Genomic DNA, 144,179 nt, shown 5'->3' on the forward strand with positions numbered 1-144,179 from the left:
GACGTGGTGGTTGTGCTCTTTCTGTTACTGCTGCCACTATTTCTTCCGAGCCGTCTATTAGTGATTTTGCATCTATTGTTTCTGCTGAAGGTTTTTCATCTCCGTTGACTTCTTTGATGCTCCAGCAAATCGTTCAGGCCCTTTCTGCAGCCGGTATGTCAGGTATATTCCCATCTTCTACATGGTTCTTCGATTCAGGTGCTTCCAATCATATGACCGGTGTTGTGTCCCATCTTTGTGACATTTGTCCCTATACCGGCAATCAGGCTATTTCTACTGCGGATGACACTAGACTACCTATTCAATCCGTTGGATTATTGACTTTCTCTCCTTCTGCTCATCGCCAGTTCACCATTCATGATGTGTTTCATGTCCCTAACTTCTCTTTCGATTTAATTTAAGTTGGTCAACTCACATCCAATAACTACTTAGTCATATTTCTTACCAACTGTTGTTTTGTACAGGATCTGGTATCGGGGAAGGTACTTAGGATGGATAGGCGGCATGGTCGTCTGTACGTGTTGGACTTTGATCCATTTGTCACTCCGGCTTGTTGTTTCTTTTTTCCATCTTCATCAGATATTTGTTCGACAAATAAATTGTGGAAATTGTGGTACTTTCGCCTAGGTCATCCACATTCCGATCGGTTACTTCAATTAATTTCTTCTGGCATGGTAGGGAATATTTCTTTTAATAAAAATGATTTGGATTATTTTTGTTCTTTTTATTGTCTCTCAAAAAGTAAGTGTATTCCCTTTTCTCTAAGTACTACAAAATCATCTTTTATGTTTGAACTTGTGCATACGGATGTCTGGGGTCCATCACCAATTATGTATTTCTCTGGGTTACGATACTATGTTATATTCATTGATGATTTCATACGTTACACTTGGATTTACTTTCTGCAGTTGAAGTCGCAGATTTTTGAAAAATTCAAGTTATTTCACTCTGTGGTGGAGACTCAATTTCGGGTTCCAGTTCAAACTCTCCACTCTGACTCAAGGGGGAATATCTCTCAACCGATTTTTGTACATTTCTTCAAGGTCATGGGATTATTCATCAGACCACCTGTTTTAATACTCTACAACAGAACAGGGTGGATGAACGAAAAAATTATCATATTGTTGAAACTGTCAACACCCTAATAACAGCTTTGAGTGTTCTTCGTTCTTTCTGGGCGGAAGCAATGTTACATTCAGTCTACTTGATTAACCGGATGCCAACCAAAGTTCTGAATAATAAATCTCCATACTTTGTTCTCACTGGCTTACCTCCTACATATTTCATATTTCGTATTTTTGGTTGTATCTGTTATGTTTACCTGACTTCACGTGAACGTAACAAACTATCTCTAAAATCGGTCAAATATATGTACTTGGGATTTGGAGAAACTTAGAAGGGTTTTCGATTTTATGATCCCGTTTCTTGTCGTGTTCGGGTTTCACGACATGTTGTTTTTCTTGAACACATTTCCTTTTGTTCATCTCTTCCTCCTCCACACACTTCAAACTCTCCTGGTCTAACCGCCTTTCTTGAAATTCTGTTTACTCAAGTACTCTCCCTCGTCCGTTACAGGTTTACTTATGTCGACCACGTACAGATCCACTACCTATTACTCAACCCAAACCTACTGTACTTGTTGCAGATCTCGAACCTACCTCGATACGTTTCCGCTCGTGAACATCGAGTGCTTGATCGCTTGATATATTTTATGTCTGCCATGAATGCTACTTTGGATACTGTTTCTATTCCTACTTCATACTCCCAGGCAACCACTCATGATTGTTGGAAGAAGGCTATGACAGAAGAACTTGCGGCATTAGATGATAATCATACATGAGACATTGTCACTCGACCCGCTGACCAACAACTAATTGGTAGCAAATGGATTTATTCTGTCAAGCTCAAGTCTGATGGATCATTGGATCGATATAAGGCTCGACTTATCGCTTAGGGATACAAATAAGAATACAGAATTAATTATAATAAGACATTCGCTCTCATGTCCAAGATGAAAGCTGTTCGTACTCTTTTGGCTATATCTTTTGTTCGCTCATGGCCACTCATTCAGATGGATGTGAAAAATGCCTTTCTTCATGGAAACCTCCAAGAAACTGTATATTTGAAACCTCCTCCTGGCTCTTTTATCCCTAACAATAAGGTATGTCGCCTAAAGAAAGCCTTGTACGGCCTCAAACAAGCACCTCCGCATGGTTTCAACGCTTTCATGATGTTGTTACGGGTGCTGGCTTTACTGAAAGTAGTCATGATCCATCATTATTCTTGCGCACCACTGCTCACGGAATTGTTATTGTTCTGGTCTATGTTGACGACCTCCTCCTGATTGGTAGCGATATTACTGGCATTTCGGGTTTAAAGGAAGTTCTGCAATCATCCTTCAAAATGAAAGACCTCGGTCATATAATATACTTTTTTTGACTTGAATTTTCATGTTCCAACCGTGGGATCCTGGTCAGCCAGCATAAATATACCAAGGATCTTCTCGCCTTGGCATCATTGACGGATCAGAAGACAGTTCAGACTTCCTTAGAACTCAATGTTCACTATGGCCTGGACGATAGTGATCTACTTACATAGTCCGATTTATACCGTCATTTGGTTGGGAGTCTGGTTTACTTAACTATGACTCGCCCTGATATTGCCTACGCTATCCAAGTCGTCAATCAGTTTGTTTCTGCTCCTCGGACTCTTCATATGACTGTAGTGTTGGTCATCCTATGATACATTCGTGGAACTCTAGATCGATCCCTGTTCTTCTCCTCCACGGTGACTCTGGACCTTCGTGCTTATTCGGATGCTGATTGGGCTGGTTGCACTCTCACACGAAGATCTACCACTGACTACTGTATTTTTCTCGGCACTTCTCTCATCTCTTGAAAGTGTAAGAAGCAGGCCACTGTTTCCAAATCGAGCACAGAAGCCGAGTATCGGGCGATGTCCGCTGTGTGTAGTAAGCTCGTCTGGTTACGTGGACTTTTTTCAGACTTGGGCATTCCTCTTTAGAATCCTACTCCACTCCATGTCGATAATCTTAGTGCAATTCAGATTGCCTCTAGCTCAGTTTTTCATGAACGGACAAAGCATATTGAAGTTGACTGCCACTTTATCCACGAGAAATTTCAGTTTGGGCTCATTTCTCTTCCACATGTTGCATCCCATGATCAGATTGCCGACATTCTCACCAAGTCCCTCACTTCTGTACGTCACTCTTTTCTAATTAGCAAACTATTACTTATCGATGACCAGCATTAGTTTGAGGGGGGATGTTAGACAGCTCACACACCTTGTATAACTAGTATACCTTGTTTTCATAGGTAGAAGATTATGAGTTTATTATTTTCCTTATATAGATGGTTGTAAAATCTATACATTCAACCCCATTAGGTTGTCTCAAATACAAAAAACCTTTTGGCTTCACTGTTTACACCCAATACTCTGATAAGTTCTTTTTTTCTTTTTCTTTTTTACACACCCCACACACTCATGCTAGTGGAATTTCACCACCTATGGATACTCGAACCCTTGACCGGGTGTTGAAACTCCTGAGAGTCTACCACCCGAGCAAGAGTAAGGATCCACTCTCATAAGTTGATTCATAACAGGATGTTTGTGAAGACAGACATGGATCAGATCCAAAAATTTGTGTAGCCCATGAAGGATGAAGGTTTCACTGTGGGTGGCCCATCTCTACTGTTTCCAGTGATAATTAGTTTAGTTTGAAATCCACCTGATTTTTAGCTCACGTCCTAACACAAGCAGTCATACACCGGTGGACGGGGTAGAACGTTACGCAGAAATCTATTTGGGCTCTAAGAACCTTTTTTTTTTTACCTTCCACCGGCTGGTTAACATTCGAGCCATGAGAAAGGTGGGTCCCGTAAAATGAGTATCACTTGCCTGAAAAACGTGGCGAATCCAGTTATCAGATGTGGTAAACCTGTATGTTAGTGCAGATCCGCTGTAGTCCTTTGATTGCTATGGTTTGCACACAAAGAACAAGCTCGCTCGCCACACGTGCATCTGATCAATCTCTCACACGTGCACCTCGTTTCCACGCCTGTGGCGAGTACACTTACGAAAATACACACAAAGTTCAAAGAACAAGCTGGCTTGCCATTTGTGCAGACATTTAGGGGCATTTTCGTACTTCCAAAGTCTCAAATTTCTGAAAAGATCTCTCAAGCGCGGGAACATTAAAAACTGGAGGGTAATCGACTTCGCGGGTGCTGATAAAACAGCTAGAACTTCAAATTCCTGTCTCTCTTTCTTTCAAAAAACCATGGCCCCAAACATCATACCACAGGATTCAAACCCCCTCAATTCCCAGGTAAATATCAATCAAGAGAATTTCACCTTTATTTTTTTTTCCTTTTTTTTTTTTTTTTTCAAAGAGCCTCAAAAAAAGGTTTTTTTAAAAAAAGAATCCATTTCTCAGAGAATTAATTGTCTTAAAGATTTAATATCTCCTCAATCTTTTCTTTGTTTTCTTATCTTTGTAGATGATGGCGGATTCTTCTCCATTGCTTTCATTACCTTCCCGTGAGTATTCCAACAATCCAAATTCTTTTCTTTTTTTCCTTTATGTGGATTGATTTGCTTTTTGTTTTTGTTTTTTTAAAATTCTATCAGAGCCTCCTGATATTAGGAACTGGTTTTCAAGTTATGAATACGAATCCCCAGCGTCAGATGTTGAGGACGATGATTTCAAAGGTTTTGCATCCGAAAATCTTGACCGTGGGGAATTGGAGAATGTTGAAAGATTTGAAAATAGGAAAGACCCAAATCCTCCTTATTCTGTGGAGAGGATCTTTGGTGAATTCACGACAAGTCAGAGGTCTATGCAGGTTTTGGAGCAAAAGAGCCATTTTATAAACAAGGTACTCTTCTTTGTCGTGATTCCTAAATTGCCTCAAATGAAATTTGTGCTATTCCATTTATATTAACTCTTGTTCTGGAAATGCCACCATCTGTTTGTTTGCAAATTTGGAAATTTTGGCGTGTTTGGAAGTACCCCTAAGTAGAAATTTCATCGAATGTGTCAGCTTGGCGACTCTGTTTTGGACTTACTAACTCACCGACATTTGGCAGACAAAAGCCAACGGGGTGGGTTATCAATTGTTTACATTTCCTCTCCGAATTAACGATTTTGCCTGTTTCAGTTGGGATTTCATGTTCTCGCAATGTTCTCATTTATTAGATTTCAATTTCACAGAACTTGTTTATCTATGCCATTTAGTCCCCAAATGCCCCTTCTTGCAGCCCTGTAAATGGGGCTTACTGTAAATGAGGCTAACTGTAAATGGGGCTAACTGTAATGGGGCGTTTGGATCTTAAGTTGCTTACAATAAGCTACTTATGCCACAAGTAGCTTATCTTAGTCTCTACTTATGAAGAAGGTATGTTTGAAATACAACATACTTCTCAGCTTCTCTCTTTCATCTCTCCTGATGCTTCTCTTCCGGAACTAATGAAAAGTAGAAAAGCTAAAAAATATATCTGAAGTGATTAAGTACTTTTAAGTGAAAAAAAAGTTACTTATAACTAATCATAAACCATACTTATCTGAAATAAGTTACTTATCTACTGCTGTAAGGGGCCCTAAATGATTTACAGGCAAAAGGTTTACAGTTTATGTTTGGATGCTGAAAAATGGCTGTAAATCATTTACAGCTTTCAGCCCCATTTGATTTACAGGCCAAAGGCTGTGATTTCATTTACAGGCTCTCCATTTACTGCGTAAGGCCTATAAATGGAAAGATGGGCTCTCCATTTATGGGACTTAGACAATTTACAGGCTATCCAAACATAAACAATCATTTACCTGTAAATCATTTACATGTTAAGCCAAACAATACAGGCTGTACATGATTTACACCTGTAAATCATTTTCCACTTAAACCATTCACATGCATCCAAACAGAACCTCATAGTTCATAAACAATCATTTACCACTTAAACCATTTACATGCATCCAAACAGAACCTCATAGTTCATAAACAATCATTTACCTGTAAATCATTTACATGTTAAGCCGAACGATACCGGCTGTACATGATTTACACCTGTAAATCATTTACCACTTAAACCATTTACACGCATCGAAACAACCCCTAAGTATATGAATATTTTCTATTTCAAAAAAGGAAAGGAAAAAAATTCCATGGCAAATACAGAACCAATTCATATACCATTAATTCCCCAATGTGACTCTGTAACCCTTGCAAACCTAAGCTCTGTGGAGCCCATCGTGATGTCTGTGTTATATCATCTATTTTGCCAGAAAATTTTAGGACATGAGCCAGAAAAAAAATTAAAATTAAAATGCATTATTCAAGCAACAGTGGGGATTGAATGCCCACCATTAAAACCTTCTTGGGGTCTATGGAAGTTTTGGATGAGGCTGATATTTGTTTTTTTCCTTTCACCCTGGTGAGAATCACCTTATGAACAGGTTGGATGGCATATACAGGCCCAAGAAGGTTTCAATGATGGGTGTGTTCATCCCACTGTTCCTGTGGTGTGACCTACTTGAGTTTTGGATCTGCCTCATTTTTGGGCTCATGTCCTAAAACAATTGGGCGAACAGGAGGATGGAGTGATACAAAACAGACATCGTGGTGCAGCCCACAATACTTAAGGTTACAGGGGATTCCTGTGACACTGGATTACAGGGAAGCCCCATCCTTAATTCCTGAAGTACCTCCATTCATTAGATTACAAAATGGGAATTCAAGAAGGACAAATTGGGAAAGATTATATATGGGTTTTCTTTGAAAATTTTAGTCATTTTCTTAGAACCTTAAATTTTACAGATTTTCAGATGGGTTTTATGGTGACATTTTCCCAACTATAATGCTTCGTTTTTCCTGCATTGAAATTACAGGATACCCATTTACCTGAAATAAGAGAAGTCCCTCCTCGCCCAAAGAGCTTGCTTTCAAGAAGACTTGGTGAAGATGACCACTGTCAGGATCAGTCTTTGCGCAAATTCAATCTTATTCCAGTGGCTGTTAATGAAAATTCAAGTATAAATAACAAAGTTTCTCCAGAAAAGTTGGATGGCAAATACTTCAGGAAAGAAGATCGGATAGTCTCGAAAACTAATAGAAGTTCAAGCAAGGATAATGGATACTTTCCAAAAGATTTTATTGCGGGAAAGGATCTCAAAGAAGTAAAAGATTTGCAAACTAACCTCAATTTGAAAGTTGCAAATGGAAGCAATGTCAAAGAGGAAGGAAGAGTAGTTGCAAATGATGGTTTCATATCAACAAAAAGTAGCAGAACTGCAACAGCAAATGGTGGCAGTTTTGCAACCACGTTGATTCCAATGCAGCCATTGGCAGGAAAATGTCTGACTTCCCAAGAAGCTGTTTTCTCAGAAAATGATGGGAAGTTGAGACAAGATCATGTGGGTGGATCCTGTCAAAAGGAATTTAGAGAAAATTCAGGTTTAATTTTGAGCCAGAATGACAAGGCATCAATTTGCGAACGCCAGGTTCGAGTGGGGAGAGCTGTGTTATCGGATCGAACCAACTTTCATGCTGAAGAAACAATGCTAGAGATACCAGGAAAATGGAAATGTCCCCAGAAAGGTAAGCCATACATTGGACCTCCATTAAAGCAGCTTCGCCTTGAACGTTGGGTTCGTCGAGCACAGTAGGCATGATCTCGTCTGAGAATTACCCTATCTTGCTAGCTCCATGGGAGAATCTTTAACAGTTTTCAACCCTCTTCAATTAGATTATTACAGATGTGGCCTGCATCTTCACACACTATCTACAGTGGTGCCAACAAGGCCAAGGTTTGGTGATCCAGGCCTTTAGGTGCCTGATTCGGCAAGTAGAATAAATAACTAAATAAAACATTATGTGACAGGGATTCTAGCAGCTGTGATTTTTATTTTACTGCTTTATTTTAGTAAGCTAGAATTATGAGAATCTTGCAGGGATTTGACAGAGTAATAGAAAAACTATAAAAGGGAATGTAATCGGGAAGGAGAAAATTCATAAAAACAATTTCTTCTTAGGCATTTAATCGCAGAGGGGCATCCCTCCTAGAAGAGGGAATCATTTGGGCTTTTTTTTTTTTACTTCTTCTACCAACATGACTATTACCATTTGGTATAAGGGTGGTTGGCCTTATACCTGTGGGAGGATCCATAGCGGGAGGAATTAGATTGCAGGAAACCAAGCAGCTGAAGTCAGAGATCAAACAAATCAGGGAAAGCAGTGAGAAGCAATCTGAAGTCTTCTAAGATATTTGACAGTTGGTGTCCGCCATCAACCTTAAATATGACACGTTATCTACCTCATTTACCAACCACCAGCTGGAGATCGTGGCATCGATAACAGCAACACCATCTCGCACAACGACGGGAGTGGGAGTAGCTCCTACAAGGTATGCAAAGGTTAAGTTTCTAGATTTTACGGTGAGGATCCTTTGGAGTGGGTGGACTGTGTTGAACATTTTTTTGTACTATAATAACACCCTGAAGATCAAAACGCACCTTTAGCTTCCATCTATTTGAAAAGGAAAGCAACCATGGTATGCTATAATGGCCATTACGGGGCCGTAAAGGCTGTTATGTAAAGGTAACGGGTGGCAACCATTGTGTTATGGGGTTGTAAAGGTTGTAACGGCCATTATGGAAAAAATGACCCATAAAGGCCATTATAGCCCCTGTAACGGTCTGTTATGCCACCCATAAAGGCCGTAACGGTTCATGATAGGGCTGATACAGGTTTTTCAGGATTATTTTTTTTTCAAGAAAAAAAAGAAAAAGAGAGCCCATAACAGCCGTCACAGCTGTTATCAGCCGTTACGAGGATGAAGGTAACGGTGGTGGCCGTTATGACCACTGTTACTGTTATGAAACACCTTGAAAGCAACTCAGTGGTTTCAATGGTTTAAAAAAAAAAAAAAAATACCATGGGACAAGTATCATGGAGGGAGTTTGTTCCGACCCTATGCACCAGATTTAAGCCCACTGCCTATGAGGATTTTATCGCACCAGATTCGAGCCCAGTGCCTATTAGGATTTTATTGGTGCATTGAGCAAACTCAAGCAAAATTCCATTGTTAGTGATTATAAAGAAAAAATTGAGCATTTGGCAACCCAAATGGTGGGGCTACCAATAGATTTCTACATGTGCTGTTTTATCAGTGACCTTCGGGAGAATCTGCAGTCCGGAGTATAAATATTCCGGTCAAGAACTCTCATGCAGGCTGTTAGTCTTGTGAGAAGTAAATGTTGATATCTGGAATCGTCGACAGTGGACTGGTGTGGCCAAGTCCAATAAATCATCAAACAGTGTTAACCTCCAAAAGACACTTATTGGTGCATTAAAGCCCAATGCCATACTTGGACTGGCCTCAGTAAAAAGGTTTACCCTAAGCAAAATGAAAGAGGAGATCAGGAGCTCATGTTAAATTTTGCTGGTCACTGTTGCTAGTAATAGATTTATTTGCTAGATGTCAGTGCACCACCCAAAGAAACTCTTACAGATGAGAAAGAAGCTGACTTCGAGGATGAAGAAAACTCCTCAAACACAGAAAAAGACCCGGTTCTCTTTGCACACCCCCTATTTGGATATGCTTTAAACCAAACTATGAAAGTTAAAAAGGGTTCACTAAATGGCAACAGATGATGAGTACCCATAATTTCTTAGACCCGAATGTCGCTAAGAGAATTAGATGTAAGGTATAGATTACTTCACCACTAGAAGTAACTGTGGCCAATGGTGGTAAATTGGTCAGCAATGCTACATGCAAGGATTTTTGTTGGGTGATGTAGGGCACCACTTTCCAAATGGATGTGTGGTTGTTATCACTTGGCTCTAGGAATACAGTGATTGATAACACTCGGACCCATATTATAGGATTTCTCATGCCTTTGCATGGAGTTTACTTTTAATGGGCAAAATTCTAAGTAAATGAGGTACAGGCGTAGTGGCACAATTATTCTTATTAGCTGTAGAACATGTTGAAGAGTCTCCCAATTTGAAAATGACAGCTCTTTTGTCCAAGTATGATTAGGATTGCCCCCTAAACAGTCCTGTGACCATCGAAAGCCGCTGTTGCCCGACAGCCAATTGGGCGAGGTACATCCATACCTGCATGTTCAAATGAATGAGATCGAACTGCTTGTGCACGAGATGTTAGAGGTTGGTATTGTTCAGCCTAGTGTGAGTTCTTTCTCTTGATTGGTCCTCTTTAGTCTGAAAAAAGGATGGAACTTGGCGTATGTGTGTCGATTACTACACCATGAACTGACCTACAGTTAAGGATTGGTACTCTATTCCGATGGAAGATGAGCTCCTTGACGAGCTACATGGTGCTCACTTCTTCTCCAAGCTTGATCTTCAATCAGGTTATCATCAAATTATCTGGGTGCACACTGATTATATTCACAAAACAACTTTTCAGACGCATGAAGGTCACTTCGAATTTTTAGTTATGCTGTTCAGTTTAACAAACGTTCCGTCAACTTTCTAGAGTCCCATGAATGAGTGCTTTTTGGGTGTTGTGAGCTCGTTTACCTTGGCGATATCTTTCAAGCTATGGGATGGTTGTTGACCCCTCAAAAATTGCTAGCATGACTCAAATGACCTAAGCCAAAGGCAGCTTTACGCAGTTTTCTCGGCTTAACTGGCTACTACCAGAGATTTTAAGGACAACAGTGAAGTTAGCAAACCATTGATAGACATGCTAAAAAAGATTGCTTCCAGCGGTCCAAGGAAGCAGAGCAAGCTTTTGAAGTGCTCAAGATAGCCATGACCATCACACCTGTCCTCATACTATCAAACCTTCTAAAGTAAAACCTTCATCTGTGGCTCTAGGTTATCAAATGTGGTTGGGCTGAAGACTCGGACCTACAGTGACCTCATGACGCAGAACGTGTCATAGATACATTCTTAGCATGGTTGGGCCAAAAGAGAGTGGACCGTAAATTGATCATAACTTTTTTGATTTGGGTATTGTTACGGGACGCACAGCTTATCAATCTTTATTGAAACGGGCCATCCAAGGTGAACTGACCCACAAAGTGGGTCACATCTGTCCGTTTTGTTAGAAAATGCACGCTTTCAGCTCAAAAACGAATTTTTAAGGAAAAATTGTTATTTTTAGTAATTCCGAATTTTAGTTTTTTTTTTTTCTCTATTAATGGTGTAATAGGGACACATCAAGATTAGACAATTATCAATAAGTTTATTAAGAAGTTCTAGAAATTATTCTATTTTTCTTATTTTCCTCATGGATTCGAGGTATCTCTGTGAGGAGTCCAAAGAAGTTTCACGGATTCGGAATAGTTATCCCCTAAAGAAGACGGTGCTCGACCTCAACACGTCCTTACCTGGACCACCTCACATGGGACCCGTCCACTCATTCAGGCTTCACGTGGGCTCAAAAGGCCCTAAGGTATAAGGGGTAGCTCATTGTAGCTCCTAGGTCACCACTAGGAATAGTTATATTATGATAATTTCATGGTAGCCCAGAAGGTGAATTCTCAAAGGGTGGCATAAGACCCAAAAATGAGTGGTCGATCATTTTATTGGCAAGGCATGCAGAAGGATGTACATAAGTTCGTCGCTGAATGTGATGTTTGCCAAATATATAAATGAGCAGCCCCTGCTTATCCCAGATCGTGTTTGGACAGAAATTTCAATAGATTTCATTTAAGGTTACTGAGGGTTGTTTGAAAAAAAATGTTATCTTTGTGGTGGTCGACTGATTGAGCAAATATGGACATTCCGTTGCCTTGTCTCATCCACATACAACCCTCATTGTAGCTCAAGCCATCTTTTGTAATATATTCAAGCTGCACTTAATGCCTCGGTCTATTGTTAGTGATTGAGATCTGATATAGTCATCAGCCAGTTTGGAAGGAAGCTTTTCTGTCTACAAGGGATGCAATTGTAGATGAGTTCGTCACACTACCTGCAAAACCGATGTCCAAACAGAGGTCATTAACCGTTGTTTGGAGACACATTTGTGGTGTGTTGTAGGAAATCTGCCCAAGCTTTGGATCAAATGGTTGCAGCTAGCCAACTGCGGGAATTTGAAGTGGGTGATTTGGTGTAACTTCTTTTACAACCATACAGACAGACTACTGTTGCTATCTGCCATGTTATGATATTAGTCTCATATAACACTCGGTATTCCACGTTTCTTGCTTGAATAAGAAACTTGGGGAGCATGTCGTGCTGCAAGAAGCTTTGCCCGAAATTGACAATGAAGGTATGATCAAGGTAGAACCCATGGCTATTTTGGACCGAAGAATGATTAAAAGACACAATCGCGTGTCACTAAAGTCTTTAGTGCAATGGATGCATATGGATTTGACACGTGACACATGTGCGTGCACCTAACTAGGAGTAGTCATCATTCTTATTTACTTTAGAGGTCATTATTTTTTAGGTTACATAATATTAATGGGTTTGATAAACTACTGACAAAACCCAAGTAACGTTGTGGGGCCCAATGTAATCCATGAGAAATTCACTCCGTACATCAGTTTCACCTGCCTGTGTTAGGACATGATTCTAAAACAGAGGCTGATTCAAAACTCAAGTGGGACGCACAACAAGAAACAGTGGGGCGGTAGGTGCCTTCCCCTGAACCTTTGAGGCTCACCGTAATGTTTATATGCCATCCAAAAATTTCATAAGGTAATTTCTATTGGGATGAACTAAAAACACATATATTAGCCTGATCCAAAACTCGTGGTCCCATGAAGGTTTCAATCGTGGACATTCAATCCTTATTGTTTCTGTGTTGTGCCTTGGGGGACATCATGGTGGTACCCAAATAGCTTCTGCCTACAGGAACTGTGTGGATGTGGGAGGCACAGGTAATTTGGGTCTGACCCTGAGCTTGTGCTCACACAACTTTTTCTTTTTTCTTTTTTTCTTTTTTACACACGCACACACACACCCCACACACATGCTTACACATGCACACACACCCCCACACACGCACGCCATGGGATTTCACCACTGGTGGGTACTCGAACCCTTGACCCAGTGTTGAAACTCCTGGGAGTCTACCACCCCGGTAAGAGTAAGGACCCCACACAACTTTTTCTTGAATATGAAACAGTGGCCCTTGTTCCGCTGGTCCCAAAAGCCATTCAACTGTAATTCAAAAATTATTCAACTGCATGTAGAAATTGTTTGGATTGCTAGTGAGCCCCACCATTATGATAGGATGCCCTAGCAGGCCTGTCCAATCATCAGGTGGGCTCCTCAAAACAATAGATAACTACCCAAAAACCTCCAAATTCACGGAGCAGCTTGATGGTTGGATCAGCCTGAATGTTTGAAGCACCCCCACTTTCATTATTGGGAAATCCTGCTGGACAGGCTAGATGCCCAACACATACACGGGCTCCACAGGCAAAGTGTTGTACAAACAGCTTAACGTGCAATGTCCTGGAGGTCTTGCAGATACAATCTTCTTTCCACTTCAGATAATTCAGTAATATAATCGCATAGTTTTCTGCTGCCTCATCATCCATCGTGAATAATGGGTGCTTTTGCCATGCTTCATGGAGTTCAGTGATTGATCTTATCCAAGTAGCGGCCTGGTAGAGGATGGTAAAAACATAACATGGTTTCAAGAAAAATAAATTGCATTGAACCACATTCAACAGGTTGAAAATCATACCAATCAGATGAGCAGTCCGATGCTTTATATTTTTATCTCTGCCCCATTTTTGTCATGGGTCACCTGATCAACTGTTGCATTATGTATATATACGTGTCACTTGAACAAATGGTGGGAAAGAAGGCAACCATATAATTTTATTTTATTTTGCAACCCCGTAGTTCCCTCTTCGTAAGGGCTGGAAAATCAGATCCTCCAGGAAAACACATACACCAACATTCTATATTCTTGCTATTTTGTATTCTTGTAAAATCAGGGCACTCATGGAAATTTTGACTACGGCGGGCCTCATTCTTGCCAATTTCCGCAAAAGAATCACTCGTATCACCGCACTGCAATATCTGAAAGAAGCAAAGGGATAACATAAGCTGTTAAGAGGAAACTTGTGGATATTTTATCTAGTTGTATTGTATTAGCATTTTTGGTAGCCCTACTTCAAATTTATAGCATGAGATATCAAAAGAATTTACCTGAGGTTACATGTTCTTGTCATGAAAGGTTTTTATGCCAGTCATGATTTTGGCTTGAAATTTTCAAGGCTCTGTAGATACGTCTTTAACAATATGTATTCATGGCGCATATTTTCCAGCCGAGTTTCAACCATCAACATTTCGTCCTTGAGGTGGTGAACACGTCTCTCCAACCATGCTACAGTCTCTGTCCTGTCGGGAGCTAGACTGCCCATGATATTCTCTTGAGAAATTAAGTGGACTTCTGGGGTTCTTGTCAGTAGAACAATGATGCTCAGCTGCAAGCAACAAAATTAGGAAGTGAAACTTACAGCATATTTCAGATGGAAAACGAAATTTGAGCAATGCTACAGAGATTTGCATGACAAAAAGGTCTGTGGGGCCAACCATGATGTGTGTTAGGCATCCACTACATCCATCAGTTACATCAGATCATTTTTGGACATAATCTCAAAACTTTTTGAATTCATATAAAACTCAAGCAGGCCACACCACAGGGAACAGTAGGAATGAGAAAGCCCACCAACAAAACCATTCTGGGGTTCACAGTGATATTTTGTGTCATTCAACCTGCTTGTAAAGTGAGTACAAACAATATGGAAAAAAACAAAAAAACAAAAAAACAAAAAACAAAACAAAACAAACATCAGCCTGATCCAAAACTTTGGTGGGACCCAGGAAGGTTTCAATCCATTCTCATTCTTCACTGTGGTCTGTCTACTAAAGTTTTTGATCAGTCTGGTTATGGGCACACATCATAACATGCTGTCTCAAATGATGGACAGAGTGGATGTCACAAGAACATTACAGCAGGCCCCTAGCTTTTTGTTTAGCACCCTCGTAATCCAGGAGAAATGCTAGATTGTTCTTTTTATTTGATCAGCAATAGTTTGAATGTGGTGCCAAAGATGCGAAAGGCAAATTCCTTGTAATTATGGAATACAATGAAACTATAATAAAGGTTCATCCAAATTAAAGAGCTTAAATAATTCAGTGAACAATGAGTTTGCCACTGGAATCTAAAACCAACAAAGAATCAAAATACCCACTTATCAAGAAGAATGCCAGAAGACCACATAGGTAATGATCCACATGAGATCCATTCAATGAATCTTATCACATACATTACAAGCAAAACAATGAGCATCCTAAGATGATAAAAAGATGGTATGCACCTTCGGAAAGTGAGTATTTACCTGCATTAGGATGAAGATGGAAACAAATGCGATCACTACCATTACGGGGAAGTGGCTTTGATTTTTCAGATACAAACAAAAGGATGCCCATGATTCTCTGAATAAAGATACCATTGAGGTGAAATCGCTCAGGCCTCCTTTAACAGGATTTTCAGTCTGTGGGATAACATCCTCAGTATCAGATGCTCTATGTGGAAGAGCTCTTGTACTTGCTGAAGGTCTCTCAAGTGTTGTGGAACTTTCCAGCCCATCATCATTATTTTGCACTGCATTGGCAGCATCACTTGCAGCCCCTGCAATTACCACATAAAAGGGAATAAACAAACAAAAGATAATCCCAGAAACCTTCCTTGACTAAGGAAATTATTCGCTATAATCTACATCGTTGAAAAGTCTTCCAGGCAGGATGGGCTTGCATTTTAACAGTTAAAGAGTTCAAACCTTCAGATATTGCAATGGTCTGCTTCTTCTTCAGTAATTCATATGCCTGAAACAGATTTAGCACACCATAAAAGCTTTAACTGAAATGGTATGTGTGTCATGGAAGAGAAACTGAAGAAAATAACTATGTGAATCCCATGGAGAGGAAGAGAGTACGATGCTGATCCAAACTGCATAGGCTTCCCGGCACTCGTCCACTGTCGATTGCTCTATTTTCCCTGTGTTTGACATAGTATCCCATTAGATTATTTTCTTTATATTCTCTTTTTCTTCTTTGTTTCCTTCTTATTCTCAGTCTCTTTTTCATTGCTAGAAAAAGAATAGGCAACACAAGGGATCCTATGGTGACTTTGATCTGCAGTAAGGACTAAGAATAACTTCTTGCAAAAAATTGACACTAAAATCGAATAAATGAAGAAATATTTGCAAAATTCTGAAACAGTTGGTATTATATCCAGTATGCAACAGCATTGCCTGAATTTAATATGATACTTTAGCATTCCCTTGCTCTAAAGCTGAGTGAACTAGGGTGTTCACTAACCTTATAAAATCCCCATTGGTGATTGATGTATTGGTCCCGACCCCTTAGAAAAACTATGGGTCCTAGTTTGGTTGGCAAGCCGAACCTTCCTGTGAAAGCACCAGAGAGAATTCTAGTTTTTCACTGTTAGGGTGTCTCAACCAAAGGTTGCACCGTGCCTTGTGCCTTAAGACATGGTCAGTATTTTAATCAATATGGAGACCCATCAACTGTTAGGGATTGAAGGCAACAACAAAATGCCATCCGTTCATCAAATCCATTGTTGCCCTGCCATTGGCATATAAACCATGAAGTTCTAAAACTCCAGACAACATCCCCAACATATAGATATACATGATATCTCACATACACAGGGAAGCTGAATCAGATGCCACTATATTAAGGGGTTCAGATGGTATACTTTTTGAGAAGCATACCCCACTGCGAGAATAAATAGGGTAAAAAGGGAAAATTTTGCGTGTATTTTGAGATTTGCCTTTTACATGTTGTCAGGCTCCAGATAAATCTCATTGCATTGATGCAATCTACTATGGTTCATAAAATTCAAAACTAATTTTGCTGTAACATTTGTCTTTGGCAATGCCACAGATTTACCTTTCCACATGGTTTTCTTTGAAAATGCCACATTTACATACACTCGTAGAATACAAGAGCCACTTCCATTGTCATCTTCCTCGACATCCCAAAGCCCCTGAGACACCCAAAAAGAAAAAAAAAGATAATGCATACAGGAAGGGCTTCTGCAAATATAGCAGAAAAACATACAGACCTTGACAAGAAGCATTCATATACTACATACCGGATGGGATCTCATATTGAAGCAAAACTGATTATATGATACAAATAACTAAGTTGCCCAGATGGTAAAGAGTAAAAGTGATTACTAATCTGAAAACATAATTGAACAGTACAATTGATTTAAAATATTCCACTGCAAGATAATTTAACAATGAAAAACTCAAACTTCGCCCACAGTTTCATTAGATGAGGCGATTTGTAGGGAGTTAGAACTTACAGATAACTCATCATAAAAATTATCCAACTGACAGTCGTTGAAGATTAAAAAAAATTCAAGATTACTTTAGTACGGAACGCAACCAGACAGTAACAAAACTGATTCTATAATGCAGGCAATCAATCAACAAGGATAGAAACTAAGTTATTCAAAATAATTATATATAAAAGAATAATAGTAATTAGTAATGACTAAAAGTCAATGCTAAAAATGATCAATCCATGATGAATTACAAAAAGAGAACAAAACAGACCTTTGTAGATAGATGTGACGGTTCAGCGAACCTAGTTGCGATTCAAGCTCAAATATGCTGCTACTTATGGTGGCTTCCCGCAAGTGCAAAGAAAAGCATATGAAATAGTTGCAATATTTATCCATCATTCCATATGAAAAAGTGAATTTGGAATCCTATTGGAAGCGATTTTATCTATCTATCTATCTATCTATCTATCTATCTATCTATATATATATATATATATATATATATATATATATATATAAGTTTCTATTTCAAGAAAAGTTTATATTTTGGCAAATACGAAATATTTGGTGATTCAGACCGTTGATCTATGGACCCTACAATGATCTAATATCTGAAACACATTCCAATCATTTTCATTTTACAGAAAGGAATCCACTGTCTCAAATGTTTATCCATATTTTTTAAGGTAACTCAATTTTTTGAGTTAATTAAAATGATTGGAACAAAGTAGGGGCAGATAATGAAGATGTTATCAGTCCCAATCCCCCTAGCTGCCTTCAAAGCACTGAACGGCAAATAGAAGAAGTATTGTGGTAATCAACCCAACCAACAACCTTCCACATGGCTTTCAAAAACACCTGTTCTGGACACATGATTTATCACAAAACGTGTTGTTGTAGTGCCTGGACCAAGTAGACCAAAGCACTGCAAGCATAGTCAATCTCCACAAATTTTTTCTTTTCAGACCATTGCAGCCAGTGTGCCACATCTGCAAGAAGAGCCCAATCAACTGAGGCATCCAACTCCACATAATAAAGGCACAGGATACACACATGAGAAATGATCATTTGTCTGTTCCCGAAGTGATCAATAGTAAGCGCTTTATTCTTACCAACCAGCCAAATGGAAGCTGCTATCCTAGGACTGGTCCGGTCCATCTCCCTTTATGCGGAATCTCCAAAGGTAGAGGAATAAAAAGATTTTAAGGACAATTAACCCAACCTCTCAGACCTCGAAACTTGCCTGTCCCTCTCCTCAGTTGGTATCTGCTTGTGCAACTGACCCGTGAGGTTCACAAATTCTTCAAATTCTTGTCGCAAAGATCTCCCTGCAAATTTGGAGTACAATCAACCTAATCAGGAAAGATATAACATTGGAAAATGATTTTATTTTTTTTTAATGGGCAACATTGGGAAATGATCACATCCTTCTCGGCCACCACCCTATATTATCAAAGGGTACACAAGGTTGAGAGGTATGTGTTTGTATTACACATCCTCCCAAAACCAGATTTGCGCTCAATCCCATAGGCAAAAAGTAATCTCCTTTTCACAAAACTTCCCATCTTGAAAAATACTTCACAAAACCCCAATGCTCTATGCTAAGACAAAGGTTTAATGAACCAAGCCACCAAGCTCTAACTGTATTTTCACTATTATACTTGCTGTCATCATCCACTCCCAAATACTACAAACATTTACCCATCAACAAGGTGTTCACAATTTTCATCAATCTTACTCCCCGCCCTCCATGTTCTTTGAGCTTGCTAGCATACTTACCAAATCCACAAGACCCATCTTCCCCCCACCCCCACAGAAAATAAGACAGATGATGACCTTAGTCTGAGACAGGTGAGTTTTAGTCTGAGACAGGTGAGTTTGAATGTCCAAGAGGTTGGCTTGATTCTCCTTAGAATCTTTCCTCTTCCCCTGGACCTTCCATGAAAAGAGGCATGTCATTTGCCAGACAAGTCTGGTCTTATATAGAGGAGATGTGATGTAGGGTGGATGAGAAAGAAAATAAGAAGAGAACCACAGATTTTTCTACACACCATGCAATTCACATGGGTTAATTTTTTATAGGGTTTGCCCCCTTTGCAAGAGATGTTTTCTTCCTAAACTCATACTTCTTCTTCTTCTTCTTTTTTTTCCCAATCTTCATCACCATATGGCATCTACAAAGACACACAAACTGAATTATTCTAAATTAAGAAAAAAAATCCAAAAAATATCAAACATGCATGGACCAAAATCTCCTTGCGCTCGTTTCTTTCTTATCTTATTAAGATCTTCTAATATTAATATATAGTATTAAAATGCCCTAGTATTGATATATCCCATTAAGATCTTCTAAGACACAATTTCTCAAAATAAAAAACCATTAATAATGTAACATCCCTTTAAAGATCCTTCAAAATCTTTACTAAAGAAAGATACCAAAGAATCAACGTAGAACCACACAAAGCATTTCTATCTCTTAAAATTCTCTAAGCAAAACTCAACATTCAGGGGCCATCAGATAGGTTGTAGGACCTGCTTGGGATTTGGGGCCCACATCTTCATCACATGCTTCTTGTGATTGTTCATACTTGCATTAAAAGGTCCCCCAAGGGGAGCGGCTTTCGGTTGTTTGGTCAGTAAAAATAAATTGGCTCGCTATTGATCACTTGACCAAACAAATGATCGCTCTCAATGCCCATCTTCCACAAGACCACATGTGGAAATTTGTTGTAGCTTCTGAAAATAGAGACAGGTGGTGATTGAAGTGGGAAAAATCAGGCTTATTCTCCACCAAATTCTTCTATTGAACAAACAAAATGGTGGGAGGATGGATCAATTCAGATCCGTTAGCTTTCTATGGCACTTTCCATCTCCTCGAGTGTAGTCCCTTTTTGATGGTTAGTTGCAAAGGGTAAAGTCTTGACCATTGATCACTCTTGGAGTAGAACAGTCATGGACAGTTGTTCCTTGACTCAAAGATGTGGAATCAGTGAATCATCTCTTCATTCATACTGAGTTTGCTTCAGATCTTCAGAGGAGATTTCTAGCTCATTTTGAAATGCAATGGGCCAGGCCTGTTGCTATTGAAACTATTATTGAAGCTTGGAATTGGGGGATTTGAGGAAATAGATTTTTTTTTTTTAATCACATGGCTCATGAATAATAAATCCACCAATTATCACAAAAATGCTCAAGTTCATGATGAAAGTTGTGGCATAAATTTGACGCCGACTACAAACCTAACGCAACCCTCCTTTATCTAGGCTGTGGAGTAGCAATGAGAGCACAAAACTCCCACAGGCACAATGCAAGAGACTAGTACATAGGTTGGTTACAATCAATCGCTATCTAATAGTCTATTACATAGGTTGATTACAATCAGCAAGTTGATAGTGGAATGGTGGAACAAGATTCATGTAGCCAACCTAATTAATTGTCATAAGGCTTAGATGATGATGAATTATCATAAAAATGTGACAAGAATAATAAAAAGAGAAATAGACAAAGAATTCATAAACATTAAAAAAAAAAAGCTTCCACAACCATGATTGCATGGGAAAACATCAATAAAGAAAGGTATAAACCTGATAGTTTCTTAAAGAAAACCAAAGCAAGGACCTTCCAGTTTGGGTCTGTTTGGATTGTGGGAAAAGAAAAGAACACTCAAGTGTTTTGCATTGTTTGGATCTTTTGAGTAGTTGGGGTAGTGAAGAATATTGTGAGATTGGAAGGATCGATCGTTAGCCTTTTCCATAATCAAATTTTCGTGCGCAAGATACGAGGTGAAAATTGTTAGAAGAATACGAGATTTCCACTGGTCATCCAAACGAGATACCTGAAAATGGAACACATGGAAAACCATGTTTCAATAGTGCTAATGGAATCCATGGGAATCCATCATTGGATAGTAATTACACTTTTCTTTTCTTTTTCTTTTTCTTTTTCTTTTTACTTCTCCCATGATCCAAACAGGCCCTTTGTTTTCTTTTTTCTTTTCTTTTTGACAAGTAATGATTTTCTTAAAGAGGCCAAAACAACCTCGCACAACTACAAAGCAGCCCAAGAGAATGATGAAAGAGGACATGAAGAGCCTTTATATTTGAGGCCCACTCCATTGCATCTGATTTGGCCCTCCCGAAGACCTCCAAGACCCAATCACACCAATTATGGAAAAATCAGTTGTTCCTCTCTCCCCACACTTTTCTCACGATCCAAACAGGCTCTTAGTTGTTGTTCTTTTTTTACTTTTTTTCCTTGACAAGTAATGATTTTATTAAAGAGACCAAAACAGCCTCACACAACTACAAAGCAGCCCAAGAGAATGACAAAAGAGGACATGAACACCCTCTATATTTGAGGCCCACTTCATTACATCTGATTTGGACCTCCTGAAGACATATGAGACCCGGTCACACTGATAATGGAAACACTTGTCGTTCCACTCTCCCATAAAGCCCAAAGGTTGGCCAATAAAGCTAGTCTCCAAAGCATCCTTCCTCTCTTACCAGTCCCACCCCCCCTGCTAGGCAAGCAAAAGCCCCTCAATGGAGCTCGGCATGATCCAAGATATACCGAAACCGCCAAGAACCCCTCCCACAACTCAGTAGCAAAAGGACAATGAACAAAGAGGTGGTCAACCAACTTCTCACTCTGCATATACAAAATTCAGACATTGGTAATCACCATCTTCCTCTTTTGTAGGTTATCGATCATGAACACCTTATTCCTACCCACCAACCAAGCCAACACTGCAACCTTAGGGGGAGCCCTGTAGTATCAGATGAATGAAGTGTGAGATCTACCTGGAGACATACCAAGGATAAACCTGTAAAAAGAACTAATCGAGAATTAGCCAGACTTTTCTTTATTCCACACCATCAAATCCTTTTCACTGGGAGAAGGGCTAATACCTTGAAGCCGCTCCAATAGCCTAATGAGCTCTCCCACTTCTACTTCCGATAAATTCCCCCTACATAGAGGAGATGATGTAAGACAATTAACCACTTGCTCCAAAAGCTCGAACTAATAGAGTATGGTGAATTAATCCCTTTATCTCATAGCCCAGGCACCATATCCATGGGTTAGGTCCTCGGCCGAACTCTCCTCGTGGGCCCCAAATCACATGGGTTCCGCCTCACACGGGCCGCCCACCCCGAGCGTACCCCCGCATCCCACAGGCCACCCCATTCGAGCTCGGCGTGAAAATGTCTCTGCATTAATCGCCCCCGGTGAGGAGTCTCGAACACGAGACCTCCCGCTCTGATACAAATTTGATGTAAGACAATTAACCACTTACTCTAAAAGCCAGAATTGATAGAGCATGGCGAATTAAACCCTTTATCTCATAGTCCAAGCACCTCATCCATAGGTCAGGTCCTCGGATGAACCCTCCTCGTGGGCCCTAAATCACATGGGTTCCACTTCACACGAGCCACCCGCCTCACACGGGCTGCCCACCCCGAGTGTGCCCCCGCATCCCACAAGCCATCCCACTCGAGCCTGGTGTGGAAATGCCCCTGCATTAGGAGACCATGCCACCTCTTTACCTAAGACTAAGTAAAGCACTGGGCAATTGTGATGTTTGCTTTTGGGCATAAATCGGCAACCCTTAGGAACTCTTCTCGGAGCGTCCACTTGCCCAACCAAATGTCATCCCAAAATTGGATCCCCATCCCGTATCTTAAAGAGAATACAATTCTTTCCTTGAACTTGTTCCCCAATCTGACAATAGCCTTGCACAACGCTGAAGCACTATAAAGAGGTGTCTTTTGTCCACCACCCACCCTCCTTCACACCATATTTTCAAACTGTCATTGCTCTCCACAAACAACCCTCTTCCTTATCAACCATAAGGAAATCCTGCCTTAGCTTCTCCAACCCAACCAACACATCCTAATAATCTCACACACGCGCGTCCACACATTGTGTAATTAAACTTCTACCAGCTATGTAATAACACAGCGGATTGAGATAAATTCATTTAGAACAAAACAACACAAATTAATGCAACAATTGAAACATAGGACACCCATCAGAACTGAAGGAGACTATTTGGCTCTCTTTATCCAGGGTATGCAGGATGTTCTGCTAACGTTTCATTCCAGCCAAAAATAATATTAATTACCACTAATGCAGATCTAGGCATCCTGATGTAGCTTGCAATCCATTGAATTACCACATTTCAATGCAAATGGTATCTCTTCCCTTTGAATTCTCTTTAAGATAACAGAAGATACATGACTGAAACTCAACTTGTTGTCTCTAGAGTGCGGAAAAGACTAAATACATACTCCTATTCTAACAACTAATTCAAGATAACAGCACAGCTAGGGTTTTCACGACAAGGAAATACCTACAATTCATCCACAATATTTTATACAACGAAAAAGAAAAGAAAAAAAAAAAATCCAATCAATGGCCAAATAAAGATTTGATAGTACCTAAGATTTTTTATACAAGTTAAACAATTAAATGAATGTTTCTGCTTAGGTAGGATACCTCTACACGGAAGTAGTCCCCATATGGCACGTCATTAACTTCTTGTGATGTCTCAATAATTAAATGGCTGACAGACAATAAAAGGTTAAAAAATGTCAAAGTGCAAATCATCACATCTCCAGCAATTTTGGAGAAACTTCAGCACAAAAGCCTCATGAAATATAAAATTTCAAAGCTAAATGATTAACTTATGAGGATCTGCATTCATGTATTTAGGAAATATGCAATAAATGCTTATGAAAAATTGAGATAAGGAATATCAAAGTATTAAAGAAGCTGCAGAAACCATCAGCTTCAAAATCCTATGATTACAATTCAAATCAAGGGATCCAATTGAAATCCCATGATAAACAGTTCAGCAGTCAACTTGGATCTATGTTGCCATCATTAAGTGAGCATCTGCTAAAAAAATCAAGGTGTAAGTTTCCAAACGGTTGTTATGATCTCAAAGGGTGCTCTATATGAACCCAAAGGTGACAAAATGGAACTGGAATTGAGGAGCACAATCAACTTCTCTCTCATGTCTTGAGGGATCGAGATATTACTGGTTCATCACTACATGCCATGAAATGTTACAGAATTGACTAGAATGTCATGTGAGCTGTCAGAATATGGTTGATTTGATAATCTCTTATTTTTCCATATTTTTATTAATTTACTTTTTATTGATAGTAAACATTTTACTAAAAGAAACCAGAGGGAAAGCTAATACAGTGATCCATAAAGGCAATGGATAAGATTCCCTGAAGCAGAGAGGAGACATCGGAACACTTTCCTGTGCAAGACAATAATCTAACAAGTTTGTTTCTAGGAACCTGGTGAATAGAGATGGTGAAAGACTGAGAATGAGATCTAATACCCATTAACCGTATCTGTTAAGTTATCTTCTAATAGATACTATCCTTGTGAGTTAGTTTTTACAGTTAATATTTCAATCAATTTATAGAGAAGTTAAAAATAGTTTGAAATGAATGATTGGGTTCAGTCTGGTCCTCATGTGGTCTTACAACCCAATCCAAGTAAAAACTATGTAGTAAAGAATAAAACTCCCTAGTCATTTAACAGAACATCACAGGAGTATGATAAACTACAGTAAAAGTAAAGTTAAAAAGTATAAGAAACCTCACCATAACCTGAGTTATATTTTTCTCGTACTTCAGACCTTAGGCACATAGAACTCAAAGTGTTCGAAATATCGGTATCGCACAATGTATCACACCCTTGGGATACAGATACGTATCGGTTATCGCACGGGATATATCATTTGTATCACATAGTTTATCGCACTTTTTGGGAAACATGGGGAAACATTGGGAAAATGGTTGAATTTTTTAATGAAACTTTGGGGATTGTTAAAAAGCCCGTAATACACACTTTTAAATCATAATATCTCAAAAAAAAGATGCACATAATAAATTTCCTTTGTATAGGGTCCTAAGTTATGCGATGTTTAATTGAACTAATGCAACTATTTTTAAATTGAATGCATGATATTTATAAATATATCATAGTCATGTATGAAAACACAACCAATTCATTGAAAAACAAAAGAAGAACTGAAGAAGTAAAATTTAAGAAATATACATATCAAGGATGGGGACTAGTTGTGGTCTAGACCCACATAGAGTTGCGTGGTGGCTTGTAATCATCATCTCTATCTCGACGGGGCTGGGCATAGTATTGCTGCTCCACAAATTGACAATATTGTGCCCAGTCATAGTAGAGTGGTACCAGTTAAGATACTCCTTGACATAACGCTGGTACTCATCCTCTCCGAATTGAATCAATACGCCCATCCGTGGGTACTGCGTAATCATCACAGTCTGTAACTGATATGGATCTGGGAAGGGCGCATATGAAGCTCCTTGGTATCCATATTGTTGGCCATATCCATACTGCTGCTCATATCCTTGCACATATGCAGAAATGAACTCCTAACTAGGGTTGAAAAACGATGTGCCGTAACTGCTGGAGTCACTCATCGCATATCCACTAGGTCCATATCCATGCCCATATTGTGGCACAGAACTCGGGCTACTTTCCTGTGTTTGTGATCCAGATTCATGTTGTGGCCTGTAACTTGAGCTCCCCTCCCTCGTTCGTGATCCAAATCTAGAGCCACCTCGCCTGCCACGAAACTTATGTCCCTCATGCATTTTGCCAGCACCTCCTCCTCAAAATCTGAAAGTTTGAGTCTTCTTTTTCTGCAGTAGCTTTTGACGCGTGTATGTCATATTGTAAACAAGACGGGGTCGTGGTTCTCCTGGACAAGAACCATGGTCAGGGTCCTGCGTGGAATGATCGAAATTCTCCTCCCCGGTAAAAGGGCTAAGAGACCTCTTATCCTGACTCCCACCCGTGTCGCCACCATCCCCGTCGCCACCACCATCATCATCATCCTTACTGTCATCAGAGTCATCGTCACCCTTATCGCCGCCATCATCATCACCATACTCATTTCCCCCATCACTCTCTCAGTATCGGTGTCAAACAATGTTTCCCTACCACGTGTCCCGCGTGATAGTGACTGTCGCGGACTACCCTCCGGACTCCTCGTCAATGGGTCGAATGCCTCATCAGGAGACCTCTACTGCTCCACATGTGCGTTAACATCAATCCCTTATGTCTCTGCTTCTGCCGTAAGATGTGGCTTTGGTCACCCATCCGAGGTATGTAAGTCATCCGACCTAACCCACTGGTAAACTGGGTCATCCTCCGCATCCTCAGCATATGCATGCTGTCCGACCGTCACCAGGTCTAGTGGGTCTTCCTATGCTTTTCTTCTTCCTTCTGAGTAGAGCAACCTCTCTCGTAACTTCATATTGTAGTGACAATACACTAGCTTCTGAAGCCTCTCATACCTTATTCTATTACGTTTATTTGTATGTATGAGGGAGAATGTACTCCAATTCCTTTCACAGGGTGACGAGGACACCGTCTGTGCAAGCACACGGACAACTAGTCGTTGTAAAACCTCGCAGTCAGTCCCATACATGGACCACCATTCACCTGCATATCATAAGATTCTTTCATTATCCTAGATTTTCCAAAATAATATAAAAGTTAAGTTTACTACAGTGACTCACATGGCATCATGGCATTCCTTGACTTCACTGCAGGGTGACACCCAAACATCCCAACTGCGTCGCGGAATTTAACAATCTGTTGATGGTGTATAGCAACTAGAATAAGTGTTTAATGATTGAGATGAAGATAAGGAGAATGTAAGTGCGGAACATATTTACCTCACTACCAAAGGTGCCTTTCCCTGGACAGTCGGGGAATAAGTGATCGTACACCTCATGCACAGCCCTTTTTAATGAATTATCATCGAAGAGGTTCCGGCTGTAGTGGTATTTGGGATTTAGGAAATATGCTGAAAACCAACATATACACATCAATACAACCCTCATTTATTATTGCATATGGGAAAAAAATCCATATAGGTACTTACCGGCCTGATGTAGTGGGTGAGAAAGCGTCCTTTTCTAACGATCGTCTATTATTGCATGCACCCACTTATATGCATTGGGAGCTTTAACCATGATAGCCTCTTTCATCAGTAGTATAGACGGATACAACGACCCCATTGACGGATTTGTCTCATTGTCCACCATCCTCAACACCACATAAATAGGCTCTATAATACCCACAACACCACACACTTTATCCCAAAATGAATTTTCCAGCACCAACTCCTTAATTCTATAGGTTACTTTTGTCAACCTTTTTTTCCATTCTACATAATCATGAGAGGCGAAAAGCTCTCGTAACCCTTGTTTGTGTTTGAGAAGGCTACTTAAGGCAATATAATTTGTGGCGAACCGCGTCGCCCTGGGGCGCACTATATCCCCACCACACCTTTCGCCCATCGCAGCTAATAACCAGGTGTGGTTTTATACGAAGTTTGTGATGAGCCGTGCATCAGTAATTACGGTCTTCACCGATGGCCTATCTCCGATTGCCTCCAGCATGAGATCGATGCAATGTGCTGCGCAGGGGGTCCAGTATATATGATACTTGCGCTAAATATCCTTCCTCGCCTTGACAAATGCACTCCCATTATCTGTAACAAACTGCACAATATTTTTCCTCCCAACATCTTGCATGATATCGTGCATTAGTTTGTAAATGTAGTTAGAATCTTTAATCTTACTACTCGCATCTATACACTTTAGGAACACCGCTCGTCCCCTAGAATAGATCATAAAATTTATGATCGACATCTTCGTCGGTCCGGTCCAACCGTCACACATGACGGTGCAACCATGCATCTCCCATGACTGCTTATACGAATCGACATATGTCTTCATCTCTGCATGTTTATCATCCAAGTACTTCTCCATGATCTATGCGGGTGTGAGCGGCTGCACACCTTCACTCCCACGCTGCACTTCACTTATCATATTTTTGAAGTGCGGGCTTACTGCGGCATTCGCGGGGATTTGATCGTATATAAAAAACTTTGCTATAAAATTTTCAACTTTTTCCTCACATCCCCTCCACTAAACATCTCCTTTATTTTCTTTTGTGTCCCTCCTGCCTCTTTGTACATCCTCGGATCTGAAGGTAGATCCGGTACCCGCATGCTACTACTCCTGCCCATGCCCCATATTCCTCCCCGCCTACTACCCTCCCCTGATCCACCCTTAACACTCTCCCCTGCTCCACTCCCCCCACCACGCTCATGGATAGACCCCTCAAATCTAGGCCTACTTGTGTCCCACCTCCTATCCTGATCCCTCTCCCACTGATCCCGTATGGACTCTTGAATTGCACGTCTGTATTCGGGATCATCATCATTATCGAGATCCACTACATCATCCTCACCTGCATATGGTGGCCGCCCCAACTCCTCCCTAATCTCCCTCTCCCGTGCATGTCGTTCATCTTTTGTCTTCACATTTTTTTTCAATATGGTCCTCATCTGTTCTCGCACATCCTGTGGGCACTTCGGGCAATCCACAACATTGCGATACCCTCCCGCTAAATGCTCCTTTAAGCGGGTTACCCCACCACTCCTCGATACATGGCCACATAAATTACATATACTCCCGAATCGATTATCGGGAATGGGCCGACCGTACGTCCACCCTATATCAGGTTGTCTCCCTCCTCTTCCTCCCGACATATTTTACCTATAAAATAATATTTTATCTATCCATTGAGATTGGATAGAGTCAAAATCAGATAGATCCACCACTCAGATGGGCCACACCACATGGAATAATGAGATTTGATGCCAACAATAAGTTAATAATTAGGGGGCATCCAATTAGTGGTCATCATTTGAACACTAATCAGACTGAGTGTACGCTGCCCATTAGATCTATTGTTGGAAGAAGGCCCAAAAATTGCATCTATCAAGTGATCCTAATTATATCGGCGGTGACGTGCAAATGGGTGGCTACATTAAAAGGTGACCTTTGTATGTACAATGGGTCCCATCCGACAAGGAAGACCTTGTCTATCCATTGGAGGTATTGAACATATGGACGGTCCAAATTTCATAGAATTGCCAGAAGGAGACGAAAGATATGGACAGTTTTCCATCGTAGATCAGTTGAAAAGGACCCTGATTACATAGGTCCCTCTTTATGGCGACATTTTGGCTATCCATATTAAATACAAGTGGAGAATATTTTAAGAGAGATGATCCGGTGCTCTCAGAGAACTATATGATATAGTGCTCCTAATTGTATTGGGACACTTCCAATTCATTGATCTGGACCGTTCATTAGGTCCAATGCACATTTTCATGTGCTATGATACAAATGCCACCCGATGCGAAAAACATTAGCCATTTGATCAATGGTATCTAATATGGACAGTCAAGATAATTTACACAAAATAGGTCAAATCAACAATTTGATCTGTAAATTCATTAGGGATCATCATGGATTAGGTTTGATTCTAAAGAGATGCTTTTGTTAGAGAATCGTAACCATCCATCCATTGCTTGGAAAAAGAATGGCTATAGTAAAAAAGCTAAATCAAGGATGGATTAGATAACCCGATGAGTGCTATTTTTCATTGTTGGCCGTAAGATGTTTGTTTGACTTAATGAACAGTTCAGATCGATCGAATGGGCTGTCTAAGTAAACCTACGAAAGTAGGAGCACTATAACTTACATTAATCTAAGAGCATTAGAGCATTTCTCATATAACCAAATTTCTCCTCTGACTTGGGCGCGTCATACGTAGAAGGGATCTCATCCAAACGTGTTAACATGGCATATATGTGGTGGAGACATATAGGCCGTTCATCAAGTAGGGACCACCATGAACACGTCCTTACCCAGATATTGAACACGAAGGGCTTAGATCTCCCACATGTGCGCCACATTGACACGTGCCATCTACTTGTTTTGAGTACCGGGCAAGTTGGACTCATTTCTGTGCAACCACTCATCCGCCATGCACGTGGCGTACAAGCATGCATATCTGATATATTTGTTGTATCCGCACCGTTCATTCATTTGAAGATATCAATTTAGGGTAGGACCAAAAGAATGAGTCCAATCCAAGGCTCAAATGGACCCCACCATAGAACACAGTGGAGAGAGTGACGTCCACCATTAAAATCTTCTAAAGCCCAGAAAACAGTGGATCTAACTTATTCTTTGTCTCATGCCTTAAAATGATATATGTAAGTGTATGGACGGTGTAGATACAACACATACATCTTGGTGGGCCCCACAGAACTTGGTGCGTCACTTGAGCAGTCTGGCTATGCGACCCGTCAGTGCGCAGGGAGACGGATTGGCTACTCCCCTTGACATCGGCCTCATGGCTGGTGGTCGGTGCTTTGTGGGCCCCACCATAATGTATTTGTTTCATCCATTCCGTTCATCCATTTCTACGGATCATTTTAGGGATTGATACAATAAATCATAGGGATGTAAATCGAAGGTGGACCACACAAAAGGAAAACAATAATGATTGGATATCCACCATTAAAATCCTCCTAAGGCCCACTGTACTGTTTATTTGACATCCAATCTGTTGATTGGGTCCTAAAGACCCAGATGAAGGGAAAAAATAAATATCAGGTTGTTCCAAAGCTTTTATGGCTCCCACAATGTTTTTAATGGTCAACGTTCATTCAACACTGTTTCCTGTAATGTGGTCCACTTGAGTTGTGGATATGGTTTAATTTAGGGCTCAACGCCTAAAATGATTAGTAAAAACGGATGGACGGCGTGGATAAACCACGTGTAATCACGGTGGGCCCAACAGAGTTTACTCAGTAAGATAATAGCGTACTGAGTACGCAATCAAGTGAATGCCCGTCAGTGACGGGGGCACGATAGGTCACCAAGTTACGTGGGTCCCACCACGATGTATTTTTTAGATCTACACCGTCTATACATTTGAAGAGATCATTTTATAGCATGAGCTAAAAAATGGCTCAGATCCAGAGCTCGAGTGGACCCCACCATAGAAATCAGTGGAGAAATGTTTCAACGGTGGAAAGCATTTACCCCATCGACGGGGAAGCGGATTGCGTACTGAGTAACTCAGTATGCTAAGCGTACTGAGTAAACTCTGTGGGATCCACTGTGATTTATCTATTTGATCCACACCGTTCATCCATTTTAAAAGTTAATTTCAGTTCATATACCAAAAAAAAAATAAATTATATCTAAATATCAAATAGACCACACCACAGGAAATAGTGTGAAATGAGTGTCTACCATTGAAAATTTCTAGGGGCCACCGAAGTTTTGGATCAAGCTGATATTTTTTATTTCACTTCATCCAAGTCTTTTTTATCTTATGAACATGGTGGATGAGAAATAAATATCACTTTGGGCACTAGAAAGATTTCAACGGTCGAAATCACTATTCCCACTGTTTCCAGTGGTATGGTTCACTTGGGCTTTTTATATGCTTCAATTTTAGGCTCAACGGATAAAATTATGTGAAAAAACGTATGGACGGATTGGATAAACCGTACACATTCAAGGTGGACCACAACTGAGTTTACTCAGTACAATAAAAGCGTACTGAGTAACTAGTATGCAATCCTATTTCCATCCGCCGAAGCGGATTGGGCACTGTGTAAGGAGTAAACTCTGTGGGGTCCACTGTCATTCATGCATTTTATCAAATCCGTCCATCCATTTTATCATATAATTTCATGTCTTTTGAAAGAAAAATTAATCATATCCAAAGCTCAAGTGGACCACACCACCTGAAACAGTTTGAGTTGAAGTCTACCATTGAAAAGTTCTTGGGGGCCCACAGAAGTTTTAGATCAAGATGATATTTGTTTTTTCCATTCATCCATGTCTTTGTGATATTATGAACAGTTTGGATGACAAATAAACATCATTGGGGGCCTTATAAATATTTCAACGGTGGAAATCAATACTTCCACTGTTTCCTTTGGTATGGTCTACTTGAGATTTTGATATACTTTATTTTTGGGCTCCACCCATAAAATGATCTGGAAAAATGGATGGACGGCGTGGATGAACTAGATGCTAAACAATGGGGCCTACAGAGTTTACTCAGTACGATAAGAGCGTATGTAACTCAGTACGCAACCCGATTTCCCCATCCGCCCCTCTTTTCATCTTCCCTCTTCATTTTCACCTCCATGGCTCCATCCACGCAGTCCGATCCAGTTCGTCCCCTCAAATCTCGGCCCGGAAGGAACGGTGAGTCGATCCGGCCTGATTCCTCGCCGGAATCTCCGAGAAAAAGGGAAGATGAAGAAAATGGGAAGAAAAGGCACTTACCTGTCGAATGGCTCACCTCCGATCACCGCTACAACAGGTACCCTTCGATTTCTTTCTCTTTTTTTTCTAATTCAATTTTTTTTTTTTGATTCTCCATTGCTCGGATCCGATTTTTATGGTGTGTGTGGGTGGTTAGCTACAGTGGGACTCGTGAGTCCCCTGCAATCTACCCGTGATTGTCCGTGCGTTGATGTCCGACAATAATGGAGAGGAAATGGCGCGATATTGTCGATATATCGTGCGATATCGCCGATAATATCGGCCGATATCTGGATTTAGGATTTTTGGGTATCTTCCGGAGGTTATTGCGGGTATATCGTCTCGCAGTGGTGCGATACCGATAATATCGGCCGATAGTATCGATATTTGAAACACTGATATAGAACTCAAAGTGTTAAGCTGATCTTCAAGCATTATATGGTTTAATAGCAGTCAATCTTTTACTTTCTCATACCAATGTTTTAAATATCGACGATATCAGCTGATATATTTCACGATATATCTTGCATCCCACTTGTGCAATACAAAACACACAGGTGGTGCCGATATATCCCACTTATTTGATCCAGTGAGCATTTTCAATTTTCGATACATGTTTTTGTTGTAAATCATATTAAACCAGTGCCAAATGGTTACAAATATATGATTCTTCATGTTTTCCATGAAAAATCATGGATTTGGAGCTTCAATTTCGAGATTTGTGAGAGATGGGTCAAGTTGCAGAAAATTGAGAAAAATCAAAATTTCTCAATTTCTCACAAATCAATTACAATCTTTGTATCCAAACACAAAATTAAACATGTATGTAACCTGATCTAGTGATTCTTATTTTGCTTTTGAATGTATTGCTTATGTTTTCATACATGTCTTCTTACGTTTATAAATTATCTAAATAGACTTTGATTATGCTTGCATCAGTTCAGTTGAAAAGCACATATATTAGGATCCCATACAAAGGAAACCCCTATTATGTGTACTTTTTTTTGCAATGTTTTGATTTTTAAATGTGTATTGATGTCTTTTTCAACAATTCCTGAAGTTTCATTGAAAAATTTGACCAATTTCCCAATGTTCCCATGTTTCCCAACAACAACGATACATTACACGATACAACCGATATATCCCATGCGGTAACCGATATTTATTGGTATCCTAAGGGTGCGATACTTTACGTGATAACGATATTTAAAACATTATCTCATACTTCTACCTATTGGGTTTTGTGCCCTTGAAACCCAATACGTACCTCACGCCATCATTATGACAATTATGATTATTATCAATGCGTCATTATCATGATAAGAGAGAAAAGAGTACTTGCTGCTCATGAAGGTTGTGCTTAAAAAGCACAGCATGTATTGTTTGATGAAAATCATCAAGTCCCTCATGGATATTGTATTGGACCAAGTGCATATGGCTAAGCCAATGGCATGTGAGAGATTTGGCTCAGGAGACCTTGTCCATGAAAATGAGCATGCACAACCATCATGTGCCTGAGCTAGTGTATATGTACGGTTGTCTTGTGACTTGATGATTGCTTTAGCAGTGTTGCTTTGTCTCAGGCAATGAGTTGAGGACTCACACCAATACATGAGTGTGTACGCCTAAAAGTTGACACATTGAATGGTGGATCATATGGGGAATGCTTCTAGGTCCATATCAGAAGCATATACTCAGAAGCACCCTATTCAAACATCCTTAGACATAAGAATTGGTTATAGAGACTTTGTTATCTGTGCAGGCAGCTTTAATACATGTCATGAACCTTGTATCCCAAGGTGACATACGCGTGTGGTTGGGCCATTTGGATGGAAACGTATGTGTTCCATGATAATTCATGTTGTATGCATTGTTTCACCATGGAAGATTGCATGGATTGACTAGCCCACTTAGTCATGAGCTCTTGCAACTTTTTGGGTCAAAAGGTTTTGATTAAAATGGTTTTATAAAAGAAAAACAATGTTTCTTTATAGTTTTAAATACATGTGTTTTCTTTATTAAGTGACTTGTCAAAAATCCAATAGTGAATCTTCATCTTTATCAAGTGGGGTCCACATTTCGGGCCTAAGCCTACATGATGAAGGATGATGATGATGACAAAGGATGCAAGATAAATGAAAGTGCCGAGGGCCGGAATTCATGTGTGTGAAGACCTTTATGCAAATGGTTGATGATGACCCAAATGCACTAAAGAGAGAAGGCTCATTAAGCCCAAAGCTCAAGAGGAACTCTAAATAAGTAAGAAGACCCAAAGATCCCCCCCCCCCCTCGTGTGTGAGAAACACCCAAGAGGCATGTAGGCATAGGAGGTTGGAGTGACCATAGGGTTCATCTCCTTGAGTGTGGGGTTCCCTAAAACTTGTGATGATCCATCTTTGGAGGCAATAGCTCTTGCATAAGGGCTCGTTTGGCATCTCTACTCTAATTCAATAAGAGCTACTCCAATAAGCTCTTTTTGTTCTAGCACTTGTTTTAAATAAGCTCGTTTGGTAAAACCATGTTTTCAAGTCCAAAAAAAGCTCTTATTTGAAATAAGCACATTTGGTAAAACCTTCAAAGAAGAGCAATTTTTAGGGGTAGTTGACGTCATTTTTAAAGATTACAACAACTCTATTATAAGAGCAATCCAAATGGTTGTTTTGGTGGATCTCACCGTAGATGAACCATGCCCCAAATGACAAAAGAATGGATGACTACAATCTTCATACTTTAAGACATTTGTGCCATCCACTATGTTGTCCATTAGATGTGGATTGTGGATCAACCATCATATAGAGCCCACCTTTGATGTGGACCATCCATTATGTGAGACAAACCTTCAAAGTGGGCCGTCCATCATACAAGGCCCGTCTTGGATGTAGAGCATTCGTCACTAGGGGCCCACCTTGATGTAGGTCATCCATCATGTGAGGCCCACTATCAATATTAATTGTCCTTTATGTGGGGCCCCCCAATGTCCACTACCCATCACCCATTACGTGGAGTCCACATTTGATATGTCCATAGTGTGGGCCCTACCTTCAACGTAGATTGTCCACCATGTGGGGCCCACTTTTGATATCCACTATTCATCGTGTGTGGCACACCTTCTATGTGGATCATCTATCATGTGGCCCACTTTGGATATGGGGTCATCCATCATGTGAGACCTTAGACGTGGACTGTCCATTAGGTGGGGCCCACTTGATGTGGACCGTCCATTATGATGGGCCACACTTTGATGTTGGCCATCCATCATGTGAAGCCCACTGTCCATTATGTGGGCCCACCTTGATGTGGACCATTCATTGTGTGGGGCCACACCTTCAATATGGGTCATTCATCATGTGGGCCCACCTTCATTGACCATCATCCATCATGTGGGCCCACCTTTGATGTGGACTACTCATCAAATGGGGCCCACTTGATGTGCATGTTCTGTCATGATAGACCCCACTTTGATGCAGGCCATCTATCATGTGGGGCCCACCTTTGATGTGAACCGTTCATTATGTAGGCCCACCTTGATGTGTGGCCCCACATTCAATATGAGTCATTCACCATGAGGGGTCCACCTTTGATGTCCACCATCCATCATGTGGGTCCCACCTTTGTTGTGGACCATCTATCATGTGGGACCCAACTATGATGTCCACCATCCATCATATAGGTCCCACCTTTGTCGTGGACCGTCCATCATGTGGGGCCCAACCTTCAATATGGGTAATCTATCATGTGGGCTCACCTTTAATGTCAACCTTCCATCATGTGGGTCCAACCTTTGATGTGGACCATCCATCAGGTAGGACCTACTTGATGTGGATCGTGCATTGTGTGAGGCCACACTTTGATGCAGGCCATCCATCATGTGGGGCTCACCTTTGATGTGACCCTGCATTATATGGGCCCACCTTTGGGGACCATTCATCATGTGGGACCCAACTTCAATATGGGTCTATCATCATGTGAGCCTACCTCGAAGAGATTGTAAAGAGAAGAGAAGAGGGTAAGATGGGAATTACTTGAAAAGTTTAAGGATAAACTTGTCCAAAAATTAGTTCAAAATGTCTACCCGCTTAAGCCAAATAAGCTCCATTTCAAAAAGTAACCCCTCCCCAACTTATAAAATCGGAGCTTATTTGCAACTTTCTAAACAAATACGCACTCTTAGACTTTTACCAAATAGTCTAAAAGCTTCTTTTTTTTTTTCTTCTTTTTTATTTATTTTTTATTTTTTTATATAGAAATAAGCCAATAAGCTCTTATTTGTAGAGATGTCAAACACCCCCTAAGAGTTTTAGCTTTGAATATTCAAGAGACAAAATCTTAGAGGATCATCTTCTCCACAAAGTTATGCTCTAGATCTAGAAACTCCATACTTTGATTTTGATTAGATAATCATGGTGTATTCTTCATTTTCCTTTTTTAAAAAAAATAAAAAAAAATATTACAACCGATCTTAGGCATGCATGATCACATGCACAAGGGTCTAGAAACACAACACTACCTCCACATACATTTATTGTCGATGAGGGTTGTAAATGGGTTAGCGAACCCAATGGGGGTACCCAAATGCGACCCATTTAGACCTGACCCAATTGTTAAATGGTACGGGTCTGGGTCCAAGAACGGACCTAGTTAATAAACGAGTATGGATCTGGTTTCCTTTATATCAGGCTCGACCCGACCCGACCTGAACCCATTTAGTAAATGGGCGGGTCTGGTCTATATTGCAAGGGACCCATCCAGACTCAGTTTTAAACCCAACAAAAATGCTTGCATACTTTGACAAGTAATGTGGGAAAAGGAGAAATTCACCCCATGTCCGGCTGAGAATATGGGGCATCACAGAATCTGAATCGACGCGCTGAAGATGGTGGGATTAGTGAATTAGGATGTACGTGGATTGCATGTGGAAGGCTTTTGCAAGAAGTTACTGCGCTGGGATGCTAAGTGGGGCCCACCGTGATGTTTGTGAGAAATCTACCCCGTCCATCCATTGGCATTTTTATTATTAATTGGCATTGATTAATTTTGATATAAACTCAAAGTGACCTGGACCCGTTAGACCCGACCGGACCTGTTAACTCATTTATAAGTGGTTCTGGTTCAGGGTCAGGATATTCCTTAACCAAACCCATTAGACCGGACCCATTTATAAATGGGTTTGTGTGGATCTCCCTCTACTAGACCCAGACCTATTTATAAATGGGTTTGATGGGGTTGACTCAGACATGACCTAGAACCACCCATTTAGTAAAAGGGTCTGGGTCTAAAATTTGGACCTAGACCCATTTTGTAAATGGGTGGGTCTAGTTTTGGCTAAACCCGCCCCAAACCCGACCATTTACAACCCTACTATCGATTTCCATCATCATCATTATTTAAGCCTTAACTTCAGTCGAACCATAACTTCAACGGCGGGTACATGAATCATGTTCCACTATTTCACTCCATCAAGGGCCATAACTTCAATTAGACCATAATTCATCAATTCTTTTCTTACTACCTCCATCCATGTTCTTTTGGGCACTATGTCCATATACATTTACTGCCAATTTCCATAATCATCATCATCATTATCTAAGCCTTATCCCAATTAATTGGCGCGAGTACATGAATCATGTTCCACTATTTTACTACATCAAGGGCCATAACTTCAATTAGACCATAATTCTTCAAAGTCTTTTGTTATTACCTCCATCCAAGTCCTTTTGGGCATTCAACTTGTACCAACTCACTCCTCCTAAAAAGTGTGGTTCTTGGTCTCCATTGCACATGACCAAACCATTTAAGTCTCCTTACCCTCATCTTATTACCTATTGGCGCTACCTCAAATGCATTCATTTCTAATTCTATCCTTCCTCGTCTTGCCGCTCATTCATCTCTCCAACTTCATGAAGTATAGACCCAAGATATTGAAAGTGGTCATTTTGGGGCTCTTAGTTAGCAAACATAACTAATTCCCTATTTTCACTCCTTGTTACCAAAATTGCACTCCATATATCTATTTTAGTTTGACTAATTTTAAATCCTTTAGATTCTAAAACACCACTCCATAAATCGACCTTTGTGTTTACGCCCTCCCTCATGTTGTCAATCAAAACTATATCATCTGCAAACAATATACACCATGGGATCTCTTCCTACAAATGCCTCATTAACTCATCCATAACCAATGAGAAAAGAAATGAGCTCAATGCCAACCCATAGTGCAAGCCTACAATAATTGGGAACATACTTCTCTCTCCACTAGTGGTCCCCAAATTTGTTATCACTCCCTCATACATATCCTTAATCATGTCAAAATATCCTCATGAAACTCCTTTCCCAACACCTACCAGATCAACTCTCATGGACCCTACCATAATTCTCTAAAGACCACGTGGAGGTCCTCCTCTTCCTATATTTCTCCATCAATTGTCTAAGTAGGAAAATAGCTTTAGTAGTAGACCTCCGTCGCATGAAACCAACTAATTTTTTGATATATCCGTCTCATTTGCTAATTTCCATAATACATTTTTTATATATCAGCTAGAGAGATAATTTGTATTTGAACTAATTTTGTATTAAAAAAATGAACATCTTTTCTCCTAATTTCTGATAACAAGCTGAATACGTGCTTTTCTAAGGCATAGCATCTCCTTAATGCCCCATTGAACATGAAAATATCAAAAGATGTTACCATCATTAATTCCCCCATTGAACATGAAAATGTCAAAAGATGTTACCATCAAACTTTGCTTTCCAACGACTATGTCTACAACAGAACACTCGAAACCTCAGCTGACACATCATCAAGTGTGAAAATTTTATAATAACGAGAGTTTTCAAACTTCTGTCAAGAAAATTTAGCTAACAATGTATCAGGTTCCTTTCAATGCCACACAAACCAACAGAGTATTAGTATTTTGGAAGGTATTAAGTGCAACAAGGATGTACAAGTTGACTGACAGCATACTTTCATCATCATAGTATAAAGATAAAAGAAATATATGGTATACCCATTTCTGTAGACTCGAAATTTCTGTACCTCCCGACACTGACCAAATCTTGCACCTTGAATGCATCACAGAAATCAAATTGAGATTCACTGAAAACTTAAAAGCAAGTCAAGAATCTAATATAATCAAATCAAATTTATGAACTGTGCTTCACGGAAAATTACTAAGGCGCCTTGCCATACCAAAATATAGTTTGATAGGATGCTGGAATGACACATCACGGGAATGTCCATACTGCTCATGCTCATTCCATGGAGTGCAACGATAATCTGAAAGATGGAAATAGGAAATATGGTTCACATGTACATACAATTTATGAACTATGGCATAAAATAATTTCATTGTGACATACATAGTTTAATCAAGGTTTTTTCCCTTTAGTGGACTTCAGCAAAGCAAAAAAGCAATTATATCACGAAGAAAGGGGAGATTCCCTGATACAAACAGGAAAGCAAGACATGCCTTCCTTAGCCACAGCATTTGCCACCTCATTAGCCTCTCTTTCCACATGGGCAAAAGAAATGTTTAGCCTGGAGGGAGCAAAATGTGCAAAGGCTTCCAGGACAAATTGATGGTCCATCTGCAGAGTCACCCCCGACAATCAACGGCCCCAAGGAGTGAGTGGTGAAGATTACCAAACCATTTTAAGAGCAAGCACCTCTGCTTTTGAAGAGGATCTTATACTGGCCAAGTCCAAGAAGGACATCAAAATGATGCCATTACCATCCCTGACAATTCTGCCGCTATCTCATGGCTGGTGATTCCCATGAAAAGATCCATCGAAATTAAGCTTCCATCCCAACAAAGGGGGACAGCTTCCTTGGTTTGGGCATCAGATTATCTTCTTTGCAGTTAATCACCATGGCCCAGAAAAAATAAATATCCGAAGCAAAAACACTTCAGAATTCAGGTCTAATGGAAACAAACTTAATTGTATTGCTATTTGACAGTAATCAATGTAATAATCATAAAATAGAAACTAATTATGTCAAAAATAAAAAATAAAAAAAAATGCTTCCCGATTAAGTGCAAAATGCTACCTTTGTCTCTGCATCTATTATGAAACGTTTCAACAAAGTTGATGGCTTCATCTGAGAAAAAGAGATTGAAGAACTCCTCTACCTGAACCTATGCACCATTAATTGATATTTTGAATTAAATCAAATCAGTAAGGCAAAATGAGAGTTAAGGCACTATCCATGGGAGTGCAAAATACCCAATACAGCAATAAGATGTCACACTACCGGAAACTTCGACTCAGCAACGATTGTATAGTATTCAGGTACTGTCAAAAAACATGTACAATGGACAAAGTGAATGGGAAGTTGACGGATAAACTCTAAACTAGAAATTCAAATTTACAGATCGACATACAGACACTCTGAAGAAACCAATTGACTTAAAATTGCAAAACTCAAAACAGTTCATCAAAGTGAAAGAAATAAGTCCACGAAGTAAAGAACATGGAATCAAACTATTCAGACCTCAAATATATGCTATGCTACAAGAGTCATAGCCAAAGATTAAAGTAACGAATCAACTCTTTGGGGCAACAAAGTACATGAAATAAATATACTGAGTCAAGCACATAAAATCAAACTATTGAGAACTCATACATATGCTGTGCTACAAGAGTCATGGCCAATGAGTAAAGTAATGAATCAACTAACTCTTTGGGGCATCAACATCCTCCACCTTCCAAATCAGAGACTCTCCATGAGATGAACACTCAGCATTTTCTGCTCCATTCTCATGTAATTCTGAAAGCTTTATTGATACACCTAAGTCATCTTCACTGTTGGATGAACGTTTACTTTCTTCTGAACGTTTACATTCTTCTGAACATTTACTTTCTTCTGAAACATAAGCATCACCGACCCTGATTCACAGACACAAATTAGTTAACAAGGGTCATTAGAAGAACAGGAATAGAACTTAAAACAATTTTCTACCTGTCCACAGAACAGATGTCATTAATCGGACGCCTGAAGCTCTTGAATATTTCAAATAAAACAAGACCATTGTCTTGGCTGCTTGTATCAGGCTTTGACTCCTGAAGTAGGAAACAGCTCATCAAAAATTGATAATGGCATTGAAGAATCCTGTAAAATGCCAAGAATGCAAAGATTCAACTCAAGCCCATCCTTCAATCTAAAAGAAAGGGTTTGCAAAATTCAAAGACCCCTAAACCATTATAGCAACCACAATTAATATTTCATTCGTGAAGGGGGGGGGGGGGGGATCATCCCCTCAAATGAACATGATACAGGTCAAGAAGAGTAACACAATAGCCAATAAGAAATCGTAGTAACTCATAGCTCTTCTCAAATTGTGCTTCGTCTGTTTGATAACATTCAGACTTGAGAGCAAAAATCCAGCACAGAGGTGAGCACTAGGAAGAATGGAAAGAACTCCATCAATTAAATCAGAAGTTACAAATCCAAAAAGGAGATCCAGATGGCAGAAACCAGTGGGCAAGCATGGTGACCCATCAATCAATCATGGTTATTTAATGCAAGAGAAAAGAGCCAAGAGCACCACCGGCTGTTGGACTGAGGCCATCTTCAAAGATGGACATAGTGACCCACATACATACATACATACGTACGTACGTACGTACATACATACATACATAAATACTAAAAGGTAAAGAGCAAGTTGCATTAAAGAGATGAGAATTACAGAAGGGAATAAGTATACACAAAACAATGGATAAGCTACAACCACCCTCCAGCTGACAAGTTTGCTCTGGAGTTCCCTTACCCTTCTATGCGGGAGAGAATAGGGGTCGCTACCACAGTTCCTAAATCTCTTCAATCCAACCATCAACAATCTCATTTCCAATGACATATCCCCAACAACATCACACAACTCAATGCATTTAAAGAGCCGCCTCTATCACCACTAGACCCAAATGTATTGGAAGAAGTTATGAAATTCTAGTCTAAAGAGCCTTCATCAATGCCGCATTAGAGTCACGGTCTTCAGTAGATCCAAAAAACTTATCCATCTCCATTACAAATAATACCACCAATCTAATGCAGGGGCATTTTCACACCGGGCTCGAGTGAAGTGGCCCATGGGATGCAAGGGCACACTCGAGGTGAGCGGCTCGGGTGAGGCGAGTGGCTCGTGTGAAGCGAAACCCATGTGAAGTGGGGCCCACGAGGGGGGTTCGGCCGAGTCCTAACCCATGCGATGTGGGACATGGGCTATGAGATAAAGTGATTGATTCGCCATGCTTCATTAGTTCGAGCTTTTAGAGCAAGTGGTTAATTGCCCTACATCAAAGTAGTATCAAAGCAGGATGTCTCATGTTCGAGACTCCTCATTGGGAGTGAATAATGCAGGAGTATTTTCACACTAGGCTCCAGTAGGGTGGCCTGTGGGATGTAGAGGCACACTCGGGGCGGGCGGCCCGAGTGAGGCGGGTGGTTGGCATGAGGCGAGTGGCTCGTGTGAAGCGAAACCTATGTGAAGTGGGGCACATGAGGGGGGTTCGGCCGAGGTCTTAACCCATGCGATGGGCCAAGGTTTTCTAAAATGGTAACGGTAGCCGTAAAGGGCACCACCGTTACCGTTATGATAGTTATAAATTTTTTTTTAAAAAAAACTGTTACTGGACCATTACGGGGCCGTTACGGCCCGTTTTTCTATAACGGCCGTTACGGCCATTTTAACCCTGTTACGTAACTGATTTTGAACACCTTGGCCTGGGCTATCAGATAAAGGGATTGATTCGTCATGCCCTATCAGTTCAAGCTTTTAGAGCAAGTGGTTAATTGTCCTACATCACAATCCCTACCCAGTATTACCTCTTGAGCTCCTATCAAAGTACAGCTTAGCATTACCATATGAGGCAGCCAACGAACATTTCTACGCTTAGTTGTAGGATCCTTCTAACTAGGTGCCACTCCCATTTCGAATCACGCTTTGGACCCACGTTTCCTAGCCACTATATTTGCTAACTTTTCAAACAGATGCTTCCCCACTCCTGCACTAGAACTCATTGCTGGTTCGCTTCGTGCTTCATACAACTATATTTCTAAACCCTCACTTTTTGCCAATAATCACTTCTAACCAACCCCTTCTTTGATCATCAGGTTTGAAAAGACAATCCATTAATCAGGGACAAAGCAGTTATTCTCCCTAGTATTTGTTGTTCTCTCTACTTGGTCTAAACAAAAAGAAGATTAGGAAGCTCAAAGCCATCGGTGGTTTTCTATATTGCCATTTATCTTCCAGCCAATGGTTCGATTTCTAGTTATCTTGCCCTTCCTATATTTATTGGCAAACCTAATAAATATCGATGAGACCCCGGTATAGAAAGGGTGGAGAGAAGACTGTTGGTGTGGAAAAAGCAAATATTTGCCTTTTTGGTGATAGAATTAAGTTGGTCAAAGTTGCCTGTCGAACAGGCCTGTCTGCTACATGTGTCTTTTCCAACGTATGGCTAGCGTGATGGACAGGTTTGACAAAATCCAGAGGGATCTCTTGAGGCAGGGGAAGGTCTTTAGATAGTACCATTTGGAGAATTGGAAAGATGTTTGTAAACCCAAAGACTAGGAGGTCTGGGAATTAGGAAAATCAGGAGAATGAAAGCCTCACTTCTTGGAAAGTGGCAGTGGAGGTTTTCTGTTGAAGGAGACACATTTTGGAAAAGAGTCATTTGTGCAGGATATGGAGGGGGTCTGTTGATTAGATCCTCTTGTACAAATGGGTTGCTCCAGTATGTGGAACAAGAATGGATTGGAACCATATGGGACCTGCAACCAAAGAGTTTATTACTTCTTGCCCTCTCACATTTTCACATTTGAAATTCAAAATTCACATTAGAAATTTTAGATTCGAGTCTTTAAAATTTTGAAGTTTGAAATTGAAAGTGTAAAAATGAAATTTCAAATTTGAAATGGTAAATTCTATAGTTGAAATTTGACATTCAAATTTTGAAAATTTGAAATTACAAATTGGAAATTTGAAGCTGAAAATTTTTAATTCAAATTCTTGAAGACATTTGGGGGCTGTTTGGGGTGAAGGATTTGATTTGTGAAATTCATGGATTTAAAATTTACTTGGGGCCTGTTTGGGAGCTTGGATTTGGAATGCATTGGAATCCAAATCACAATTACATTGTAATCAAGGCGATTCCAAATCCTCATTTGTGTTTGGTTAAAATGCACTAGAATCCAAATCTTCCTTTTGGAAGATTGTATTGGGAGGGCATTGGAATTCTTTGGTATATTCATAGGACTTAGATTTGATTAACTAAGTCAGCTTTCATATCCCAAATTAGTATGTATATATATGTGTGCGTGTGTGTGTGAGAGAGATATTTGATAGAATGATTGTAATGAGCCCATCAAAATATATACTTTGGCCAAAAAAGAAGAAATTATGAGCCTTGGGTGGGCCACAAATGCAAGGATCACAAACAAGATACTCATAGAAGTTTCCTAACTGTCCGTTTAGATGTCCAACATTTGGATGGTTCAGATCATTCTATTGATGTGATTTTAGTGTTGCAGCCAATAATTGGATTGTTTTGGGGTATCATCAGCGTGCCATGTGTTCAATGGATTAGTAGCCTAGAGACACCTTTATTACATATGCAACTCTCCTACCCTTAAATAGGAGGCAAAAAAGGCATTTCCTTTGGATTATGCCAGAATCTCAGCATTTTGCTAAGATTTCAAAACACACCAAAAAGGTATATTTGAAATACCTCCGATTTCATTTACCTGCAAATCCAACGCTGCCAAATGCAAAAGGCAGCTATTTGGATTTGAAATCCACCCATTTAATAGCAAATCCAAGGTACCTAAGGGGTGTTATGTATGCACTGACGAATGCATGGATGTATTCTCCAGCCAACTTAAATATTTAAGTTCCTTGTGCGCTAAATATATGTTCCTAGGGGCAAAATTTGCAAGTGAAGCCAAAAGGCATGCTAATATTCCAAAAACTCAAACGAACTCCTCATTCATTGAATGTGTCCCTACAAACAAAATCTTCTATTGAAGTAAAAACCTAAGCAAGAAAATTTTGCACGTTTCAAATATTTCAAATTATATACGCAAATTATTCAAAATTTCTGCCCTTGATAGAGTGGAATGGTGGGACAGGATTCATGTAGCCAACCCCAATTAATTCTGATAAGGCTTAGACGATGGTGATGATGATTCAAAACTCCTTTCATATCAGCCAAGTCCTCACCTTTCCACCTAGCATCACACTTTTTATCCATAGAGAAACTAAAAGGAAGACCAAAGCATTGCCCTTAACCATCTGAGTGGGGGCGGCCACTTAGATGGAAGATTAGCATATGCAATTGGGGTTATCTCTTACTCAACCCAACAATATCTGAAAGTAGGACTCTAATAACATCTGTCTTTAGTGGTATGTCTCATAACAAGTCTCATCTCTAAACACCTGCAAAAATTAGAACAAAACATGCTTTATGCACATCAAGGATAAACATGGAGAAACTTTAACAAACCAAGCAAGACTTCATCTAGAACAATTTTTGTTGGTCCTCATGTGCATGTGTCCAGATGGATGCTGAGAAGCAATTATTGTTCTTAGAAAGGTAGCAAGAAATCATATTGCAAGGTACCTGACTAAATTCACATGAAGCATACAACTAATTCAGACAAACCCTTTCCTAAGTACCTCATTCAAGACTGACCAAAAAGCAACCATATCTCAATAAATGCCTGAACAACCGCAATATGTACGAGGAAAATGACATGCCTGACGATCTATGACAGAATTAGCACCAGTATTATGTTGTGACCATCCATCTACAATGAGCCGGTAAGCTTCGTCACGGAAGAAGAACGATGCAAAAAAGTGCTGCCAGAAACAAAAATGAAATAAGACTTTGCAGCTAACCTCATAATTCAACAACACAGTATAAGATAATAAATTAAACTAACAAATGATCACTTAAACATTACAGAAACCTGAAAATTAATGATGTGAAATGGGTCCATATCCTGATCAGGATCACTGGATGTCTTCTACATGCAGACAGCTACATGATGGCGGAGAGATCACATAAATCTGGCCATTGGAGAGTGCAGTACCCATTGACAGTGATGAGTTAATCATCATCATCACCTAAGCCTTATCCCAACTAATTGGGGCCAACTACCTGAATCGTGTTCCACCATTTTGATCACATATTCCAAATGGGGCCCTTTGGGAGTGCTCCATTTCTCTGCTTAGTTTTGTTGAGATTAATGCTTAAAGGTTTCAAATTTAAAAAAAAAATAAAAAAATAAAAAAATTCCTTTTTAAAAAAAAATTAAGGATAGGTAAGCTGGGCTCGAACCCGAGACTTCGTTGTTGAAACATGCCCTGTCTACCATTTCAGCCACAGGCTTCAAATTATTAGATTTGATCATGCTTTCTTTGAATACAGGATTTTTAATACAGTATCTTGATCTTCTGAAGCTTTTTACTTAAAAGCTTTAAGTCTATTTGCTAAATATGGTGTGGGATCTAGGATGGTGGGTGAGATGACATGTACTGCAGTACTAGTGGCTATAGCAGTGCAATGCACATGCAGAGAGAGGTAGTGGTTTGCAAGACTTGGGAGAGAGCTGAAGTTATAAAAGGGTGTTATTCGATACTTCAGCAAAGTGTAAAGGTTGATACTCAGGCACTTTGAAATCATACACTTGGCATACATTAGCTCAATCAAACCGTTCAAGTTGTAGGAATCACATTAGATAGGTTATTTCCAAAATCAAATTGATCTAATGTTTCTAAGCTCCGATTTTATTTGACAAATTTGGACCATTGACTGACTCCATTTCGCCATCCATTAAATATCCACCAATAAGCCATTTAGAAAATAAAATCAATATATTTTTTTAAAAAAATTAAAGTCCAGCTGAATCTAAACCTATGATTTTCACAATTTAATTCAATTCATTAGCTTCATTGTGCATAATTTCTTAGTACCCGTGTATCAACCATCTTACTCTACCAAAGTATTAGAGTTTCTCTCCTTCTAAGAAGGGAGAGCGTAGTTGAAGGAACGGTCGGTCAGTTGGTCTTATTCTAAATCCCTACATAACCTTTCTTTTTGCTAAAACCCTTCCCATGTCCTTAAATAAGCCAAAGCTTTACCTCATCCAAAAATTTAGTGTGGGTAAATTTGTCCATAGCTACTCGCATCATATATGGTAGAAGTTATTGATTGGAACACAACTTGGTAAGCAGACAATCCATTTAACAAAGTGGATAGCCTGGAGTACACAACGGGCAGATTTATTTTTCTGCGAATGGGTGGCCCAAATAACTTGAATTGTTATTTGGCCTTTCAAGGAAACCAAAATATGAAGAAAGAAAAGTGTTTCCCAAATGCTTCAAAACTAAAATAATGCACGCTCTTCAAATTTGTCATATAGTATTAAAATAAGATTTTTTTCAACTAGAAAATGCATATTGTAAAATATGTAGATATATTATTTTTCAATAAGATATTGTGTATGATATATGTGTGTGCTCGCACATGCATGCATGTGTGTATCGTAGAGCTTTGCTAAGTCCATACACATATACAAATCAGTGAATGCACATGCCACTATCTATGCCATCATGGCAGACAGGTGCAATATCCAGGCCATTCATAAAAGAGGTACCACTGTGTCAAATTCCATATCCCAAGAATGAGGATGGACCACTAGTCCGGTGGGCCACATTTAACTGAAGAAATGTACAGTTATGAAATTGGCAGAAGTTTTCTAACCTGTCCACTTATTTCTAATATCACGGGCCACCGAGTGGACCACCTTTATCTTCGACCAGTAACATCTAGACTGACTTACTTGAACACGCATGTGGGCTTTTGTGCATGTGTGTGTGTGAGACTACACACATACATGCACTCACACACAAGCACACGCAACCCTTCCAATAGGTTGGGCCAATCATAAGGATCACCTTTTGGAAAACTTGGCAACAGCCACTTATTAAGTGGACCATGCCTGTTTTTTTATATTTACTAATGGCTAAACAATGTTTTATATGGTGTGGCCCACTTGATGAGTATATAGGCCAGGTTGGCCTTTGCACTGAGCAATTCTCAAGGTGGGGCCAGCCAACAGGGTTGGATGTCTCATGCACTTACTAGGTTGGAAGTTATCATATGGGTGGACTCTAACTTGTGCTCCAACCAGTTAGACTTGAGAACTCTACATGCACACACATATATAATGTAAACCAAGATACCTTTCAAAAAAAAAAAAAAAGGTAAAACAAGATGTCATTACATGCATGAAACTAGAAAGGGCACTCAAATCTAAAATACCTTCTTCTCCCCAGCAACAATTTCTATGGCATTAGGGAAGATAGCTGCTGTTTTTGCTTTCCGTACAAATGTGACTTCATTAAAAGGGATGGTTTTCTGCAATATGAGAGGAAGTTAAACATTCCATCACAACATAAGTTATAAAGAAAATTGCTGATGAAACTAGGGCAGGTAGAGTTTTCTGGATCAAGAAAATATGATCATGTTTCTACTTTCTACCTGTCACCGAAATATGAAAACAACCAATTTTAACCACATCTCCAGATGAAATAAACTTCAAGAAACAACAAGTTCTAAATATCATGTTGAGCTGAAACCAAGTGCTAGAAATATATTGCATGTGGTAACACGAAAGATAGATCCAACAACATAAACTGTAAAGATACAATAGCCATCTTTCCCAGCTGACACTTGCTATGTTCTACCCAGGTGCCAGTAGAACTGTAGAACCAGACAATGCAACAAGTTATCTGCATACCTTTGTCTCAAATCCAAATATGTTGGAGTAGAAGCAGATATGGTGGACAAACAAGTACATGTGACCCTGCACACTTAACAACTCCAATTAGAAAAATAGAAATAACACTATAGAAAGATTATAATGACATTAAGACACAAATGTTTATTCTTGGAGTTAAAACTTTCAAGGCAAAACTAAAATTAGAATGCACTATTGCATGGAAAAGGACAATGGAAAAGGAAATGAAGCAAAGATGACAGAAAATGCACTGATGTAAATATCATCTGAAGAAAATCGACTCCAAAATTCACTGGGAACATGACTTACCTGAAGAAGAATGTTCTCTTGCAGGGCGCAATTGAAATCTTGGACAAGGACCTGCAATATGTGAGAGAGAGAGAGATATTAAAAAAGATGGATCATTCTTTCTTAGGCTGAGTGTGAAAACGAAATCGTCGTCGTCGTCAGCAGCGACAAAAGGTAGTTGTAAAATTGTTTTTTAGGGGCCTAGTGTAATTGGTTACTTGAATCATCCAGAATTGGAAGCACTGAAGGTGATCCATACTACCCAAAGAGTTTTTGTGCTCTCTTGATCACCTCATCATGGAAAGGGGACTCAAAAAGTGTTGTCACTTAGGCTTGCGGTTAAATTCAAGCTCATTGGAATACCATTTTTTGTGTTAGTGAAATTAAACAGTTGTCCATTCCTTGTATAGTTTCTTTTACCTTAGTTTCATGAGAGGCTAATGCTATTGCGGATGACTTGGCCTGCCATGGTCAAGCATTCCATGTTTGTTGGTGTCTCTTATTCATTACCTTAATGGATAGAGTCCCATTCCTCTTTTCTTAATAAAATTGCCGTTACTTATCAAGAAAAGAAAAAGAAAAAGAAAAAAACATAAGGTCAAATAAAAAATTTAAAAGACCATGTGAAAGTTAGGTAACAAATAAAAACAGACAAACATAATGCTGACCAAACTCAAGAAATTTTCTAACACATTAAAAAATTACGGGACCACACCTATGATGCAACACTCTTGACCTAACTCGAGAAGACTTCTAACACTAATTACAAAATCACAGCACTACCCCTATCATGCAACACTCTTGACTATGTAGACCTACCATTTTCTATTCTTCAAAGCAAAGGAGGAGAGTTGGGGGCTGAAACCTTTCCATTTTGAGTTGTCTTGGTTCAAGATTGATGGTTTCGCTAAGTGTCACAAATATTGGTGGAACTCCATCATTCATGGCCATGCCAGTTTTCGATTAAGTTAGAAATTAAAGCTCCTAAAGTCCAAAATTATTGGTTGGAAAAAAGAGTTTTTGGGAAAGCAAGAAGAGGAGATGGATGCAATGTCAAAAGGCATTTACGACCTCGACATAAAGGTGGAAGAGGTGGAGCTTTCGGAGGAGGAAAAGGAAAGAAGGTTGTGGTTATCTAAACAATACTCGGATTGCTTAATGGAAGAGGCGATTAAATGGAAGCAAAATTCAAGAGATACATGGTTAAAGGAAGGGGATAAGAACACTGAATTTTTCCATAGCATCACTAGCACATGGGCAAGAAGCAACAAGTTAAGTAGCATTGTTGTGGAAGGCAGAAGAAATGAAGATCTGTAGTTGAATTCTACAAATCTCTTCTCATAGACAAGGGATGGGATAAGCCCTTAGCGGATGATCTAGAGATCTCTAGGCTTTCCGACGACGACGCAATCTCAATCGAAACGCCTATATCAGAGGAAGGAGTTAAGGTCGTCGTAACATCGTTGGGAAGGGATAAGGCCCACAATCCTAACGGCTTCCCAATGGCCTTCTTTCAAGAGTTTTAGGAGGTAGTCAAAGAAGGCATCATGAGTTTCATGTTAGAGTTTTATAGCAGAGGCCGTTTATCTACAGAGTTGGGTGTGTCTTTCATCACTTTAATCCAAAAAATTATAGGAGTAGACAGATTTCAAGCCGTTTAGTCTGATTGGAGGACCATAAAAAATTCTAGCTAAAACTTTGGCTACTAGATTCCGAACGGTTTTGCATCAATTATATCTAACCAAGGAACTTTTATTAAGGGAAGATAAATTATCAATAGCATTCTGATTGCAAATGCATGTGTTGACTCCCAACATAAGTAAAGGAATGGTGATGTAGCGTGCAAATTGGATATGGAAAAAGCCTATGATCACATTAACTGGAGGTTCTTGGATTATATACTAAAGCAAATGGGATGCGGGCCAAGATGGAGGGTGTGGATAAGGGAGTGTGTGAGTTTAGCTTGCTTCTTTTTGTTAGTTAATGGCTCCCCTAAAGGATTTTTCAAACCAACGAGAGGTATTAGGCAAGGAGATCCTTTATCCTCCTATTTGTTTGTGGTTGTGGCTGAGTTATTGGGAAGGATACAAGGCCAATGTGGATAATTGGAGCAGATTCTTTACTTCCTTTGGCATGTCTTGGGTAATGCCTAAGTTGAGATGTTTCTTCTAAGTTGAGATGTTTCTTTTGAGTTGGCATGGCGTAAGGATTGGAAAGCAAAAGACCATCGTATGGAGAATGATGGTTTTAGCTATATGATGGGCGATTTGGGGAGAAAGGAACAGTAGATGCTTCCATAATACTTCCAACAAGGAATCGGATGTTATTCTAAGGGCTAAATCTAATGTATTGGAATAAGCTTCAAATGTAAAATGTTTAGAGGATTGTAATTTAGATTTTCTGCTTTCTTTGTAGTTTGTGGCGCCAACACGGCGCCTTTTGAATAGAAGTCCTTGTTACCCTTCAAAAAAAAAAGAAGAAGAAGCTTCCAACTTGTGGAGAGTGCGAAATGGAAGGTCCTCTTATGTACCTAACATGAATCAAGTATGCACCAAGGCTAAAAACCATCATAACACCTAGTATAACGGTCGTTATAATGGGAATGTTCACTTTCCATTGTGTTATGTAACAAAATACGCCCGCTAAATAACAACCATTATTTCAAAAACGGTCATTGTTATATGATGGAACAATCATGGCTGTAAAGAACCATTACGATGCAGCCATTTCAATCAGGACCAGCAGAATCCATCATAGTGTTTTCCAATATTTTCATTTTTAGAACTCTATACACTCAAATGAAATTGTATGCCGAACATCTACCAATCTCCACCCCAAAGAAGGGAATACCTTCAACACTCAAATTTAGATTCCCTCCAAGATTCCAGAATTGGGCAGGATATACAGATAGGGATACCTGTCCACCCCAATGGACGGTTGGGAATGTGAACACAATAAAAGAATCGAAGCAAGCAATGCCAGAGTGAAATTGAATTGGACTTACTTCCTCCGGTGGGAGATGAAACAGTAATCGATACTCTTCACTTCTCAACGCCAATTGAGACTGTAAAACAACAAACAGGAATGAATTGTGGCATGTCAACAGATGCATTCCACTGAAAACGTCTCATCTTTCACCTAGATAAACTGCAAGTGATACCTAACGAAGTAACCTAATTAAGAAGAATTGAGGACCGTACTTGGATTTCGTCATCCCCGGGCAGGTTAGTGGACGGATCGGATTGATCCCTCCGGTCTGAGAGATCGCCGACTCCTGGCATTGCTGCGGCGGAAATGAGGGAGGAGGTTTCGGGATCGGGATCGGGATCGGGATTGGGATCGACAATAGCGTCAGGATCGGCACTGGAATATGATGGGAAGGGCGAAGAAGGAGCGAGCTCCATGGAGTGCGGGGACTCGATCTTCTCCTTCATTTCAGAGGCGACGGCCATGCCCTGATCTAGGGTTTGAGAGAAAGAAAGGATGGAATTCATGAAGACATGAGAAAGCCTTCAAAAGGCGATGCGGGCAAGAGAGAGAGAAGCGAGTCTATACCATTTGTATACGAAAACGAACGAGGAAATAATATGACAGAGCTGCCGAGAGCGCCGATTGCGTACTTAGTAACTCAGCTAGACGGTTTATCTTACCGACTAAATTGTATGGTGCCTCTGTCATGTGTGTGTCTTATCCTTTCATCTGTTCTTACAGCTCATTTTGAAATCTACCACACCACATTGTGAATTGAATGCCTACCACTGAAAACTTACTAAGGCCACTACAGTTTTGGATCAAGTTGATATTTGTGTTTTCTATTTATCTATGCCTTTTTGACTTTACAAAGAGATTGGATAGCAAATAAACATTATTGTGGGCCAAGAAGGTTTCAATGGACGTCATTGTCTCCGATATTCCCTTCCGTGTGGTCTATTTGAGTTTTGGATATGTTTCAATTTTATAGTCATACCTTAAAATGTGCTTGAAAAACAGATGGATTACGTGCACAGTTTACTCTCGATAGGCAATCTGCTCTCACAGCTCTCCTGATGCTATGTGATCGAGCCACCTTCATTTGACACATGGACAGGGAGATTGTACACCTAGATCCATAGCTCAAGTGGTAGACTGAGAAAGACACCTGGGTTCAACACTGAGACCTTGGTATCGATTCCCTATCGGGGGTGGCTAACATTGAGGTGTGAATTGACAGTGGGTGTACTACCAAGCTAACAAAAAAAGAAAAGACGGTGGATCAACCATGGCCATCCAACTCGTGAGCTCTGCCTTTATATACATAGAAAGCCTGCACTAAAATGTGATTTCTGACGACATGGATGGAATGAACTTCATATAGATGAGATCCAGTCCATCCATCAGGTGCGCCTCCTGGGTTTTGAAAAGGGTTCAAAATCAGGCCTCAGGTGAGCTTCACCATGGAAAACAATTGAGATGTGAAGTCTCACCATTAAAATCTTTCAAAAATTGTGAGTGGGACACAGTTGTTGTTGTATACCATCCAAATGTACTCACCTAACAGGACACACCAGAAGAATGGATTCCCTACAAATCAGGACATTCAAGTAACTCGGCAAGCTAAACCCTGTGGGGCCCACTGTGATGTATGTTCTTATTCATGCCATCCATCCATTTTTCGAGCTCATTTCAGGGCATGAGCTCGAAATTAAAGCATGTCCAAAGCTTAAGTGGACCCACCAAAGTAATAGCGGGGATGACAGCATCTACCAGAACCTTCTTGCGGTCCAAAGTGATATTTATTTTCCATCCAACCTGCACGTAGGGTCAGAGTGAACATGAATAAAATTAAAAACACGAATATCACTTTTATAGCTCCTGGAAAGTTTCCAGCAGTAGTCATCTTATATTTCACTATTTCCCATGATGTGGCTAAGAGGGCTTTGGATATGCTTCAATTTGAGTTTGTGCCTTATAATAAATTTGAAAAAATAATACACACCCAAGGTAGCTTTTATTTTTTTATTTTTTTAAAATTTTATTCAACACAAGGACCCTAAGGATCCACAAGGTAGGTTATTTAAGAGCCTGCTATCCGTATGAAGGTGGATCAATTGCCCATTTAAACTTCTTTTATTTACCTTTCCGACCATTTGAAGGATAACAATGGAATGTTTTTAGACCATTGGCTTTGGCCATATTGCTAACTTTGGACGTCCATGATAGATGCCGCTAGTTGTACAGTCCCTGTCATCCATTGCCCCTTTCATCTAAGACGTGTGAGAGTGGCTCCGTGACATTATGAGGGAGAGACCTCTATCACGTCACTACCAACCCACTTAGGACGCGGATTGTGTCCTACCCTTGCCCGGACGGACTGTGGGGCCCATCGTGATGTAAGTGTTTTATCCACTCCTTTCATCGCTTTTATCAGATCATTTTAAGCTAGGATCCAAAAAATGAGGTAGGTATAGGTCTTAAGTGGACCACAAAGTGGGGATTTAATGTCCACCATTACAAACTTCTTGGGAGCTGGAGAAGTTTCGGATCAAGCTGATATTTGTTTTTTCACTTCATCCACGTCTAAATGACCTTATAAATAGGTTGGATGGTAAAAAAAACATCACGGTGGCCCTTAGAAAGGTTTCAACGGTGGGTGTCATTATCACTGCAGGTTCCTTCGGTGTGGTCTACTGGAGTTGTGAACCTGCTTCATTTTTCTAATCATATCTTAAAATGATCTGAGAAAAGCGATGAACGGCGTGGATAAAACACTTACAACTTGGTGGGCCCCACAAAGCCCTGGACAGATTACTGTCCGAGCGGGGGTAGGACGCGATCCGCGTCCACACCCTCATGGGAAAGGAAGAACCATAAATGGGAAAAAATCGATGAAACATGAACAGTGTCGTAGAAGTAGGTACACTTTATATCGGTGGCCTACAATTACATGATTAAAAGAAATTTACAGCAGCCATCAAGAGAAAGGGTGAGATTCTGGATGCAAGAGATCTCTAGTGAGGAAGAGTTTCGGGTCATCCTACTGTTGCGGCTCCCTTAATATCGATGGGCTAGATCAACGAGCCATGGTCTCGCTTGTATAAATAAGGTGCATGAGTACACTTTGACACTGACCGCGTAGGAGTCGGATTCGGTACGGATCCGGTACTGGCAGTGCTGTGGGTCTGCAATGATATATGTGTTTGATCTGCGTGGTCCATCCAATTTCCAGCTTATTGTAAGGCATTAGCCTAAAAATGAGTCAGATCCAAATCTCATGTAGACAACACTACATGAAACAGTAGCGAACACCTACCATTAAAAGCTTCTTGGTGTCTACAAAAGTTTTGAATGGCGCTCATATTTGCTTTTTCTCTTCAAAGGTCCTGTGACCTAACCAACATGTTGGAAGGAAAATAAAAATTATAGCCTTGGGCGTCATTATCACAGCTGCTTCAGTGGTCCACTTGAGCCTTGGAGATGACTCATTTTTGATATCATACCCTAAAATCACCTTAAAAATTGATGAACCATGTTTATAAAACCCATACAACAAGGTGGGCCACACAGAGCCCCTGCCTGGACGGTTTTCCGTCTAGGTGGGGCAGGACGCAATCCGCATCCTTCTTTGAGATGGATGCGTAAGTAGACTCCTAAAACCAAGCGCTCCACATACTCCAACGTGGTTTACGTGTTCAATATCTTGTACGTTCATCAGGTTGTCCCCACATACAAACCTATGTTTGGCGTCTCATGCCATTGTTCCTTGTGGCGTGGCCCTTCCTAAGGCATGGAATCGCTTGGGTTTTGGCCGTATGGCCGAGCTAGGAAGGGCGCACGGAGTGGATGTCTTACAGGCCAACATGGTGTGCTAACATAGCTTGGGTGTTGTACGGCTGCGTGAAGGACTGCATTAACCCATGCAGTCTAACGGGGCGGGACTTTGCTGACTGAGTGGTGTGTGTATGTGGGAGTAAGAAGCATCAGATCCACTCCATCCATTAGGTGCTGCCGCATTTTCACTGTGGATTTGAAAATCAGTTCATTCCCCGACTTGAGTGGGCCAAACCATTGGAAACAATGTAAAATCATGCCAAAAACGGCTAGTTGCATGTGATGTGGCCCATGTGAATGTTGGAATGTCCTGAATTTCAAGGGTGGTCACGAAAGGTGAGGGCTAGCTGTCAATGGACCGGACTGGCTTGTTGGGCCTGGCCTGCCGGCTAGAGTACAGACCGGAGTGCTGGGCTTGGGTTTAACTTCAAGTCCATTTCTCAATCAAACCAGCCCAGTACACTAAGGCCCCCTTTGGATACACCAGATAAGTTACTTTTCCTACTAACAGCAGTAGATAAGTAACTTCTTTCAGATAAATAAGTTTGATTTATGATTAATTTTTTTAGGTTTTCTAATTTTCATAAATTACTGAAAAGAGGCAACAAGAGAGACGAAAGAGAGAAGCTAATAAGTATGTTATTTACCAAACATACTTATATTCTTAATAAGTAAAAACTAATATAAATTACTAATGGCATAATTTATCTTAAGCAACTTACAATCCAAACGCCCCCTAAGATTTAGAATTCTCTCTCTATCTTTGTTCGATGTGATGATAAAATTATATATCTATGGATTGAGAAAAAATTATAGGAAATGAAGAAAGGTTTCTCAAGAAACCTTCTTTCAAGCTATTTTGTAGCTTGTGATCCACCTAAAAACCACCTGCACTCCTACTCGGGCTTAGTCCTAGCTCAAGCACTTTGGAACAGGCTCAAGCTCATCTATTTTGGTTCATCATGGGCTTGAGAGGAGCCAGATCCATATTAAACAATGTGGGTTGGGCTTAGACAGATATTGGCCTCTAACTAGGCGTATTGACACCCTTATAGGTCAATAGATCAGCTGTCATATATATAACATGATTGAACCACAAATAATTTGGATATTTTTAAATGGTGGGCATCCCATCTCAACTATTTCCCTTAGTGTGGCCCACCTGAGTTTGAATTGGGCTTACTTTTAAGCCTCAGTTGAAGGCATACCTGCATGGGGGCGCACCCTAATGTATATATTTATTCACAACAAATAATAAGATGGGTTCATTAAATGCACAAAACATTAAATACAAGTAATCTTAGGTTGCATTAAATGCAAGAGTCATATGTAATGTGGTCCACTTCAGCGCTGGATCTATTTCATTTTTTGAGCTCATACCTTAAAATGAATTGATAAACAAATACACATAAGTGGCACCCGCAGATATCTGCACATTCCTGGCTAGAGACCAGTGGGGTAGTACGCAGTCAGCTTCCCTACAGTACTGGATTTATGCTTTTCAGGGCCGACATGCTGCGGAAGCAGATTGCATCCGACCTGGTCGGACCTAGCAATATACAACTAGATGTGTGAGGGTCACCATGATGTATCTATTTATCCACGCCTCCCATCCATTTTCTCAAATCATGTTAAGGTACGGCCTAAAAATGAGGTAAATTGAACACTGTAGTGAACTGGGTCAAATAGTAAGCTTGGGTTACATTAAATGCAAGAGTATCTCTTAGTATAGCTCACTAGAGCCTTGGATCTACCTCATTTTTTAGCCCATATCTTATCGTGATATGAGAAAGGGGGATGGACGGAATGGATAAACATAGACATTATGGTGGGCCCATGCAGATCTGGTCGGAATCCACTTCTGGATACTGCCTATGTGATCTACTCCATTTCATCGGGTGCATGATGCTTGGGCCTTGGGGCAAAACCAATCCAAAACCCCGGTGGCCCATACCACAGGGAACAAAGGGGATGCAATGCCGACCATGGGTTTGTATGTGGGGCCACCATGGTGTCTATGTTTCATCAAACCCGTCCATCAAGTGACTCACAAGGTTGGATTGGTAGCGCTTGACCTAATCAAAATGAATGGGCTAGTGAAATTGGACTTGGGCTTGCTGAATTCTAATTGGGTAATTCAAGCCAAGAGGGTAGATCATAGAAGATGGCCTCCGGTTAGAAATCTTGGCCGATTTAACAAAATTGGCACGAGGGTGGAGTTTTGGCACCTTTGATCTCTGTTACTTCTTCCATACAAGGGAAGCTTTAGCGAAAGCCATATGGTCAAATTACTGATCAGAAAAAAATAATAATTAAAAATATTTTTAATTATATATATATAGAAAATAAAAGTTTTGTTTGAAAAACTTGTAGTTTTGGCATTTTTAGGAATAGTCCTATGTTGGAAAGGAGAGAAGAAAAAAGTAATTATATGAGAGGTGTAGGATACCTTAATATTTGCTTGGTTGATCCACTGAGTACTAGGACTTGCGTGTTCTAATGTTCCATGCGCGCACGGGTTTAGTGTGAGGGCATGAGCATGTGAGTCAATGTGGTTGTAGAAGCCCATCATGTCGCAAATAGGTAATTCCTTTGCAACCTTACACAAACCGATGCGAGATGAGTACAAGTCGCGATGCAATTGAGAAAATTTTCAAGTGGTGAACTATTCACTTACAACCCAGCAAGAAGAGTAACAGTGTACTCTGACTAGTCAATAAGGTTAATAGTGTACTCTGACTAGTCAGTAAGGTTCATACGAACCTTAGCCAGAAGATCTCAAAAAACATACCAAAGTAGTAGTCTAAAATTTTCTAATCTTCTTTTTGAATATGGAATTCTTCTTTTACTTATCTGCTAGAAAATATTGTGTATATAGATCTCCATTCGTGGTTCTTCATATTTCTAAACACAGAACCACATATAGGCTCGTTGTATCCTAAATGCGGTTCGCCTACAACCTATCAGCATTCTCAAATTATTTTGAGAATGGGCGCAAATAACGCTTTAAGGATAATGTGATTACATGTGCTTCAACGTGTCCTTATTTCTTCAATTTATTTAAATATTTTTATAGAAATTCTAAAATCTATAATTTGCGATAACATTTACGGCATGTCCACCTCGGTGAATGGCATTTATGCGCTCAAATGCAATCTTGACATCATCATGCATATCTCAATTGGGAGTTAATTAGGTGTGGCCCGGCCTCACCGCAGACTGTGTGGCCCTTAATCCGGGCCTACCTTGATGTATGTATTTTGTATCCATGTTGTTCGTCCTTTAAGCTGGATCATTTTAGGGTAGGATCTCAAAAATGAAGACGATCTAGATTTCGGGTGGACCATGCTTAGAGCTGGGCAAAATCTGACCTGAACTGGTGGATCTGAATCGAACCGAAGGCCTGCATCGGTGTGGTTTGAGTAGGACCACTCAGATCCGATTGTACACCGGATCAAGTTCGAATTGTAGTCAATTTGAACTAATTCGATCGGGTAATATATCAGTAATACTTTTTATTTTTATTTTTTTACTACCTGCCTCACTTGAGTGAAGCCCTAATCCCTCCATTCTCTTTCTCTACCCGAACGGCGCTGCACTCACCTATCTCTCCTCCCTTCTCTCCCCTCCTTATTTCTCTTCTTCTTTTCCACCTCTTCTTCATTTTCTCCTCCTTTCTCTCCCCCTCTCTCCCCATCTTGATTCAGCCTAGTCCAAATCGACTAGACAGACTCAACTCGATTTGACTCAGTTCAGTTTCCCTGACTGAATCGAACTCGGTTCGGGTCAGGCCAGTAAAGATTCGGATCAGATCGAGTCAGCCCTGCTGGACTCGGTCTCAGATCGAATCGAGTTCGGGTCAAGTTATTGGAAAAATCAAATCGAGTCGAGTTGAACTCAATCCAGTCCGACTCGACTCAATGCCCACCTCTAACCATGCTATAGGAAGTTGTGGTGATTGAGCACCATATCATTAAAAACTTCCTAAGGCTTCGGTAATGTTTATTTGCCATCCAACTTATTGATAAGTCACATGGAAAAATGAGAGCGGATTGTGTGCCACACGCTGTGTGGTCCTACTATGTTCCTCCTAAGTTCACAGCGTTCAGATGATTGCTAGGGCAGAAAAAGGTTTTTAGTATGGACAATTGGAGGAAAAGAGGAATGATGCTCTCAAATGTGTGAGATATGTACATGCATAAGAAGAGACGATTAACCAACTTTTTTTGCATTGTGCCTGCTGTTGGGGCTAATTTGGATAGATATATTGGGATGTTTTCATTTATACTGGTGTTATCCAAGCTCAGTGGACCATTGCTTGCTGCGTTTCAAGATAGCAATCTCGTCTATCAAAAAGAAAGCTCTTGGGAGGATGGCCCTTCTTACCACTTGGGAATAAAGGAACACAAGACGTTACAATTGGTCTAACTATGTGGAAGGCATCTCCGTTGGAATTAGATTGTTGATAGTTGGATGGGCTTCCTCTGCCTTTAAGCCTAAAGAGGTGTAACATGGAGTTCCTGTGATGTATCTTAGTAACCATTTCGATGTTTCTCTTTGATTTTTTATTTTTCGGTTTATTGTTCTCTTTGGTTTTGCCATATTCTTAATAAATATATAAACCTAACGAAAAAAAAAAAACAAATATCAATTTAATCCCTTACCTTTGTAGCTCATTAATGGTCAATCGCCACTGTTACATACGGTATGGTCCACTTGAGAATTGGATCTACTTCATTTTTGAACTTATGCCCTAAAATAATTCGAAAACCGGTGGACAGTGGATATAGAATACATACATCAAGGTGGGCCCCATGGTCGCATTGTATTGGGCGAGGCAGCGCTTCACCCAATCCGCTCCATCGCAATTGGCATGTGGCCAGATCGGTGTATGGTAAAAGATCATGCCTTCTATGTTTATCAGGACGAGCTATCGTGTGCTTGGGCCTCCAACACGGATACATACCAGTGGATACCCATGGTTGTGTGATCTACACCGTTGAAATGATGGGCGCCATGTGTGTGGACCACACTCAAAGTTTCTTTGCAGTGGATACCCATGGTTGGGTGATCTACACCGTTGAGATGATGGCCGCCATGTGTGTGGACCGCACTCAAAGTTTCTTTGTGAAATGAGGGGTCCACTTCTATGCATCAGGACCGGCACGGATTGGGTACTACCAGTTAGAGACGGGCGGTCCGGTCAGGGGATCCTTGGAGGCAGGAGCCCACCGACTCTTGGTGAAATCTAGTCGAGTTGAAATTGAGTCGGGAGTTTTCTTGAGTTTTAAACTGTGAGAATTGTTGCACCTTTTACTCATGTGGGCCACATGTGAGGCATTCCCTATGAGTCATAAGGAAAAAGTAAAGACGAGCTTTCATTTGGTGGAGTTACTAATAAGAGTGGGCCACCCCACTCTTAAACTTTTGTGAGCAAAAGCAAGAAGGAATCATGAAAGTGGGCCATTTGGATGTGCCTTTTCCTAATTCCAACAATCACTGCTCCGAAAGTGATGGGAGGCCCACTTCAATCAGAGCAAGTATATGATGGACGGTCAAATGGTATATATGTACAGTGTACTTGGGTTTTTAGTTCGTACAAGTTGGATCCATGGTTCATTGATCTAGACCATTGATCCGATGTGGTGCATCATCAATGTGCCATCTCTGATAAGCATCATCAGTAGGACATTTCTCACCTTTCATTTTTGCGGTATGGAAATAGACGGTTAATAAGTGAGAGGTAGCTTAGTCCACATAGGACCAAAACAAGACCCATTATCAGTTCGTCCATTTCACGCCCATCAAACCAATGGACTGGATCACTAAACCATGGACCCCACTTGTACAAACCAAAACTCTTGTCCTTGCCCTTTTGCCAATGGTCATACTCGCCGGTCAAAAAAGGTTGAGAAAAACTTCTATACTCTGACAGAGTGCGATGAATGATACTCAGGCATTTAAAATTTATTTAGAACTTTCATACCAGCTTACAAGTAATTCAATTAAACCGGACAAAACCGTGGGCCCATGCTTAGATGTATCATCAACCAAAAATCATACTCATTTGATTATTAGACTATCAGATTGGTGGATACTTATTAGATGGTTAAAAGCAAAAACAAAATAAAATCCCATGGTCATGTTTCAACAACAAAACTGGAAACGAATCGGAGAATAGTGTTATTCAGCCAACCTACAGTTGGAATTATGACTAGCTGAAAGTGGTCCAACTCGTGCGTACACGAGTATCAAGGGTCATACCTGCCAGAGTATCAAATAACTCCCCCCAAGAGAAGGAGATCCACAAGATTACAAGAATGGAAAAGAAGATAAAAAAGGAAAGGGTGAAATTGAGTGAGGAAGATAGTGAGGGAGCTAATCATTTAATCACGATAGATCTAATCAGATAGGCATTCAGTTCTCATCATATCCATAGCTTTCGTGGGATTTGGAAGAGAGTGACATGGCCACAAATCACAAGGACCACTCGGAGCGTCGATCCACACCGTCAGTCACTGGCCTAGTATCTCATCCAACGGTCTGCCGTCTCAGATCGCAATCCTAGATGCACAAGGGCAACGTACGGGTACACCATCAAATCATGATTGGATTATCTATCTTTGTGAGACAACCTAATGTGATCGGTTTTGGGGGGTAGCACGGAAATGGAACACGTGTTAGCACACGGTATCAGGATCCGTGCGATGACGTCCCTTTCAAAGGCCTGATCGATGTTGGTTTGCTATCTGAATTCTGAATAGGTAGCGCTCGTGCGTTGTTCCTGCTCTGTGTTACCTTGTCCTACTCGTATTTAATGCCACAAGATGCGTGCTTGTGGCCACAAATGGGAAGACAGATTTCGCACGGGTGATGGAAACGGAGAGAATCGTGCATGGCCAACGCTAGACAGAAGATAGGCGGCACGTGCAGCATGACATTGACCTGACGGGCGATTATTGCACTGTCTAGATCCATGGAACTCAATGAACCCCACCTAGTTTTGACTAAGGTGCTGTCTTACCGTCGGACCACCTTGATGTATGTATTCTATATCCACTCCGTTCATCTGTTTTTCAAGATCATTTCAGGATAAGAGCCGAAAAATGAAGGAGATCCAACTCTCAGGAAGACCGTACCATAGGAAGCAGTGGTGATTGATTAGTAAAAACTTATTGTGAGCTAAAAAAATAATGGGATCTATTTATCTCCTTTTATCTATGTTTTTGTAACCCTGTCAACAGACTGGATATGAAACAAACATTAACGGAACATTATAGCAGGCCCTAGGAAGTTTTTAATGGTAGGGTTTTCAATTACCACTTTTTCCTATAGTATGGCCCACCTGAGGTTTGGATCTGCTTCGTTTTTGGGATCATCCAATAAAATGATCTGTTAAAACGGATGGACGGCGTAGATATAGAATAGATACATCAAAGTGGGCTCCACGATAAGGGCCACACCATTCTTGGGTGAGGCGTAGGCCGCACCGAATCCTTGATCCGGCGGGGTTTTGTTTCCGGTAGAGTTAGTTTTAATAATAATAGAGGCGGGTTGGAATATAAACTTTGAACGTGCAAAAAGTGTACAAAGCACTTATCTATCCATGGATTGGAATCCAACGGTGTGCATTGTACCGACTGAAGACTTTATTAGTAGAAAATTGGACTCGGATAGGTAGTGACCCTTTCCGTACCGAGCTCCGTACAGGTCGAAGCTCTGTTAGCCAATCATAATTCGTTTGTTTCATGGAAGTTTCTCATTTATTTTGCAAGTTTAGTTTATGGCATAGTTAAAAAGTGAGACATGTCCAAAGTAAGTTAAACACACCAAAGGAAATAGTGGAGATAAAATGCTGGCCGTTGAAAACTTCTCATAGGCCATAGACGTTTTGGATCCAGGTGATTTTTATTGTTCTCTTCGGCTAGTTTTATGAGACTTCATGAACAAGTTAGATGACAAATACACATTGTAATGAGTTTTATTTCCACTATTTCCCATTATGTGGTTCACTTGAGTTATTTTTGTGCTCATGTGTTAAAATAAGCTCTAAAAAAAAATGAACAATATTTTAAATGTTTATATTGTAGAGTGTTCGCGCATATAAAACCTCCTTGAGATCCACCATAATCTGTGTGAGGAATCCACTCCGTTTATCATTTGTGCAAGATTGATCTATGACTTCATACTGAAAATAAGGCTAATGAAAACTTAAAGTGGTCCACTAAAATGTACTTTCAGCCCATTGAAGTTTTTGATGAAACGAATATTTTGTATTTCCCTTCATTCTGGTGGGACTCACTTAATCATCCAGTGTAATCCAAAGTATTCTTAAATGTCATCCAACACATGAATCCTAAAGGTTTTAGAAGCAATTTTAGATTATTCCCATTGATGTGACCTATCAAAGTCCTTTGTACGACTAATCTTTTATATGTCCAATTCATATAAGGGCTCTCACATGATGGACCAAGTGGATTCACATGTGCAACACCGAAGGCCCTACAGAGAAGGGGTGTTTTAACCTTCTTAAGTGATGTATCTTACACACAATTTGGCACCTTGGACTATGAATAGTTGCTTTTCATGTTTTGTAACATTCAACTTGGTGGTAAGTGAAATTTGAGGTATTTCAAATCTACATTTTTAATATGTTTTGAAGTCTCACAAACTGATAAAAATATAACAAAAATGACTGCACATTTATCAAGAAGCAACAAAATGTACAAAATGCAATGTTTTTGGTATGTTCTAGGGTGGTTCACCACATTTATCAAGGAGCAACAAGTGTAAGATAAAGGTAGACTTTTAGTCCTAGGATGGAGGTAGAATTTTAGCCCATGTGTTATTTATAACTGTCCATCTCATCCTCATCATGGAGGTGTTTTGCTAATCAATGGATCACCGAGATTCTCATGTGCAACCCACCCACCTGGGACTTACTCCATGAACATCCATCATCCATTGTTCAAGTTTCTCATTGGTACATATGGTAGTTGTGATTTAGTGGTCTTTTTCCTCTTCTACACACATGATCAAGTTCATTTGTGATGGTAGGGAACAACTTGCTCCTATGTGAGCATATTACTTTTGAGTTCATATCCTTGCTTGCTATAAATAAGATTACCTATTATGCATTAAAAGCAATCAATGATGATGTACCCCAATCACATTACAACAAAAATAAAAATCCTATTTGTGCAAGTAGAGTGAGGATTCTCGAAATTCATTAATTTCTAGATAATCTCTTTTTCTTTTTTAGCTCACTGCACAAACTTGATTATATATTAAGTCAACACTATGGGGCCCACCATGACGTAATGTCTTATTTACACCGTCCATGCATTCTACCATTTCATTTTATTGTATGAGCCCAAAATCGGGGCATATCCAAAGCTCAAATGGACCACATCACACCAAACAGTGTGGATAATCACGTCTACTTTTGAAACCTTCCTTGAGTCCCACGGTTATGTTTATTTGTCATCCAACCACTTCATAAGATCAAACAGATATGGACACTTCGTAAGGTCAAACAGACACGGACAAAGGAAAAGTACATTTATAACATCTTCTATGCCGTCCATCCATCCTTCCATCCTGTGTCCCTCGAAAAGTTTTCAACTGCAGGTATTCATTTATGTAAGTTTTCAACGGCAGGTATTCATTTATGTTGGATACGCTTATTATTTTTATTTTTTTGTTAGCTTGTTAGTACACCCATTGCCAATCACACTTCATTGTTAGCCACCTTCACTAGGGAATTGATGCCAAGACCTCAATGTTGAAACAAGGTATCTTTCACTCAATCTACCACTTGAGCTATGGATTTGGGTGTATTTTCGTTGGATATGCTTAAAATTTGTGCTCATGCCTTAAAATGAGCTAGTTGAACAGATGGACATTGAGGATAAGACAGATACATCACAGTAAGCCCCACAAAATTAACATGTACACCCACTTACATGCAATCTGCTTCCACCCATCCAGAGGTTTACATGCAGCCTGATCTATTCATCTGAAACTTTCGTCAGGATGAAAGCATTACCCAAATATCACAGCATTCTTTGAAAGGATCCGCCTTTTTTTTTTTCCTACACACCCTATATGGGTGGTCCAACGCATGATGGTTGACCCTTGCATTGGAATGACCCACCTGAGTCTGAACCATCCTGAATTTTTAGATCAACACCCAAAAGGGGGTCCTGTATGTGCGATGGACGGCGTGGATTTCATACACTCCCAAGTCGTGGAAGTAACCCCGGCACGTGCTTCCCTCGGTATTCCCCCGTCTTTCCTTTCTCATCCACATCCAACCCCCGGCCGGAAGTTATCTCCCGGAGCAACCTCCCTCCCCTCCACGTGGGTTGCGCATGCTACTCCCCCTAGTACGAAAGATGATATCAATGATGAGATATTTCCGCATGAACAATCTAAGATGAGCATTTGTAGATGGACGGTCTGGATCGTAGCGAACGTCTCATCTCTTTAAACAGAAGCTGTCCCACTCCAAGCAAGGATACGAAACGGAATATTGCCTTTTCTTCCAAGCGGACAAAACGAGAAATGATAGTTTGTCATTTTCTGCTTATTAAAAAATCGGAAAATATAGGAACCAGTGCGACTCGCGTGACGAGATATTGCACAGGCTATTCGCCGTACGCGAGCGTACGTGCTACGCATGTCCTAGATCCAGGCCATTCAACGTGTGGCTACTTCAACAAACACTTGTCTTCTGATAAATAACTGATCTAATCATCACTAGACCCCATGCATATGAGAATCTCCGGTTAGAAGAAGATGAACAGCGGTCTATATTTGTACACGTGTGGCAATTCTATCGTATCTAACCGTGCCCATACACACGCAAGTAAACGTGCCAATGTCGTACGTGTGTGCAATATCGAACCTTTACATCAGGTGGTCCGCAGAGGTATATCTTCTGGTCTAAAAGTCAGATTGTTTTGATCCTCGAGTGGGCCAAAGTGTATAAAAAAATGAACGGCTAAAACAAGATCTCTAGCTATCAATTTGTTTTGTACACTGTGGTAGCTGTGCCGCATTTGTGCTTGTAGCTAGTTGGATGATACTCCACGCGCGCGTGGGCTTCTACTAATTTCGAATCTATAACGCCAACTGGGCGGTATTTGATAATCTAGCAGTGAATGAAAATGTTATTATTTTATGGCTTTTTACATCTGCACAACAATGTGATTATCTGGACTGTCCATCCGGAAAATGTTACTGCAGTTAGATCAACGTCTAAAATATCAGAAGATCCTGGCCACAAATGGACGGTGATGGTTTAATGAATATTAATATTAATATTTCTTTGACGTTAGTACAATAGGTGACTCGCGTGCATTAAATGGTGGTGACTCGTCCACCATAGATAGCACCTACACGCACATCAATCTAGACCATTGGAAGTGTGGGCCTATTTTTTAGGTAGAGCATATCCCGGAATCACACTACATGAACGATTGGTAGCCGACGGCCAGCAAGAGCATTGTCAGAGGTCCAAGTCCAAAAAGGGAAACTAGATGGTTAATCGCTCGCTAACCGTTTTCTGGCGGTGGTCCACCTACATTAGGGTCCACGAACTGACGGTTTCGATTCAGGTGCATCTACGCTACACGCACACAGCAGCTGAAACGCCGCTTTGGACTGTCGGATGCCAAAATTTTAGATGCAGAGAAAAACTTTCATACTCTGGCAGAGTAAGATGGTTGATACGCAGGTATAAAAATTACTTAGAAATTGCAAACCTGGCATAAACTGTCCAAATTGTCGGTCCCAGCTTAGAAGTATCATGGACCAAAAGTTACAACTTATTTGGTTACTATCGAACGTGTGGACATTTATTGGACGGTTAAAATTGAAAATATCTGATGGTCATCTCTCGATAAAAAAGCGTCCAATCAGTGATTACGATGGTTCAACCAATCTTATTTTGAGATTTTGAGTCAGCGCCACGGGATCAACTTAGTTGTTTCAGTTAGTTGATGTATGCCACGTGTACCATTAGTTAGTGTCTGCGTATCAAGCGCCATAGTCTGCCAGAGTATATGAAATAAGAGCTTTGCTCAGCCCACACGCGTGTGGAATAAAACTCATGTACACGCCATACTTATGCCATTATGGAAAATAAATGCGAGATCCAATCCATCCATGAGTTTGGTCTGAACTTTTACATGTTTGCTCAAAAATAAATCTGGTCCAATCAGCTTCTGGGATCCACTATTGCAAACCGGCTGATGGTTTAGAAAGCTTCAGCTAAGTTTCAGAGCCTAACCAGTTCCCCAACCTGATTAGCATCAATATAGTGGTGCTTTTCCGATGGATGGTTTGGATCTTGGATCTATCGCGCTATGCTGGCACATGTGTGGCCGGTACATTAGCTTTATTGCACACGCGTGTAGACTTCGCAAAGCTCTAACAAATAAAAACCTTCTATGTGTGTTTTGCGATCTCTTAAACAGTGGTGGCTCATCCACCTCACACGTGGCATAAAGCTCTGTTAATTAAGACCGTCCAAATTGGGTGGCCCATTAAACCCATCATAGAAGCTGCATGGTCAAAATTTACATTGATCAGACAATCCCAAGCATTCTATTGGTTTGATCATATGACGATTAAAAAAGAAATTGTTCCGCGGTCCAAATCCAAATAGGAACATTTCACGCTGGGCCCACGAATTGGGTGGTCAAGATAGCCGTACATGCAGAAGAGGATAAGTCACCACCAGCAATGACAAAAACGTTGCAAAACGCGCAAGAAGAGTCCAGCCCAAGATCCAAAAGCGATAGCGAACGGTTGCTGATGATACGAGCCTTGGAAAAGAAGTGTAGCGCAAAAGGGGAGCATAAGTGGGCCCCACCACATGACCTAAAGCAGAGAATGGCGGGCCGTAGTGGGGCCCACAGGCATCAGGAGCGTCTTGCTTTCGCAGAGCGTATACACATGACTCATTACATGCAAATACTGAGAAAAGATAAAAAGCGAAAGCGAAATTCCACCTGCAACTCTCCCCGCTCCCTGCTCTCTGCTCGCTGCTCGCTGCCAGCAGCAGCTTCTCTTCCTTTTAGGAGAGAGAGAGAGAGAGAGAGAGAGAGAGCTCTGAAAACCCTACTTATTGGACTCTCAAAAAACCCTAGCTCAAGCTCTAGATCCTACGTTTTGCTTGCGGGAAGCGGAAGGATGATGGCCGATTCAAACATGGAAAAGGTCAGGTACGCTTGCGTCTGATTCTTATCGTGGAGTTTTTCATTTCTCGGCCTTCTGTGATTTTATTTTTTTTTTTCCCGAAATTTCTGGCGTGGATTTGAATGGTCGAGGGAAGGAATCGTCATGGGAAGTGACTGTAGTCGGATTTCACATACTGCTTTTCTCTGTTTTTAGTTCCGTTTTCTTTCCTTTTTCTTATTTTTCTATCTTTCTGTAAATGTTCTACTTTTCTGAGTTTTAGTTCTTCAGTTATTCTGAATTAATCTATTGTAGGTTTCTTTGTTTGTTTGTTTGTTTTGTTTTGTTTTGTTTTTTTGTTTTTTTGTTTTTTTGTTTTTTTGTTTTTTTTTTTTTTTTTTGTTTTATTTAGAGGTTATTGATCTGAAGGATTCTTGGAAAATTTGCAATGAGTTCTTCATATTCTGCTGTGCCTTTGAGATCACGCTCTCACCTCTTTGAAATTTCACATGCATTTGGGAAACACGCATGCTTAATCCCGATTGTTTTATGTATATGCAAATTCGTATGTCTTTTCGTTTGAATCAGGCATTTGTGGTTCTGATATCTGCTCTGATGTTCTACTGCGAATTGGTGTTGAAATTTAGAAATCCGATTTGTTCTGATGGGTGGTATTCTTTTTTAAATGTAGGTTTATTGAATCGATAGAAAGATGGCTTACATGCAATGCTAAAACCGTTCTTTCTTGCTCGCTCACAGTGACCTTTTTCTTTCGCTAGTTATATTATGATTTGAGTGGGAGCGTTGGAGAGATTGGTTGAAAGGCTTTGGAATTCATGCATTTGGAAGAAAACCCTTCTCAATATTTAAAGTGGTGATGTGAAAAAAAATCAAGAAAAGGACTTTGTGGAGTACCCTTCAGTCTAAAACTGCTACATGTTCATAGGATTTTATCACTGAGGTAGCGAAGAGAATTCATTTTTCGATCGATTCATGTAATGTTAGACACTCATCAGAAATGGAGAGAATCCCTGAATCAAAGACACTACCCAGGCAATTCCCAGTTACAGAGAAGGTATCAGATTTTCATGGCTCTTTGCCGAGAGCGGAAATGGCTCCAAGAGTACATTTTCCCGTTGATTCATGTAATGTTAGACACTCATCAGAGACAGAAAGAATCCCTGAATCGAAGACACTACCTGGACAATTCGCAGTTGATGACAAGGTATCAAATTTACAGGTCTCTGTGATGCGAGCGGAAGTGGCTTCAAGAATACATTTTCCCGTTGATGTATGTAATTCTAGACACTCATCAGAGGTGGAGAGAATCACTGAACCGAAGATGCTACCCAGGGAATTCCTAGAGGTGGAGAGAATCCCTGAACCGAAGATGCTACCCAGGCAATTCCTAGAGATGGAGAGAATCCCTGAACCGAAGATGCTACCCAGGCAATTCCTAGAGATGGAGAGAATCCCTGAACCGATGATACTACCCAGGCAGTTCCTCGGTGCTGTGCCAAGAGCGGAAGTGGCTCCAGCCGGGGCACAAAGACCTCAAAAATTGGACCCGCCTGTACTTGTACAAGCATGGAAAGGAAAATGTTCTTTCCAGGAACCGATGGAATTTATATCCGGGGCTGCTGCATTTAAGGCCAGCAATGCATGTGATGAAGGGGGCCCTAGCTCATTCTCTGGGGCGAGTCATCCCCCTGAACCTGTTGATACTGATCTGATGAGAACTGTGTATGTTACAATTGATCAAGACAAGTCCGAGAGAGGATGCCTCGTGAAAAGTCTTTCTGTGAAGGGTCCTTTTCCTGAAGATCTTTCAGTTCGAGTTCCTGGTATGAAACCGGGCATGGCTGTTCTTTTGAAAACAGAAAGCCCTGTTGAGGAGTCTAAAGAGTTAGAGGCATCATCGTCATCATCTCCATTTCTGGTTCCTCGTGCATCACAAACTACAGAGAACACAGTCCTTCCTCATGATTCTGAGGAGGAGTGTGTATGGGATGCTTCCTTGCCTCCCAGTGGCAACATAAGCCCACATAGTAGCATTGATAGTACTGGTGTTGTTACGGCTATGAGTGTCGTCAATAGTTGCACAAGCACATACAGAAGCGATGGGATAACTAGCGATGGCATGCTTAGCATGGAAAAGAATTGTGAGAGTGCCAAGGGGAGCGTTATAGGAGATTCTCTTGAAAGTGGGAAAACTAGCATTAGTAGAGCAAGCAATAGCAGTGGCCTTAGCGATGAAAGCAATTGGAGTAATATTACTGGGAGTGCTAATAAGCCTCACAAAGGAAATGACCCTAGATGGAAGGCTATTCTGGCTGTTCGGGCGAGGGATGGGATTTTGGGGATGAGCCATTTTAGATTGTTCAAGCGGCTTGGCTGTGGTGATATTGGCAGTGTGTATCTATCAGAGTTGAGCGGAACCCGGTGCTACTTTGCAATGAAGGTGATGGACAAGGCATCTCTTGCAAGTAGGAAGAAGTTGACAAGGGCTCAGACTGAAAGGGAAATATTGCAGCTGCTGGATCATCCTTTCCTGCCAACTTTGTACACCCATTTTGAGACAGACAGGTTTTCGTGTTTGGTCATGGAATTCTGTCCAGGAGGTGATTTGCACACTTTGAGGCAGCGACAGCCAGGGAAGCACTTCCCTGAGTATGCAGCGCGGTAAGGTTTTAGCTGAGTTATGTTTTATGAGGCAGTACCGCATCATTTTTGTAATGTTTCTCCTCATAAGCCATATTTTCTTCTGTAGTCAGTTTATTGATGTCAATATATCCGACTCCAATGTTTCCTCTTTTTTTTTTCCCTCTTTTTATCACAGAGAAAACAAATTCAATTTGCAAAACTCTGCTTTGCCAGATTTTCAAAGTTGGCTTGGTTATTACAAGAGATCTCTTTTCCTTGTTTTTTAATACCTGTTTCCATATGAGTGTCCTCTTATTGGCTTTAAGTTTACAGTTCCTGTTTCTTTTTGGGATTCTCTGGAGAAGTATACGGTTGCTAGTGTTGCCGAGAATATTAATTGCTGCCTCATTGATATTTTATATGCTTAGAGATTTTGTGTTCTTCGATCGTGTCATTAGCATAGCTCTAAAACTCAAAATCTTTATTCGAGTTGAAAGTCTGTTGAGTTGAGTAACTTGGTTGAGTTCTTTTGGGTCTTGAACTTAAAAGCCATAATATTAATCATCATCATCTAACCTTATCCCAATTCATTGGGGTTAGCTACATGAATCTTGTTATGCCATAACTTTGATGAGACCATAGGTCATCAAGTTTTTTTTCTTAACACCTCTACCCACATCCTTTTGGGCCTTCCCCTTTGCCCTTTTAGAGCCTTCAACTTGTACCAACTCACTCCTAAATGGTGCAATTCTTGGTCTCCATTACACATGACTAAACCATCTAGGTCTACTCCCTCATCTTATTACCAACTCACTCTAAATGGTGCAGTTCTTGGTCCTGGTGCTACTCGGCTACTCCTAAGTTTCCTCAAAACCGTTCATTTCTAATTCTATCCTTCCTCCTCTTGCCACTCATCCATCTCAATATCCCCGTTTCAGCTACACTCATCTCATGAACATGTTGTTCCTTCTCTACCCAAAAGCATGGCTGGTCTTATAGCTATCATGTAAAATTTCCATTTCAGTTTGAGTGGTACATGACAATTGCATATAACCTCAGAGGCACATCTCCATTTCTTCCACCCAAACTGGGATTCAATGGGTGACATCCTTCTCAGAGTGGTAATATTTAAATAATTAAAATTTATTGATATTGTAGTCATGGCAAGTCAAGTGTTGTCTAGTGGATTTCAGTTTTGTTGAGTTTTTATGAGTTCTTGCCAGTTTCGTCTAGTTGACTCAAACTAGTCAACCAAGTCTTGAACAAGTCATGAGCAAATCAAGATTTGTTTTTTCTATTTTTAATTTTTCCAGTTCTCGTTGAGATCTGATTGAATTGAGTGGAGGTTTTTCTTTCTTTCTTTCTTCTTCTTCTTTTCTTTTCTTTTTTTTTTTTTTTTTTAAAGTTTTCAAACGTAGGTCATCAGTGAAACATAGTAATGCCCCTTGCATATTTTCTTGTTAATGATTACTCGTAGTTGTTCTGTGGTGCTGGGACTGTTTTACTATCTGGGTTGAAACATGCCCTAGTTGAAAGGTTCTGCTGCATCTATTTTAATCCTGGGATGGTTTTGGGAGCTTCATCTGATTTCAGAAATGATTACATTCTTGAGGGAAAAGCAATGATTCCCTGAGGAGACTTCCATGAGACCATGCTAGACCTTTGGAGGCAGCCATTGGACCAAGTGGCATTCATTGTTTTGGGGTCTGGTTGGGGCTCCTTGAGTGTTTGTGTTTGTATGGCCTTCATTTAGAGTAATGTCTCAACTGCAATCAACTTGGTGTGGGGACTCCCCATGTCAGACATGTTTCATGCAGCAGGGAGGAGTGCGATTCTTTACTTATCAATCCATTGCCATTCCTTCAGGCAGGGTTGGGACCATGTAATGTATATCTAGATCAGCTCATACCTCTAGTGCTGATCTGGTTATGTAGCCAATTTTGACCTTTTTAGAGGAAATTACTATCCCCGTACTATTATAAACTTAATCTTTCTTGCGATCAAAGTCTCAACTGCAATCAACTTGGCATGGGGACTAAACACCTTAGATGTGTTTTATTCAACATGTAGGTGACACTTCTTCATTTGTTTATCCATTGTATTCCTTCAGCCAGTGCTGGGACCAGACCACGTATTGGATAGTTAGATCAACACATGCCTCTTGTGCTGATGTGGTTTTGAGAGCCATTTAACCTGTTTGAGAGGCAATTAATATTCCATTTCTATCTAAATGCTTTTCTTTCTTGCCTCTTCCAGAGCATATGGAAAGAGATAAGCCCATTGATTTGATCCACTAAACCTTGCTCACCTCTCTCAGGCATCTATTTTATGTTGGCATGATGCCATCAGCTTTTCCATTCAACTGGTATATTGGAAGGATTTTCTGTGTGTAGATTGTGCTGGTCTACTTTGACTGCTCGGGATTTGATACGGTTGCTTCCTTCATTGGGGAGTTCATATTGCAAACTCAGTAGCAGTAATGTGAACATGTCGTCTAGCTTTGTGGAATTGTTCGTAATCCATTCAGGTTAGTAGTTCTTTGTTATTTTGCCCTATTATCTGCAGTTCCAGTGACATTGTTGCCAAAGCAACGGCTTTCAGATACGGGCCTAGGAAATTCATTCTCTGCATGCTTTCATTTCCTGACTTAAGGTTTTCAGGGATTATGAGTATGTGATCTGAACTAGTAATAAAAATTGTTCACGATCTTGTACTTTACCATTTTTCCGTGACATCCAGGAGGAGATTTTTGTATAGTTCTGTAGCTGTTGCTTCGGTCATTTGACTTTCTATTCAGTGAGATTTGACTATGGCGACAATCATTATGCAAGTTTTAAATGATAGTTGACAGCGTGGGGTTTGTCTACAAGCATGTTTTTGTAGGAATGATATTGCAGCATTAAAATTTTATGTTCTTGATCTCATCAATGTATAGATAACTTCTTCCTCATTTTCTCAGGTTTTACGCAGCGGAGGTGCTTTTGGCTCTCGAGTATCTACACATGCTGGGTGTCGTTTACCGGGATTTAAAACCGGAAAACGTTCTTGTCCGTGATGATGGTCACATTATGCTTTCAGATTTTGACCTCTCTTTAAGGTGTGCAGTTTCACCAACCCTGATAAAAGCGTCGTTTTTTGAGTCTGACCCCTCCAAACGGGCTGCTGGTGCATTTTGCGTCCAACCTGCATGTATCGAGCCATCTTCTGTGTGCATCCAACCCTCATGCTTTATACCACGGATCTTCCCTCAGACAAGCAAGAAAAAGAGCAGAAAACCACGGGCAGAGCTTGGACATATGGTCTCAACCCTGCCAGAGCTTGTTGCGGAGCCAACTGCAGCTAGGTCCATGTCTTTCGTCGGGACCCATGAATATCTGGCTCCAGAAATCATCAAGGGTGAAGGACATGGCAGTGCAGTGGACTGGTGGACATTTGGTATTTTCTTGCACGAGCTTTTATATGGAAGGACTCCGTTCAAGGGATCGGGCAACCGGGCAACATTGTTCAATGTGGTTGGCCAGCAGCTGAGATTTCCTGATTCACCCGCAACCAGTTATTCAAGCAGGGATTTGATTAGAGGCCTGCTGGTGAAGGAGCCCCAGCATAGGCTTGGGGTGAAGAGGGGGGCGACCGAGATCAAGCAGCACCCGTTCTTCGAAGGTGTTAACTGGGCACTGATACGTTGCAGCACGCCACCAGAGGTGCCAAGGCCTGTGGAGGCAGAGCTTCCTGGGAAATCTGGGTTGGCTGAGGGAGCAGTTGGGACAGCTGGGGTGGGGAGCACCAGCAAAAGGATGGTCGGGGCAGACATGAAGTCTGGGGGTAAATATCTAGACTTCGAATTCTTTTAGTTTTGCTATTGTGGATTCATAGTTGTTGTATTAGTATATGATTAGTTCCATCCGCTTGCATCGCCCATTGTTTTCTTCAATGCACACCGTGTAGGGGTTTGCGTAGCTGGATGCTAACTGCTTCTCTGCATAAATCATATACACGACTTGTACATCTTATGGCCTGTTTGGATGTACCTCAAATTGGGATTGTTTTGGCAATTCCCAGTGGGTTGGTGGTTAAAAATCCATTCCACTATGGCACCACAGAAAACCAAAACTGCATTAGGCTGGATTCAGTTTTGCTTCCTCACTGTGGAGTTAGAACTGCTTCAGCTCTGTTTGCTGTTTCATCCTATTTCTTTCACAGATGGAATTCTGTTGCTGAAAACTGGTGTAGACCATTGCCTACTAAGGTCACTAGATAACCGTTGATGAGCTGGGAACTGATTCCATGAACTCATCAGACTTGGGCTCTTTTCTTCCCTAGTTTCACTGGGATTGTAGTAAACTGACCGGTAATCAGGTGACTTCCTGTGGTATTTGGTATTTGTAAGGTGGTCACAAGAGTAAGTGGTGGGGACCCATATCTCAGCTTGTGTTTTTTTTTTTTTTTTTAAAGCACCCACACCACCCACACTCACCCACCCACCCACCTACACCGTATAGGCACTTGATCCCATGATCTCAGTATTGAAATGGAGTCTGCCTACTACTGAGCCATGGAGTCAGACCCTACCTTAGCTCATCTGACAGTGCGGATTGAGTTAATACAGGAAGGGAGAGTAAATGGATGGCCCGACAAGCAGATGTTTAAGAAAGAGAATACGTTGTGGGTCCACCTGATGAACGACTTAAAACTTGCTCAAATTTGGTACACGTCGAGTGTCTTTCTACATGCGTGCATCTGCGCAACTCGTCCTCCTGCTCGTCAAAAACCAATCACAGGGGGGATTTCTCCGAACAGAAAGTATCAAGGAAAATTCTCCAAAAGTCGCACTTTTCCTAAATTAAAATTGTACTCTTTCCATGAACTTCACCAAAGAGTAAACTGTCCAAGTTGTTGGACTGACTATAGTCTATAGATAGATGACAAGCCCAGTAAGATTGAGTGAGGGATCATCCTAGCCTCTGAATAAAAGACGTTTGTTGAATTTGGACCGTTGACATCAAAACTGTCTGTCAAACGCCAACCGGCTAGTTATCCAACTAGTTCCGATTAGTTGTGTCCAGGAGCTATCTAAATTGGGGGCCTTGATTGGGACGGTTAAGTTGATTGGAACATATGTCACGTGTATAGTAACGGAATGCAAGCGTACGAGCCATCACATTCTGACAGAGTATCCCAGTTTTTTTTTTTTTTTTTTTTAAATTTTTTGCAATTTGAAATCAGTCAAATGTCAGTCAATACTAGGGTCCCACCTCACATCTACCGTGCGCCGCCTAGTACCCCCCCTTTGGATGGCACCCATGCAAGTGATTCGCGCCATTAGTCAGGTAGTGTACGCTGCGTGAACGTGCCTTGTACTAAAAATTAATATTGCAAATAATAATAATAATAATAGTAATAAATGAAATTGGGAAGTGAGAAATGTTATGTGCATTTCGAAAATACAAATGAGAATTTAAAATTTTAACTTTATTTGTATTTTTTTAAACCTTTTGTGAAAATCTTTAGTTCAATATTATATAGCATGACAATTGTAAATACATCTGAAAGCTTTTTCTTTCCATGAGCTTTTGTGAAATGTGTTAAGTTATATTTGAGCTTATGTTGTATGCTTTGATATTTGTGCTTGCATGCCCACTGTACCTGATGTAATTGTCTGATCCATGTTGTGTATCTGTTATTCGACTTATTCATCCATGTTTATGTCGTTCGACCTATTCATAAGGTCTCATGGACATGCATAAATGTTAAAAACAAATATCAACTTGATCAAAAGTTCTATGGTCACCAAGAAGTTTTCAATTCCCACTGTTTCCTAATGTGGTCCACTTGCACACTAGATCTACCTCATCTTTTGGCTCATGCCCTAAAATGAGTAGGTGAAATGGATGAACAACATGGATCAGACACATATAAAGGTGGGCCCATAAATTTTAAGGATATGGTTTTTTCTTTCCTAGATTTTAATGTGGAGCCATCAAAACATCCATAATTATTAATGTCATGTTAATGTGACTAGCATGAATTACTAATGTAATTAATGATTAGTTATTTATTAATATTTCAAAAGGTAAATTAAAAATCAAACATCCCTTCTGTTTTTGGAGATGGAATAAGTGGTATTTGAAATTCAGGCTTTTAATGTTTTAAAATCTCAGCAAAATGTTGTGATTTGAATCTAATCCAATTGAAATGCCTTCATGGTGTGATTCAAATCTAGTCCAACTGAAATGCTTTTTTGACTCTCTTTTAAAAGCAAGAGAGTCACATGTGTAATAAAGGTGTCACTATACTACTAATTTGTTATACATGTGGCACATTGATGATATTCTAGAACAATTCAATTATCAATTGCAATGCTAAAATCACATCAATAGAATTACCTAAACCATTTAAATATTGGCTATCTAAATGGATGGTTACAAAGCGTTACTGAGCCGCTCATTTGTGATCCTTACTTTTAACTCTCTTTAAGCTCAAAATTTCTTCATTTTTTATCATTAAAGTATATATTTCATTGAACTTATTATAATTATTTTGTCAATCATATGTGCATACTAATTTTGGATGTTAAAGCTGATGTAATTAATAAAATTCAGGACCTATGAATATTTAAAAGAACTATAATACATTCCAAATACAAGCGCTCCATGAAAATTTTAGATTCTAGTGTATTCTACCCAACACAACTCTAGAAATCACCTTGATTACAATGTAATTTCCTGGGTGTCAGTGATTTTGTTTCCGGGCTTGGTGTTATGCCTTCGAACATTCTAGTGTTGAAGTCTTTCCAAGGGCTCTTTTGATCCACATCCCTTCCTATTTCTTCCCCACCAGCTCTTCGATATGCGCCAGTTGATTCGTCTCCAAGAACTACAGTTGATCTGTTTCATTCGCTATCGTTTTCTATCTCACCTGCTTTAGGAGAAGGAATATAAACCCAATAAATGAAATGAAGTCAAGTCAAGATGGGGATGGGGTAACTAAGCCTACCTACCCACTCTTTATAGCCAAATACAAGCTCCCAAATGGGCTATAATTGAAAATCTATGATAGTCGAGCAAAGTATGGTAATTGTTTACACAATCTCATGAGAAGAAAATGCTCACGAGAAATTAAATTGTTAAAATCTTGGGCATCACTTTAATCCGACATCCAATGGATTGTCAAACTGAAAATCATGATATGAATTTAGCAAGTTATCTCTTGATCAGAGATTAGGATCACTTGATGGTCAAACTGAAAATCATTAGATAGGAGAATCCACCGTATATTTCACATGCCCGCATGACCGGATAATCACAGCTGTATAATTAAGTTAGGGTAAAATTGGTTTTATTTTACATTTTGCAAGCCCTTATTTGAATGGCAGCGATTATCCAATCAAGTTGATGTTGGGATCATGCCCCTGGTTGATCCTTCCTATCCAATGGTCTACTGTGATCTTGGGTGGGCCACTTGAGAGCTATGAATGTATCCACAGCTCTTAACTTTAGTTGTAGTTTGAAGTTGTTGTGAAGTTGAAGTGAAAATGTTAAGAAAGACAGAACACACTCTGTGAGGACCAATTGAGAATGATGAGCCATTGGATAAAAGGGGGTGCATTGTTGACCATTAAAACAAGGGCCTGTAAAATGTATCATAAAATCATTTCTGTTTTTATTGTATGGCTATGGTTACTTTTGCATCATGGCCAGTGTATTGTGGATTCTTCCCATCTGATACTCTTTCCTCATCATAGGTGGGCCAGCTTTGGCCCCTACCTGTATGTTGAACATGTCCATAGGTGAATTGCTTTAAATGTCCATTTATTGATATATGCGTGGGCTTTTATTTCTGGGCAAGAAATCTACAATGGGACCCACGAACTTGTCCATCGACTCCTAACTATTTTGATATGCATGCTTGTGGGGTTCAATCAGATCGACATTACAATCGTTCAATCAAACTGATTTAGGGCTATGATTTACATACGGTGGGCCCCAGGATTACCTGCATATGAAATTACTCCCCTACTTAGAAGGTAAATGCCATTCACCTTGATCGGGTGGTAATAACTATTTGTATAAGGGCCTTAAAAACAGATCTGACTCATGATTTTTTACATTGCCTTAATCGCATGGCTGTGATTATCCGAGCATAGTTATTTTTGCGTCATGTCCAGCATATTGTGGATTCATCGCATCCAAATATCTCCGTCCATCATAGGTGGGCCTTCTTGGGCCCCACATTAGACCTTGCAAGAGGATATGGTTGGATTTGGAGGCGCAGATTACTGTGAAAATTGTTTGGTGACGCTATATACTGGATTTTAGTTATTGTATTAGGGCCCGTTTGGAAGTGTGGATTCAGAACCCCTTGGATTTGAAATCCTCCTATTGCGTTTGGCACCCTGGATTGGGAATCAACTTTAATCCAAAAGCAGCTATGCATGGTATATTTACAAGAGTTTAAATTTAATTACTAAATCAACTTTACTATCTCTAATTAGTGAACATATGTAGTGTTTAATACAATGGTTGTAATACTTTGCCCGAAAATGATGAAATACCTAGTCTAGGATGGGCCACAAGCACAAAATCATGTTCAAGTGACTAACCAACGAATTTTAACCATTGATTTAAATGAACAATGTTTGGACGACGCTGATCATCCTATTAAAGTAATAATTATAGTGATGCAATTGATAATCTAGTTGTTTTGGGATATCATTAGTGCGCCATGTGCCCAATAGTTTAATAGCCTAGTGACACACATATTGCACATGCAACTCTTGTAAGGATTTTAGATGTAATCCAAGCTTTGACTGTGGATTTCAAACTCCCTCCTTGAGGGGATTTGAAACGCCCCAATTACCTTATAGTGCCAAACAATCAAAGAATTTGAAATTCCCTCAAATCCCCTCCAAATCCATGGTGCCAAACGACCCCTTATGCTCTGGTGGCCAGGAATAGTGAAGAAAATGGGAAGAGTTCCCCCTACTGTGATGGATGGTGTCCAAACTGAGACTGTATGGTCCATAAAACTGGTCCTCCATCTAGTGGGCCCCGCCATGGATATCCAACTGTGGTCCAAAATGAACTATTGCAAGGTGGTCCTACTCTAAATTGTCAACCACATGTGGCAGTACTGTACAGTCCTTGGCCCATTGTATCCCGTTCATTGATATTATGTGCTCTACTGTGGATGACCCATGAACCAAAAGTCCTTCACGGGTATAAACGGTTGGGATTACCGAACGATGGGCCCCACCTGGACAAACTTAAATAGTGGTGTGTAACGTTTTGCGTAACCAAGGTTTCATTCCTACAAAAGCGCCGAGGACGGTGGAAGTTGAGAGCGGTTCTTCAACAAATCCTTGTCGAATAAGCTTATTCTACTAGTACCACATGTGGAGCCCACCATCATGTGTGTACGGTATTAAAACTATTCATCCGGGTCTCAACATGAAAGTTGGACACCCCAAAAATTAAGCTGATCTACTATCATATGGGCCTCTTGCAAATTTAGAGGTTTTGAGTTGTTCTCCTTTGTTTTCTATGATGTGGCCCACCTAATTAATGGATCGGCTTGAATTTTGGTGCATCTTATCATCTTGATGTGGTTCACTGAGTATGGGGTTTGGATGGTTCACACAAAACACGATGGCTCTCCACAGAGCCAATGTGTATTAGCAGGTGAATACTGTCTTACATGAAAGTTAATTCCACTAACCAACCTTGAACAACGTGTACGAAAATGGGTGGTTGCAAACGGTTACGACAAGGCAGTTATAACGGTACATGCGGTTGCTGACGGTTGTAAGTCATTATCACTAGATTTCCGGTCATTCCATGCCTATAAATTAATGCATTTACAAATCTCCAAAAGCCAACACCAGAATCCTTCTACCAACCATAACCGGACTACTATGTGGTCCCTACTGCTCGAATTATCCTAGCCGCTCCATTTGGCTCTTGCTTGGAATATCCACCGTTTATTAGTGCACATTCTCAAATCTCACTCACCATTGACCCAATATCAAGATGGCCTTTGGTCGGTGTTTACTCCTATATATTGAATCTCGTATCTAAACCATCATAGGACCGGTGAGGCCCACCGTGATGTTGGCTAGGTTCAATCACATTAACATTTCAGAAGAGATCTGAGCCGTTTACTTTGATTGAGCCGCGCCAATATCACCATGGCCTTTGGTTGGTATTTCTTATCTTCTCACATCTAACTAATCATAAGCCAGACTGTGATGTTGGTCAGGTTCAATCACATGAACTACTCAGATAAAATCTGAGCCGTTTACTTTGATTGAGCCGCGCCAATATCACCATGGCCTTTGGTTAGTGTTTCTCATGTTCTCACATCTAACTCATTATCGACCGTGGAAGCCCGACTGTGATATTGGTCAGGTTCAATCACATGAACTACTCAGATGAAATCTGAGCCGTTTATTTTGATTGAGCCGTGCCAATATCACCATGGCCATTGGTTGGTGTTTCTTGCTTTCTCATATAAATCTAGTATGCCGTCGACCCTGTCAACCACACAACAAAAAGCAGTGGGTGGGATAAATGCCTACCATTTAAAACTTATTAAGGGCTGTAGAAGTCTTGGATCAAGATGATATTTGTGTTTTCCCTATGATCTTTTAAATAATGAGGTGATAAATAAACACCATTGTGGGCCCTGAGAAGGTTTTAACTAGTGTGTCATTGTCTGGACTACTTTTTGTAAGTATGGTCCACTCATGGTTTGGATCTGCCTCAATATTGACTCAGATTCGGTGGTGACCCCTCCAGGATTGAGGTTGGTACTGGTCAGTGTTGTGGGTCCCACCATAATTTATGTCTTTTATCCATGCCCTCCATTCATTTTTCCTGATCATTTTAGGGTATGAGCCAAAAAAATGAGGCCGGCGTCATTTTTTTATCTCATGCCCTAAAACGAGCTCGAAAAATGGATGGACGGTGTGAATAAAATACATACACCATTCCAGGGCCCACAAAGCACCGAACAATACCCACCTTGGTATGGAAGGGTCACTGCCGAATCCGAGTCCTATGATTTAGGGTCACGTAAGCTGGTGGGGTCCACCTCTTGGACATTTATTCAAGTAGGCCTTGCGGGGATTCAAACGAGGTGTTTGGAATTCAATGGAAATGGACAATCCTCAATGGTAAGCGGATAGTGGTGGTGTTTCAAGTGCTTGATCAACGGCCGACATTTGTATTAATCAGATGGGTCCCACCTATACTTGAATTGGTTGGCCAGGACTTAACTGCGGGACCAACCAATGCCGATAAGTGGCCCATAAAGAGATGACTAAAAAAAGAAAGAAAGCCCATATGGAACTTCGATTCATCTCCCACCCATATTCAGTAGCTAGGACCAAAAGGTTGAAGAGTACTGTCTAGATTTACAGTTCGTACACAGCCCGTGGTATGAGTAATATGGTCTAGATTTACAGTTCGTACACGGCCCGTGGTATGAGTAATATGGTCTAGATTTACAGTTCGTACATGGCCCGTGGTATGAGTACTCTCTTGATTTACAGTTCGTACATGGCCCGCGCGTGGTATGGGTAATTTCTAAATTTGCAGTGGTACATTGCATGTAGTTTCTTATTCCATCTATCTTTAAGGTGGTTGTGTCATCTATCAAATATGGTATAATGTTTTCTTTTGATTCCGCACCATGTTTTAAAAAATATTGAATTGTAATCAATAAATTACATTTTATAACTGATATTAGTCACATATGAAGCTTGAATGTCACATATATATATAAAGGATATGCATGGATGAACAATGTAGATAAAATACACGCATCAATATAGGACCTACTAATTGTAGTGAATTTTGATATCTATTAGAAATTCAACAATATACAACATTAGCATTAGCATATATGATGCTCCAATTAATCCAATTCTTCCTAATTTTTGTCATCAAACACAAAATGAAATTTGCACAGACCAAATGCAAATTCCATACCACCTAATTCCATCGATGCACCAAACAACCCCTAAGATGGGAAGATCCTGGGTCTATGATAATTGACCCTTATTTCTGCTGATTGTGAGCCATAGATGTATTCTTTCTCAACCATATATCTGTTTGTTCACCACATATTGAAGGGCCATGATTCTTCCAATTTGGGTATTTTTGGTTCATTGGCTATCCAGCATGGGGGAACACTATACCCACGGCTAGGATCATTCAACCATGAGCTGAAAACCCCACTACCTGTAGACAGCAGGTGTCTGTGTAGACCAACGTGATGTAAACCGCACTGATTCCCTCAAGCATTTGAGTAGCTTATATTAGGATGTGACTCAAGTTTGGTGCGAATAGTAGGATTAGGATGCTCAACATTGAAACAGTTGTGATGCGTATACGCCCTCCAAACGGTTCAAGAAGGTTAAATGGTGGGCATTATCCTTACTTTTTCCAGTGGTGTTGCAAGTTTGGATTTTATCCTTCCTTAATTAAGTGAGGATTGTCTGTGTTGAAGGCATGAGAAATTTCAGTGTTGTTGCTTGTCTGAGTCTTTGCATTACTCACAAAGTATGTCAATCTTCTAACATAATGGATGCTATACAACATGACTTTTAACATATGAAACTCTTAACATAGGGCCAATCGTGAGGCTTATTTGCCATCTAACCTGTTCATAAGGTCACATACAGCTAAACCAAGGTAAAACACAAATATGAGTTTGATCAAAGCCTTCTATAGCCTTAAGAAGTTTTCAACGGTAGCTTCATTTGGTATTATTTCATAGCCTTAAGAAGTTTTCAATGGTAGCTTCATTTAGTATTATTTCCAATGGTGTGGTCCACTTGAACTCTGGATCTACCTTGTTAGTGGTCTCATATCCAAGAATGATATGAAAATATGGTGTCATCCATTGTTGCATACCATTTTTAGGGCATGACACAAAAATGAGGCAGATCCAAGGATCAAGTGAGCCACGCTAAAGGAAAAAGGTGGGAATCGATGCCTACCGTTGAAAACTTTTTGGGGCCAAAGAAGGCTTTTCATCATGCTGATATTTGTGTTTTTAGTTTGTCTTGTGTGACCTTTTAAAGAGGTTAGATATCAAATACACCTCAGTGGACCTTGGGAAGGTTTTAATGATAATCTTTTAATCCCCGTTGATTTGTGTGGTGCAGTCCACTTGAGCTTTGATGTGCCTCATTTTTGGGCCATTCTCTAAAATGATCTAATTTTTTTTTTATGAATGATGTGAATCTAAGACATAAATCATGGTGGGTCAAAGAAGTTCTGGGCGTTAAAAGTTGGGTTGTGTAGGACCCAATGTATTTGGAAGAGAAAATTGGTGTTTTGCAAGCTAGTGTCTTCGGGGAGATGACGTGGAATAATAAGATGTGAGGTCACTGAATTTTCCTATGCCTTCAACACATATGATCCAACACTCTTCAACATAAGATAGAGCCAATGATATAGGCAAAATGGACGTCATACACTTTTCATAATGGCTGCACACATTTTTTTTTTTTTTTTGGTTAGACAGCCTCCCAATAGGCTCCCAACAACTACTGTTTGGGATCTTGCGGATAGAGTTGGGCATCAAGTCGAGTTGGACTGAGTTAGGCTTGACCTGAACTCGTCTCAACTCAGTACCGAGTCCAGCATGCCTAAACCAATCCGAGTGTGGGTTTGGCATGGACTAATCTGGACTGAGTCCGACCCAGTCAAAAGTACCGAGTCAATTCGAGTTGGCACCAATTTGAAACAAGAGATGAGAGAGAGAGAGAGAGAGAGAGAGAGAGAGGAGGAGGAGGGAGAGAGAGAGAGAGAGAGAGAGAGAGAGAGAGAGAGAGAGAGAGGAGGAGGAGGAGGAGGAGGAGGAGGATGGTGGTGGGTGGTTGCCAGTCTTGGATTAGGAGGAGAATGAGGGAGGGAGAGAGATTGAGATCGGGTTAGGTGGGTTCGGGGTCAGTGTATAAAGTTAGAGATACTTAGAAATTATGGTTTTTATTATAGATACTCGAATCCGAGTTAAGTCAGTTTTGGATCGTGTCGGGTATGACTAAATTGAGTTTTAGGTCGAGTTATTATTGGGTAACTTGAACTTGACTTAGTTTGAGTTCGGATTGGGTGAAGCCTACTCGATTTGGACCAAGTCACCCTTTCGATTCGGGTCGAGTCGGGTTTGTACAAGTCGGACGAGTTCGGTGCTCAACTCTACCTGGATCTCTAAGCTATGTGGTGCCACAGGGATGTTTATCTTATATCCACTCCATTCATTTGTTTCATGGCATGACGTGAAGTAATAAATCCAAAGTTCGAGTGGACTGCACAGGAAACGGTCGGGATTAAACGGCCACCATTAAAAACTTATTGAGGGCGATGAGGTTTTGGATCAAGCTTATATATGTGTTTGCCTTCATCCAGGTTTATCAACGGCTTGGATGACAAATAAACATCACGCGGCCCTAGGAAGGTTTCAATGGTGTCTTTATTACTGTGGTGTGGTCCACTTTAAATTTGGATATGTTTTAGAGCCCATGCCCTGAGCCTGCGAAACACATGGATGGGGTAGACATAACAAAAACATCACAGTGGGCCCCACAGCTTGCAGCCAATCCTCGTCCTCCGGCTATATTATGGTGGTCCCACCACTGACCAGCTCCATACATGCACCATGTGATCTGTGGACATACCTGGACTTCGCTCCACGTGCATCGCACGTGACAACGAACCTTTTTCTTTTAATAACAAAAGCTAGCAAATCAATGGGCCTCTATTCAACGGCATCCATAATCGGATGATTGGGTTGACAACGAAAACAAAACGACGAACGCTTGCTTCCCCGCCAGAGTGCATGAACGAAGGCGTTGACCCCAGAGTCAAAACACTAAGATAATCAACAGCCCTCAGTAAAGGAAAAAAAGTGGAGAAAAATAACCACGTGGTAGGTGAAATCATGGAGCTGACAGGTCAGCGAGAATGCAACTGCAAATGCAAGTGAGAGAAACTGCCTAAGATTTCGTGCATTCTAGTGCAGAGGACACTCGATTTCCTGTGGGAATTTACAGCCGTTGAATTGCTTTAAATAGAGGTGAAATGAAGGTGGATGATCTCCAATACTACAACAGTAGAGAGAGAGAGAGAGAGAGAGAGAGAGAGAGAGAGAGAGAGAGAGAGAGAGATGGATAAGATGGGAATGGGGAGTCTATCGAAGATAGCAATGGCAGATGGTCATGGAGAGGATTCACCTTATTTTGACGGTTGGAAGGCTTATGACCTAAATCCATATGACCCACTTCTCAATCCATCTGGGATCATTCAGATGGGCCTAGCAGAGAATCAGGTACATCATCATCATCATCATCTCAAATAAAATGGCCATGTTGAGTTATTTCAAGTGTCCAATGGATATGTTTTCCATCGGGTCCCATCTGTAGACAGGACCCCATCTGGCATCATTATGGCAAGGAATCAAGTGCATCAGAATCATAATCTTAATTAAAATGGGCCATGTAGTGTATTTTGCACCGTGGGCCATCCATGGAGAGGACCCTACCGGGTTGATAGGCCCATCCAGACCTTCCAAATCGTTGATAAACCATATATATTGCTAAAATCTCACACATTGGTTGATCCTAACCATCTGATATTTAGCCAAAACCATATTATTCAATGCCGTCCAGCGTTTAATTAAGTAGATTGATTTATCCATTTATGTAGGTGGGCGCTGATTTAATAGAAGAGTGGGTAGAGAAACACCAACAGATTCTTTCATGGAAAGAGGGCAATAATACAAGTTTCAAGGAAATTGCATTGCATCAAGATTATCATGGGCTAGCTGATTTTAGAAAGGTACAATAACTCTCTCTCTCTCTCTCTCTCTCTCTCTCTCTCTCTCTCTCTCTCACTTTGCATATTCTCTACGCATGTAGGCACTAGCAAGGTTTATGATGGAAGTCAGGGGAGGGAGAGCGGAAATTGAACCCGACGGTATCATTTTGACGGCCGGCGCAACTGCTGCCAACGAGATTCTGACATTTTGCATTGCCAACCCTGGAGAGGCCTTGCTTGTTCCAACACCCTATTATCCTGGGTAATTTTATTTCTCATTACTTTTATTTTTTTTATTATTATTTTATCCACACGCCACATGAAAGATTGGCTTTTGATGGTGGCCCATGTTGGACGTGTGGTGGAATGAATGGCTGGTCTAGATCAGTGTCCAACATATGTTAGTTGCACCATAATGTGGTGCAATTGAGTTGCACGTGATCATTCCCCATGATTCAATTTTCCTAAATTTTCACTCATTTTACAGGTTTGACAGAGATTTAAAGTGGAGAACTGGAGTAGAACTAATCCCAGTAGAGTGCAACAGCCATACCAACTTCCAAATAACAGTCCCAGCCTTAGAAAAAGCTTACCAACAAGCCCTCAATAACAAAAAGACTGTAAAAGCCCTTCTCATTACCAACCCATCAAACCCTTTAGGCCTCACCATCCCTCCTCAAACCCTCCACCACATCCTTGACTTTGCCACCCACAACTCCTTCCACGTCATCTCGGATGAGGTCTACGCAGGTACCGTCTTCTCCTCCCCACGCTTCACCAGCATACTAGAAATCGTGCAATCCTCAAAGAAATACAACCCATGCACCGTACATGTTGTGTACAGCCTGTCCAAAGATTTGGGTCTGCCGGGTTTTCGGGTCGGCGCAATATACTCCCAAAACCATGGTGTGATCACCACTTCAAGGAGGATGTCAAGCTTCTCTCTTGTATCTTCCCAGACCCAAGCTTTCCTTACATGTCTCCTCAATGACTATGGTTTCATTAAAAGGTACTTAAGGACACTTAGAGAGAGATTGAGAAGAAGGCATGGAGAGTTTGTGAAGGGATTGAAAGATGTTGGAATTGATGTATTGGAAGGGAATGCAGGGCTTTTTTGCTGGGTTAATCTAAGGAAGCTACTGGGGAGGAAAGAGAGTTGGGAAGGAGAGATGGAGCTTTGGAGGGTAATATTGGAAGATATTGGTTTGAATGTGAGTCCTGGCTGTTCTTTTCACTGTGGGCAAGCTGGTTGGTTTAGGGTCTGTTTTGGGAATATGAGTGGGAAGGAGTTGGACGTTGCACTTGGGAGGATTAGGGCCTTCATCTCACATTTTTTAAGTGGCTCTGATGCTGGAAATACCACTAGTAGTGATGATGTATTGGGTGTGGCACGTGAGGGTTCTCCTTTGGTTGCATGCCTGGCACGTATGTTGGATGCGGAGCAGCAGGCCGAGTCGCGCGCGTGACGGGGTGCCGCACGTGGTCACCTAGTATGGTCATTTTATTTTGTTTTATCTTGAATTTTTTATTTTTTTCCTTTTGAGATTGGTGTGTGAGAGAGTCTGATTTCTAGATTTTTATTTTTATTTTTATTTTTTGTTAATCCTTGTAAGTAGATTGTTTTATTTTGTGCTGAGGAGATATTGAATGGATTCTAAGATGGCTTCACATGTGTGCTCTTTTTCTATCCTTGTGTGGTCATTAACATGGTTGGGAATTGGGATACACTAAAATCTAACTCGGATAATAGTTTCTACCGTCCATTTACAAGGGGACACCTAGATAGGTCACAGAGAAATCTCACTAATTGATTCTCATTTCGATCCGTGGGCCTTCGAGATCTTTGGTATTTCTGGGGGTTCGGCACTTGGGGTCGTAGTTCAGCTGGATGGGAACCAGTGGGTCGAATTCAGCCCATCAATTGGACGGTTAGGATTCGACCATATGATTTGGACAGTTACAAGAATGTCCAGTCATTTTGAATTTTGAGCTTGTAGCCCCTGACTTGCTCTACTTGCTAGTTAAGAAAAACAAAAAATGAAAACACAGTGGCTGTCCACCAATGAACCAATACCAAAATGGAGCAAATCTCATACGGCGGACGGTGGAGCCAAAGGATGGACGAGCCCTTTCCAGCTCTCTATCCTACGTAGCAGGGATCTAGCAATCCACACCATCCATTTATGTGGTTTAGTTTCGATGAACAGATGGGCAGCTGCTGTAACACCCGTGAATCGTCACCAGTACTGCTGTGGTAATGGGCTGAACCAGATCATGAAGGGCCAAGGCTTGGGCCTCCAAAATTGGCCCGTGACTGGGCCTGGGCTCAAATCAAGGACCAGTATCTGGACCTGGGGTGGCCTCAGGACAATGATGCATGATGGATCGGACCATCTGTCCAATCATCAACTACGAAAAAAACGGGCCCATTTAAAGAACGCGCGCACTACATGTTTATGATGGGACAAATTCATCAGAAAGGGATAACCGTCGACGTCATCGTCCTAGAATCCTCATCCTCCACAGCCAACCCCTCAAGAGAGCCTTCCAACTCGAACCCACTCCTAACCTGTTGAGTTGTTTGTGTCCCTTTAGAACGACCAAACCATCCAAGTTTTTCCCTTCTCCTATTGCATACTCATGTTGGCCTTTCTAATTCTTTCCTTGCCTTGCCATCCATCTTCATTTCAGCAACATTACAGTTGCTCAAGACTCGAGAGTACCATTGTTATCCATTATGAGTCATGAAAGATTTGCCCCAGACTGTTATTGACCCATTGCATAGGGAGCTGAAACCTTGGAAATTTACTGTTTTAATGGCTGGGATAACCAAATTGCTGTAGTTCTTGAAACATTCGGCATCCTTTGCTGATGCAATGGCTAGGATCATCCAAACCATTTCTGGCATCCTTCGTCAAATTGGTGATAGGGTAGGTGGTTGAAAGTTCCATTGGGAATTTCGGCTATTCTCTTAATGATCGATGGACAAAGTTTGTAAATTTTATTAGATTGGGGCAACTTTAATGCATGGCCCATCCAACATTCTGAATAACTGCCTGCACTTCCAAATGTAAAGCCATACGAAACACTTGACAACTGTTTGATTGCAAAAATGTAAATTAATTCCACTCAACTACCATGTTGACCGTGAATATAGTGCATGCATCACATGCTTGTATTGGCAGACAGACGATCCACCAGATCATCCATTCCTCTTCAAAGAAAACAGTGAAGATTTTGATTTATCATGCGTTTGGCTGTGATTTTGTCACAATGAGTATGCACCACTCCCACCTGTGATAACTGGATTAGCTAACAGAAGTTAATTTGCTCTCATCACCGATTTTAAGATGCTCCCTCCACTTTCTTTGAAAACGCGATGCAATTGAAACTATTCGAATCAGGAATCTTCTGGATCATCGTTTGAATGACTTTGACAGCATCCTGTCACAAAGCATATCATGAAAGGATGAATTGGCCAAAGCATTTTATATATATATATATATATATATATATATATATAAATCCCTTTATTATTAAAAAGATAAAAAAGAACTTGTATAATTCTGGAAAGAAACCTTCAATAAGCTGCTGGGTGAGGAGGGGCCATGTGATATTGGATGTAACCATCTACCATCAAGTTCATAGAGTTCTCCTAAAAACCATGTCAGTTTTATTTATCAGGAGGATTAAAAGATTCTTGACTCTTTAAGGAGTAGGCAAAACTAATTTTAAAAAAAACCATCTGTTTTCAATGGTTGAATCCATACCATCCACACATGAAAAGCAAATAAAATGCGTATCTACGTTCGTGTTGATATTTGGAGCCTGTTAAACAAAAAAGAAAAAAGAAAAGAAAAAGAAAAAGAAAAAAAAAAAATTTCACATAAGAATATACCTCACAAGAGCACAGAATGCATGTGCATGGATACAATGGCTAGAATTGGATAGGGAGAACCAAACAAGCAACACAATGTGGACATAACTGTCAATGTAGATGATATATGGAACACATGCACCCACACGAACAAGCTGATAGGTTAACCATATTAGGTACCCACCAGTAAGATATCAGCCAGTGCCCAACACAACAAGCTTATCTTTCGAACTAATGTTAAAAAGCCTGAATCAGATAAAAAAATCACATTGAGCTGAAAGTACCAAATTCATGTAAGTGCATTTAATTGTGTCTTAAGTACATGAAGTGCATCTTCATTTAAGCACAATTCACTTAGGCACTCTTAAAATGCACTTAGATGCATTTTGTACGTTAAGCTAACACGCAAATCTTTGTATTGGATAGATGCTCTATGTTAAATTGTCCTAATTTTGAGATTTGACCCGAAGGTTCAAAATGACCAAGTATATCATGTTTTACAAAGAATGTATCACAATAAATTCATCCAGTGATATGATACAAAATCTAAATAGAAAGTATTATTGTTTTGCTTGTTCCACTGACACATTCCGATATGAGGTATTGTGAACACACTCCTCCCCAAATGAAATTAAGGGCATCTTTGGATATTGAATTCCTCTATAATTTGATGGTAATGGAAACTAGATTCACCCTATTTGACATCTTGGCATGCTTAAATAGTGTGGAATCATGAGGATTATCCCCAAATATGGGGTTTAGGAAACTGGGTTACCTATCCCCCCCATTATGATGTTGAACCAGTGCTACTTGTGACAGAATGGAGGATAGGGTCAGACCTCTTAATGAGTTCTATAGTCCTTAATCCTTAGGGATGGGACGCATGAGTGTGTTCTTGATAGACTCACCTGTATGTGTGAAGGTGTGGCCGCCTCATATGAGAATTTGGCTAGTTCTCAAGAGCGCTCATGAAATTGGAATATGCACATGGCCTTACAATACGCATGATTCTTGAATACCTATCAAAGTAGTGATCTTATGTGTGTGAAGCTTGATCTTACCATTCAATAGTTTAGTTTTGTAAGGTTTTATCCACTAAGTCTACGGTAAGGGATTGATCACCATGTAAAGGTTCAAGTCTACGTGACACCTCTGCTTACGCACACAAGATCCGGTGCTCAAATTATTTTCTTTATTTTAAAAATAGTGGGGAATTGTTAGCTTTGTTTTTCGAAAAAAAAAATCATATGAAAAAGTTATGAGAGAGCTCCTTTAAAAAGGTGCTTTTCAAGCCCCTTTCTTTTGTCCCATGTTGGAACTTGAAAAGGAGTTTCTTCATCTTTATATATATTTTCACCTCATATGGTTTTGTATTGGCACTTTGGTATGGAATGACAAACACCACACATGCGAACGCGCCAGCCCGCCACACCACGTCATGTCATGCGGGCGGGGCAGGCTCGGGCTTGTCTACACGATTCCTTTTTTGTTTTTTTGTTTTTATTTATTTTTCCTGTTTTGAATGGGTCTTGCGCGAGAAATCAGAGTTCTCGATGCACGTTGGAGTAACGTTATAAAGAACGTTATTTATACGTTGGCAGCCACGTCAGCGCCACGTAGCTACCACATGTACACATGTTTTCTATATAAAGGAATTTTTTGGAAACCTTAGGCAGCTGATGAAAAACATTCTTTCTAACGAAAATTCTTGGTTGCCGTCATTTCTCTCTGATTCGCTTTGTTTTACAATTATTTTTAAAGTTTTGAGCATCAACCCATTTTGGTAAACTAGAGACAACGATTACTCGTCGTCCAGCGGTTGTATCCCAAAGGCGATTGTAGATCTTCTATGTAATTGAGAGAAATTGGCGGGAATCGTCTTTGGGAAAGCGACTTGGTTCCACGCCTGCACCGGGGTTCCTTGTCATCCTATTTTCTGCCATTAAACTGCAGATCAGGTGCACGCGTTCTAAGCTTTTACTTTGATTTCTAGTTATTCTGATTGTGTAAATACATATTGTATTTCTTCTTTTTACGAGTGCTGATTTAACAATCTCTCCTCCCCAAATAAAATTAAGGGTATGTTTGGATATTGGATTCCTCTGTAATTTGATGGTAATGGAAACTGGATTCACCCCATTTGACATCTTGGCATGTTTGAATAGTGTGGAATCATGAGGCTTATCTCCAAATATGTCACTTGTTTGGTGTATACACGAATTCCTAGGAATTTGGGCTGTGAGATATGATTTCATATTTTCCACATCTCAACATGATTCCCGAACAAAACCCATAGAAAATGGGGCCGTCCTTAGCATAGTAAGAGTGTAAACCATCATTAGGTTATCATGAATTTCCCATGAGATACACAGGAATCCTCCAATCAAAATATGGCATAAGGGTATTCAATACAATATAGGACGTATAGTTTGGGAATGCTTTGCAATAAATTCATACAGCAACAAGGTATGCTTTGCAATAAATTCATATTGCCACCGTGCCCGACCTCCTAAAACAACATGTGACTAATTGATGGCAAAACTATTTATTATATCCATTAAAGGCAAAAACAAGTACTTGCCTCTGTATCGCCCGCAGTAGCTGCTACAGAATGTGCAGCCTCCAATTCCCTGTCTTTTTCAAGAAATGCGGCGCGCTACAAATTTAAGAGTTAAATAGAGAGAGATATTGGCAAGAGAGAAGATTTTGAGTAATCATTAGCTTAAAAAATGGAAATGCAAAAAGAATGATTAGAACCTCTAGAGGATCCATTTTTGCTGTTGATTTGAAGAACCTATCCAAGTATGAACCCTCAACTAAAAACAAGAAAAAAAAATAATAATAAATAAATAAAATAAAAAGAAGAAGAAAAAAAGAGACAAAAAGTAAAACATCAGTCCAGGGATACAGAATTAAAGGGAATGTGTGCACTATTCTTGATATATCAAACATTGCATCTCCTTTACAAGGAAATTTTTAAGTTTACAGAGTTGCATTTTATTAAAGATGATAAATGCTTTCTCTGATATAATCGATTACAGAACAAAGATTTTAGGAATAGGTTTAAATGGAAATTGGTGTAGCTTCTGAAGTGTACAAGATGATACAAATCCAACCGTATGCATCTTGCAGTCAACAATCTGTATTTTCTGGAGCATTGCTGACTCTGAGCCCACATACATGTACAAGGCAGCACATACACATGCAACATGTGCCAATGTACACATGGGCACAAGATCCAAGATGGCATTAGGTGGGTACCCACTATATTGTTGGCCTAGATATAAATAAGGCGGGTCCATTATCAAGCGGGCTACAGTTTATGAAACAATATATATAGCTAAAAAAAACACTGGGCCATGATTTTATTTTTTATTTTTTCTCAAATGCCATCAGCCTAGGATCTCAACTGGCTGGGCTTGAGCCAGGTCAAGGTCAGCATGAGCCCAAGCAGAAAGTACAAGACATGAGCACACAATCAACCTGATTAACAAATTGGATCATGCAACCATGTGCTACATTGCCCAGGTGGTGGCATATAGATGGGCTTCCATATACACACAACATAGCAAACCTCTATTTTATGTACTTGGAAGTTTAGTAATTTTGAACAAGTGACATTAATGTGTTCTTTTCCATCAATGAAATTGTGCTCAAAATTTGTCAGTTCACCAAAGATGAAGCAGAATTGGATAGAGATGAGATCTCTGCATCAAGTACCCTAACCCTGATAAACCTCAAAAAGCTATCATATTGAAACATTGGAGCATGGGGCCTGTATATCATCGATCAGATAGAATGAGCACATTGTAATATTTAGAGCCATTCTCTTCGAAATGGTCTTTACTTCAATCCTAAATTCATCATATTGAGGCATGGAGACGAGGAAAACCTTATACCAATTGCGTCACTTACTAACTTTGCCCCACCACTAGATGCAAGATGTGCACATAAATAACAAGATATATTAATATTGTAAAGGAAACCTTGAGATTTGTTTTGTAGAGATTGATATGCAGACCTTGCTTGTGAAGTTTGGTTATCTAAGATGAGTTCCTATGCAAACAGTAAGTGAAACAGCAGGTTGTAACATATCCTGCTAGTACTTGGCAGGAGGACACTTTATGGGTATTTATAGACATTTATATGACAATAGACATGTGAAACTATATAATTCAAAAGGGCGGAGAGTTCAATGAGGATGTTTCCAATAGAAATATAGAAATTACTGATTAGAGTTACATGAATGAAGTGAAGATGTGCCGCTGTGAGTTGTATGGGATTGTTATGTGCAAAACTTGAAGTGAAGATGTGCCTCTGTTAGTTGCCTTAATAATGCATTACCCAACAACACCATCCTGTCACTCTATGCATAGGAACCAAATCTCTAAAAGACAGTACGCTATCTTTTCATCCAAAAGAGCATTACCACTAAAAAAAATATGGCACAAATACAAACATTCGCTGATGGATGAAATTCTATAACCATTTATTTAACAATCTAAGTAGATTTAGATGGTTTGGTCATGTGCAACAGAGACCAAGGACTGCACTAGTTAGGAGTGAGTTGGTACAAGTTGAAGCCTCTAAAAGGGCAAGAGGAAGGCCCAAAAGGACGTGGGTGGAGGTGGTAAGAAAATACTTGATGACCTATGGTCACTTATCACCCTTGATAGAGTGGAATGGCAGAAAAGGATTCACGTAGCCGACCCCGATTAGTTGGGATAAGACTTAGATGATGATTTATTTGACAATCTAACTAAACATATCATTAGTATAGCATGGAAATGGAGCTAATGTGAACCTTTTCGCAAAATTAGCTTGCATAACATGCTCAATGGTAAACCTTACCCTGGATGAGTTACTATGGAGGCATTTTTAGACAAGTAAACATGTGCACATAAGCAGATAAGTAAACATAATATTGATGTGAATTTAAAAAAATAATAATAATAAATTTTGAAGATTGCTATGAAAAGAAATAACAGATCAGACTTACGGAGCTTAATCTCTGAAGTTACATTTCCTACAGCATGAAGAAGGCCAATTGTTCCACAGGCATTGCCCACAGTTTGTTTCAGGAAATACACTTTATCACTTGATTCCTACAGCCAATGGAGCACCAACTATTGGTTATTTTATTTGTGCAAATTCTATAAGCGAGAATAGTTCTTTATGCAAATGTTAAATGAAGAATGTACAAAATATTCAATCAGTGTGACCACACTAGGAGGTTTCCAGAAAGAAGAGATTTGGGATAGGGAATGCCTTGGAGAATTTGGTAAAATCTTTTCAACACATCACATAGGTATGTCGCCAGAAATGCAAAATGTTCAAACAGTGTGACCACAGTAGTACTAGGCACTTGCCAGAAAAAGAAATTCGAGATAGGAAGTGCCTTGGAGAACTTGGTGAGATCTTTTCAACACATAACATTGGTATGTTGCAATACAAACAGGAAGTCCTGGTTCATTTGGTAAAGTTATCTAAGGCATGGTTACTGGAGAGTCATTCCCCTTTAAAAAATAAACATATTTCTCCCTTCCCTGTTTTCAAATCTGTTTCATGCATTTCTAGTTACTACTAGGGCCCATTTGGTGTTGCTAAAATAAGCGCTTTTCAGTTATTATATTTCTCAAAGGCATTTATTTAAATGTTAAATGTCTGATCGAGAGTAGAGAATAATTAATTATTCAGAAGCAATTTCCTCAATTACCACTTATTTCCTAAATGGGTAGGAGGGCATTTCCAAGAGAAGTTTTTATTCTCGTTGGTAAATGTATTTAAGAGCATATCAATTTCCTCATTAGAAAATGGATATAAAAGAGGAGGCCACTGTGGTATGTGTATGAGCATCGAACCCATCCACCAGGGTCACCCCACCATGAAAGTGAAGAAAATCAGGCCTAACCAACCATCATGTGGGCCGCCACATGAATTTGGAGGTTTTTGGGTGGTTGTCTATTGTTTTCTATGTAGTGGCCCACTTGATGGTCGTATAGGCCCGATTTTTTGGGCTATCACATCATCATGGTAGGGCTCACTTGATGGACGGGTTAGACGGCATACACAAAACATGATGGGTCCCACACAGGAAATTGAAGAGGAACTGGCATCTAAACAGAGTAGGAATTGAGAAATTGCAGACCATTCCTTAACATACAACATAGCCCTACACATGACCCAGTCCACTCTATTGCTACCATTTGAAAAAAATCGCTCATTCCTTTCTCCCCAAATAGCCTAAATGCCACCCAATAAACATAGCCTCCAAAGAGCCCTAGGCTCCTAGCTTGCCTCGACAGACTCACACCATGCCCAGCCATATATAGCCTGCCAACTAAGTTTGGCAAAGACCAAGCAATATTTTGGGCAGTCAAGGAACATCACATTCATAAAATGAGCGAAGCTGAAATGAGGATGTTGAGATGGGTGAGTGGCAAGACAAGGATGAAACTTACGATTTGCCCCAATAGGTAGTAGGATAGGGGAAGGTAGACAGAGGATTTGGCTGCACATATCTGAGACCAAGAACTGCACGGCTGCACCTGTTGGTTGTTAGGAGTGAGGTTGGTGCAAGTTGAAGGCTATAAAAGAGCCAAGGGAAGGCCCAGAAGGACATGGGTAAAGGTAGTGAGAAAAGATTTGATGACCTATAGTTTAACAAAGAATATGGTCCTTGATAGAGTGGAGTGGTGGAATGGGACTCGTTTAGTCTGCCACACTTATATGGGATAAGGCTAAGATGATGCTAGAGGTGGTGGTGGTGTTTACCAAACATGTCTCTTTTCACATAAGCAATTTGCAATCAATTCTGCACTTACTTGAAGCAACAGCAACCAGGCCCTTACAGAAGTTGCAAAATGAGATCTTCTCAAATTTGCTTCTTTGGCTAGTAGCTATCTAAGGTTCATGCTCCCTTGTACATTACTCCACTATTTGACAGCTGGCCAACAGTATTTGCGCAATATAACCATAAAAAAAAGTCATTGGTAAGCTAGAATCATCACGCGCATGGTAAAGACACCCTAGCACAAGGTGTTAGATGTCTTGAAGCAATTATTTCAGCAGTCATCAGTGAAACTTTCTAGTGCCTGTCTAAGTTATCATTTCAATCATTTGAAATTGAAATTCTACGTCATATATCAAATCACTTATTGAAAACATATTCAATTACCTGAGTTAAGAAGTGCATGTTAAGTAAATAAGCCAGTTTCACATGGCACCAACTGCATATGGATAAAGTAAATGCTAGAATATTATATTCAATTAGAAAGAGAAAAAAAAGTGAGTAAGAATAACCTTCTGTGCATAAATCTCTGCATACCATGGATGGCAAAATCCCATCAATGAGGAGAAAAGAAAGACACAATGAAATCCTTAAGAGCATGTTTGTTTTTCCACTTTCCAGTGTAATTATAAGCAAATGAGCCATCATTACCATTGAAAAGTGTTTGCTAACACAAGAATTACCGCACAAGAATTGATATTCAAATGCAATAAAAGAAATGGAAATTGTAATCATTACAATTTTCTATTGTAAAACTACCTTATTTATGATGATTCATGAAGAAAAATAAACACCCTAAGCTCAGTCATCATTACAGTCAAATTACACTGGCATCAATAGGGAATTATAGGGGTTAGTAATCATTTCCCATATGCAGCCAATTACTGCTATAATTGGAAAAAACAAATGGGCTACTGTTTACTTTATAGGTTTATTTGATTCGCGTTTTTTGTGCAGCAAATTTCCCTTAAACAAAAATCCTGAGATGATAATGGTGGCTCATTTACTTTGAATTACTATAGAAATTGGAATACCAAATGGTCTCTAAATGGATGAGGAAATGATGTATATATATCAGGAACATCATGTTCTAAAAGTGGCTGGTAACTAGGTACAGAATGAAGACTAATGCATAACAATGGCATATGTAGTAAAGAATGAAATTCAAATAGCAATTTGATAAAAAAAAAAAAAAGAAAAAAAAAAAGAAGAAGAAGAAGAAGAAGAAGAAGAAGAAGAAGAAGGGAAAAGAATTACCAGCTAGCGCATATACAAATACCATGCATGGAAAGTACAATCTCATTAACACAGAAGTGACCAATAGTTCTTTGTCAAAAAAGAGGCATGAAAATGAGACAACAAGAAGATAATTGACAACTCTAGTCCAAGTAAATAACCACAATCTCATCCCACTAACCTTTTTTGCACTTGCCGGAGACTGCTCCTCCTCTGACACTCTCTCTGCTTCAGACTGAAATAAGTGACTTATAATGTCATACAGTATTCAAACACCAGTGTGTGTGTGTGTGTGTGTGTGTGTGTGTGTATAGAGAGAGAGAGAGAGATATTGGTAGCTCCTAGAGTCAAAAGATATGAAAAAAAAAAAAAAAAAGCCCACTCAGTAGACAACAGTAACCTCTGCTTTGGCTCACAAGGGTGAATAGGTGCACACCAATTAGAATATTTCTAAAACTTCACAAATTGCACAAGCGCGAGCAAATTTCCATCACAATCTTCTACAATACCAACAAATGTCCACCTTAATGGTGAAGAAAACTAACAAACCAGATGATAACCCACCCTCCTATTCCTTTAGCGAAAATGCCGTGACCCGTATGTTCAACTGGGGGTCAATAGGGGATCCATGCAATATCTATACATGTCCTACCATTCAACCCACGGAAGCCTGGGGCGTCATCTGAATTTGCAGTCTGGTAGACTTTCATCCATGCCCCTTACTGATATTTATATCTCACAGTCAACAAGTGCAAGTTCTGAGGAAGTATAGGGTCCTGCTCATCAGCAAGCACATTGTTTGCTGATGCAATGGTTTCTGTACATGTGCAGACAAACCATATGGCAGATTCCTCTGAAATATTCCAGAAATCTTGACCCTTCAATACCTGGCTCTTTCTCTATTGGATTGAAATGGATAACTGCATCATTTTTTTAATCTCTTAGCCATCTATTTGTAGACACCACGTTGAAGGGTCAGTACCTTCCAACCTGGGTATTTTCAGGCATCCCGTCCATGACAGGGCCCATTAGACAAACAGTTAGATCACCCTAAAAGTGGGCCCCACATGTTCAGAGTCTATTCCGACAGTACACAGTTGACCCTGTAATTCCTCATGACTTCACTACTCTTTAAGGGAATGTTAGCAAAACATCAGCAGCACATGGCTGCCTTTCTTCTTTTTTTCTCTGCTCTCTATTTGTAGACACCATGTCAAAGGATTAGTACCTTCCAACCTGGTTATTTTCATGCATCCCGTCCATAACAGAACCCATTAGACAAACAGTTACATCACCCTAAAAATGGGCTCCACATGTTTGGAGTCCATTCCATCAGTACACAGTTTACCCTGTAATTCCTCATGACTTTGCTACTCTTTACAGTGAGTGTTAGCAAAACATCCGCAGCACATGGCACACATATACGCCAGTCCAGGCTTATCAAAAATGTGTGTGCACATGGAATTTTGCCCCAAATTGCCATCTGGACAATCCTCTCTGTCCACTTGATGGCCATCAAACAGACAGGCAATCAGAAAATAGTCAACAGTCCAAACTCAATCACAAAACTTGGATGGTTAAAATCATCCAATCAGTGTGATTGACGGGCTACACTCGATCCTCAATGTGGCTCACCCATCACTGGGACAATATAGATTGGCATACATGATGCTACCCCTTGCGATTCATAGGTGTATCTTGAGCCCTAGAAAAATCCACCACTGATACCAATTCCATGAGCAGATTCAAACAATTCTACAAACAGAAAGACTGAAACTCACGAGTCACAATCCAACATAAAATTGGTCAAAGTACTACTACAGAGATACGACAAAAAAAAAAAAAAAAAGGCACCAAAGAAATCAAGGATCCCATTGCTGGGATGGCAGATTCTTACTTCGGCTGCCGCGGGGAAAAGGAAGAGCACTGCAAGCACAGGTTTCGGGACCATTTCCAGGAGCTCGTCATCAAAACCATAAACGTCGTAGAATTCTGCTTCGTCCTCCGGAAGACCAAGTCCCCAGAGAAACTGCATAAAACAAAATCAACAGAACCCGGCAACGATTATTCGTGGAACAGAAACCAATCTCAATCTGGATTAAAATGAAAAGAAGAAAAAATAAAGACATTCGGATCAAGAAAATTACGATGGAAATCTCTTCATCTACAGAAAGAAAATCTGAATATCTTTCAAGAAAAGAATCCTTCCATCATTGAGATTTACGCAAGAAAAGGGGCGAAAATAGAGGACCTGGTTCATGATTTCCGGATTTGATTCGAGAGGAAGCCATCTCTTCGCAGAAGGGCTTTCGTCCATTTGCTGGAAAGAAGAGGAGAATTGCACTGCAGGTTTCCTAGGAAAGAAAGCGGAGGAAAATGATAGGGTTTTCCTGTTCTTGAAATGATTTTGGGTTTATTTGGCTTCCCTCCCTTCAATATATAGGTTTGGGTTAGTCGGTATTGATTTGATTCTTGTTCGAGGTGTCTATTGAAAATTACCAAAGTTCGTATAATAACTAATTACACCGAGCTGCACCTGACTTTGGAATTGGATTGCGTCCTGCCCTCTCGTGGACAGACTCGATCCAGGCAGGGGCTCTACCCACACCGTCCATCCATTTTTTCAGATTATTTTAGTAATTAAACCCCACTAATGATGCGGATCCAAGGCTCAAGTGGACCACACCATATGAAGCGGTGTTGATAATGATGCCCACCGTTGAAACCTTCCTGGGGCCCACCGTCATGTTTATTTGCTATCCAAACTGTTCATAAGGTCACATGTTCTTGGATGAAGGGGAGATAAAAATATCAGCTTGATCAAAACTTCTTTAGCTTCCAATAAGTTTTTAATGGTGGAAATTCAATCCATACCATGTGGTCTTCTTGAGTTTGGATCTGCCTAATTTTTGGGTCCATGCTCTAAAATGATGTGAAAAAAATGGATGAACCGTGTGGATAAAACTAATATATCACGGTGGGTCTCACAGAGCCCATGCCTGGACTGAGTCTGTCCAGGCGGGACGGAATCCACTTCCCCTTCATTTTCGCTTGGGAAGTTAATTGGTACCCTCTCAGCATACGATGCTTGACGAGCTTGATACGCCGGCACTCAGGTATCATACATCTCGCATTCATTGATTGAAATGTAAGTAAGTCACGGTCCCAAAATCAGACTATTGGATGCTTTTGATATGCACACCTCACATTCCCAGAATCACAACATTGCTTGATAAGCAAGCGTTCGTCCAGGTATTGTAGGCCTGTTTGTTTTTCGATTCCCCTGAAAATAGGAATCGGATTGCGTACTGAGTACAGTACGCTCTTATCGTACTGAGTAAACTCAGTTGGGCCCACTACGAATGCGTGTAGTTTATCCACGCTGTCCATTCATTTTTCCAGATCATTTTATGGGTTCAACTGAAAATTGATACATATACAAAGCTCAAGTGGACCATACTATTGGAAAAAGTGGAAGTATTGATTTCAACTGTTGAAAACTTTCTAAGGCCCCTAGTGATGTTTATTTGTCATCCAACATTTTCATGAGATAAGAAAGACATGGATGAAGGGAAAACAGAAATATCTGCTTGATCTAAAACTTCTGTTGTCCCCAGGAAATTTTCAATGGTAGATGTTCAATTCACACTGTTTCCAATGGTGTGGTCCATTTGAGGTTTGTATATATTCTATTTTTTGGATAAATCCTTAAAATTATGTGTTAAAAGAGATGGACGGAGTGGATATAATGAATGAATGACACTGGCCGGGGCCCATGGAGTTTAATCAGTACGCTTACCGTACTGAGTTGCTCAGTACACAAACCGCTTCCTTGGTAGATAAAGTATAACGCTGGAAAGCTCCCTTTAATATTGACTTTACGTTGGCAGTGCATTGAAACCGAAATTTGTGGATTTTTTCCACTAAAACCTGTGGGGGCCATTATTATGTATGTGCTTGATCCTTGCCGTCTATTTGTTTTTTCCTCTAATTTTATAGAATTAGTCCAAAAATGAAGCAGATAAAAAGCTCAAGTGGGCCACATCACATAAAACAAGGGAAAATGAATACTCACCATTTATTTCTTATTTTGGTGCCACATCACATAAAAACTAGGCAAATCAAGCTTATTTTTGCTCTTTGGCTTCATCTGTGTTTGTGTGACATTATGAATAGGTTAGATGGCAGGTACAAATTCCTACCATTCAGTTTAACTTTCAATGGTAGGCATTAAATTTCTCATATTTCCTATGGTGTGTTCTGCTTGAATATTATTTAGTTACACGTCATTTACAGTGAATTTTGAAAAACAAACAAACCCTCCTCACATGTAATTAAGTGACAATCTTAAAATTGGATTGGTAGAAAAAAAAAAAAATCTTCATCTTTGATTTTTAAACACTTGTGTTATTGAAACGAGACAACTACATGCTTTTCATTTCAGCCCCAAACCAGTATAGCTGATGATAACACCCAGATCTATAGCTCAACTGGTAGACTGAGTGGAGATACCTCGTTTCAACACTTGAGGTCTTGGTATCGATCCCTAGAGGGGGTGGCTAACACGGAGTGTGTGTACTAACATGGGTGTGTACTAACATGCTAACCTTAAAAAATAAAAATAAATAAATAAATAATGTATAGCTGATGATCCATCTAAATTGTGACCTATAATTCAGTAAGATTAATTTCGTTTATGTATGATTTTAATATTGCAATGTAAATACATTGTAAATAGTTATCATTACTGAAACTTTTTTTTCCTCTTATACCAAAGTTGATATTAATAGGATGATTTTTATTTTATTTTTAAATGCAAAACAAGGATAAGAATATATTTGGGGCACAAGAATTATGAGGATCACCGTGGTGTATAAATCTTATCCATAATGTCCATCCATTCTGCTAGCTCATTCTGAGTCATGAGCTAAAAAAAAACCGAGCAAATCCAAAGCTCAAGTGAACCACACCATATTAAAACCATGGGAATTAGTCATTGTTATGGGTAAAAATGGACTGACCAAGGAAATGAAGTCAACTCGGACATCTGTGCTCATCACGAGGTCGGCTAGTGTCGAACCTGACCAAGGAGTCCCTTAACAAGCAAAAAGTAGTAATTCACTGCTGAGAAACGCGCCTACTCCTCAAGATCGACCATTAGAAGATGAAGTATCTCCGCTTCCATCAGACACTAAGTTCTTCTACGGTCATATACATTTTCGAGCTGTCGCTCGGGTCATTTCTGGGTAAGAACCCCCGAAGCGTAGTCCAATACAAAGTAAGGCTCCGAGCTGCTGCACTCGGGAAGCCTCAAATTCGTCTGCATTCTACTAAAGAAAGGAACTCGGTCTCGGTGCTTGGACACGACTTCTAAATGCAAGTCGGCAAGTCGGTAATCTGCCCGATGTCGATGGAAGACTCGGCCACATCTCATTGGTGAATCCAGGTTGGCAAACTACCCTCATAACAACTATGTAAGTCACCTCAGACTCTCGACATTGGCCCCTAACTACATGTTTCTACTGGTTCCAATTATCTATGTCTTATTGAAGATATCTATCCAAGATCTCAGCTGAATATCTCAAGAGATGATTGCAACACGCATCTGCCCGAGATTTCAGCCGAAGATCTCAGAAGATATTCCCAATAAGCTCGGGACACGATTCCCTCTACAATACGCACCTACTAAGTAGGAATATCACAATTTACGCCACCATCCTCTTTTAGTTATAAATAAGAGCATATCTAATAGTGAAAGGTACACACGAACCACTTTAAAAAAAAAAAAAAAAAACTATACATTCTATTAGACCTAACTTGTCTATCTGAGTTTGCCATCGGAGGATCCTTGGCAGCATTCAGGGTCTCCATCTGTCTTCTCTTACCGGTAACAAGTGATCTAAGGAGGACGTTCAGATTTTTACATCAATAGTCAACTACCATTGATAATTACTTTAGGGCCACATAAGTTTTAGATCAAGTTGATTTTTATGTTTTTCCTTTATCAATATTTGTATGGTCTTATAAACAGATTGGATGATAAACAAAAATCAATGTAAGCTTTAGAAGGATACTAACCTTCAACATACGAGGCCCATTATAACCATCGTTTCATATGGTGTGATCCATTTGAGTCATACATTTTGCCTCGTTTTGATGCATGCCCTAAAATAAGCTTACGAAATGAATGAACAACATGGATATAACATAATCATCATTGTGGGCCTCATATTTTTGTGTGTGTACAAATTCATGAAATTCAATGAAAATTCATACTATTTTCAAGACAATAATTTCTCAAAAAGGAAGTAATGATAAAAAGTAACTTGTTTATAGGACATTTAACAATATTTAAGGAAATCAAACGGGGGTATATATCCTCCATAAGAGTATCAAAGTCTTTCCTTGTGTATCTCAGTACATGGTTATTTAGAGGATAAAGTAGAAAATCAAGATTTTATTCTTCCTCCATGCCGGGTCTCAATAATCCTATTTCGTAGCCGAGTCAAAGACACACACCACACTGCACCTTGCTACAACCAAGATCACAGCCCGCTCAAGGTTGTACCCACAGCATACTTTTAAGTCCCAATACAAACAACAAAAAATCTAATATGATGACTCAAGTTTTCCATCTCCTTTTTAATGTGAGACTATATCAAACACTTAAATTAGAATTATTTTTTTTAAAATAATTAATTTTTAAATTTAATTTTTTCTAACACAAACCACTAGTGCCTATTGAACAATGCTTAAAATGATATTGAAATAGCAAGCAACGTCAACATTTTACTGCTACATGTTGTGCAAATTGAACATGTACAGTCATTCCAGTTTGTGGCAGCACATCAGATGCTTTTCGAGGGCTCTTGCCCATTTTATTTCACGTTGCCCATTTGGTAGCGGCTGAATGGATGGTCGAATCCGAATCTGAAGCGGACTGCATCCAAACCTTGGTCCGACGATAAACCATCTTTTTTGTCTTTTGTCAGCTTATTAGTACACCCCACGGTCAGTTCACACTTCACTATTAGCCATCCCCACTAGGGGATCGATACCAGGACCTCGGAGTTGAACCAAGGTATCTTTCACTCAGTCTACCACTTGAGCTATGGACAATAAACCATCTTACAAGAGCTCATATGGCCCCACTGTGATGTATATGTTTATCCACCATCCATCCATTTTTCTTAGATTATTTTAAGATATGAGCTAAAAAATGAGGTAGATCCAACTCTGAATTAGAACACTCCAAACAGTGAGCATGGGTTGCATTAAATGCAAGAGTAATCTCTAGTGTGGTCCGCTTGTGGGTTGGATCTACTTCATTTTTGGGCTCATACAATAAAATAATCCGAGAAAATGGATGGACAGTGTAGATAAACAGATACATCATGATGGCTGTGCAATGTAGGACTGTGCTCCACCCACGAGTAACCTACAATTTAGATGGCTTAGATTGATCTACATGTATGCCATTTGTTTCATAGATGAGTGTCCACCGTCTCAAAAATGAGAAATTATGTGATACATGCGGCCTCTTCCATCAACCGTTACATTCTGGCCATGGGCCCTTATATTTCCCAATGGAACACCTCAGTATTAGGACCTTTTCAGTTGAACATGACCCTCAATGTATTTCTCTCTATTCATAGTGGGTCACAAGAGACCATTAGGCCCACCTATAAATATAATTCCCCGTATTCTCATCTCGGCTTTCTAAAACATTTTGTGCGAGGGCAAGTTTGGAATATAATCACCGTGTTAACGCCAAATGGATTTTTTGGGAAATATTTGTAGGGTATTTTGGTCAGTTTCATATAAATAATTATATGACTGTCATTATCCCGAGAGGCGGTGGAAAAGTTACGTGAGGAACAGGGCACGAGATTCTCGTCATCTTGACCAGAACCGAGTGACGCCGTTCATGTCTGGGCTATAATTCCAAATGAGCCATTCACCTTTCATGAAAGCAAAAAAGATTTGATACTCTGTATGATTCCGATGGATGATGGGCGTAGGCGGGGTGTTTCCCTGGAAAGTTAATTAAGATAAGCTACTTATGCATTAAGTAACTTATCTTGATTCCTACTTATTAAGTTGAAATGATTAAATAATTTTAAATAAACAATTACTTATAATTGATAAAAAACTAAATTTACTTATTGTAAATAAGTTATCAAACACTGTAATTAGAAAAAGTAACTTATTTGGTGGCATCTAAATAGGCCCTAAATTGTCCAATAAAACAATTACTGTTGATGCAGTTTTTCAGCAGACTCTCCGTGGTTGACCCTTCTACGCCTGCACAAGTGCAAAAGAGAAACAAATGAGACCCTGCTTAGTGCAGGGGACTCTCTGATGCCTAAGTTAGGAACGAGGTTTTTTTTGGTAGGGTAGAGTCTTCAGAAAAGAGACACCAGTCGAGTGCTGGGGTAAGAATAAGCGTGCCTTTGATGATTCGAGATACCTCTATATATAGGGAAGGGAGTCCAATTGCGCAAGGACTCCTCTTGATATCTTGGAGATCCGTTCGGATCCGAGATCTTTGCGAGATTATTGGCTTTCGAAGTTATCGAAATTTGATCTTATCCCCCCGAAGATCTGGGGAGAGATCTTCGGGATGTTAGGAGATTCCTCGAATCTCTAGCTTGGATTTAGGTCGGCTCCCATAAGTGGGTGACAACTCAGGAATAAACAACTCTGATCTTCTTAACAGATCAGCATTCACTATCTTCAACCAATAGTTGGGTTAGAGGATCTGTGTTCCCTTTAGCTGAGCGCTAATGGTCATTGACCTTGTCATGGGATGTTGCCGACCTGTAACCGGATGTTGGCCGATATATGGCATTCCAATGGCCGAGCTATGACTGAGCTATGGCCGGATAATAACCGATCTGGGTCAATCTATGGTCGACCTATATCCGACCTATGACCGACCTATGGTCGATCTGTAATCGACCTATTAAGTCAGAACACAGCCAATTCGAATGGGCTCGTAGTCGCGTTCTTTGAGTGTCCTTACAATTGCATTGACCTCCTTGAAGGTCGGTTTGTTTATGGACGTAGACGCCTTATCAGGCTCGGGTTTTACTGGGCCCGTGCTGGATAAGTAGAGTTGGTCCATTTCATAAGCTGACTTATCGACTTGTCAATTTTTCCCCCAACAATTACCCTTATTTAATTACATGACTATTGGATTGGCAGACATCTCTTAGGCAGCTATATTGAAATATAGTTACAATCCTATTTCAACAAACAATGTTTAAAAATCAGTAAGTAGAACCATTCCTTTAATTCAACTTGAATTAATGCATCTCATGTGTCAAATTTCTAGGTGGTTGGCTGCATATCAAGCATGATAGGCTATGTGAGTATCATATAGCTCTCTCATGAGGTGTTTGATTTTTAACTTCATCGATGAATAACTTTAAATAGTTTCGTTTGATTTATGAGGTTATTTTCACCTTAAAACTTAGTTTAGAAAAAGTTAATTTTAAATATGTAGGGTCCATCGTGATGTATGTGACATATCCATGCCATCGATCCATTTTACTTTAGCATTTCAGGGCATGAGCTCAAAATTAATGTAAATATAAAGCTCAAGTGTCCCACACCATAGAAAATCATGGTTGTAAAATGTTTTTAACAATAGGCATTCAACCCACTATTTCATGTGGCATGGTCCACTTGAGCTTTGTATCTACCTCAATTTTGAATTCATGTCTTAAAATCATTCAAAAAAATGATATTAATTATCTTTTGATTTCCATTTGAGTTTAGACTGCTCTACATTGCCCTTTTAATCATCCACTTGATAGTCATGGATTAGACATTTAAAGTATCTCCGTCAGTGTTTTGCAGATATGTTCCATCCACCACAAGAGCCAAATTTTAAATAGTTTGGATAGATGTGAAGAGTCACCAACATATATTCTTATTATTATTATTAGTTAACATCATCTCTTAAATTATAAAAAACTGAAATATTTTTGCCCATTATTCTCATAGCAGTAGATGACTAGCAGGGAAGGACTTGAGGTCAAGCACCATCTTCCTCAAGGGGATAACTATTCCAAATCCACGGAACTTCTCTAGACTACTCACAAAGACTTATCAAATCCACAAGGAAAAGAATAAGGAAGATAGAAAATAAATTCTATAAAATTCAAAATTGATTGATGAATAAAATAAACGAGTCTACAACCCTTTAAATAGGGATACTAAGCCATGAAAGAAATTTCGGAATCAAACTACAACTAAAACTTTTAGAAATTGCAACTTACTATAAATAGTAAAGTTATTATTTATAGATGGTCGTGATGTCTACTAGTGCACAAGTTTTTCAGCAAAAAATAAGTGTCCTATTTGGGTTCATCACGCTATTCTCCTAATTATTCTAAGAACTTTTCATGTTGGGCAATTCCTAAAGCTTAACGGATGAAGAGTTATAATCAAACTAAAACTTACTACTTATGGTAAAAACGGAATTAAAACAGGAAAACAACTGTCGATCTGATGGTATTTCACAAATCCGGCTTGCGCAACCCGTCTACGCTAGGTTGGGTGGCTAAATTAGCTCGTCCTACACCAAAATCATATATTTTACGTCCGATAACTCATTCCAATTTGAGAGATACATCCATTTTAAATTCTGACGGTCCGGATCATCTCCGTCTCCAATCAGGCCTTTTCTGGTCCATCTTGACCATAAAATTATCCGCGACCTGCTCTACATCAGATGAGTAGATAAACTAGGCTGAAATAGTAGAACGAGAATATAGTAGATACTAATTGCTCGCCAGCAAACGTGATTGGGTTATCTGGACTCTACATCTAACTTCCAATGTTGTGGATGATCATTAAGTAATTAGTCGGAGTATGCATTCGTTGCATGATCCTAGTCACCTGATCAGAAGCTTTTAGGAAGGGAAGCGGCTTGACTGGTGTACCGCACACTACCAAGCTAACTGGTGTGGGTACGTGTCGTGCGAAGACGAGCGATGCCGCTCCTCCAACTCCTAGTTCAACCAGTGGTTCAAAGGAAATCAAAGTTACATGGCTCCAAAATGATTTATTTATTATATCCACACCGTTCATCCATTTTTTGAGATCATTTTAGAGCATAATACCAAAAGCGATTCATATCCAAAGCTTAAGTGAACCACACCAAAAATAGTAGTGGGGACAATGATTCGTCACCATTAAAACATTCTTAGGCTTACTGTAGCATTCATTTTCCATCCAATCTATTCATAAGGTCACGCAAGCCCGGATGAAGAGGAAAAAAAAGATCATATTGTTCCAAAACTTCTATGAACATGAAAATGGTTTTAATGGTAGATGTTCAGTCCCTCCGAGCTTTTTTGCAGTGTGGTTCACTTGATCTTTGGATCTATCTTATTTTTGGTTTCAAGCCTTGGAACTAGCTCGCCAAATGAAAAGTCAGTTGGGATAAAACACATACCTCATGATAGGACCCACCAAACTTAGTGATGTCAACACACCAGCCAAATCGGTAGTGTGTGGTACACCAGCCAATTCACTTCCCTTTAGAAAAAATAACTTTGGAGAGAGAAAAAAATCGACGGTAGACATTCAGTGATGGAAGGTATAGAAAAGTAATGGATGAGATTGTCTAATGTTTTGAAATAGGAACTGATCACCTTCATGCAAAGGTATCACAACTCCCCAAATCATACCATCTTTTCCACTAAATATGAGACTTATGTAGGCAGTCTGTACCATCGATAGGCCCACCATGAACCCTTTTCAAAACCAGATTGATCGACCACTAGCTGGGCCACACCTGTATGTTAAGTCAAACTGCTAATTCCTATTGATCCAAACAAGGAAACGGACGAGCATGATTTTTCATGCCTTGTGATGGTCAAGGTGCGGCCTATGTCTTCGTGGTACTGATGTCGTGCACAAGTCCCTTTTAACCAGGAAGATGTTACGCTACCAGTCTGGTAGGTGTCACTAGATGGATGGCTCTAAAATCTTTTTCTTTCTTTTTTCTAAAATCATTGAACCACTTGCTACCGATAATACGAGAGATGGATTGTTCGCCGATTGACATGTTATCCTGCCACTTACGTATTCTGTGGGACCATGACTCCATTATATTAGGCAATAGATTTGGAAATGGTAGATTTTTTTTTTCTTTTAAAGAGACCAGTTGAAAAATAATAAAAGGAAACAACCTTTTCTTTTCCACTCTCTTACGGAACATTATTTTCTGAGAAACTCACTTCCTTAGATTTCTTTTCCCACAAATCTAAATAAGCACTAAAAGAAAAATATGTTTCTTTTGTAAAAACTATTTAAATTGGTGGAATTCTCTTTTCTATTATGGAAAAGAAATCATTTTCTTCGGATATGACCTTTTCCATCATTAGTGAAATCAAAAGTGATGTTTTCAACCATTTGTGAAAGACAATATCAATTGCAGAAATTGATATTCATTTCTAGCACTTTTTGCAAAAACAATAAATCCCAACTTATTAAACAATGATTTTTTACTTTTCAATTTTCTATCGTTATTTTTTTTTTTTATTATTTTTTTGCATTTTTATAAGCGTATATTTTGACTCTTTTCCACAGGTTTTTCAAAGACTTAACTTTTCCTTTTTAGATCTATTTTTTAAATTCCATCAATGAAATGCTTGCAAGTAGTTCTCAAATAGAACTCTTGAATCTAAATGGCATGCATCGGAATCACGTGAAATGAAATCCTAGAGAGAGAGAGAGAGAGAGAGAGAGAGAGAGAGAGAGTTCACTTCCTTTATTCATGCATATTGTTGTGACAAAAAACTGAACTGGTACATCATATGGGAAGAACGACCAAATGAAAAGTTGGTTAGGATATAACACATAGCTCATGATAAGACCCACTGAACTTGGTGACGTCAACACACCAGCTAGATCAGTAGTGTGTGGTAAACCAGCCAATTCGCTTCACTTTTGAAAAACTGACTTTGGAGAGAGAAAAGATTCGATAGTAGACATTCAGTGATGGAAGGTAAAGAAAAGTAATGGATGAGATTGTTTAACGTTTTGAAATAAGAACTGATCACCTACATGCAAAGGTATCACAATTCCTCAAATCATACCATCTTTTCCACCAAATATGAGACTTATGTAGGTAGTCTGTACCATGGATAGGCCCACCATGAACCCTTTTCAAAACCAAATTAATCGTCCACATGGTGGGCCACACCTATATGTTGAGTCAAACTGCTAATTCCTATTGATCCAAATAGTGAAACAGACGGGCATGATTTTTCATGCCTTGTGACGGTCAAGGTGTGGCCTATGTTTTCGTGGAACTGATGTCATACACAAGTCCCTTTTAACCGGGACCAGTCTGGTATTCATCACTAGATGGATGGCTCTAAAATCTTTTTCTTTCTTTTTTCTAAAATCATTAAACCACTTGCTACTGATAGTACAAGAGATGGATTGTTCCGTGACTGACATGTTATCCTGCCACGTACGTGTTCTGTAGGACCATGGCTCCATTATATTAGGCAATAGATTTGGAAATGGTAGAGTTTTTTTTTTTTTTTTTTCTTCTTCTTTTAAAAAGACTAGTTGAAAAATAATAAAAGGAAACAACCTTTTCTTTTCCACTCTCCTACGGAATGATGTTTTCTGAGAAACTCATTTCCTTGAATTTCTTTTCCCACAAATCCAAATAAGCACTAAAACAAAAATATGTTTCTTTTGTAAAAACTATTTAAATTGGTGGAATTCTCTTTTCTATTATGGAAAAGAAATCATTTTCTTCAGATGTGACCTTTTCCATCATTGGTGAAATCAAATGTGATGTCTTCAACCATTTGTGAAAGTCAATATCAATTGCAGAAATCGATTTTCATTTCTAGCATTTTTTGCAAAAACAATCAATCCCAACTTATTAAATAGTAATTTTTTACTTTTCAATTTTCTATTGTTATTTTTTTTTTTTTTTTTTGCATTTATATAAGCGTTTATTTTGACTCTTTTCCACAAGTTTTTCTAAGACTCAACTTTTCCTTTTTAAATCTATTTTTTAAATTCCATCAATCCAATGCATGCAAGTAGTTCTCAAATAGAACTCTTGAATCTAAATGGCATGCATCATAGTCACATGAAATGAAATCCTAGAGAGAGAGAGAGAGAGAGAGAGAGAGAGAGAGAGAGAGAATTCACTTCCTTTGTTCATGCATATTGTTGTGACAAAAACTGAACTGGTACATCATATGGGAAGAACGACCAAATGAAAAGTTGGTTGGGATATAACACATATCTCATGATAGGACCCACCGAACTTGGTGACGTCAACACACCAGCCAGATCGGTAGTGTGTGGTACACCAGCCAATCCGTTTCCCTTTAGAAAAACTGACTTTGGAGAGAGAAAAAATTTGACAATAGACATTCAGTGATGGAAGGTAGAGAGAAGTAATGGATGAGATTGTCTAACATTTTGAAATAGGAACTGATCACCTACGTACATGCAAAGGTATAACAACTCTCCAAATCATACCATCTTTTCTACCAAATATGAGACTTATGTAGGTAGTCTGTACCATGGATAGGCCCACCATGAACCCATTCAAAACCAGATTGATCGTCCACTACGTGGGCCACACGGCCCACACCTGTATGTTGAGTCAAACTGCTAATTCCTATTGATCCAAACAGTGAAACGGACGGGCATGATTTTTCGTGCCTTGTGATGGTAAAGGTGCGGCCTATGTTTTCATGCTACTGATATCGTACACAAACCCCTTTTCACCAGGAAGATGTTACGCTACCAGTCTAGTAGGCATCACTAGATGGATGGCTCTAAAATATTTTTCTTTCTTTTTTCTAAAATCATTGAACCACTTGCTACTAATAGTATGAGAGATGGATTGTTCGCGGATTGACATGTTATCCTGCCACGTACGTGTTCTGTAGGACCATGGCTCCATTATATTAAGCAATAGATTTGGAAATGGTAGAATTTTTTTTTCTCTTTTAAAAAGACCAGTTTAAAAATAAGAAAAGGAACCTTTTCTTTTGCACTCTCTTACGGAACAATGTTTTCTGAGAAACTCATTTCCTTAAATTTCTTTTCCCATAAATCCAACTAAGCACTAAAAGAGAAATATGTTTCTTTTATAAAAACTATTTAAATTGGAGGAATTCTCTTCTCTATTATGGAAAAGAAATCATTTTCTTCGGACGTGACCTTTTCCATCTTTGGTGAAATCAAATGTGATGTCTTCAACCATTTGTGAAAGACAATATCAATTGCAGAAATCGATTTTCATTTCTAGCACTTTTTGCAAAAACAATCAATCCCAACTTATTAAATAGTGATTTTTTACTTTTCAATTTTCTATTGTTATTTTTTTTTTTTTTGCATTTTTATAAGCGTTTATTTTGACTCTTTTCCACAAGTTTTTCTAAGACTCAACTTTTCCTTTTTAAATCTATTTTTTAAATTCCATCAATCCAATGCATGCAAGTAGTTCTCAACTCTTGAATCTAAATGGCATGCATCATAGTCACATGAAATGAAATCCTAGAGAGAGAGAGAGAGAGAGTTCACTTCCTTTATTCATGCATATTGTTGTGACAAAAACTGAACTGGTACATCATATGGGAAGAATGACCAAATGAAAAGTTGGTTGGGATATAACACATATCTCACGATAGGACCCACCGAACTTGGTGACGTCAACACACCAGCCAAATCGGTAGTGTGTGGTCCACCACCCAATCCTCCTCCCTTTAGAAAAACTGACTTTGGAGAGAGAAAAAATTCGACAGTAGACATTCAGTGATGAAAGGTAAAGAAAAGTAATGGATGAGATTGTCTAACGTTTTGAAATAGGAACTAATCACCTACATGCAAAGGTATAACAACTCTCCAAATCATACCATTTTTTCCACCAAATATGAGACTTATGTAGGTAGTCTTTACAATGAATAGGCCCACCATGAACCCATTTCAAAACCAGATTGATGGTCCACTACGTGGGCCACACGGCCCACACCTGTATGTTGAGTCAAACTGCTAATTCCTATTGATCCAAACAGTGAAACGGACAGGCATGATTTTTCGTGCCTTGTGATGGTAAAGGTGCGGCCTATGTTTTCATGCTACTGATATCGTACACAAATCCCTTTTCACCAGGAAGATGTTACGCTACCAGTCTAGTAGGCATCACTAGATGGATGGCTCTAAAATATTTTTCTTTCTTTTTTCTAAATTCATTGAACCACTTGCTATTGATAGTATGAGAGATGGATTGTTCACTGATTGACATGTTATCCTGCCACGTACGTGTTCTGTCGGACAATGGCTCCATTATATTAAGCAATAGATTTGGAAATGGTAGAATTATTTTTTTCTTTTAAAAAGACCAGTTTAAAAATAAGAAAAGGAACCTTTTCTTTTGCACTCTCTTACGGAACAATGTTTTCTGAGAAACTCATTTCCTTAAATTTCTTTTCCCACAAATCCAACTAAGCACTAAAAGAGAAATATGTTTCTTTTATAACAACTATTTAAATTGGAGGAATTCTCTTCTCTATTATGGAAAAGAAATCATTTTCTTCGGATGTGACCTTTTCCATCATTGGTGAAATCAAATGTGATGTCTTCAACCATTTGTGAAAGACAATATCAATTGCAGAAATCGATTTTCATTTCTAGCACTTTTTGCAAAAACAATCAATCCCAACTTATTAAATAGTGATTTTTTACTTTTCAATTTTCTATTGTTATTTATTTTATTTTATTTTGCATTTTTATAAGCGTTTATTTTGACTCTTTTCCATAGGTTTTTCTAAGACTCAACTTTTCCTTTTTAAATCTATTTTCTAAATTCCATCAATCCAATGCGTGCAAGTAATTCTCAAATAGAACTCTTGAATATAAATGGCCACAAGTAGGAAATCCTGTACACAGAGAGAGAGAGAGAGAGAGAGAGAGAGAGAGAGAGAGAGAGAGAGAGAGAGTTCACTTCCTTTATTCATGCATATTGTTGTGACAAAAACTGAACTAGTACATCATATGGGAAGAACGACCAAATGAAAAGTTGGTTGGGATATAACACATATCTCACGATAGGACCCACCGAACTTGGTGATGTCAACACACCAGCCAGATCAGTAGTGTGTGGTCCACCAGCCAATTCGCTTCCCTTTAGAAAAACTGAATTTGGAGAGAGAAAATTCGACAGTAAACATTTAGTGATGGATGAGATTGTCTAACGTTTTGAAATAGGAACTGATCACCTACATGCAAAGGTATCACAAATCCCCAAATCATACCATCTTTTCCACCAAATATGAGACTTATGTTGGCAGTCAGTACCATGGATAGGCCCACCATGAACCCTTTTCAAAACCAGATTGATCGTCCACAAGGTGAGCCACACCTGTATGTTGAGTCAAATTGCTAATTCCTATTGATCCAAATAGTGAAACGGACGGGCATGATTTTTCATTCCTTGTGATGGTCAAGGTGTGGCCTATGTTTTCGTGGTACTGATGTGGTACACAAGTCCCTTTTAACCGGGACCAGTCTGGTAAGCATCACTAGATGGATGGCCCTAGAATCTTTTTCTTTCTTTTTTCTAAAATCATTGAACCACTTGCTACTGATAGTACGAGAGATGGATTGTTCACTGATTGACATGTTATCCAACCACGTATGTGTTCTGTGGGACCTTGGCTCCATTATATTACGCAATAGATTTGGAAATGGTAGAATTTTTTTTTTCTTTTAAAAAGACTAGTTGAAGAATAATAAAAAGAAACAACCTTTTCTTTTCCACTCTCCTACGGAACGATGTTTTCTAAGAAACTCATTTCCTTAAATTTCTTTTCCCACAAATCCAAATAAGTACTAAAAGAGAAATATGTTTCTTTTGTAAAAACTATTTAAATTGGTGGAATTCTCTTTTCTATTATGGAAAAGAAATCATTTTCTTCGGACGTGACCTTTTCCATCATTGGTGAAATCAAATGTGATGTCTTCAACCATTTGTGAAAGACAATATCAATTGCAGAAATCGATTTTCATTTCTAGCACTTTTTGCAAAAACAATCAATCCCAACTTATTAAATAGTGATTTTTTACTTTTCAATTTTCTATTGTTATTTATTTTATTTTATTTTGCATTTATATAAGCATTTATTTTGACTCTTTTCCACAGGTTTTTCTAAGACTCAACTTTTCCTTTTTAGATCTATTTTCTAAATTCCATCAATCCAATGCATGCAAGTAGTTCTCAAATAGAACTCTTGAATCTAAATGGCATGCATCAGAGTCACATGAAATGAAATCCTAGAGAGAGAGAGAGAGAGAGAGAGAGAGAGAGAGAGAGAGAGAGTTCACTTCCTTTATTCATGCATATTGTTGTGACAAAAACTGAACTGGTACATCATATGGGAAGAATGACCAAATGAAAAGTTGGTTGGGATATAACACATATCTCACGATAGGACCCACCGAACTTGGTGACGTCAACACACCAGCCAAATTGGTAGTGTGTGGTCCACCAACCAATCCGCTTCCCTTTAGAAAAACTGACTTTGGAGAGAGAAAAAATTCGACAGTAGACATTCAGTGATGGAAGGTAAAGAAAAGTAATGGATGAGATTGTCTAACGTTTTGAAATAGGAACTGATCACCTACATGCAAAGGTATAACAACTCTCCAAATCATACCATTTTTTCCACCAAATATGAGACTTATGTAGGCAGTCTGTACCATGGATAGGCCCACCATGAACCCATTTCAAAACCAGATTGATGGTCCACTACGTGGGCCACACGGCCCACACCTGTATGTTGAGTCAAACTGCTAATTCCTATTGATCCAAGCAGTGAAACGGGCGAGCATGATTTTTCGTGCATTGTGATGGTAAAGGTGCGGCCTATGTTTTCATGCTACTGATATCGTACACAAATCCCTTTTCACCAAGAAGATGTTACGCTACCAGTCTAGTAGGCATCACTAGATGGATGGCTCTAAAATATTTTTCTTTCTTTTTTCTAAAATCATTGAACCACTTGCTACTGATAGTATGAGAGATGGATTGTTCGCGGATTGACATGTTATCCTGCCACGTACATGTTCTGTCGAACCATGGCTCCATTATCTTAAGCAATAAATTTGGAAATGGTAGAATTATTTTTTTCTTTTAAAAAGACCAGTTTAAAAATAAGAAAAGGAACCTTTTCTTTTGCACTCTCTTACGGAACAATGTTTTCTGAGAAACTCATTTCCTTAAATTTCTTTTCCCACAAATCCAACTAAGCACTAAAAGAGAAATATGTTTCTTTTATAAAAACTATTTAAATTGGAGGAATTCTCTTCTCTATTATGGAAAAGAAATCATTTTCTTCGGATGTGACCTTTTCCATCATTGGTGAAATCAAATGTGATGTCTTCAACCATTTGTGAAAGACAATATCAATTGTAGAAATCGATTTTCATTTCTAGCACTTTTTGCAAAAACAATCAATCCCAACTTATTAAATAGTGATTTTTTACTTTTCAATTTTCTATTGTTATTTATTTTATTTTATTTTGCATTTTTATAAGCGTTTATTTTGACTCTTTTCCACAGGTTTTTCTAAGACTCAACTTTTCCTTTTTAGATCTATTTTCTAAATTCCATCAATCCAATGTGTGCAAGTAGTTCTCCAATAGAACTCTTGAATCTAAATGGCATGCATCAGAGTCACATGAAATGAAATCCTAGAGAGAGAGAGAGAGAGTTCACTTCCTTTATTCATGCATATTGTTGTGACAAAAACTGAACTGGTACATCATATGGGAAGAATGACCAAATGAAAAGTTGGTTGGGATATAACACATATCTCACGATAGGACCCACCGAACTTGGTGACGTCAACACACCAGCCAGATCGGTAGTGTGTGGTCCACCAGCCAATTCGCTTCCCTTTAGAAAAACTGACTTTGGAGAGAGAAAATTCGACAGTAGACATTTAGTGATGGAAGGTAAAGAAAAATAATGGATGAGATTGTCTAACGTTTTGAAATAGGAACTGATCACCTACATGCAAAGGTATCACAACTCCCCAAATCATACCATCTTTTCCACCAAATATGAGACTTATGTAGGTAGTCAGTACCATGGATAGGCCCACTATGAACCCTTTTCAAAACCAGATTGATCGTCCACAAGGTGGGCCACACCTGTATGTTGAGTCAAATTGCTAATTACTATTGATCCAAATAGTGAAACGGACGGGCATGATTTTTCATTCCTTGTGATGGTCAAGGTGTGGCCTATGTTTTCGTGGTACTGATGTCGTACACAAGTCCCTTTTAACCGGGACCAGTCTAGTAAGCATCACTAGATGGATGGCCCTATAATCTTTTTCTTTCTTTTTTCTAAAATCATTGAACCACTTGCTACTGATAGTACGAGAGATGGATTGTTCACTAATTGACATGTTATCCTACCACGTATGTGTTCTGTGGGACCTTGGCTCCATTATATTAGGCAATAGATTTGGAAATGGTAGAATTTTTTTTTTCTTTTAAAAAGACTAGTTGAAGAATAATAAAAGTAAACAACATTTTCTTTTCCACTCTCTTATGGAACGATGTTTTCTAAGAAACTCATTTCCTTAAATTTCTTTTCCCACAAATCCAAATAAGTACTAAAAGAGAAATATGTTTCTTTTGTAAAAACTATTTAAATTGGTGGAATTCTCTTTTCTATTATGGAAAAGAAATCATTTTCTTCGGACGTGACCTTTTCTATTATTGGTGAAATCAAATGTGATGTCTTCAACCATTTGTGAAAGACAATATCAATTGCAGAAATCGATTTTCATTTCTAGCACTTTTTGTAAAACAATCAATCCCAACTTATTAAATAGTGATTTTTTACTTTTCATTTTTCTACCGTTATTATTATTTTATTTTTTTGCATTTTGATAAGCGTTTATTTTGACTCTTTTCCACAGGTTTTTCTAAGACTCAACTTTTCCTTTTTAGATCTATTTTTTAAATTCCATCAATCCAATGCGTGCAAGTAGTTCTCAAATAGAACTCTTGAATCTAAATGGCATGCATCAGAGTCACATGAAATGAAATTCTAGAGAGAGAGAGAGAGAGAGTTCATGATGTCAACGCACCAGCCAGATCGGTAGTGTGTGGTACACCAGCCAATCCGCTTCCCTTTTGAAAAACTAACTTTGGAGAGAGAGAAAATTCGATAGTAGACATTAATTCAGTGATGGGAGGTAAAGAAAAGTAATGGATGAGATTGTCTAACGTTTTGAAATAGGAACTGATCACCTACATGCAAAGGTATCACAACTCCCCAAATCATACCATCTTTTACACCAAATATGAGACTTATGTAGGTAGTCTGTACCATGGATAAGCCTAGCATGAACCCTTTTCAAAACCAAATTGATCGTCCACTAGGTGGGCCACACCTAGAGCTGTACACGAGCAGACTAAGGCTCGAGTACTCGCTCGACTTGACTCGGAATACTCGACTCGTACTCAACTCGTGTGATTTTGAGCCGAGTACGAGCGGGTTTATAAGGCTCGTTTAGAAAACGAGTTGAGAAGTACTCGACTCGGTACTCGACTCGTACTCTCAGGAAACAAAATGGAAAACCCTCCGTCTCTGAAACCCACTACCTCCCTCACCACACTCTCCAAGGAGCGAAAACCCTCTCTCTCTCTCATAAACAAAATCTCTCTCTCTCTCTCTCTCTCTCTTAGAAACAAAACAGGAAACCCTCTCGATCTCTCTCTCTCTCTCTCTCTCTCTCTCTCTCTCTCTCTCCGTTCGTCGTCCCTGCCCTACACGCTCGTTCCTGCCCCACTCATCCGTTGTCCTTGCCCTGCACGCTCGTCCTTGCCCTACTCGTCTGCAAAGAGTATGAGTCCTTAATCCTTATCCATACTTTCTTTTTCTTTTTATTATTGTATGCCTAATGTGATTCAAATCTGCCCAATTTTTTGCCATGAGAAAGGCCCACAATCTATCCATTTTGGACAACGAGGATGGCCTTAAATCTGTCCAATTTTTAGACTGTTAGACGGCCCACAAATTTGTCTAAAATATGGACCTTGGATGGACTTAAATCTGGCCAATTTCTGCTCGTACTCGAACTCACCTCGAAAACTTGGACTCGACTCGACTCGTTATCTACTCATACTCGACTTGTACTCGGGCAAGTAGAGTACGAGCAGGGAGTCCATGCTCGTTAGCCGAGTAGAGTCGAGTACGAGCACGACTCGGGCATTAAGAGCCGAGTACGAGTAGTGCGATACTCGGCTCGACTCGACTCGTGTACAGCTCTAGCCACACCTATATGTTGAGTCAAACTGTTAATTCCTATTGATCCAAATAGTGAAACGGACGGGCATGATTTTTCGTGCCTTGTGATGGTCAAGGTGTGGCCTATGTTTTCATGGTACTGATGTCGTACACAAGTCCCTTTTAACCAGGAAGATGTTATGCTACCAGTCTGGTAGGCATCACTAGATGGATGGCTCTAAAATATTTTTCTTTCTTTTTTCTAAAATCATTGAACCACTTGCTACTAATAGTACGAGAGATGGATTGACATGTTATCCTACCACGTACATGTTTTGTGGGACCTTGGCTCCATTATATTAGGCAATATATTTGGAAATGGTAGAATTTTTTTTTTCTTTTAACAGGACCAGTTGAAAAATAATAAAAGGAAACAACCTTTTCTTTTCCACTCTCTTACGGAACAATGTTTTCTGAGAAACTCATTTCCTTAAATTTCTTTTCCCACAAATCCAAATAAGTACTAAAAGAGAAATATGTTTCTTTTATAAAAACTATTTAAATTGGTGGAATTCTCTTTTCTATTATGGAAAAGAAATCATTTTCTTCAGATGTGACCTTTTCCATCATTGGTGAAATCAAATGTGATGTCTTCAACCATTTGTGAAAGACAATATCAATTGCAGAAATCGATTTTCATTTCTAGCACTTTTTGCAAAAACAATCAATCCCAACTTATTAAATAGTAATTTTTTACTTTTCAATTTTCTATCGTTATTTTTTTTTGCATTTTTATAAGCGTTTATTTTGACTCTTTTCAGCAGGTTTTTCTAAGACCCAACTTTTCCTTTTTAGATCTATTTTTTAAATTCCATCAATCCAATGCTTGCAAGTAGTTCTCAAATAGAACTCTTGAATCTAAATGGCATGCATCGGAGTCACATGAAATGAAATCCTAGAGAGAGAGAGAGAGTTCACTTCTTTTATTCATGTATATTGTTGTGACAAGAACTGAACTGGTACATCATATGGGAAGAACGACCAACCACGAGAGAAGGGCCTCAAAGCCAAGGTAACTAGAGGATCAAAACAAGTTTCTGTCTAGAGTTGTTTAGAGCATAGGATTCGGGAACAGAATAAGCAACCCTCCCGATAAAGGGACGAGCCCCTGAGTTGAGCTGTATGAGGACAAAGCTCGATGGGAAAAATTTTGTGTCACTAGGAACATCTACAAATACAGGAAAAGGACTAACAAGGCAAGAAGCTCAGACCACAAGCTCCCCAACATGCCGAGCTAACCAGGTCGACCATGACTAGGGGTGGAACGGGAAATCCGAAGGGAATCCCACCTTGAACCTAAAAAGGAAGGATTTGGAGTGATTCTGGCCAAAGATCACGTTGACCAAGATGAGTTCGGTGACATTCTCATGAGTATATTCTTATTCAAATAAGAACTCTCCAACGTATCCGTAAAGATATGACAGAACCGCCCAAGAACGCTATAAGTATAACCATCAAAAATGAAAATAGGTAAGCTATAAATCCTAAATTCAAGCCTTTGATCCAGGTCTACCAACCTAACTTAGGCATCAGAGAGTTTACAATTGTTACCGGCAACCCCATTGCCCGCATCTTCCCTTTTTTGTATAGGTCCATCGGTGGATGCACCTCCACAGCTGATCATATCTGTTCGCCAGATTCCGAGGATTACACGTAAACTTTCTAATTACTCGTAGTCTAATATTCTTAATTAAACTATCCCAGAAAAACAAAGCCATTAACCGACAAAGAGGTTGGTGCGGTTGAGTTTGGGGTTGAATGCACTGAAATCATCGGAGGTCAAGTTGAAGAGTTGGGTGACCCAGAAACATGTTTCACCGAGACTGATTTGCATACTAGGACTGTCGCCGCCTTTCCAAAGCGGCTATTTGAACATGTGATGAAAGAAAACTGCCATTGATTAAGAGCCAAACAAACACCAAATGGAAACATGATTACAAAAGCAACTATTAACTTTAGAATCACAAAGAGGATGCATTGATGGTTAATCACCATTTCTTGTGCTTTCAGAGCACTGGCGCAGATCTAATTATACTTTTTATAAATCCCAAGCCCATGGATATGTATATTATCCTTGGTTTTTAAGTTCGTACAAGTGGAGCCCATGATTCAATGATCTAAAAACCTTGATGTAGTGGGACCCACCCCTGATGGACCAACTCCCTGGATTTCTGGGGGAGGACCCCATAAAACCCATGCATGCTTTCAACAACAGACCGGAGGTGGCTTCCATTGACTCCTTATTTTTAAGTGTGTTTGCTATTCTCAAAGTAAATCAGAAACAGAGAAGCCCAATTGACAATAGCAAAGGTTATTCCATCTGTGGAGATAACAATAATTCAAGAGAGTAGATCCAAGACTAACTTCTTCAGGATAAGCTTAATCTAGAAATTGACGTGTGCGGCCCACCATATGTATTAACGACATCCAATTCACCCTCAATCTTATCAAAACTTACACTGTGTATTAACCTCCCACACATTCAGCAATCTGTATTAACCTCCCACACATTCAGCCATGTCGTTGCCGATGCTGAGTAGATGGAAGAGAATGGAAATCCGCATCCAATACCGCAATCACACTGTTCAGTGACAATGAAACCAGAATAAAGTCATTGTAAAAAAACATTAAACCCACCTACATCAGTATATGTTAGATATCCTCAAGAGAAACATCATTTCCATGAATAGATTATACTCTAAACCATTGTAATTAAGTGTCCTATAAAATACCTACAATAAATGCAACACAAAAAATAAATATAAAATCAACCATTTCTTACGCAAAAGGATGATAAAATTCCCATATCAATTCTGCTAAAGAAACTCATCTATGGGTAGAAAAAATTGAAGATGCAATTAAGGAGAAGTGTACATATGGATGGCTATCTTACCATAGAATCATGTGGTTACCTAATAAATTCTCAGGATTTGGATATGTGAAGAACTAGTTACAACCCATAGGTATAATCCTGTTAAATATTTCTCCAACGCCATTCATAAGTTGGGTCCTAGCTGAGCAGTGGATATAATTTGATCCAAAATTCTAAACTACAACATTACCAAAAGAAAAGAAAAGAAAAGAAATCCAACTAGAAAGGTATATATGGAGTTAAAAACCCAGGAAACTCTGAAATTAAAGTTTCAGGCCTTATCCAGGTACCCAAGCAGGCTCCTCCAGTTCTTAAGGACGTGGACATCACATTTACGTTGGGAAATGGAACAGCAATGAAATTAGAGTAACGGGCAAAGACACTAATGTAGCTGAAGTAGCTATGAATGCACCTTAGTAAAATGAGTCTTATGGAAAGTCGATTGGTTCCTAGCCTGTCGTGAAATTAAAAAAATATTTGTCCATTTATATCTTTCAATTGAATCAATAGACTGTCCAATTGGAATGAGAACAGAAGGCATAGGTCATCAGAATATGGTACTTATTATTGGGAAACCATTAATAATGGGTATAGACCAACTCCCAATTTTCAATAAAACTTTTGACTTGCATGACCCGATATATTCGGGGAAACCACGCTTTTTTTTTTACTTTTTTTTCTTTTTTTACACACGCGCACACCCCCTACACACTCACGCTGTAGTAGGATTTCACCACTATGGATACTCGAACCTTGACTGGGTGTGGAAACTCCCGAGAGTCTACCACCCAAGCAAGAGTGAGGATCCTGCGGAAACCACACTTAATAGTCCTTTAACATACTTCCCGTTAATGTGATCTGTATCGTCTCTGTCGATAGTATCCTCCAACCAAAAAGGCTACCAAAACCTGCTCACCCATCACGAACATCAATTACTGATACATATACAGTAGGGGTGCACATGGGACCAATAGAACCGGTAAACTGGACCGGTTCTGAAGTGCACCGGTTCTGAAAATCAAAGAACCGATGAGTTTGGTTAGGTTTGGGGTTACGTAGAACCAAACCGAAACCGTAGAACCGACCTTGGAAACGAACTTGGAACCAGACCTTTCCATGCAATAAATATATTTAAAAAAAAAAAAAAAACAAAATAAAAAACCCCTAATTTCTTGATTCTCTTCACGCCTCCCTACTACTCCCATTCCTCTCTCTCTCTCTCTTTCTCACTGAGTCACTGGTTCTCTGTCTCTCTCTCTCTTACTCGTTCCCAATTGGGCTGAATTATAAAAAGCCCAGAACTATAGAACCAATCCGATACTGAACCATTTTTTATAGCATTGAATTATAAAAAGCCCATAACTATAGAACCGAACTGAAACTGACTCGTTTTTTACGGTCTGGTTCTGGTTCCAATTATCCTGGAACTGTTAGGAACGATTCGGTTCTGATTTCAACCCAGAACCAAACCGAACCGACCCTTGTGCACCCCTAATATAGGATAACAAAATTATACACTTGATACTGAATCTATTTCTATATATTAGAAAGAAAAATAATGTAAATTCCTGCATTAACAAACGAAAATTCCTGCATTAGCAAACGATTTGAAATGAGGTGTGGACGTCAGCTCTGGACAATGTCAGCTCTGGTGGTCGCTAACTATCGAACACAATCGAAGCTAACTATCAAACACGATAGAACTTTTTTTTCTTTTTTTTTGCCGTTTTTGAGATAATTTGTGGAAAAGGTTTCCAGGCCAGGTTTCGTCAGGCCGGGCTTGTGCACATACAATCTGTATTAGCACATCGTTCAAGAATCCTGTGAAAAGTATGTTATATAAATACATGTTTCTCCCCTTTCCACAAAGATTTTGCCTTAATTTTTTTAAAACTTTCAAATGCAACAAAACTGACTTGAACCAGCTCTGAGTCTGACCCAAAAATTGTTTCGCCAGTTCATCCGAAGTCCAAACCCGGCCCTTCATGTGATCATTCCACGTGGCAGGTGGGATCTTTGGGAGAGGGGAACGCATCCAGACTGCTCAGCTTCTGTGTGCTGAGCTTTTGCGATGCATGGTTTGAAAATTATATCAGCCGACGACTAATAACATCCGTTTTTAAATAGCGTTGCCCCTCCACTGCTCCAAACTAACCATCACTTCTTTCCGTTGAAATTTGACTATTTCAAGTCATACTTTAATATCACTTGCGACTGCGGGGCTTCCGCAGTTGGACAGTTCACATGAACGGCTGATCCATCAGCACGCCTGCCACGTTTTAGGAAATGGAAACCAGCGAAACGGCCGTCATTCAAGGTAAAACTACTCCCCTTTCTGGTACATTGACGGTCCTGATTAATCCTATTCTCTTTATGTTCTTTATTCTTTCAAAGAGATGGGATCTATACGTGACTCGTGTTTGTTTCGCACGAGTCAACACTCATGCAGCACCAGACGGGGGCCCGTACAAAACCAACCGACCACAACCCATGAAAAACCATGCAACTTTGCTACGTCCAGGTACCACGTGTTTGGCCATAGTCCAAAGAGGCAATCCACTCGAAAATAACAAACACGAGAAAACCAGATTAGGTTTTTGCCTGTTGCCTGCCCAGCAATGGTGGGATCTACCGTGGGAGTCACCTAAGTATGTGGGCCCCATCCACTGCTCCACAACCAAAATATTTACGAGAAAAAGAGAGAGAGAGAGAGAAGGTGGCTTGTAAGTTGCACAGGGACAAACACCATTAATACTACTAGAAAAACAGAAAACAAATCACGAACGGAAATAAAAGAAAAAGACAAAGCACTCGAAGCAGTTTGTATAAGAGCCGTCACAGACCCACCACACAACGCATCCTACGCCGAACCCTAACATAAGCCAAGGTAGTGCAGCTTAAGAAGCCTGCGCACCCCCTTCACCCCTGCCGTGCTGCTGCTGAACCTGCTGGAGCTGCTGTCCCATGTGCTCCTTCATGTCCCTGGCCTTGCTCGCCAGCCTCATGCGCGCCTGCTCCAGCTGGTCCGCCCCAGGAGGGTGTTTCCCGGTCACGTACTTGTATATCCACGACAGCACTGACACGGCTGCAACTCCAAACCCGCCCGAGGACATGAACCCAGCTAGCAGCAGGAAGACCGTTATAGCTGCCGGCACGAGTACGGGGCTGAAGATGACGAGGACCGGCGTCGCGACCGTCAGCCCGATCACCGTCGCTGCCAGAGTCAGCCCTGAGAGGACAAGCAGGGAGCCGCCGATCGCGACGGCGGTTGCGGCCTTCACGAGCTGGCGGGAACGAGGACCGTTTGGTTGGGTCTGGAGATCGGCCATTTTCGAGTTTTAACGGTAGCGGAGGAATGTGACGGAAACAGATGTATTTGTGGAGGGTGGGGGTGGGATGGGGAAGGCTATTTAAAGGGAAGGAGGGATCGACACGTGGCGTGGCACGAGGTGGGTGTGGCACGTGCCGGGTGACGTCGGATGCAAGGATTTGCATGAGGGCTGGTGGGTACACGCGTTGCTTTGGCATCGTCGACGGCGACAAACTAGTAGAAACGGCAGCTGGGGTTGGGGTGGAAACGCAACCCTGATTTCCCTGTTTGGTTTGTATGATAGCGGAAACGGGTTGCGTGTGACACCCTCTTACATGGGTAATGCAAACCCGTGGGACTTACCGAAACGGCTGCTTTACATCCATTCCTTTCATCAGCTTTTAAATCATGCTAGGATGTGGTTTTAAAAATGAAGAAGATCAACGATTCAGGTGAACCACACGACAACCAACGTAGAAATTGATCACTCGGGGCCATAAAAGTTCCGGATCAGTTGATAATCTTCTTTCCCTTTCATTTTGATAGGTATTGTTGGTCGAGCTTCTAGTTTTTGGCTGTATGTGTGTATGGGCATGCTAAAATTGAAATTGCAGTTTCAATTCAAACCGAACAACAATAACCTTGAATGTCAAGATAGGCAAAGACATAATATACGACCGATATCTAATGAGATTGGTCACCTATTCAGCCAGCTTTATGTGTAAAATCAAATCAAATGATATTCATAAGGTGGGGTTTGTCTTTTGATGATGAGTTACACTTTTGTCTTGTGTATTAACTTTTCAATGTAGAAATGAAAATGAGAAAGTAATTATTACATCAGTCTAGTTGCAAAATACCTTTTTGATTGATGAACTAAATCCAATGCACGGGCATAGATTCAAATTATAGCTAAATATTATCAACTACTTGGTTAATGCTACGGATTACATTATAGAATATAAACAGCATGCTCAAAAGTAAAAGATTACACTATAAAATATAATTTACTCGATATGGAAAATAAATGATTATACTATAAAATGTAAATAAACTGGTAAATTGAAATGATAATTTAAAAGATAGATTTAATTTATCTGAATTGGTATAAGACGCATTTTCTTGCCAAATTCTTCTTCTATTTATTACTTTAATCTTGCCAACTGAATACTTTTTGCGTTCCAACAGTCATTATAACCGTTCACCACTACTTTAAACTTCTCTATTTCTCCTTTTACCACCCATAACTGATTTTACACGATTATTTTTTCATCGGCCGCTCAAGTAATACACTGCACCATATTTGCAGATCTTAATAGACCATGCGGATCCATACATATCACACTAACTCTCTCTCATTGGTTCTCGCAAGGAATGGTGATAATGGGGATGAACAACTATCACCTCATGACCACATCAGTTGGCGTACCAACATCAACGGTGGGCCCAATTACATTTCAATGATGGCCATTAAATCACAACTATAGGTTTCTTATTGTATGGTCTATCTGAATCAACGGTGGGCCCAATTACATTTCAATGATGGCCATTAAATCACAACTATAGGTTTCTTATTGTATGGTCTATCTGAATTTTGTCGTGCGACTCATTTTTGGATCACATCATACTTATCCTGAAATGAGCTGAAGAAACTGATGGGCTCGCGGTAAGCCCACAGAGCTTTGTGCTACACGGGCGGGTCCGTGGCTCACGCAACTCGCTTCTGATCAAGAGACTGAGGATGGCCCCTGGGCTGCCAAGTGGGGCCCACATGAAGTGATGGTTGGGTAGCCGGAGCCGTTCGTACGACGGTGGATTCTGCTGTTGGACTGTGATACCACAGTCGAGCTTAAGAAAATGACTCTGATCGTTTATTCGTTCGTAGAGTGGGACGCCATTGAAAATTTTATTTCCAGTCGTCCAAATTGAAATATTGATATTGATGATTGGAATCAACCATTCTCTGTTATTTCGTGCTTATCTCTACTTTAAAAACTCTGCAGAACGTGGACGGTTGGGATTTCAGACCGTGTCATTATGTGTTACCCATGGGCTACACATGCTTGTGTGATCATGACTCTTGATGTAGGCAAAACAACTCAAATCTGTTAGGTGCGTGTCATAACCAACTCAACTGCCTATGCTGGATCTACTAAAAATTAGCTTTGTACATTAAGCTTAAGCTAGTCAATGTGTAGTCCGCAACCATAATATATGCAACAAATCCAATCCGTCCATCAAGTGTCTCTCCTTGTGCCCAAAACCATGAGATTTGAAAACTCAAGTGGGCCATAATAAGTAGAATCATGGCTATCTAAGATCACCGTGTTGTCCATCTAAGTTTTGAAATGGTCTGAATTTTGAGGTTCCATTTTCTTGATGGGTGCATCTTCTAATAGATTGGATGGTAGATACAAAACATGGTGGTCCCCACATGCAATCAGAAAGGTTTTAGTGATGGTCCTCCCCATCCCAAATGCTCCTATGTTTGGCCTATCAGATTTTAGATCCACATAAATAAATAAATAAAATCTTAATTTCTAGTTGGGACTGTTCAAACAAGAGCATTTACAAGGTCCGGCCCACTTAATGGATTGATTAGATCCCACTAACATATGCAACTTTGACAATTGTGTGGAGTTTATCTGGTCATTTTTACATGTGCGTGGCTTAGCAATCTCTATTAGGTTGTTAAAATAATCAATCTAGTTATTATTATAATAAACTAGACCTGACCTAGACCTGACCCAACTCAATTTTAACTGGGTTTAAGTTGATAGGCCAGTCCAAACTTGACTATGCCAGAATTTAACTGGGTCCAAGGATGCGAGACGTGGACCCGACCCAATTTCTTAATGGGTCCAAAAAAATGGACCTGAACATTCCATCAGGTACACCGATCTGGGTGCCCATTGACAGGCCTACATTCCATCGATGAGATGGCCCACCAGATCGGCAGTCATGATTTTGTCAAATCTATTGTGAGAAGGGATATCTCAAGGAGGACGAGATCTACATGTTAGCATTTGTGATGACCTCTGGATAATCTCTATGGCAGAGAAGTCAGTTGTACATTGAGTTGCCATACTACTCATGACATGCTCGTGAGATAAATAAAAAGAATTAATAAAAAAGGGAAAAAAGGAAAACCATTCATTAATTGGGCCATTTTGGTGTGGCATAGCCCAAAAGATCACAAGAACAGAACCGTCCTTTTCTGATGGCCACTGAATGTGGATTGTAGGCCGTCTGATGCAAATGAGGATCTTTAACACGATTCGAATATTGGCCATGACAACTCCTGTCCTGTGTCGTGCCAAAAATATTCTGGGCCTGGGCCAGGCTCGCCCTGATAAGCCATGGATTGGACCTTGACTGACCAGAACCCAAATTTGCAACCGTGGTTTTTGACTCAGTGACTTGTACCAGCCTAGTTTGGATTCAAGTTGAGTCAGGACTCACCGAGTTGGGGAAAATTGTCTGACTCATCTGAGTCAGCGATACCTGAATCAACCATGGCCAAATAGTTCTGGCCTGTTTGAGGCCAGCAAAAGTTCAGCCCTGTGTCATTGCTAAGGACAAGGCTCTTGTACTTTGTTTGTCCATGCTTTTGTTCTTTTCTACAGAAAACTTTAAAAGATGAGTAAGTTACCAAGTATACCTAAAAATAAAAATAAAAACATAAACTATTCAAAGTTTTTTTTTTTTTTATAGAAAAACTTGTGTCCAAAGCACCATCATTCACCTTCAATTACAAATCAACCTTCAAATCGATGTAGAGCCAGCCATAAATATATTCTTTACATATCTAGACCAAAAGAAGCACGGACAAAAGCAAAAGTAATTTGTTAGATCTGGCTTAATCCTACGTAAGACAAGATGTAATTGAGCTAAAGAGCATACAGTTCAAAGAAATTCATTTGAGGTAGGAAGAAATTATTGTTCGAGGCGTGGACCATAAATCAATTATAATTTTCTTTCAGGTATCCTCAAAGAAACGAGCAGCTAATCAATCTTCCAGTTCAATGAGTCAACGATAGTTGATTCACAAAAATGGTACAATTTGAAGTTCAAAATTGCAAATTTAGGAAATTTTTACTATTTTTTAAAATATTCATTTTTATTATATATATATATATATATATATATATATATTTTATTGTTATAGTTTTATGACTTATGTCTTTTTTCTTCTTTTTTTTTTTTAAGCTTCTTGTAATAATACTGGAAATGCTCTAATAATATTTATTTACCATTTTATTTTTGATAAATTTAGCTTTTTGAAAGATTTTTTTTACTATTTTGGATAATTTTAAATTAAAATTTTGAATTTCCATATAAATAATATAATTGAGCTATTTTAAATCATTATTCAATTAAAATATTTGAGTAAAGAGTGTTCCTTGTGAATTCAAGGCCTTTACTACTTAAGGAAAATGATGATAGCCTTTTTCATTATTTTTATATACTTTTCCATATACACAAGTGAACAGATTTTTAACTATCATATATTCTACGCATGCTATCATACATCATCAAGCATCATACATGCATCACTATTATTTCAAGTGTTATATATGCATTGCATGTGATTATTTATCAATGTGCACCCCACACCGAATGTGCCTAATATTCTCCAGAGCAAGCATAATATAAATGGATTAGCAAGGACTAAACTTTTAATACCACAAAAGATTCAATGCCCATTTCATGGCACTGACTTTCTAGGAGTGGATTAGGTGTTACTGGTATAACACCTTAGGGTAACTGTGAGGGCCACCTCGATGATGTTGTATATCCACGCCGTCCATCTATTTATCCAAGCCATTTTAAGACATAGTCCCAAAAATCAAGCATATCCAAATCTCAGGTGGGCCACACCACGTAAACAGTGGTGATTGAGTGCCTCACCATTATTAAAAATTCCAAAGGGCCCATCGTAAGGTTTCCATACTATTTATTTCCCATCCAACCTGTTGATGATATCAAGAAGACATGGATGAAGTTAAAAGACAAAGATCAGCTTGATCCAAAACTTTTTTGGCCCACAAGAAGCTTTTAAGCTTCATCACAGTTTCTAGTGGTATGTTCCACCTGATATTTGGATCTTCTTAAGGTTTGGGATCACCTCCTAAAATGAGATGTAATAACAGATGGAATGCGTGGATATACAACAAATAAAATACATCTAGGTGGGCCCCACACAGTTAGGGTAACACCCACTAAGCTGTTACCCGGATAACCCGACTTTCCACATTCATCATCATAATATTTTTCTCTCTAATCAAGCAAAACCCAAATCACCTTGGGCCTGGGCCAGATTAGGGTTTAAATAACTGGGCCAAATTCTAGAGCTTAAATAATTTAGTGGGCTAACTCTCTTGTTGGGCCAGGACCAGATTAATTCCATAAAAGTAAATGGCCCAAAACAGGGCCCACCTTTAACGAATTTCCAAGATACATCATGAGGTGGTTGTGCTACTGCTACCCATTAAGATATGACTGATGTGGACAGTCCCATCCTTGTTCCCCTAGTGGGGCCCACCACCTTACCATGACATGCATTGCTAAACATCGACCCATGGCTACATGGATCCTCGAAATGGGCAGCGTTGTTTTGTGTTTTAGGTAACATTACATGGACCATTAGTGGACCCACCGAGACATGACATGTCGCGCCATAATCATTCAATGGACTAGTAGCATGAAGCGGTTTTATGTCAGGGAGAGAGATGGTCACGTTAGAAATGTGAATGCAACCTAACCGTCCCTTTTTTGTGTTGGTTGCACGTGCTATCTGTATTGAACTCCTAACCGTCCATTTTTTCTGTGCCTGATGACAAGATCAGCATGTTTCCAGCGCCAGAGGAAACAATGGGACCCGTTGAATTATTCAGCCTACAGATCTTAGCTCCCATTATCTGGAGGAGCTTGTATCAATCCCAATCGCCAACACATTGAAAACCAGTCTGACAGAATGCGGGCCAGCAGATGACAGCTCTCATGCTTGGTCTATTTCTACAGCACACGTGTTAGAGATCCAGGCCACCCACACGTGCTTTGAACTTGGACCGCCCATTTTCCCATGCAAGTTTGACTTGCTTGATCAGCGGACTGATATCATTTTTGTTCCATATTAACAGTGTCCCTTACCTGATGAATGGCTCGGATCTCTGACACGTGCACCCTATCTGCCCCTTCACATGAGAGGGCCCCTCATTGGACCATAGCCCTGAAGAGCGAATTACTAACAGAGGCAGCTCCCCAGTGCAACGCTAGGGACATGATGGAACCTCTCATCAGGCCGTGCAATCAAAGTAGTTCTATTAAATAATGCCAGCTCATTGAAAACTACCACGGCTATCTCTCCAGCTCCCATGCACATGGACTTGCAGCTGTCGTAAGGGTCGGCCAGTTTGGGTGGTGTTGAGAGTATTTCCAGCTCGTTTAATAATAGATGTTGAATTTCAGCCCCAGACCGGATGCATTAGTACATTAGGCAGGCTTGGTTCCAGATAAGGTGAGTTGATCTAGTTTCTAGTTGCCTGTTTGGATAAGCAGTATCCTAAGGGAAAAGAAATTGGATTCACCTTATTAAATTTTAAATCCTACTTGCAATGTAACAAAGGAAATAATCATTTGTATATTCATTAAAATTTTCCAAGCTATATGATGAATTCATTGTATCCAAAATGAATTTCCTATCATGTCCACAGCAATGTTTTCTTAAAGTTTTTTTTTTTTTTACATTTAGTTAGTTGTTCGAAGGGGAAATAAAACCCCTGAATATTCTTGAGAAGTTAAGACTAGTGTTAAATGAATTTAAGAAAATGATGCTTAATAAATTCCCAAATGGGTTGCTCCTCACACGAGATATTCAGCATCATATTGACATTATCCTAGGAGCAAGTCTACTCAATCATCCCAATTAACGAATAAATACAAAAGAGTGCAAGATTTTACAAAGACAAGTAGAAGAACTGATTCGTAAAAATCTAGTGAGAGACAACACGAGCATGTGTGTTGTTCCAATCTTGCTGACACCCAAAAAGGATGGGAGTTGGCGTATGTATATCGGTAGACGAGCCATAAACAAAATAATTGTGAAATATAAGTTTCTTATACCATCGTTGGATAATATGTTAGACACGCTATAAGGGGTAAAAATATTTTTCAAATTGAATTTGAGAAGAAATTACTATCATATCCGTATTAGGCCGAGTGATGAATGAAAAATAATTTTTAAAACTAAAGAGGGCCTATACGAGTAGAGCTATACACGAGTTGAACCGAGTCGAGCTTGACACAGCTCGACTCGGCTCAGCTTGGCCCTCGAGCCCGACTGGCCAGCTTGGCTTGGCTCAGTTTGGTCAACAACTCAGGCTAGTTCAAGCCGATTTCAAGCTTGTGTGATATTTTTTCAAACATATAAAGTGCACCTTCAATTTCTCATAGTATGTAAAACTGCAGCAACAGTTTACAGGTATTTCATCAAAGACTCAGTAGGCATCATTAAAATCAAGACACAGGAGTACTTTTATCATGTAAAGTTTTTGTTTTTGTTTTTGTAGTGATTTGTGTTGTATCCATACATTCCTTGCCACTATCCGATCATGCGGAGAATATATGCACTCGAAACAACACTTCATTGAGTCATTTCGTAAAAATACTTGGTGAGCAACGTCAATATCAAAATAATCAAGTCACCAAACTAATTCTTTCCAAGTCAATTCGAGCTCGAACAAGCTTGAACTCAGCAAAAAAAAAAAAAAAATCGAATTCCAAAAATCAGCTCTACTCGGCTTGAACTCAATTTTGAACTAAGTCGAATCGAGCTTTTTCAAGTCGAGTTGAGCAAGTTAATCGAGCTAACTCGATTCGTGTACTGCTCTATATACGAGTGGTTAATTATGACTTTTGGACTCTTGAATGCACCTAGCATGTTTATGAGGTTAATAAAACATGTTCTGAAAGCATTTATTGGGTGGTTCGTAGTAATCTATTTCGATAATATCTTGATTTACAATCAGAGCGGAGCAGATCATGTGGACAATCTCAGGCAGGTGCTTTAAGTGCTTTCGTTTGGACTTTTTTCAATCCATTTGTGCCAAGAATAGGTATGCAGCCCACTCTACATCAGTTGAATTCAGAAATTTTGCCATAGTTCATTGGTTGTCCTTTAATATGCCATTGATGATCATAGTTTCAATGTAATTTTGGGCCACGGTCTGCAAATTTAGACAGTTTGGATTTTTACATGCTGTTTGTTTAGGGCAGGCCCTGCACATTTCCAGCACCCTATTTATTTCTCATGTTTGTGTGTTAGTTTCATAATGTGACCCTGTGTTTGCGCACGTTAGAGTGAGAGTGAGAGAGTGATCTCAATGAATCTTGCATGTGCTGTGAAAAATGGACCGGACCATTCTCCATCAAATGTTTGACCATCCAGCTGTGCTGTAGCTACTTGCAAGAGTGTCCATCTCCTTTCATCGGAATCCTACTCTCCCCCAAATGCGAAAAACTGGCACATACGTGCTAGATCCAGGCCATTCATCAGGTTCGGCCCAACATAACTATTCCCTGACCCAAAAATATGTGACAATGGACAGAAAATTATCAACGGTCCACATCCAATGCACAAGTATGATCCCGAATGATTTACGCCAGAGCATCTTCATCGTGCACCATTGATTAATGAATGCTCGAAAGACCACCCATACGTGCCACAATGAATACCCTCGTTCTCACGTGAGAGAGTGACCACCACATTCACAAGAGCCACGAAATGCACTCGTGTAAGAGTGATCTCCAGCCAAACATCTCTATATTTCTAAGATAAAGAAAGAATCTCATTAAAGAGATAGTCTACACTTTTCTAAGTGGGCACATGGACTTGTGGACCCATCTCTACAAAATACAAAGTTCGGTGGCTTTTAAAGGGAAGGTGTGCTTAGCTTTTCTGTAAAAACCAAATAAAATAAAATAAAATAAAAAAGTGAATGGCCCACCAAGGTCAAAGAAGTGTTTAGATTACCATTGAAACATACAAAGGTTATTATCACTCAAATGGGCCCACAAACCTTTCTTTTTTTCTTACACATCATTCATTGCTAGTCTCCCACTTGAAATGAATACACAAAGGATGGGGCATTTAAACTTTGTTACTCTTGCAGACTGTGATTGATCATACACATGCACTTGGAAATTACTCAGAAATTGCATGGATGGCATATAAGTTCAAATTAAACCATCCAAATTTATTGGTCCAAGGGTAGATGTATCATTAATTGAAATTGAGATTATAATTTGCCGATTAAAATCGAGAAAAAAATAAAATAAAATCCAATGGTCCTATTTCAACAAAAAATTGTCAATGAATTGGATTATTTCAAACAATCTGATTTTGGAGCTGTGATGCAGACCCACTAGGAGAATTTGAGAAAAGGGGGTCCCAACATGCCGGCTAGGAGTGGCCAGAAAGGTTTCCGGCGCCACCATCTCACTAATCAGGGCAGTTGCTCTCTTTTAACAGTTTTTATTGGTTGAACTTCAGGTAGAATTTCAGTTGTTTTTTGTTATGTTTTTGTTATAAGCTTTTGTAGTTAGTTGTAATGATGGTTAATGGTTGTTTTTAGGAGCTAATCACCTAGGAGTAATTATATGAGTCGTCTAAAAGGAGATTTCTTTGCATTGTATTTCAATTTCAGAAAAGATTGTAATGAAATGAAAATTAAGAAGAAAATTAGATAGAAGAAAGCTGAGATCCATTTTTCCTTGAAAGCTTGGAGGCTTTTAGAATGGCAAATTACAATCCATATACTTCTGATTCTCAATTCGCTTTCTACCTTTCAGGCCTGTTTGGAAGTTGTTCAAATTTCAATCAAATTCGTAGATTTAGATTACTTGGACTTAGTGAATTGTGAATTAACAATTTAGACGCTTTAATTTTAATTAATATATCAATTGCTATAGTCTCTCACAGTATCAAATGACTATCAAAGCTATGGGCGTGTCAGAAAATTCCAACGTGTGCCAGTTGTTGTAAAGTTCAAATTTGCATTACCACCTTTGCCTACTAAAGAATGATTGGACCTGATTTTTTTAGTGACTATATACTCACATGTTAAAGTAGATTAGAATAATCTTACAAAATTATTATATTTATTTATTTGTTAGGTTGTATATCTATTAAAATTTCTACAGATCTCTAGTAGACCTCACACATTTTTTATATCTTCATGTTATTCTCAATAATGTAGTCACTTGTGATTTAACGTCGTATTTGCCCTCGATACCATTCGAGGGAAGATTCTCCCCATTGATAATTTCAAAAGATACACATCTTAATAAATAAATATCATAATCTAATATAATTATTCAACTATATTTTAACATTACAAACATTATATATTGACTCATATGTAAGCGGATGAAAATTTTTTCCCTCCTACGGCTGGGTTCAATACCCACAGGTGATGAAATCACACTACGGCGTGCATGTGTGTGCCAGGTGCATATGTAAAAATAAAATAATAATAATAATAAAATATGAAAGTTTTTTTGCCTCCTAAAATCAATCCTGCATATGAGAGCTAAGAGCTATGTATGTAGAAAACAAACCAAATAATTTTTTTGTTAGTAAACGACACACCTTTTCCTTTCTTGTGCAAATCAATTAGTTAAATTATAAAAAAGATTTAATGGATGATAATCATTTTCAATATTAGCAAGCAAAACATCAAATATGTAAGATTCAAGAGATATCAAAAAAATTATGTGAAAAACCATTATGTAAAGAGAAAAATTATAGACCTCGTTCGACACAAATCCATTATTAGAAAAAAATAATAATAATAACGAAATTACAATCATCAAGAGACTGATCTCTTTTCAATATCCAAATATATCACCTAAAAGTATATTACAAACAATAATATAAGAGAAGTTCTCTCATCAATTAGGAATTGTACAAACCTACAACACAACCTTTAAAGAAGATAATTAAAGAAATAGGCATTGTGAATGGAGCTCCATAAACCAAGATGTGAAGATTTTGTAGTAATAATGCTCTCCATCTTCTTCTTCTACAAAATTCTTCTGTTTTTTTTTTCGGTTCTCTTTTTCCTCTCTAAGTAAAAAGTCATTATTCTCTCACGCCATCCAAACAAGTCCAACTGAAAATGATAGGAAATCATTTTTGATCGCCTCGTCGGTATCTTTATTTCAACGTCTTTAATCTCGTTTCTTATTCAATCAAATAACAAACAGGGCCGACAGTACGTCCAATGCCATCGATGAGAAGTGATTTTTCTGTGGACTTTTCATTCCCACGCATGGGACTCAAGAAAAACTAGTGTCCTTCATCTAAAACCATACATGTGGACTGGATCCTGACAGCTGGGCCTTTTTACGGGGCATTCTTCTTCTCCCTTTTAGGGATAGTACGCAAGAACTCAGCAGTTGTGCCTGAGGCACCCGTGTGATTCAAGTTAACCCCACGAATCCATGGGACCCACTTTAGAGATGGTCTGACCCCACAATCTGATTGGATCATCCTAACCTCTTATTAATGGACATTTTGTTTCTTAAACTTAGACCAATGATTTTTTCATCATTTTGACGGTCCATAAGATGTTACGACATTGGTTCTGTCCAATTTTAAACTGGACCTGGTTTTGAACGGTTTAATTTGAGTTCAGCATATGCCAAATATGCAATTTCTGAGTGCGTGTGTATGAACCATCGTGTTCTGCCAGAGTATCAAAGTTTTTCTCTTTCACTTCCTGTTCAAGCGGGGTCGTTGATCTTAGTCACGTGAGTTCTGTTCACAAGCACATGTATTCAGCGCGCATACAACGGGGAGTTCACATTCTAGAGGAATCGGTACTGCCATTTCCATGGCTAACTTTCCTGACACACAGATTTCGTTTAATTGGGGGGCCATGGTTTTGTAATCCAAACCGTTGATCTGATGGACCCCACCGTGGATAGGGGATACCCTGGAAACATCATGATTGGAATATCCCCATCTTTTCATATATTGGCCAACGAATAGACCGTCAATAGAAGAAGTTGAGCTCCTTTCAACATTCACTGGAAAAGGGGGCAAATTCCGGTGGTCTATGATCTTCTGATGTGGCAGATTTTTCAACTGTACCCATTGATGATGGGACCATCAGATCAATGGTTTAGATCCAAATCATGCGTCGGCTACTTTTTTTCACACTCCGTAGGCCCGGAGCTCCTTTTACTGGGGGTGTGTTTGGTTGAACCAAATTAATGGTGATACTCTGCACCAAAGAAGACTGCTTAATGATAAAATATCACGATATTTGGTGCAGCCAAACGCTCCCTTTCCAATAATTTTACCCATGAAAATACATATATTTCCTTTAAACCCAGAAAAATCAGACACGCGGCAGACAAGGTCGGTGATCTGGACAATTCATATGATGGACCACAGTGTGGGTGGTCCATGAACAGAAAATTGGACATATAAAATAATCCAAGATGAAGTCATTTTTGGACCGTTGCCATTGTTCTTTTGTAGCATCCCATTTTACAAATCCCCAATATAATTTTAAAATTATCCACTCATTTAATTTCAGTCATTGTCCATCTACAGTATGTAAGAATTCTATAAGGTGAGCCTAGTTGATCAACGGTTTGGATTTATTTAAGGGTTGGATATTATGATTGGGTATACATTGGACCCCACTAAAGCTGTGATTAATCTAGTATCGTGTAGGGACTGTGCATTACAAAATTGTTACGCACAATATTTTAATTGGATTAGGATTGTTAAATTCGTATGAAAAAAGGAGTTTCGGAGGGTTACAAACTCCTCTCTGGTATAACTATTTAAATAGAATTGAGTCCCTAAGCTTACACATGTCCGAAGCTTTCTTCTTTTTCTTCCAATTTCAGTACTCTTCTAAGGGGGGTAACGGGCAGAAGATTTTGACACTCACCTGCAGTTATGGTCTTATGGTCTACCAATCAGATATGCTTTTATTCAATTTATTTGATCTCCATACTAGATGCATAGCACGATCCTCTTCAATGCTGCATTAACATTTTACATGATATGGCCCACCAAATAAATGGTTGATTTCATCATTTAGTTGTACCCTCGGTTACATGAGCTCGTTATAAAAATAGTCATGCATCCAAGTCTACTGGAAAAGAAAACAAAAACAAAAGCAAAAGGAATAAAACTAATATAAAAATAGATAGTGACCCAAAAACATAATTTTAAAGTTTTTATTAATTTATATAAAAAAAAACAATTTCATTCATTGATTTTGTGGAGATTTCTCATCAAGATGGGAGAAATATTTTAGTGTTAGTTGATATCTATGGTAGCAAGCCCTCATATGTTGTACACTTTGGGATATGGTAACTTAAATTAAACAGTCCAGATTATGGGACCTACTATTTATAGGTTAACACCTCAAAGTTAGATTGATTGAATGATTATAAACTGTGATTAATGGACACATATTTGTTCTTTAATAACTATTTTCTCAATTCAACCGTTAAATGTTCACCATTTTCTTTAAGTTAGAAAAACTAGTATGTACAATATTTGGTTTTTCATCTATCTATATCATGATCTGTGGTTTGATTTGATTTGAGTTGGTATTCCACGTGTATAATTTCTGACTGCCTGCATATCAACCATCGTGATCTTCAGAGTATCATTTTTTTTATAACAATAATAATAATAATAGACAATCCAAAATATTTGACTCCAAGTGAAAAACAGAGGACGTTTTAGGTTCTTGTTTTTTTGGGGGGGAGGGGGTTTAAAAGTATTCGGGTGAAATGTACTTTCCAAGAAATTGACACTTTTTCTGATTGGGAGTTAAACGTTTTGGTGGAAAATATCTTCCAAGAGTGTTTCTATAGTGAAATTGTTATTTTATCTCGAATCCTTGGGCAACGTGGATTTGAGTGAATTAGGAATCCAAAATTCATTCTGCAGCATGGATTTGGAGGTGTGTGAAAAACCAATTTCATTGTATTTGAAATCTCTCCTTTTGATTGTAATTTAGAATTAAAGGCCTTTTTTTTACTTCTTTTTTAAAAGTAGGAAAGTCGCACTGTGTAGCCAAAAGCGTTGTTAGGCTACTACTTCATTGTAGACTTATCATGCTAATGATTCTCTAAAACAAGCAAATTCTCAATTGCATAACTAAAATTACATTAATAGAATGGTACAAATCATCTAAATTTTGATTATGTAAATCGATGGTTAAAAAATGTTTTTTTTTTTTTTGAAAGATAACTTGAATTAAAGGAGGAGAAAAAGCTACAGATATGAGCTGCTGAGATAGCAGAACCAATTAGGACGCTAGAAAGGAAAGATCGACATTACACCCATCCGTATGGAAAGCCCATTCCGCAATTAAACATTTAACAAAGGAGGAGACTAAGTGATAAGGCTTCGAATCGTTCCGAAAACAGCGGTTGTTTCTTTCAATCCAGACAGCCCACCAAGTGGCCAAAATTGCCATCTGCCAGATCTAAGATTTTGGTTTGTCCATTCTAATGCCATGCCATGCCTTTAGAAGCATGTCCGCATTTCTTGGAAAGCACCAGTTGATCTTGAAGCAAGAGATAATCTCAGTCCAAATGGAGTAGGCGAACATGCAATGGATCAGCAAGTGGTCCACAGTTTCTTTAGAGGACAGGCAGCATATGTAGACAGTAGGAAGAATCATTTCTCTTTTCTAAAGATTGTCCAAAGTGAGAATTCTGTTGTTTCTAGCCAGCCATTCGAAAACGTGTAACTTAGTTGGAACATCATATTTCCATATGAAGTGATGGTTCTGAGGAGAGGATTCACCATTGGGGGTTGATATTTGTTTGAACAACAATCTGACCGTGAAGACAAACGATTTGTCTGCCTTTCAGATGATGTTATCCTCACGCTCGTGATTAGGAAAAACAGGCTGAATGCATTCCATGAGCTCCACAAATTCAGTGATCTCCCAGTCCTCTAGGTTTCTTCTGCTTTGAATGTTCCAGACCACCTTGCCTGCTTGAATAGAGTAGTTTTCAACTATAAAGCTATTTTGGTTTGTGGCCAGACGAAAGATGATAGGGAATCTGTCTTTCAGCGGAATGTCACCAATCCAAGTATCCATTCAGAATCGAATGCAATCTCCCTTGCCTACTTCAAATCCAATCCTTTTGATCATCTCATCTTTCATGTGGCAGATACCTTTCCAGATAACAAATGCCCTGTACAAAGAGGATTCTCTAGTCCACCACCCCCCATCAGAGCTCCCGTATTTAGCTTTGAGGATTTTGTTCCACAGACAATCCTTTTCATTGTCTAGTCTCCAAAACCATTTCCCAAGGAGAGCCTGATTCATCAATTTTAAGTCTTTAATACCAGCTCCTCCATCTTTAATCTGCTTGCAGACCTGCTTCCACTTTATAAGATTAAATTTCTTCTTTTCATCTTTGCCCTTCCAGAGAAAATTGCGTCTGAGGGAGTCTATACCCTTAAGAACCTAAACAAGGCATCGAAATAGAGACATGAAATAAGTAGGAAGGTTAGATAAGGCTGATTTAATCAGTGTAAGACGGCCCCCAATAGAAAGATAGCGATATTTTC

The 144,179-nt window shown here is 39.6% G+C and overlaps 6 protein-coding genes across 11 annotated transcripts; 3 read left to right on the forward strand and 3 right to left on the reverse strand.

Moving 5' to 3' along the window:
• The first annotated feature begins 3,614 nt into the window (after positions 1 to 3,614).
• LOC131233617 (uncharacterized) lies at positions 3,615 to 8,493 on the forward strand. The gene is made up of 4 exons (XM_058230399.1): positions 3,615 to 4,348; positions 4,521 to 4,560; positions 4,651 to 4,898; positions 6,905 to 8,493. The coding sequence occupies exons 1-4, from the start codon at positions 4,301 to 4,303 to the stop codon at positions 7,679 to 7,681; spliced, it is 1,113 nt and encodes a 370-aa protein (XP_058086382.1). The 5' UTR covers positions 3,615 to 4,300; the 3' UTR covers positions 7,682 to 8,493.
• A 5,140-nt stretch (positions 8,494 to 13,633) lies between these two features.
• Positions 13,634 to 53,219, reverse strand: LOC131233323 (protein VASCULAR ASSOCIATED DEATH 1, chloroplastic-like). 4 transcript variants are annotated; one of them, XM_058229993.1, is made up of 19 exons: positions 52,845 to 53,214; positions 52,649 to 52,708; positions 49,666 to 49,716; positions 49,357 to 49,422; positions 48,879 to 48,974; positions 46,310 to 46,411; positions 41,512 to 41,612; positions 41,230 to 41,438; positions 40,804 to 40,844; positions 40,600 to 40,681; positions 39,742 to 39,828; positions 39,560 to 39,614; positions 23,830 to 23,896; positions 16,929 to 17,025; positions 15,950 to 16,011; positions 15,794 to 15,839; positions 15,353 to 15,645; positions 14,157 to 14,434; positions 13,634 to 14,027 (listed from the first exon to the last, which is right to left on the reverse strand). In XM_058229993.1, exons 1-18 carry the CDS (start codon positions 53,136 to 53,138, stop codon positions 14,198 to 14,200), a joined length of 2,046 nt encoding a protein of 681 aa, XP_058085976.1. In that variant the 5' UTR covers positions 53,139 to 53,214; the 3' UTR covers positions 13,634 to 14,027; positions 14,157 to 14,197. The 4 variants fall into 4 exon arrangements, 3 of the variants coding, with proteins under 3 accessions (XP_058085976.1, XP_058085975.1, XP_058085977.1); XM_058229992.1 differs by having other exon boundaries at positions 40,600 to 40,687; positions 52,845 to 53,213; XR_009165168.1 differs by lacking the exon at positions 13,634 to 14,027 and adding an exon at positions 14,544 to 14,726 and having other exon boundaries at positions 14,297 to 14,434; positions 40,600 to 40,687; positions 52,845 to 53,219.
• Positions 53,220 to 69,541: 16,322 nt separating this feature from the next.
• Positions 69,542 to 76,284, forward strand: LOC131232443 (serine/threonine-protein kinase D6PK-like). 2 transcript variants are annotated; one of them, XM_058228673.1, is made up of 3 exons: positions 69,542 to 69,678; positions 70,328 to 72,318; positions 75,239 to 76,284. In XM_058228673.1, the coding sequence occupies exons 2-3, from the start codon at positions 70,655 to 70,657 to the stop codon at positions 76,128 to 76,130; spliced, it is 2,556 nt and encodes an 851-aa protein (XP_058084656.1). In that variant the 5' UTR covers positions 69,542 to 69,678; positions 70,328 to 70,654; the 3' UTR covers positions 76,131 to 76,284. The 2 variants fall into 2 exon arrangements, with proteins under 2 accessions (XP_058084656.1, XP_058084655.1); XM_058228672.1 differs by having other exon boundaries at positions 69,546 to 69,683.
• Positions 76,285 to 87,489: 11,205 nt separating this feature from the next.
• LOC131233764 (1-aminocyclopropane-1-carboxylate synthase 7-like) lies at positions 87,490 to 89,679 on the forward strand. Its single transcript, XM_058230553.1, has 4 exons — positions 87,490 to 87,612; positions 87,990 to 88,121; positions 88,202 to 88,362; positions 88,588 to 89,679. The coding sequence occupies exons 1-4, from the start codon at positions 87,490 to 87,492 to the stop codon at positions 89,564 to 89,566; spliced, it is 1,395 nt and encodes a 464-aa protein (XP_058086536.1). The 3' UTR covers positions 89,567 to 89,679.
• Positions 89,680 to 91,171: 1,492 nt separating this feature from the next.
• On the reverse strand, positions 91,172 to 102,479 carry LOC131232603 (ubiquitin carboxyl-terminal hydrolase 3). Of its 2 annotated transcripts, none has more exons than XM_058228947.1 (9): positions 102,255 to 102,479; positions 101,901 to 102,032; positions 100,185 to 100,238; positions 96,977 to 97,082; positions 94,735 to 94,793; positions 94,559 to 94,633; positions 91,871 to 91,928; positions 91,679 to 91,755; positions 91,172 to 91,544 (listed from the first exon to the last, which is right to left on the reverse strand). In XM_058228947.1, exons 1-9 carry the CDS (start codon positions 102,318 to 102,320, stop codon positions 91,446 to 91,448), a joined length of 726 nt encoding a protein of 241 aa, XP_058084930.1. In that variant the 5' UTR covers positions 102,321 to 102,479; the 3' UTR covers positions 91,172 to 91,445. The 2 variants fall into 2 exon arrangements, with proteins under 2 accessions (XP_058084930.1, XP_058084931.1); XM_058228948.1 differs by having other exon boundaries at positions 102,151 to 102,290.
• A 22,161-nt stretch (positions 102,480 to 124,640) lies between these two features.
• LOC131233447 (oleosin L-like) lies at positions 124,641 to 128,624 on the reverse strand. Its single transcript, XM_058230155.1, has 2 exons — positions 128,089 to 128,624; positions 124,641 to 124,950 (listed from the first exon to the last, which is right to left on the reverse strand). Exon 1 carries the CDS (start codon positions 128,568 to 128,570, stop codon positions 128,139 to 128,141), a length of 432 nt encoding a protein of 143 aa, XP_058086138.1. The 5' UTR covers positions 128,571 to 128,624; the 3' UTR covers positions 124,641 to 124,950; positions 128,089 to 128,138.
• Positions 128,625 to 144,179: the final 15,555 nt, after the last annotated feature.

This window comes from Magnolia sinica, chromosome 18 (assembly GCF_029962835.1).
Source record: "Magnolia sinica isolate HGM2019 chromosome 18, MsV1, whole genome shotgun sequence".
NCBI classification, from domain to species: domain Eukaryota; kingdom Viridiplantae; phylum Streptophyta; class Magnoliopsida; order Magnoliales; family Magnoliaceae; genus Magnolia; species Magnolia sinica.

Coding starts and splice junctions, on each gene's coding strand:
- LOC131232443 (XM_058228673.1), top strand. CDS start 70,655: ATGGAGAGAATCCCTGAATCAAAGACACTACCCAGGCAATTCCCAGTT. Junction 72,319..75,238: donor TTCCCTGAGTATGCAGCGCG/GTAAGGTTTTAG, acceptor TCATTTTCTCAG/GTTTTACGCAGCGGAGGTGC.
- LOC131233617 (XM_058230399.1), top strand. CDS start 4,301: ATGGCCCCAAACATCATACCACAGGATTCAAACCCCCTCAATTCCCAG. Junction 4,349..4,520: donor CAAACCCCCTCAATTCCCAG/GTAAATATCAAT, acceptor TTATCTTTGTAG/ATGATGGCGGATTCTTCTCC. Junction 4,899..6,904: donor AGAGCCATTTTATAAACAAG/GTACTCTTCTTT, acceptor TTGAAATTACAG/GATACCCATTTACCTGAAAT.
- LOC131232603 (XM_058228947.1), bottom strand. CDS start 102,320: ATGGACGAAAGCCCTTCTGCGAAGAGATGGCTTCCTCTCGAATCAAAT. Junction 91,756..91,870: donor TTGCTTTTCATGTGTGGATG/GTATGGATTCAA, acceptor CATGGTTTTTAG/GAGAACTCTATGAACTTGAT. Junction 91,545..91,678: donor CACCCAGCAGCTTATTGAAG/GTTTCTTTCCAG, acceptor GCTTTGTGACAG/GATGCTGTCAAAGTCATTCA.
- LOC131233323 (XM_058229992.1), bottom strand. CDS start 53,138: ATGAATTCCATCCTTTCTTTCTCTCAAACCCTAGATCAGGGCATGGCC. Junction 52,709..52,844: donor CCGGGGATGACGAAATCCAA/GTACGGTCCTCA, acceptor GTTGTTTTACAG/TCTCAATTGGCGTTGAGAAG. Junction 23,897..39,559: donor TTTCGAGTCTACAGAAATGG/GTATACCATATA, acceptor ATTGTCTGTCAG/CCATTTAATTATTGAGACAT.
- LOC131233764 (XM_058230553.1), top strand. CDS start 87,490: ATGGCAGATGGTCATGGAGAGGATTCACCTTATTTTGACGGTTGGAAG. Junction 88,122..88,201: donor GGCTAGCTGATTTTAGAAAG/GTACAATAACTC, acceptor CTACGCATGTAG/GCACTAGCAAGGTTTATGAT. Junction 88,363..88,587: donor CCAACACCCTATTATCCTGG/GTAATTTTATTT, acceptor CTCATTTTACAG/GTTTGACAGAGATTTAAAGT.
- LOC131233447 (XM_058230155.1), bottom strand. CDS start 128,570: ATGGCCGATCTCCAGACCCAACCAAACGGTCCTCGTTCCCGCCAGCTC.